Raw genomic sequence first — 144,179 nt, forward strand, 5'->3', positions numbered from 1 at the left:
GAAAAAAAAAAAGAAAAGAGGAAATGGAAAGGGACCAGTACCCCTGGTGGGGAAGTGAAGGTGAGGAGAGGTCCCCACACTCAGAAAAGCCCATTCACAGCAGGAAATTCAGCTGGGACAGCAAAGGACCTTCAGGGGATCGGAGGGGAATGCAGCAACCGGTCTGTGGAAGACAGGACAAAGTAAGAACAGCACATATGGTCCATGCCACAGCCCTGCACACCCCCCAGCCTGAGTCATGTGTCTCCTGGTGCAGAGGGGTGATGGGTGCTGGAAAGTAGTACTTGGAGAGTGGACCCAGGGAGGGGACAGCTGTTGGCTGTGAAGAGACAGCCTGAAGGGACAGGAGTAAGGAGCTCTACAGCCAGGAAAGTTTTTGGAAGAAGCCCGGGTCACTGGCGAAGAAAAGTGTGGTTGTTGAGTGGCAAATAAGGGGTGGGGCCGCTATTGAAACCCCCTTCTCCACCCACTAGCCCCACGGGCATGGGGAGGGGCACCCATCTGAGCAGTCTCACCCACCCCTCAAGCCAAGGACTCCTCTCACTGCACAGGCTCCGGCGGGCTTGCACATGCCACCCATGCCATGGCCTCCTCCAGAATCAGACCTGAGCACCCCAGTCTGAGAGGGGAAGCCACCAGTGCTGCCAGGGGCTGAGTGCTAAAGTGTGGGGTTATGAGAGCAGATCCAAGTAGAGGACCACAGTTGGCTGTGCAGAGACAACCTGAGGGGATGGGAGTGAGGGGCTCGGCAGCTGGGAATGCTCCTAGAGGAAGCATGGTCTGCCTTGGAAATGAGGTGCCATTGTTGAGTGGTGTGCAAGGGGCAGCACCACCACTGCGACTCCCTTCCTGACCTACCAGCACCTGCCTTCACGGGCACTGAGAGGCACTCCCAACAGAGTGAGTGCTCCCCAGTATGTTGCAACTTCCTACCAGTCTCTGGCACAGGCATTTCACACCCACCCCAGTTGTGCCCACCTTATCCCTCCCTGGCCTGAGTGAGTACGTGCCCCAATGAGCTGATGCTTTTGACACCTCTTCCCTGGGTGGGGAACAGAGGCCTGAGGGTGATGCACATGCAGAGGTGGGGCCAAAGCCAAAGCTGAGCCCCAGGGCCTGTGAAACTAAGGAAGAGGAAACGAAATCTCTCTGTGCAGCTGCACAAGCCATGGATTAAATCCTCATGATCTGCTTGGTAAACCCTGTGTCTGTGGAATACTTGAATAGATAACAAGTGCTCCCTCAACTGACACTGGTCTAGCTTTAGCAGCTGACTTTGAGGACAAGTACACATGGGAGTTGGGCAAGGTTAGAGTCTGCGCTGCCCCCACAGTGCTCATAACAGTTCCAGAGACCTAGAGATATTTAAGGGCCATGAGTGGATGTGAGGGTTGGCTGTGTCTCATTGTGGGTGCAAGGATATTGACAGCAGAGGCCTCAGGAAAATATTATTATTACTATCATTATTATGTTTTGTTTTGTTTCATTTTGTTCTGTTGTTGGTTCCGGTTTTTTTTTAATTTTTTATTTATTTTTCTTTTCTTTTTTAAAAATTTTATTAGATTTTTATTTTTCTATTTTTACTTTTTTTGTTGCTTTGTGTTTTATTCTTGTTTTTGTTTTCGGTCTTTGTTTTGTTTTTTGCTTTTTTTGATCATTTTTGTGTGTGATTTATGTTTTCTTTATTTTAGTTTCCTTCCTGTTTTTGTGTTGTTTTTGGTTTTTGTTAATTTTGTTTCTATTGCTTGTTTTGGTTTGGGGGTTCCTCTGTTTGTTTGGCTGTTGTTTTTTGTTTTCTTTGGTTTTTTTTTGTTGTTTTTGTTGTTGTTTGATTTTGCTGTTACCATAGGTCTTGAGTTTCTTTACCTGTTTGTTTTCTTTCTTTTCTTTTCTTTTCTTTTTGGCCACACCATGCAGCTTTCCAGGTCTTGGTTCCCTAGCCAGAGGTTGGGCCTGAGCCTCCAGGGTAAGAGCACCGAGTCCAAGACGCTGGACTTCCAGAGAATTCTCAGCCCCAGGGAATATTAATTGGTGTGAGCTCTACCAGAGGTCTCCATCTCAACACCAAGACCTGGCTCCACCCAACTGTCTACAGGCTCCAGTTCTGGACACCTCATGCCAAACAACCAACAAGACAGGAACACAGCCCCACCCATCAGTAAACAGGCTGCCTAAAGTCGTACTAAGCTCACAGACACCCCAAAACACACCACGTGATGTGACCCTGCCCTTCAGAGGGACAGGACTCAGCTCCACCCACCAGAGCTCAGGCACCAGTCCCTCCCACCAGCAAGCCTACACCAGCCACTGAACCAACCCCACCCACAAGGGGCAGACACCAGAAGCAAGAAGAACTGCAACCCTGCAGCCTGCAGAAAGGAGACCACAAAAACAGTAAATTAGGCAAAATAAGATGACAGAGAAATATGTTGCAGACAAAGGAGCAAGGTAAAAATCCACAAGACCAAATAAATGAAGAGGAAATAAGCCATCTACCTGAAAAAGAATTCAGAGTAATGATAGTAAAGATGATCCAAGATCTCTGAAATAGAAAGGAGGCATGGATTCAGAAAACACAAGAAGTGTTTAACAAGGACCTAGAAGAACTAAAGAAAAACAGTGATGAACAACACAATAACTGAAATGAAAAATACACTAGAAGGAATCAGTAGCAGAATAATTGAGGCAGAAGAATGGATTAGTGACCTGAAAGATAGAATGGTGGAAATAACTGCCATGGAGCAGAATAAAGAAAAAAGAATGAAAAGAAATGAAGACAGTCTCAGAGACCTCTGGGACAACTAAACACACCAACATTCGAATTATAGGGGTCCCAGAAGAAGAATAAGAGAAAGAGAAGGCGTCTGAGAAAATATTTGAAGAGATTATAGTTGAAAACTTCCATAACATGGGAAAGGAGATAGTCACCCAAGTCCAGGAAGCACAGAAGGATAAACCAAGGAGAAACATACCAAGACACATATTAATCAAACTAACAAAAATTAAATACAAAGAAAAACTATTAAGAGCAGCAAGGGAAAAGCAACAAAGGAATCCCTATAAGGTTATCAGCTAATTTTTCAGAAGAAACTCTGCAGGTCAGAAGGGAGTGGCATGATATATTTAAGTGATAAAAGGCAAAAACATACAACCAGGATGACTCTACCTGGCAAGGATCTCATTCAGATTGGACAGAGAAATAAAAAGCTTTACAGACAAAGAAAAACTAAGAGAATTCAGCACCAACAAACCAGTTTTACAGCAAATGCTAAAGGAACTTCTCTAGGTGGGAAACATAAGAGAAGAAAAAGATCTACAAAAACAAACCCAAAACAATTAAGAAAATGGTAATAGGAACATACATATTGATAATTACCTTAAATGTAAATGGATTAAATGCTCCCACCAAAAGACACAGACTTGCTGAATGGATACAAAAACAAGACCTGTATATATGCTGTCTACAAGAGATCCACTTCAGACCTAAGGACACATACAGACTGAAAGTGAAGGGGTGGAAAAAGCTATTCCATGCAAATGGAAATCAAAAAAAAGCTGGAGTAGCAAAACTCATATCGGACAAAATAGACTTTAAAATAAAGACCATTACAAGAGACAAGAAAGGACACAACATAATGATCAAGGGATCGATCTAAGAAGAAGATATAACACTGGTAAATATTTATGCACCCAACATAGGAGCACCTCAATACATAAGGGAAATGCTAGCAGCCATAAGGAAGAAATCAACAGTAACACAATAATAGCGGGGGAACATTAACACCCCACTTACTCTAAAGGACAGGTCATCCAGACAGAAAATTAATAAGTAAACACAAGCCTTAAATGACATATTAGACCAGATAGGCTTAATTGATATTTACAGGACATATCATCTGAAAGCAGCAGAATATACTTTCTTCTCAAGTGCACACAGAACATTCTCCAGGATAGATCACATCTTGTGTCACAAATCAAGCCTTGGTAAATTTAAGAAAATTGAAATTGTATCAAGCATCTTTTCCAACCACAATGCTATGAGATTAGAAATCAATTACAGGAAAAAAACTGCAAAACATACAAACACAGTGGGGCTAAACAATATGCTACCAAATAACCAATGGATCACTGAAGAAATCAAAGAAGAAATCAAAAAATACCTAGAAACAAATGACAAGGAAAACACTACAACCCAAAACCTAAGGGATGCAGCAAAAACAGTTCTAAGAGGAAAGTTTATAGCAATACAATCCCACCTGAAGAAAAAAACAAACAAGAAAATCACAAATAAAAAACCTAACCTTACACCTAAAGCAAGTAGAGAAAGAAGAGCAACCAAAACTCAACGTTAGTAGAAGGAAAGAAATCATAAAGATCAGAGCAGAAATGAATGAAATAGAATTGAAGAAAACAATAGCAAAGATCAATGAAACTAAAATCTGGTTCTTTGAGAAGATAAACAAAACTGATAAACTTTTAGCCAGACTCATCAAGAAAAAAAGGAGAGGACTCAAAACAATAAAATTAGACATGAAAAAGGAGAAGTTACAACTGACACCACAGGAATACGAGGCATCCTAAGAGACTACTACAAGCAACGCTATGCCAATAAAATGGACAACCTGGAAGAAATGGACAAATTCTTAGAAAGGTACAACTTTCCAAGACTGAACCAGGAAGAAATAGAAAATATGAACAAACCAATCACAAGTAATGAAATTGAACCTGTGATTAAAAATCTTCCAGCAAACAAAGTCGAGGACCAGATGGCTTCACAGGGTAATTCTGCCAAAAATTTAGAGAAGAGCTAACACCTGTCTTTCTCAAACTCTTCCAAAAAATTGCAGAGGGAGGAACACTCCCAAGCTTATTCTAAGAGGTCACCCTCACCCTGATACCAACACCAGACAAGGGTATCACATACAAAAAAGAAAATTACAGGCTGACATCACTGGTGAACATAGATGCAAAAATCCTCAACAAAATACTAGCAAACAGAATCCAACAATACATTAAAAGGATCATACACTATGATCAAGTGGGATTTATTCCAGGGATGCAAGGATTCTTCAATGTATGCAAATCAATCAATGTGATACACCATATTAACAAACTGAAGAATAAAAATCATATGATCATATCAACAGATGCAGAAAAAGCTTTCAACAAAATTTAACACCCATTTAGGATAAAAACTCTCCAGAAAGTGGGCATAGAGTCAACCTACCTCAACATAATAAAGGCCATATACAACAAACCCACAGCAAACATTATTCTCAATGGTGAAAACCTGAAATGGTTTCCTCTAAGATCAGGAACAAGACAAGGATGTCCACTCTCACCACTTTTATTCAACATAATTTTGGAAGTCCTAGCCATGGAAATCAGAGAAGAAAAGGAAATAAAAGGGATCCAAATTGGAAAAGAAGAAGTAAAACTGTCACCGTTTGCAGATGACATGATACTATACATAGAAAACCCTGTAGATGCCACCAGAAAACTACTAGAGCTAATTGAATTTGGTAAAGTTGCAGGGTGCAAAATTAATTCACAGAAATTGCTTGCATTCTTATACACTAACAATGAAAGATCAAAAAGATAAATTAAGGAAATAATCCCATTTGCCATTGCAACAAATAGACTAAATTACCCAGGGATAAACCTACCTAAGGAGGCAAAAGACCTGTACTCAGAAATCTATAAGATACTGATGAAGGAAATGAAAGATGACACAAACAGATGGAGAGCTCTACCATGTTCTTGGATTGGAAGAATCAATATTGTGAAAATAACCATACTAGCCAAAGCAGTCTGCAGATTCAATACAATCCCTATCAAATTACCAACAGCATTCTTCACAGAACTAGAACAAAAAATTTCACAATTTGCATGGAAACACAAGAGACCCCAAATAGCAAAAGCAATCTTGAGAAAGAAAAATGGAGCTGGAGGAATTAGGTTCCCTGACTTCAAACTATACTATAAAGCTACAGTAATCAAGACAGTATGGCACTGACACAAAAACAGAAATATAGATCAATGGAACAAGTTAGAAAGCCCAGAGATAAACACATGCACCTATGGTCACCTAATCTATGACAAACGAGGCAAGAATATAAAATGGAGAAAAGACAGTCTCTTTAATAAGTGATGCTAGGAAAACTAGACAGCAACATGTAAAAGAATGAAATTAGAACATTCCCTAACACCATATGCAAAAATAAGCTCAAAACGGATTAAAGACCTAAATGTAAGTCCAGATACTATAAAACTCTTGGAAAACATAGGCAGAACACTCTGACATAAATTCCAGTCAAATCTTTTTTGAGCCATCTCCTAGAGTAATGAAAACAAAAACAAAAATAAACAAATGGGACCTAATGAAACTTAAAAGCTTTTGCACAGCAAAGGAAACTATAAACAAGACAAAAAGACAGCCCTCAGAATGAGAGAAAATATTTGCAAACAAAGAAACTGAGAAAGCATTAATCTCCAAATTATACAAACAGCCCATGCAACTCAATATCAAAAAAACCAACAACGTAATCAAAAAATCAGCAGAAGACCTAAGTAGACATTTCTCCAAAGAAGACATACAGATGGCCAACAAACACATGAAAAGATGCTCAACATCACTAATCATTAGAGAATTGCAAGTCAAAACTACAATGAAGTATCACCTCACACCAGTCAGAATGGCCATCATCAAAAGATATACAAACAATAAATGCTGGAGAGGGTGTGGAGAAAAGGGAACCCTCTTACACAGTTGGTGGGAATATAAATTGATACAGCCACTATGGAGAACAGTATGGAGGTTCCTTAAAAAATTACAAATAGAACTACCATATGACCCAGCCATCCCACCCCTGGGCATATATCCTGAGAAAACCATAATTCAAAAATATACATGCACCCCGATGTTCATAGCAGCACTATTTACAATAGCCAGGACATGGAAGCAACCTAAATGTCCATCAACAGAGGAATGGATAAAGAAGAAGTGGTACATATATACAATGGAATATTACTCAGCCATAAAAAGGAATGAAATTGTGCAATTTGCAGAGGTGTGAATGGACTTAGAGACTGTCATACAGAGAGAAGTAAGTCAGAAAGAGAAAAACAAATATCATATAATATTGCTTATATGTGAACTCTAGAAAAATGATACAGATGAACTTATTTGCAAAGCAGAAGTAGAGACACAGATGTAGAGAATGGACTATGGATATCAGTGGGGGAAGGGGGTGGAATGAATTAGGAGATTGGGATTGACATATCTACACTACTATATATAAAATAGATAACTAATGAGAACCTACCATACAGCACAGGGAACTCTGCTCAATGGTCTGTGGTGACCTAAATGGGAAGGAAATCCAAAATAGAGGGGATATATGTATACATATAGCTGATTCACTTTGCTGTACAGCAGAATCTAACACAACATTGTAAAGCAACTATACTCCAATAAAAATTAATTAAAAATAGTTTCTGAAGGATTGATGTTTGTTCTTCCTTAAATATTTGGTAGAATTTGACAGTGAAGTCATCTGGTCCTGGACTTTTTTGTGTGGGGATTTTTTCTGAAATACTAGTTCCATCTTCTTATTTCTTATAGGTCTATTCTACTTCTTGATTTAGTTTTGGCAGTCTGTGTTTTTCAAGGAATTTGCCCGTTTCATCTAGGTTATCTAAATGTTGCCATAAAAGTCTTCATAGTACTTCTTTATATGTCTTTTTTATTTCTGTAAGATTAGCAGTAGTTTGGAATTTGATTATATAAGTTTTAAATCTAGAAAAAAAAACCCTGAGATATTTGTCACTTATTTATCAAGAAGAGCCATGAGATACAAAGACCTCTCTGGCAGAATCCAGGGGAGAGTAATAGTAATAATAACATATACAACTAATACTGAACACCAATAAGAACTGACATCCAGAAGAGACTTCACTCCAGTAGATGAGCATGGCATCAGGAATTTCTAGGCACCAACACAATATAATGTGGGAGTTTAGTCTGTTTTCAAGTAGCATTTTTGATAATGATTGAGAGCATGGTAAGTGTCTGAGTACAAGTTAAGTAGGGGCTTAGATTCTGGTCCAGACTGGGAACTTAGAATATATGCTTCTTCACTTGTAGCACTTAATGCAAGACAGAACAGCATTCAGAACTGTAACTGAGGTGAAATCACTGAGCAAGAAACCATATGAAATATAGCCTATGGGAACAGAAAGAGATGAGAAACTGGGTTCAAAATCCAGGCTCTACTAGAGGATGCAAAATTAAATTAACAGTGTCTCTGTAACAAAAAGGACTCTCTAAACTTAAAGATGTTATAAGCGGCAGGAAGCCAGACTCTTAAAATTGAGATCAGAGGGAGAAACTGTTTAAAAAAAAAAAAAAGGTTTGAGCCTCAGTTTAAAGAGTCCTTGGCCAACAGGGGCCCTTGGTTATAACAAATGTCTCCAAATTCACCTTCTTTTTTCAGTTACCATGGAGATGGTAGTTGTAAAAACAGTCTATCCTTCTATCACGGATCAGGACCTCCATGTGCTACTAACATTTAATCAAACATTTTTTTCTCTCCCATCTTAAAACAAACAGCAAATAAACTTTATTAGACTACTCACATCATCTTCCATCTACTGTTCCTAGCTTCTCCACCCCACCATGGCCACACTTCCTGAAGTAATTTCCTGCCTCCACTTCTTTCTCATATATTTACTTTAGCCTATTTCAACCTTGCTTTCACCTTACTCTTCCCAACTCCACTGAAGTAGTCCTTCCCAGTGATCTTATTGCTGCTAAATGCAGTGAACACTTTAGCTTTTCCTTTTCCTCGATAGCTTTTCAGAATCTCCTTGGTTGACCACACTCTTCTTACTGAAAAACTCCCTTGTGTTCTCCTACTTTTCTTGTCATTCTTCTTCTGTTTCTTTTACCATTTCCTCCTCCTCTGATCTTTAAAGATGAACTTTCTCAGGGTTTGATTCTAGAATCTCTTTTCTTATCATGCTTCAATCTTATACATGCTTCAATGTATGACTCTAATTATTATCTACATACCAGTGACTCAAAAATGTATACCTCTCACCACACCTTTCTTTTGACTACCATACCTGGACTTCTTACAATTTTCTCAACCACATTTAGAAGTGAATCATTCATTTTTCACTCTAATGTTTCACTTCTCTTCCAATGTTCACTACCTGAGTAAGTAGCAGGGCCATTTACCAAGTTATTCATTCAAGAAACCCCTTCCTCACTCTTCCTTTCCATCTTTTCCAACCAACTGCAAAGTTCTGTCTAAACATCATAGGTATTTTTTCAAGTCTTTCCATTTCTATCTTTCATACCACCTCCCTAGACTTAAGAAGCTATTATCTCACACCTACATTACTGAAGTACCCTTATTACCGAGTCTCCTCACACCCACTTTTGTCCCCTTCAATCCATTTTCCAGAAAGCTTTTAGAGTAATCGTTTGGAACTGCAAATACCCATCTGTAATACTCCTACTTAAAACCCTTCAGTCTTCTTCATTACACTTAGGATAAAGATCAAAAGTCATAATACAGTCTATGAGGTCCTGCACTATCTGCCTCTACCTACATATTCCATCTTGTCCAGACCCATCTTTCTCTTACCACAGTTCAGCCACAATGACCTTCTTTCAGTTCTTCAAAAATGTCACTATTTTCTGCCATGAGGACTTTGTACCTGCAGGGAGGCACGCGCTCCTCTCTCCACTTACACACACACACACACACACACACACACACACACACACACACACACACACACACACACATTCCCTTTTAAGCTTCAGTTAAAATTGTCACCTCCTCAGCAAAATCTCCGATTTTCCAGACTAGGTGTGTCCTCCCATCACAGCCTCTAACTGTGCCGTACTTTCCTGAATAGTGCATATCTTAACTCTAAATCGATTACTCATGTATGTTTTTGTGCATTGTCTGTCTCCATTGCACTGTAAGATTCAATATGCTTGTAAGATTTATGTTTGCCTTGTTCATAACTATATCCCCAGCAACCAGAAGAAATCCTAGCCCACAATTGTCTCCCAAAAAACATCTAATGATTAAATAAATGAATAGATAAGAAGAATGAGTCTATTTGTAGTCCTATTTGTGCTTAGGTGCTTTCTATTAGTTCGACTAATTCAAACTGCACCAGCTAGAGGGAAGAAGTCTTCTTACTATTCTAGATATAGAATAGGGCTATCTCAAGGAAGGTGGAAGGATGGGTATATCTAAAACTAGGCAGGGCTGAGATTTCCAAATTGAGACTCTCTGTGCCCAGAGGAAAAGAGGACAAGAGAAGAAAAAGGTTGGAATATAGTATTCTTTGTTTTTCTCCTAAGTGAGGAAATAGCTGGCACTGAGCACGTGAGGTGAAGGGAAAGGGAACATGACTGAATTAATAGGCAAACTAACTAATAATATATGAACACCTTAATGTGTATATAGACCAGGCAATAAACTATAATGGTGTTTGCTATGCTTGAGAAAGAATGTCATTAACTGTGAGGAAGAACAGTGTTGGAAACCAAGTGATGTCAGAAAAGGAAACTGGCAGGCATGTTGCAGTTCACTTAGAATCTGAATCAAGGCTTCATCCAGCAGAGCTCAGGAGCAAAAAGCATTTTTCTATGAGAATCTCTTCAAATGAAGAGCTTCCCTATAAGTTCTTTGCCTTTTCTCCTTGTGTGTGTAACTTTGGGATTTGGACTGCAGATTAACCTAAAGGTTTTGTCTGTTATGAGTGTCTGACTCATAGAGTAATTTATCTATGTTTGGCTATTTTCCTGACTTTACACTTATTAAGAACTAATCTCAGGAGTCCTATTTGCTCTTCTCTGAACCTGATTTCAGTTTTTTTCCTTTCTCTTACTCTGAGAGCTGGTTTAGAACATGTCTCACTATGCAATGGAGATAGGAGAATACTTTTAAGAGATCATTCTTCTGTTCACACAGTTCCCATTGTCTAGCAGATCCTTATCCTTCATTTAAGCTACCTGAAAAACTTATTTTAAAAAAATCAGAAGTCCAAGATTGTATTTTCCAATTAAGAATTCCAAGAGCTCCTTAAGGCAGAATAAATGCTTCTTCTTCCATATACTTAAGAGTGTAATATAATTCTATGTGTTACTGTACTTGTGACATCATACTGGTTACTCCTTAAGTCAGTGTCTGGATTGCCTTCTAAATCTGAGTTGCTTGAGAACAAGGATAGTAATTCCTTATTTTTCATTGTAATATATATCTTCCAGCCTGTGGTAAGAATTAAGAGAGAAAATATAAGATGTAAAAAATTTATCATGATGCATTACACATATTTTCTCTGGGAAGGGAGAATTTAAGACAAGAATCTGGACAGAAATATGTAGGAACATATTCTCTTTTTAAAAAAATCTCACAGCTAATTCACAAGTACCTATTTATCTCCAACCAGGTAAACATCAGTGAGCCAAGAGATATGAGGGATGAAAGTATTAAGAAGCTGTGTTCCATAATGGTTATAAATGTTGGTTAAAATAAATAATTATACCACCATTCATTATCTTTATTTAAACCATCTCTATTTACTAAGAAATTAATTTTAAGAAAACATTATTCATCATAAAATGTACTTAAAGAAATATTTGCATTGTTTTCCAGCCAGGTTAAATGTGCTTTGGTCACCTACCTTAGAAAAAAAAAAAGTAATACATTTTGCTCTACCATATAATATTGGGACTTCCAAGCTCTGGGCTCCAGTCTCCCCCATGTAAGATGCTGAGATTAGTTATGTCTGAGATCCTTTCCGCTTAAACATTCTGTTGCAATATTCTGCTGAACACTTTCTTTTTTTTAACATCTTTATTGGAGTATAACTGCTTTACCATGGTGTGTTAACAAATCGAATCAGCTATACATATACATATATCCCCATATTTCTCCCTCTTGTTGTGTCTCCCTCCCATCCTCAATATCCCACCCCTCTAAGTGGTCACAAAGCACCGAGCTGATCTCCCTGTGCTATGCAGCTGCTTCCCACTAGCTAGCTATTTTACATTTGGTAGTGTATATATGTCCATGCCACTCTCTCACTTCGTCCCAGCTTACTCTTCTCCCTCCCTGTGTCCTCAAGTCCATTCTCAATGTCTGCATCTTTATTTCTGTCCTGTCCCTAGGTTCTTCAGAAACTTTTTTTTTAAGATTCTATATATCTGTGAGCATACGGTATTTGTTTTTCTCTTTCTGACTTACTTCACTCTGCATTACAGACTCTAGGCCCATCCACGTCACTACAAATAACTCAATTTCGTTTCTTATTATGGCAAGTAATATTCCATTGTATATATGTGCCACACCTTCTTTATCCATTCATCTGTCAATGGACACTTAGGTTGCTTCCATGTGCTGGCTATTGTAAATAGAGCTGCGGTGAACATTGTGGTACATTACTCCTTTTGAATTATGGTTGTCTCAGGGTATATGCCCAGTGTTGGGATTGCTGGGTCATATGATAGTTCTATTTTTAGTTTTTTAAGGAACCTCCCTACTGTTTTCCATAGTGGCTGTATCAATTTACATTCCCACCAACAGTGCAAGAGTGTTCCCTTTTCTCCACACCCTCTCCAGCATTTATTGTTTCTAGATTTTTTGATGGTGGCCATTCTGACTGGTGTGAGGTGATTCCTCATTGTAGTTTTGATTTGCATTTCTCTAATGATTAGTGATGTTGAGCATTCTTTCATGTGTTTGTTAGCAATCTGTATATCTTCTTTGGAGAATGTCTATTTAGGTCTGCCCATTTTTGGATTGGGTTATTTGTTTTTTTGATATTGAGCTGCATGTGCTGCTTGTAAATTTTGGAGATTAATCATTTGTCAGTTGCTTCATTTGCAAATATTTTCTCCCATTCTGAGGGTTGTCTTTTCGTCTTGTTTATGGTTTCCTTTTCTGTGCAAAAGCTTTTAAGTTTCATTAGGTCCCATTTGTTTATTTTTGTTTTTATTTCCATTTCTCTAGGAGGCGGGTCAAAAAGGGTCTTTCTGTGATTTATGTCATAAAGTGTTCTGCCTATGTTTTCCTCGAAGAGTTGATAGTCTCTGGCCTTACATTTAGATCTTTAATACATTTTGAGTTTATTTTTCTGTATGGTGTTAGGGAGTGTTCTAATTTCATTATTTTACATATAGCTGTCCAGTTTTCCCAGTGGCTGTCTTTTCTCCATTGTATATTCTTGACTTCTTTAACAAAGATGAGGTGACCATATGTGCGTGGGTTTATCTCTGGGCTTTCTATCCTGTTCCATTGATCTATATTTCTGTTTTTGTGCCAGTACCATACTGTCTTGATTACTGTAGCTTTGTAGTATAGTCTGACATCAGAGAGCCTCATTCCTCCAGCTCCGTTTATCTTTCTCAAGATTGCTTTGGCTATTCAGGTCTTTTGTGATTCCATACAAATTGTGAAATTTTTTGTTCTAGTTCTGTGAAAAATGCCAGTGGTAGTTTGATAGGGATTACATTGAATCTGTAGATTGCTTTGGGTAGTATAGTCATTTTCACAATGTTGATTCTTCCAATCCAAGAATGTGGTATATCTCTCCATCTGTTTGTATCATCTTTAATTTCTTTCATCAGTGTCTTATAGTTTTCTGCATATAGGTCTTTTTTCTCCTTAGGTAGGTTTATTCCTAAGTATTTTATTCTTTTTGTTGCAGTGGTAAATGGGAGTGTTTTCTTAATTTCACTTTCAGATTTTTCATCATTATTGTATAGGAATGCAAGAGATTTTTGTGCATTAATTTAGTATCCTGCTACTTTACCAAATTCATTGATTAGCTCTAGTAGCTTTCTGGTAGCATCTTTAGGATTCTCTAGGTATAGTATCATGTCATCTGCAAACAGTGACAACCTTACTTCTTCTTTTCTGATTTGGATTCCTTTTATTTCTTTTTCTTCTCTTATTGCTGTGGCTAAAACTTCCAAAACTATGTTGAATAACAGTGGTGGGAGTGGGCAACCTTGTCTTGTTCCTGATCTTAGTGGAAATGGTTTCAGTTTTTCACCATTGAGAATGATGTTGGCTGTGGGTTTGTCTTATATGGCCTTTATTATGTTGAGGTTAGTCCCCTCTATGCCTACTTTCTGGAGGGTTTGTATCATAAATGGGTGTTGAATTTTGTTGAAAGCTTCTTCTGCATCTATTGAGATGATCATATGGTTTTTATTCTTCAATTTGTTAATATGGTGCATCACATCGATTGATTTGTGTATATTGAAGAATCCTTGCATTCCTGGGATAAATCCCAGTTGATCATGGTGTATGATCCTTTTAATGTGCTGTTGGATTCTGTTTGCTAGTAGTTTGTTGAGGATTTTTGCATCTATGGTCATTGGTGATATTGGTCTGTTGTTTTCTTTCTTTGTGACATCTTTGTCTGGTTTTGGTATCAGACTTATGGTGGCCTCGTAGAATGAGTTTGGGAGTGTTCCTCCCTCTGATATATTTTGGAAGAATCTGAGAAGGATAGGTGTTAGCTCTTCTCTAAATGTTTGATAGAATTCACCTATGAAGCCATCTGGTCCTGGGCTTTCGTTTGTTGGAAGATTTTTTTTTTTTTTTTTTTTTTTTTTTTTTTTTTTTTTTTTTTTGGCAGTATGCGGGCCTCTCACTGCTGTGGCCTCTCCCGTTGCGGAGCACAGGCTCCGGACGCGCAGGCCTAGCGGCCATGGCTCACGGGCCCAGCCGCTCCGCGGCACGTGGGATCTTCCCGGACCGGGTCACGAACCCGTGTCTCCTGCATCGGCAGGCGGATTCTCAACCACCGCGCCACCAGGGAAGCCCAAGATTTTTAATCATAGTCTCAATTTCAGTGCTTGTGATTGGTCTGTTTATATTTTCTATTTCTTCCTGGTTCAGTCTCAGAAGGTTGTGCTTTTCTAAGAATTTGTCCATTTCTTCCAGGCTGTCCATTTTATTGGCATATGGTTGCTTTTAGTAATCTCTCATGATCCTTTGTATTTCTGCAGTGTCAGTTGTTACTTCTCCTTTTTCATTTCTAATATTATTGATTTGAGTCTTCTCCCTTTTTTTCTTGATGAGTCTGGCTAATGGTTTATCAATTTTATTTATCTCTCAAAGAACCAGCTTTTAGTTTTATTGATCTTTGCTATTGTTTCCTTCATCTCTTTTTCATTTATTTCTGAACTGATCTTTATGATTTCTTTGCTTCTGCTAACTTTGGGGTTTTTTTGTTGTTGTTGTTCTTTCTCTAATGAACACTTTCTTATAAGCTATTTTTAGCATGCAAAAAATCATCTTTAAAAAAAGATAATTCAAGGTTCTTGTCATATATTTTCACACCCAATGTAATACTGAACACAATAATAGATCCACAGTAGCCTCACAAAACAATCATTGATTTAAATTATGAAATCATCACTGCTTTGTTTAACTTAGAATGGTTACTCTTTTTTCTCAGTAAATCTATTTTCTGTGTGTGTGTTCTAGTTTATTATTCCTTTTCTTCCATATGTAATAGTGACTTTCTGCTTACCCACAATATGTCACTTTCCTTTCCTTGATTGAGCCATCTCCTCTCCTTTTGGTGGATTCCAGGAAGTCTTTTGGGGTGACTAAACAAATTTAAGAATTTATAAAAGCCTTCATCAAACCAGCAAAATAATTTGTCTCATTCTAACGGGTGGCCTGAAGAGTTGAATGGAAAACAAAATTGTTTAAATATTCTTGGCTTGGACAGCCTATTTTGCTCAGTCTTGGTTGATTCACAATGCTACCTTGCCAACCACAAATTTCCTTTCATTTCGCACCACAATATTTTTCAAGATTTCACTGTGAGAAATCTTCTATGTTGTCATTACATTAAGTAATGGATGAAGTCAGATATTGAACAAATCAGTTTTATTAACTAAATTCTTGATGACCTTAATAAACCTAGAGAAATTCAGTGCAAAGAACAGTGTTTTAGGGAGAAAATGCCATTAACATAATGAGATTTCTTCCTTTGACACAAACCATTAGGTGGAATCAATATTTATGAAGCTTTTATCCTGACTTGTATAATTTGTAACTCCTGCCTGAGTATGACTTTTTAGCTCAGCTGTTCTTAAGTCCACTAAGTACTATAACAGGATGAACTCAGAATTATTGCCACTACTGGAAGCTTTGCTAGGAAATGTGAGTCGAGAGGAAAATAGTCCCTGGAAAGTGGGGGATGTAGAAGCAATCAGTTTTGTTGACTGCTGAGAGTCAAACCCATACTTAGCTTTGTTATGAGACATCTTAATCAAGCACCCCTTACAACCCATGAACAGATTAATGTCTCTGGGGAGGGAAAATTTAAGACAAGAATTGGGCCAGTAGTATCTAGGAATATATTCTCTTTTTAAAAAGAATCTCACAGTTATTTCACAAGTACCGATTTATCCCCAACCATGTAATCATTTATCCTCAACCATGTAACCATCAGTGAGCCAAGAGACATGAGGGATAAAATCATTCAAGAAGCTGTGTTCCATAATAGTAAGAACCTATTACTAAGATTCAGAATGCCTAACTTCAATCTGTGATGCACCGCTTGTGAATGTCATGATAATTGGTGAGTCCTGATTTCTTTACTTTCTTCCTCATCTGCTGTTCTTCCCAGTATTTCAAGCTGATGGTACAATCAACAACAGTTAATTTTCCTTGGAGTATTATATACATGTTATTGACCCACACCCAAGCCCTCTGGAGTTGTAGTTTTCTGTGTAGCCAGACATAGAATAGGATGGGACATACTCATTTAGGTCCAACTTGGTGAAGGATATATTTCAGAAGACAGACTTAGCTGATGACTTTAAAATGAAATCTAGTAGAGTTCCTGAAACAGACTTCATCCAGTGAAAGGGATTTGAAAAATAATTATGTTGGTTTTCTTGACCTTGACTGGGAAAACTCAAGCATGTTCTTCCACTGTCATCCCAAATTCCCTAGTGGATTACACTCCAGTTGTCCACAATCGTATCTTGCTTGATAACATATTCTAACAGCTTTCTTCCCCTCCTAGGCTCACTTCTCCTCTCCCCATCAGTCTCTTCTGGTCTTTCCTCCCCAATTAACTACCTGTACTTGAATCCTTGTCTCAAGGTATACTTCTGCAGAAAGGATATTAAGACACCTCTAATAAAATATAATATTCACATATTGTTTTTAACCTCAAAACTCCATTGTACAGAAACTAAACAAACACAAGATATGTGTATATTGCTTACCTTTTCCCTCACTTACCACATAAGACAAAGAAAAACTACATTGCTGTAAAAACATAAAGAGCACAAATTAACTTCAGAGACATATTCAACCTGCTCACTGATTTCATCATCTATAGATTAGGTATAATGATGATTTAACACTAGCACATTTACAATTTGCAAACAATCTATTTGGGCTAGTAGACATTTGGTGCTATCTAAAATATCCATCAGCATATTTGGTCTGTGCCAAATGGCTTTGGACAGGATCAAATAGTTCTGCAAATATAAGGACATTTTGGCATAGACCAAATATCTAATGTACCAAATGTCTTATGGACATTTTGGACAGGACCAAATGTCCTGCAAGGATCTACTTGTCATGTATTTTGTTAGTTTATATCTATTCTTGTTTTATCTTGTATTCAAGTCAGAAACATACAATAGCCACTAGACTCCATTGCAGTTTCAGAAATTGCCTAAAGCACCATGGAGATATTGATAATAGTTCAAAAGACCTGCTTTGGGGTTCTTTAGCTGCTTGAGCACTAAAGAGTCCCCTCCAGTAAGCATGGGGAAATTTCATGCTTGTAGTTGCTTCAGATTTCTCATTAACTAATTCCCGAAAGAAGCTTTGCTTCACCTCTGGCAGACCTTTCCTCTCCAGCACATGAGTGATGGGCTACTGACAGGAACGAGAGTGCAACCCTTGAAATTAAATGAATGAGAGACTCATAGGAATTACGTGAAGAGAAAGAATCAGCAATCTTCACTTCCCATTTTAATTAGCTAATGAACGCCTGGACAGGCACTGAGTCATTTATTGAGGTAGAATTCTGTTCCAACCGTTCTGTGTGAATACAGAATCATAGATTCTTGGAACCTGAGCTTGCTTTGAATACTAAGCTTGACATTGAAGGCTCTCCATATCTAGCCTCAACCTATCCCTATAGTCTCCTTGCTGACCACATTTCCTCCATATTCTAGTATACTGTGTTTTAGCCTGAGAACTTTAGAAAAGAAAACCTGAGGCAAAATTACATGCTGATGTTTTATTGGAGGGTACTGAAGGGTGACAGAATATGCCACCGTAAAAATATGCCATTTTGACAAAAGGATTATTTTGAGCTAAAGACACCTGAAAAAAAATCAGGTGAAAGAAGGGCACTGTGACCTCCTCTTTTTCTTCCTGAAAGCAGGAGATAAACCCACTTATGGAACATGCCCTCCTAATACCAAGAGGAAAGTAGCATTCTTAGCACTGAGAGAAATTTATAAAAATAAACCTTGTTAAACTACACTTATCTTTCTGGTCACTTTTTTACCCAATCAACTATCCTAGTTCTAGCCCCACTACCTTGCCACATTTTCACGATTTACTACTCTTTGCCCAATTCAGTATATATATATGTGTTCAAATCTAGCTGCTTCATTGGGTCTTCAGTTACTTATGAGGGCTCTCTGTCATGTAAAACTCGTATTAAATTCACTTTTATGCTTTTCTCCTATTAATCTGTTTATGTCAATTTAATTCTGAGTCCCAGCCAAAAACCCTAAGAGGTTTAGAGGTACCATTTGCCTCCTGAATGGTACAAAGGAGCATGAGAAAAAAAGGGAAAGTAAGGCATGGAAAGAGGGGAACCAAATACAGAGTAATGTGCTGCTATGCTGGCCACAGTCTCCCATTACTCACCTGAGTCCTGCAGGATATATCTGGACTCTCTTCAAGGAATCACTGCACCTCAAAAGAGTCCTTCGTGGATTGGTAGGGCAAGGGATTCTCTGTTACCTCCATCTCATCTCTTGTATCTTATTGGTCTACTCCATGCAGTGCTCCCTCTCCTGAACATTCAGGCTGTGTTATTCCACGAGGCTTCCAGTAGGGAAGCTAGAACCTCCTCAACTTCATTTCACCAGTAAGCCATGGCAGTTGTTTCTCCTTGTTAATCAGTATGAAACCGAGCAGGGCCTTGTGAGCCTCCTGGGCATGGAGGCCCTTTTGTCCCCCATTTCTTGTAGGCAAGACTTCAGCCTCCATGACCTTCCCTGAGTTCCAAAGGGCAGATTCAAACAGTTGCTTTCAAGGTAGGAACAACCAAGAAACCACCTGAGGCAAGATTAAAGGGACCAGAGAAGCTCATCAAGATTAGGAGACTGCCTACCTAAGATGATATTTAGGGAGTACAGGCCCTGCTCACATCTTAATCTTGTCAGCAACCCCACCCTCAAACTATTGCTATAAAACCCTTCAGCAAATCCACCTAGGTGGGGACACGTAGTTTTTGAGGGCAGGAACCCGCTGTGTCCCCCTTTGCCTGGCAAAGAAATAAAGCTATTCTCTTCTGCTTCACCCAAACCTCTGTCTCCCAGATTAGATTCTGCAATGGTGTACAGAGGCTGAGATTTCGGCCTCAAGTACCTTATGCAGGGGGTCATTCATTTGTGTTTGTGGGAGAAGTAGAAATAGTTGTACCTTTATCATCATGGGAATGGCAAGAGCTATTGCTAAAATCTCTGTGGCTTGGAAGCAAGTATTAAGGCCAGGGATAAAGGTAAAGAGGAGCCACATAAAGATGTTCCAAGTGACAGGGCAACTTGAATTGCAACATGGACCCACTACAGAACACTCTCTTGTACAGGGCCACATGCAAAACGTGCAGCCTCTAAGTCACAGTTAAAGGTCACAGTAGTATTACCATTTGCTGTAAATGTTACCGCCAAAATTTAAAGGGGCTCACACATGCTATATCTCTTTCTGTCATGTAGGAGTTGCAAGAGGCAAAATCATATTTATTACTTTCATTTAAAGCAATCTCAATCTTGCCATTACTGAGAATTCGGGTTGAATACTTCTTTGTTAGAGGAGGCTTTCTTGTGCATTGCGGCATGTTTAGTTGCTTCCATGGCTTCTACCCACTTTAGTTATTTCCCCGACTTCTACCCCTGATGCCCACTAGATACTACCCACTCACCTTGATTTTTGAAAACCAAAAATGTCTCCAGACATTGCCAAATGTCTCTCGGGGGAAAAATTTTTCCCTGGTTGATAACCATTGCTTTAGAGGGAAGGACTCAGTGTGCCCCAGATCACCAGACCCAAAACACATGACTCCTGAATCTTTGTAGGGTCTCTTTCCACTTTCTGGTATATATGTGTCTTACTAAAGTATTGAGAATACTTGTTCACTGTTGCTTACCAGGCCAATCAGAATGATTAGAATGATGTCATCTATAGAGTAGACCATTGGGATATTCTGTAGAATGTGAGAACGATCATCATGGTCAAGACACTTGAGGACTAGATTCCAAAAGAGTATTACAGTTAACATAAGCATGTAAATGCAAACTGTGCTTGATCTTCTATGCTAAATGGATCGTTAATTTGATAGAGCACACCAAATGTCAGAGACTGGGTTAATAAAGATAATAATTAGCTATTGGGAGTCAGTTCTCAGTGGGTATCTCACATATCTGCGTAACTTGTAAGCAGAGACACTGACTTTTTTTTTTTTAACATCTTTATTGAGTATAATTGCTTCACAATGGTGTGCTAGCTTCTGCCCCACAATAAAGTGAATCAGCCGTACATATACATATATCCCCATATCTCCCCCTTCCACCGTCCCTATCCCACCCCTGCAGGTGGTCACAAAGCACGACTTTCTTTATTCTAAACTATCTTTCAAAGGATGATTGTACAGTAAACAGATTTGGAAGATAGAGAAAGCATCCCCTTTCAGAGCCAACAGTAGGTTTATTTACAGTCCAGTATAAGAAAGACAGTATCTCCCATCAAGGCAAAGGTCAACCAGGCTTACTTCCCATTATAAAATATTCAGGATCCTTAAGCTTGAGGTTCCTTTCCTATAATACACCCCATTGAGTGTGAAGGAATCACCTGGTTGTCTTTGTATCATCCTGTGTGAACTGGGGTTTGGGGAACTGGTGCAAATGTTGATACACTGTCTACTGCTATTTCTGTAAGTAATACACTATTTTTGTCTCTAACCCAGGAATCTCCTATTTTCTGCCAGTGTCCAAGAAACTGTGACAGGCTAACTTATTAGCTTGCCAAGTGGAGTAAAATCTCACACTTCCCAGTTCTTGATGTCTCGTAGGATAGCAATAATTGGAGTTATAATCTGGTTAAGGTTATAGCAGTCTCCCATCATCCACCATGACCCATGGCTTTTACAGAGGTCAGACAAATGAATGGATCAGAAAAATGCTCATGGCTAATTTTGTTACATCTTTTATATATTTGATGGTGGCTCAAATCTCTTCAATTCCTTTGGAATGTGATACTGTTTCTTATTGTTTTGGGGGTGATGTTATAGGAAACTGATTTAAATTTTTTTATTCTTTAATTGTTGCTAGTATATAAAAATACAATTGATTTTTGTATATTGACCTTGTACTCTATGCCTTTGTTAAATGTATTACTTCCAATAGTTGCTTTGCTTCTAAATAGTTTCTATGTAAACAATCATATCAACTATAAATAAAGTTGACTTTTTTTCCAATCTGAGTGAACTTTATTTTCTATCCTTCTTATTTCACTGTGGATTGTTCACAGTAAAACGTTGAATAAAAATAGGGAGAATTGATATCCTTTCACTGTTCTCAACTTAGGTGGAAACAGTGCAATATTTCACCAAGCTCTTTTTTTCTTCTTTATTTTTCATAGATACCTTTTACAACATTGAGGAAGCTTCCTTCTATTCCTAGTTTGGTAAGAGTTGATTTTCTTAAAATTATGAATTGCTGTTCCATTTTGTCAAAATTGATTTTGATAATTTCTATTGAGGTGATCAAGCTGTTGAATTACAGTGACTGATTTTTTTTTTTTTTTAATTTTTGTGGTACGTGGGCCTCTCACCGTTGTGGCCTCTCCCGTTGCAGAGCACAGGCTCCGGACGCGCAGGCCCAGCGGCCATGGCTCACGGGCCCAGCCGCTCCACGGCATGTGGGATCTTCCCGGACCGGGGCACGAACCCGCGTCTCCTGCATCAGCAGGTGGACTCTCAACCACTGCGCCACCAGGGAAGCCCGACTGATTTTTAAATATAAAATTAATTTTACATTCCTGGGAGTAGCCTCAATTGGTGTTTATGTATTATTCCTTTTGTATATTTCTATTGATTTACTAATATTTTGTTGAGAAATTTTGCATCTATCTTCATCAGGGATGTTGGTCTATATTGCTCTTTTCATATAATATCTCTATCAGGTTTTGTATTCAGTGGTATGCTAGATACATAAAATAAATTGGGTCATGTTTTCTCCTCCTGGCTTATTCAAGTCTTTCCACATCGAAACCCCATAGCACTTTAATTTCATTTTTGCATCCATTACTTTGTGCTTCTGTTGTCATGAATCTTACTTTTACACACTTTATAAACACTACCTTATAATGATTTTTTTTTTTGCTTTAAACAATAAATTGTCTTTTAGAGAAACAAAGAAAAAAAAGAAAAGAAGTTAGTCTTCTGAAAACCTATCCTCACATTTAGATCTTCTTTCTTTCCTTTAAATCTGAAATTCCATTTGTTATCCTTTCCTTCAGCCTCTTGAACTTCTTTTAGTATTTCTTGTAGTGTAGATATGGTGGTTACAAATTTTCTGAGCTTTCATTTTTCAGAAAATATGTTTATTTTATTTTTATTTTTGAAGGACAATTTGTAAGGTATTGAATACTCATTTGACAGGTATTTGTTGTTGTTATCACTTTACAGTTGTAATTTTATTATTTTCTGGCCTGTACTGTTTCTGGTTAGAAGTAGGCAACATTTATATAACTCTTCCCTTGTATAAAATATGCCATGCTTCTTTAGATGCTTTGAAGATTTTCTGTTCCTCTGTGGTTGCTGTCCATTTTGACTAGAGTGGTCTAAGTGCTTTTTCTTTGTATTTCTCCTTCTTGGGGTTTCCTGAGCTTCTTGGACCTGTAGAATGAGGTTTTGAAATAAAATCTGGGAAACTTTCAACCATTATTTTCTCAAGTGTTGTTCATTTTCCTGCTTCATTATCTTTCTCTCCTCTCCTGGGTCCTTATGTACTTGTGTTATAAACAGTATGGTATTATTCCACTGGTACCTGAGGCTCTTTTTTAAAAAATCTGTTTTCTGTTTTTTCCTATGAAATAATTTCTATTCATCTGCTCTCAAGTTCACTGAGTCTGTATGTGCCATCTCCAAAATATTAAGTCCATCAGTGATTTTTTTCACTTCAGATATTGTAGTTTTTGTTTCAAGGATTTCCATTTATGTTTTTGGTTTTTATCTGCTAAAATTCTATATCTGTTCACTGTTTTTTGTGTAATTTCTATTTCACTGAGAGTTTCTAGTCATTCATTCATTATGACCACATATCTTGCTTTAAGTCCCTAGAAATATTTCTAATAACAGCTAAAAATAGCCTCTTTATGTCCTTGCCTGCTAAATTTAACATCTGGGTCATCTTGGTGTTTGTGCCCTCTGATTGCTTTTTTCTTGATTATTCATCAGATTTTCCTACTCCTTTACATGTCTAGTAATTTTTGGTGGGAAAACTTTTTTTCCCTGAATATTTTGAATGATACTTTGTAAGGAGTCTGGATTAAATTGTCTTTTTTTTTTTTTTTTAAATGATTGTTGAGTTTTGTCTCAGCAGGCAGTTATTTGCTAGAAGCTCTTCTGTCAAAGCTTGGTTTTAGGCTGTGTTAGGTTAGCTACAGAATATCCTTTGCAAGTAGGCTATCCACAAAACTTATGGCCTCTTTGGTAGCTTACCTGAATACCAGACGTGTTAATGAGGTCTCTCCACTCTGAGTGGGTCTTTAACATTTCCCAGCATCTAGTGCGCTCTAGAGTGGCCATTCCATCCTCTATTCTGTGGAAACTGCTTTCTGTTAGGCCTCATAGGGTTTCCTCTGGCAGATATGCAGTGCAGGCTTTGACCAAGGACTTGGGAACTCCTGTGTGCAGCTCCTGCTTCTTCAGTCCCCTACCCCACAAGTTCTAATTGCATCAGCAGCCCTGTACTCTATTTTATGCCTCCCCAGAGAGACTCTGCTTGGACTCTACTCCCTTTATAAAAGTTGGAAAATTGTACCAAACTACAAAGTTAATAAGAGCATGGGAGCTCACTTCATGTATTTCTCTTCCCTCAGGGATCATACTCCCTAAAGCCCAGGACTTGTCAACATTGCCACATACATTTTCTCCAGCTTTATACTTGTTTATGGATGGAGGACATGTTTGGAACTATTTACTTTATCCTAGCAAGAAGTGCAAGTATAAATATGCTTTTAAATTTCAAATTATGAAATATGTAATATTTTGTATGTAAAGAAAAAAATGGAAAATATCACCGCACACAAACCAAGGTCAACATTTTCCATATTTGTCTCAAATGTGTGGCTTTTCAAAGAACTGAAACTTTACAGATATAATCGAAACATACTTTTTTGGTTATTTATTGCTATATAATATACCACTCTATAGCTTCTTAGTTTTAAATAGTAACATCCACCTGGCTTCATCTGGAATGTCTCAGCTGGGTTTTGAAGATCCATATCCAAAATGCTTGGCAATCCTCTTGGTGTTGGCTGTCAGTTGGGAGCTCCACTAGGGGTTAAGGCTGGGGATCTTTATTCCCTCACAGATAGCCTCTCCACATGGCTAGCTGAGCTTCTCACAGCAAGGAGATATTAGGATAGTCAGATTTCTTACAAGGCACCTTACTCCTTTCAGAGCATCACAACAGAAATTGCCTAGTCTTCCTAATGCCAGAGCTTTCAACTTTCAGCATATTACTTCTGCCGCATTTTACTGGTCAGTGTAGTAACAGATCCAGCACAGATTCAATGCGAGGAGAATTAGACTCTATGTTTTGATGGAGATCTACAACATCATAGTGCAAGAGGGCATGTGTGATAGGAATCAATATTGTGGTCATTTTTGCAAATGTAATCTACTACTCACAGTTTCCTGCATCCCTTATTCTTTCCCCTTCTCCCACCACTCAGAGGTAGCCACTGTAATCAATGTGTAAACTTCTCATTCATATTTTTATATCTTTAGTACAGCTCTCTCTAGCACTGAACAGCTTTCATATTTCAAACATTCTCCACATAGAGCCAAGCAAAATATTGAAAAATCTCATAAATGTGTTATAGGACAGGAATTCCCTAGATGTGTTTACCCAAGAATTTACTAAGACCATTACACTGCTGACAGCTTGAGTTACACAGGTTCATCCTGTTTCCTTCTCTCAGTTTGAATTTATAGTCCTGCCATTTTAGTTATAGGTATCATGGGGAAAATAACATGTGGAAAGAAGATTCCTAAATTATGGGTCTCTGGGAGAAAAACTGACTATGTGGTTCATCTTTAAGAGTGGATTCCAATCTTTTCTAGGCTGAAGATCTCCTTTTAATTAAGACCTTCCTCCATACATAATATTTTTTAGTCACCTTTGGTTGAAAAAAAATACATAATCACAGAAAGTTATGCTGATCTTAGTAACATTTGTAAATAAATTTTTGTATATGAATTACAAATGCACTTGAGTTCATTTAAAAACTAGAAATATGTTTTATGAGAGATTTATAATTCATGCAATTTGCAGATAATTCCTAATACATATATATATATATATATATAAATTAGTGGAACTTATGAAAGTAACTCCAGCATACAAGGTATTTGTCCCCCAGAGGTTAGAAATCTTTTACCATAGCTCACACTAATGAATCTTGCTTTAGCTCTGTATTAGATCATGATCCTCCTTGCACAAGTCAGAACCTATGCCAGTGTGCTTAATATCCCTGGATATGAAGCCTGTTGACATCCTACCTTAGTCCCTGCCAAGTCTCTTGGATGAGAATCCCTTACTCTGGCTCCATATAGGCTCACTTTCTTCATTACTGTCTCTTGCCTGCACTCTCGTGGTAGTCATGAAAAATCTCCCAAATGACAGTGGTATCCATACTCATTTTTTATTTTCCTTTTCTTTTCACACTGGAAATGTATTTATATGTAACAAATAAATGCCCTGTAAACAAAAGTTAGACTTCAGGACATGGTGGTATATAAGCTAACGTTTCCTCTTGGCAAAATGAGATTTCTGTCTTTTTAACCCAGTTGTGTCTCTAACTTTTTTTATTTATTTATTTTTTTTTGCAGTACGCGGCTCTCACTGTTGTGGCCTCTCCCGCTGCGGAGCACAGGCTCCGGACGCACAGGCTCAGCAGCCATGGGTCACGCGCCCACCCGCTCCGCGGCACCCAGGATCCTCCCGGACCGGGGCACGAACCCGCGTCCCCTGCATCGGCAGGCAGACTCTCAACCACCGCACCACCAGGGAAGGGAAGGGAAGCCCTCTAACTTTTCCTTTAATGTCTCCTATCTAGTAAGGTCTAGATTTTTTTTCTTAAAACTCATTTTTGAAAAAAACATAAAAAAAATTTACTTTGGCACCACCGGGTCGCCATGGCGGAGCTGCAGCAGCGCCGGGTGCAGGAGGCGGTGGACTCTATGGTGAAGAGTCTGGAGAGAGAGAACATACGGAAGATGCAGGGCCTCATGTTCTGGTGCAGCGCCGGCTGTTGTGAGGACAGCCAGGCGTCCATGCGGCAAATGCACCAGTGCATTGAGCGCTGTCATGCACCTCTGGTTCAAGCCCAGGCCCTGGTGACCAACGAGTTGGAGAAGTTCCAGGACCGCCTGGCCCAGTGCACTATGCTTTGGAATGACAAAGCCAAAGATTCAATTAATGCAGGGAGTAAAGAGTTTCAGGTGAAGTGGCAGCTGGACAGTTGCGTGACCACGTGTGTGGATGACCACACGAACCTCATCCCAATCATGACCAAGAAGATGAAGGAGCCTCTCTCGTCCATTGGCAAATAGATGTCTGCTATTGGCCATCGGAGCTGAAGGCAGGAATCTATTTAAAAAGAGAAATGGGGGGGCTTCCCTGGTGGCGCAGTGGTTGGGAGTCCGCCTGCCGATGCAGGGGACGCGGGTTCGTGCCCCGGTCCGGGAAGATCCCACATGCCGTGGAGCGGCTGAGCCCGTGAGCCATGGCCGCTGGTCCTGCGCGTCCGGAGCCTGTGCTCCACGAGGGGAGAGGCCACAGCAGTGAGAGGCCCGCGTACCGAAAAAAAAAAAAAAAAAAAGAGAAATGGGGATTTGGGTTTTCTAAGGAAAGTTTATGAATGAGGAAATTAAGGATGGCAGCAAGTTTAAGGCCTGTATCAGTTGCCTCTGGACACTGGTTCCTTTGTGTTTGAAACCTAGAAAGTGAAAAAACCTGGTGCTAAAATTGGGGTCAGAGACAGCACAGGAGAGTTTTTGTGAGCCTGAATTTCACGTGGCAAGTGCTTATCCTGGCAACAGGGAGTCTCCCTTGTACCAAACCAGAGCCCTCCAAGGTACCAAATTATCTTAGTACACAGATACCAACAGGCTGGCAGGTTCATCTGAACTGCTTATGACCTGGTGGAGTGTGAGGAAAGGTGTTTCTATTTGTTGCCAACCTCCTGTTTACCAGAAGGATCACTACAACATTTTCCACAAACTGGAAATAAAACAAAATCCATGAGGTCACTAATTTAGAAGAGGAAAGGGGGCTTCTGGGGATTTGTTTTGCATGGTTTTGTTTTATATACAAGAGCATGAAGCTACTTTAAGATGTAGAGTTGGGAGAGGTAGTTTCGGTAAAAACTTTGAAAGGGTCCTTGTGGATATTCATTTTTGGCCGTCAGGATGTGGATGCGCATTTCTTAAAATTCTCACACATGACATCTTTCAGCCTGGAGACCCTGCAAAAATATAAAAAGCGCTATCACACTGGTAGGGGAAGCAAACCTTCCCTCTGACTGGCAGCCATGATGAGCCCCGAGGCTGTCAGCAGCAGAGTCAGCCGAGCGACAAGACAATCTTGCAGTGACACTCACCCTTGAAGGGAAAGAGGACTGTGATTGTGCTCTATGCTAGTATTCAGGAATGAAGAGTGAAAGAGGAATTGTTAGCTGCTTAATTAAGAGAGTTACGAAGTACTGGCCTTGGAATAATCTGGTTTTCATAAAACAAAATAGAATGAAAGCCTAAACCCAGTATTGCTTACTTTGCCCCCTGTAATAACAGAGCTCTGTTGAAACAATCCCTTGGCAACACGAAGGTCAAAGGAGAAAAAAGTAAGCAACTCAGGAGCAAGCTGTGACTCCTTTAGAGCAAAAAATGGGACAGTCCTCCGTTACCAAATACTACTTTTGCGACATGCGTTGTTCTTGCCCCAGTTCTGGCACCTTATCGTTTTATTAAGGACCTTGTGTTTTTACCAACTTATTACTTGAAATGATAATATAGCCTGTCTGTTTGCTGTTTCAAGACTGTAATATATTTTCCTAGTGGTTTGGTTTTAAAAATACATAAGACTTAATTTTTCTTCCACTGTTGTGTTTCTTTCCTTATATCTGGCCAGTGAATATATAACTTTGTCAGGATGCTTCTCTTTGTAATGTGTGAAATAAATTTAAGAGGTCCAGGGGAGTGAAAATTTAAAAAAAAAAGATAGAATGAGAGAATAGGAAGTGGAGATCATATGAATAGATGAATATGGCTTATGATCTTATGAAGATCATAAGAAATGTAGATATTTTTAAGGAAAACAAAGCAATGACCCTTTGGCATATCTTAACCATATTAGTCAGAGTCTAGGCAAGAAACAGAAGCCACACTCAAAACGGTTTAACTGGAAAGAATAAAGTGCAGGGACTACTTACAAAGGCATGGCTATGGTTAAGGGAACAGCAGTGAAGCCATTACTATCCTAGGCCTGAAGGGGCACTGGAAAGAAATGGTATTATTAGAGACCCATGAGAGCTGGAACAGCGGGAAGGAGGGCTCTAGACAGGCATTGTAGACAGAGGGACACAGTATGACCAAAATTTTGGCCTAGCATAAAGGAAAGGAGTGTAATACACACCCTGGTATTTCTCTCCTCCCTTTTTTGATCTTCTGCCAGTGCTGTGCGTTGGTCTAACTCAAAAGGAAGAAGCCACAGGGCAAGGAGGCCCTGGTGATATATTCATAAATGTCAGCCTCCGAGGGCAGAGCATGACAGAGCAGTGAAGACAATGGGTTTGGGGGAGGGAAACAGACAATACTGCTATTATAAATATTCTCTATGACCACAGAAAGTTAAAAAAAAAAAGTCACAGGAGGCAGGCAAGTTAAAAATCTTCACAAAACTACCTTTCTAATAGTACTTCCTTTCTATTTACACATTTAATTTACTGGGTGTTCTTTCTGCCTAGTAATAGGATTGTCTAACCTTTTCTGAAAATGGTCCAAGAGAAAATATTTTATAATTTGAGTCCCAAGTGGCAAAATTGAAAATATTATGTTGTAGTTCTATAACCACTTAAATGTAATCATTTAAACACATAAAAAGCAGTCATTCAAATCCAGTGGGCTGGATTTGGCCTATGAGCCACGGTTTGCCACCCTCTGGCCTAGAAAATCTTTCTTAATTTTTCTCTGGCCTTAGTCAACGTCAAGTCCAAATAAAACCTCCTACACGTGGCCTCTCATACTGTGACTCTGAGCTGTGAGTGACAGAAAATCAACTTTTACTAGTTTAAGATAGTACAATTACTAGCTTAAATTGAGAGGATGCTGGGGGAAAATCCCAGAATCCAGAGCAGCAGGAAGCCAAGCTGCTCCAGGGACCAGCTGGTTTGCTATTGTGGTAACATCAGAACACATCCTTTTCATCTCTATGTCTTCCTATCTTTGCTTTTGTCTTCAGTTTGGCTTCATTGTCTACTAGGAAGAGCAAACCCTCCCCATAAGAAATAGAATGCTTATCTGTCCTTCTTTATATAATAATCCCAGAAAAGAATTCTGCTTGACCTGTCTTGGTCACACACCCATCCTTAGATGAATGTATGTGGATGAGGGAGGAAGCTTGCTGATGGTGGAGAGGTTCTTTGGTTGTATGAGCTTGTGAGAGGAGGCCCTCCTGAGGAGGGCTTCCCATAGGGAGGGAGAATTCTGTTGCCAGGAGATGCAGACAGGAGATGCTATTTCAGGGAGATAAAAATGTCACAATTATAGACCAATGTGTGACATGCCAGAAGAGAGAGATGTCTGACACACGTTGTTATCACCCTCAGAACCTAAAATCACACTTGGTAGACATTCATGCATTTCTGATGAATGAATGACTCAGTTCCCCCGTCTGGCTGTGAACACTCTCTTCTCCTAACTGGCCCAGATTTTGATCAGCTGCTCTTTAGTTCTGTATGTTGTAGCAGAGGTTTTTAACGCCCATGTTATTATCTTTCCTCTAATCCCAGGAGGCAAAAAGTGCCCGAGAGAGCCAGTCTCACAGCAAAGCATCCTGTGGAAACAGCTCACAGAATGGGGACTACACCGGCGACAGTAACGACTGTGTTCTGGGGGACCCTTGCGGCCTTTTTGAGGAAGCCTTCAGGACACAAAGCCCCACACCGACAGACGCGACCCTCCGTCGGGAGGGAGGCAGGGAGCGGGGGCGGGGGCACCGCCGGGCCCCAGCCTCGGGCGCGCGTCACTCGGCACAAAGGAGACAGCAGGGAGGCGGCCGCGGGAGCCGATTTGCACTCGCCAGCCACTCGCAATTGCGGTTACAGACCTGCAGTTCCCCTCCCCCTCCCCACCCAGGCCCGCCCGCCCGCCGGCCTTTCTGTCTCCTCTCTCCCTCCGTACTGGTCGGCCCGGGTCTATTTCCGGGCTCTGGGTATTTGGTATCGATCAGGGCCGGGGGCGCGGGAGCAGGTGGTTGCGGCGGGGCAGCTGGGCCGCCAGCCTGCTGCGCCGGGGGCCCGTCTCCCGCCGCCTTTGTCGCCAGTCCTTGCCCGGCGGCCCGCTCTGTCCTCCGGGGCCGCGCGCGCTGCCGGCCGGACTTTTCCGCGGGGTCGGGCGCTGCTGCTGTTCCTGCTGTGCTCCGGGCCGCGCTCGGTGCCGACGGCCGCCGGGAAGCGGGAGGCGAAGGGCAGCCCGGAGCCCGGGCCAACATGGCCGAAGTCAGCATCGACCAATCCAAGCTGCCGGGAGTCAAAGAAGGTAGGGGCCGGTCCGTGGAGCGCGCGCCGGGGCCCCTCCGGCTCCCAGCCCAGCGTTCCTCCCGGCGGGGGCGTCGTCTCGGCGGCCCCAGCGGCGCTTGCTCGGCGCCCACCTGGTGCCGGCCCGCCCTGGCCGGGAGGGTATTGAATTCAGGCTCTGCTGTGGGTCCTTGGGCAAATCACTTAAGGTCTGAGCCTCAGTTTTCTCCTACGTAAGGAGATTGTGGGTCAGCATCACCCTCATCAAGTGGTTGTGCAAAGGTTCTCGGGAAGAGAAATGCCCTTAGTGAATGCTCCAGAGCTGGGTACATCTGACTTATTTCTGTTCCTAAAAATTCAGGCCCAGTCTAGCTAACTTGAAGGCTAGGAAGTGGGGAGGGGTTGACGTTCAGTTCCTTGTGGAGCCTTTGTTTTGAAACTTGACTCTTTCCCTCCTTCTGTCTACTTTTCCTAGCCCTGCGTCTGGCTGGCTGACTTTCCCACCTTCCTCCAGGTTTAAAAGTTTAGTCTGGGCACTGCCCAGCGCGAGCAGCGGATGGGAAGCTGCTATAAATAAGCATTTTCTCACAAAAAGCACTAAGCAAGGGGGAGCAGGGGACTCACTGTAACCTTGATTTTTACTGGCTCCGTATACTGAGGTCCAGAAAAATCAAGATTGATTAGTATTGGTCTGGCTTGGCTTCTAGCAAGTAACCCACTGACTTCTTGTTCCTCGTCTTCATCCAGACCTAGTATTTTTTTTTTTTTTTTAACTGAGATCTTGGGTGCTGGATCGCCTTAATCTTTAGTGATCTTTGGCTGTTATTTTGACCTTAGGAAGCATGGAAGTCCCAGAGTGCTATCCGGGCTTGCAGAGATTGTCTTTGTAGTGGATGTTATTTGTTTCAGCTGACTCTTATGGTGTTAGCTGTCTTGGGAATATGGAATAGAAAATAAGAAGCTTTGCTTTCTTGGAACTGCATGTTTCATTGCCAACCTGATTTGATTCAAAGGGGCTTGTGGGTGCTCAGGCTGACCCCAAAATCCGAAGAAAGCTTGACTGCTTTATGTCCCAAAGTTCCAAACACTAGGAGACAGTGTTGCTGATTTTCTGTAGAATTTTTAATTGGGCTGGGCCTGTCCTTTTGTTCCTGAAGGATGTTAGAGCTTAGGCCTGAGATTTTTATCAAATAGTATTTTTCAACCTTTCAGTTCCTAACCTGGCTTTGGTGAAGATTCTGGCATTCATGTGTAAATGAACTTTTCTTAACACTGTGTCAAGTCTGGAGTCTGAGTGATAGGAAAGGCAAATTTACACTTTGAAAGTCCAGGTCTTTGAGATTGTCCTTAACCTTTCTGGTATGAGATATATATATATATATATATATATAGAGAGAGAGAGAGAGAGAGAGAGAGAGAGAGAGAGAGAGTGTGTGTGTGTGTGTGTGTGTGTGTGTTGGATGTCTCTAGAGAAAAAGTGATCCTTGTGGAGTGTGGAGTGCTTCCTTGTGGGTGGGTGAGGAGTAGGATGAGAATTGGAGTTCAAACACAACCTTAATATGTAAAGTATTAGTCATGTAGTGCTAAAATTTTACCCAGCTCCCTGTATGTCAGTGACCTGAAACAAACTTGAAACTCACTTTCAGTGTATGCATTTATATTACTCTTAGGTCTTCTGGTTTCTAACCAAGACATGAATGGTTTATTCTATTATATTCTTTCTTAAGGGTTTCAACAAACACTTTCCATCTGTAAATGCAAAATTTTTCCATTGCTAAACTCCGGAGTTTAACACATTTGGATTGCTTTTATTTTGCACAACATGGTGTTTGGCAGTCGGGTTTACATGATATGGTAAAGTGGTAAGGAAATTTATGTGGCTGTTTCATTAAGTTAGAATTAAGTATTGATTTACTTTGAAGGTGGTTCGAAATTGTTGAGAAGATTATTGTCTTTGTAAGCATCTGATTTTTCTAGTTCAAAGATCATCAAAGGAAGTGATACACTAAACTAGGAATGTGCTAATGGTGGTGGGTTTTTGATCTGGGAAGTATTCACATCGAATCAAGTGTATCTTTCCCTAATATATCTCTTAATTATGACCAGTTGCTCCCTAACGATGTTTCTGGACCCTAATTAAAGAAAATAAAGTTGGTGTCTATGATTGGGTAAAACATACACAAACATTGAGACTTCTTAATACTGAAACTCCAGCTCAGTTTGAAAAGGAAGTTTAGTAATAATTTGCTTAATATTCTGGCACAGATTTTTAAACTCCAGTTTTAAAAATCTGTCTCCTCTACTTCTCCTATCAATCTAAACCTTTATATACAATTACAATTTGGGATCATGGGGTAGATTCCAATAGAGATTGAGAAGAATAATGCAGTGGATGTCTGTCCCTTCCAACTGCCCTTTTCTTTAGGAGGGGATGGGGAGCCCTGGGACTTTTGTTGTGAACTTCTCAACAGAGGTCATGGGTAGCCGCTGACATCAGGGAAAGAGACTATTTGAAAACTTTTTTTTTCTAGGTTAAAATCGAATGCTTGCTTATTTAGTTTTAAGATGGCCAAAGATATTCATCGTTTGGACAGACCTTTGAAAAAAAATAACTACAGCAGTATTTTTACTTTGGAAAATCTGTCTTAAAATAGGAGACAAAGGGACATGTGTGAGTTCTTATGCAGTGAAAAGAATTAAGTCTAACTAAATGTCAACACGCATCATTATTTCTGGTTTAAAACCAGAAATTTGGAACATCTAAATACTTTTTGTAATGGAAATACAGTAGCCATTGTTTAGTAGTAGTGCTTTATTTCTTCTGAAACGTTTGAGGTTCTCTGCAACAAGATTTGAAATAATTCTGAGCCACGTTTTTATCAGTAGATGTGTAACTCAAATGCATCATGCCATTTGTGAATGCTAGACAAAGGTATTCTCAAATAGACAAAGGTTCCAACAATATTCCGAAAGTTTTTTAGTTTAGATCAGAGCTTCCCCCCCCCACCAAAAAAAAGGAGCACTTTTCATTAATTAACAAGCTTAGAGTTTTGGTAAATTTTAGCTTCTTTGCTGAATCTTCTTTCTGAAACCACAGTCCAGACTCCTCACTTTTTTTTTTTTTGCTCTCTCCAGTCTGGTTCCCATCTCTCTACTTAGTTTTAATTGCTCACCAATCACTGATCTTGCCCTTTTCCCCATCTAACAGAGGTTTCACATTATCTTTGAGTTTTGGTCTGAGTGCTGTAGCCTGTCCATCAGAGCCATTTCTAGACCCTTTAAAGTTTATTAACTCCTTTGCAGTTTTTTAGTCATTAGCGTTTTCCCACTTTTAGCCATTGAGCACTTATGTATCAACCCTCCCATATTCTACCAGGGCTAACCTTCTTTTTTCTTTCCTTTCAGCAGTAAGAAATTTTATTATGTGTTATATAATCCTTACTGTCCTTCAACTGGAAGTTTCCACCATCTCCAAAGTTAGTTAACTCTGTGTGTGTGCAGGCACGTGTGCACCTGAGTGCAGTCACAGTTAGCATCTGAAATTGGTGCACTTGGTAGAGACATTTCTTGAAATAAAGGTAGTTAGCTCTTCTGAGGGCAAATCGTTTTTCTCTAGTGAAAGACAAAAGTTAATACATTTTCAGAAATATGCCTAGAAAGCACTGATTCATTTTAGGTCCAGGACACCCCAGGGGCATAGTGGGGTAAATTAAATTAATGGCATAAATCCAGCACTTTAAGGGGAAAGATACAAAATGATGTCTGGTGCAGTAAGTGAACCAAGTAGTCCCAGAGATCTAAAGCATATCTATCACATGCACATGAGGTATCTAATGGGATGGTGGTCTCTGAGAGGTGCATTATCTGGCAAACTCACTTTCTGTTTTCTTCAAAATTCCACAGCAGTTTTTTTTTGTTGTTGTTATTGTCTTTTAATGAGACCACAGCTAGATCTTGAGTTAGGAGGTTTGTGTCTTGCTTTTCTTTACCCTCATCTGGCTTCAGGTATTTCACATAGCCAGCAAAGATTCAGCAAATATTTGAATGTGTGAATGAATGAATGAGTAAATCATGAATACTAGATGCACCCTTTTAGTTTAGGAATCCTATCTCTGGCATAATTTCATATTCCTTCTCAGAGCATAAGCTCTTTTTTTTGTATTTTATTTAATTTATTTATTTTATAAGTTTATTTTTATTTATTTTTGGCTGTGTTGGGTCTTTGTTGCTGCGTGCAGGCTCTCTGTGGTTGCAGCGAGCGGGGGCTACTCTTTGTTGCTGTGCGCGGGCTTCTCATTGCAGCGGCTTCTCTTGTTGCGGAGCATGCACGGGCTGTAGGCGCACGGGCTTCAGTAGTTGTGGCAGGCAGGCTCAGTAGTTGTGGTGCACAGGCTTAGTTGCTCTGCGGCATGTGGGATCTTCCCGGACTAGGATTCGAACCCGTGTCCCCTGCATTAGCAGGCGGATTCTTAACCACTGCACCACCAGGAAAGTCCTCAGAGCATATGCTCTTAAAGGGCAGAGATAATGCCTTTTAACCATGGGCATCATGTATCTTAGTGCCGCTATTAAATTTATAAAAATTTTTAATCTATTTTTCTAATGTTTTTTTCTTCTCTTATCTTCGCTGTGGTGGAGAGGCAGTCCTATAGAGTTCAAGGAGTTGTTGTAAAGAACCCTTGAAATTCCATACGTGCACCCAGAATGCCTCTCACATAAGGGAAAAAAACATCTTTCAGTTTATTGCTATATGTAGGTATGCAGTACCTTCTTAAATGAATCCGTGATTTTTAAAAAATGAAATAGCTGTTAATTGTAAAATAAGGATTATCTTAATGATTTGAGAAATGCTTTTTTTTTTTTTTTTTTTTTTTTTTTAACACGTACATAAAGGACAACTTCTCCCTTGTGGGAAACTGTAAAGTTAATTGCTATTTTAAAAAAGGATCTCAGAGTAGAAAGCATTAAAAACCACTGATCTAGGCCAGCCAGATTTTCCAGATGAAAATCTGAGAGCCAGGATGGGAAAGTGAGTTGTATCAAACCGCTGAGACTAAGTATCTAAAAATTGTCACATGGGGCCTAGAATTAGAAAAGTTCAAAACTGAGTATCCACACAGCTCAGTCTTCCCCGCTCTCTCCTTTTCCCACCTTCCCCTTCTTTTCCTGTCTCCTCCCTTCCTCTCTCTTCCTTTGTTCCCTTTCCCTCGTCTTCTCTTTCTTTTAAATTATTCTGTAGATGCATAAGAATAATTCCTCATGTATTTCATTAATACTGTCATTTAAAACAGTGGAATAAAAACATTGAATGACAAAACAATTCCAGAGATTTTTCTCAACTTATTTTAGGGATAATGTTTGATATGAATGTTAATGAGTTAACATAGGTTTCATTTTATTTTTTAATTAAAAGCTTTTTTTTTTTTAGGTTTTTATTTCGATTCAGCAAATGAATTACTGGGTGAACTACAGGAGGTCATACTCCTGCCTCAGTGTTTTTTTCTACCTAGAAAGTGCATTTCTTCTCTGGTACACTCAGATGAAGGGGCTAATGTTTAGAGGCTTGGACATTTTAAGAAGTTTAAACATATTAAGGAAATAAAGAAAGCCATAGGCTATGGTCTTTTCCCTAGTTCTTTTCAGGAACATAGAAGTTTTGATTCAGATAAATGAATTTTTGCCTCAGTAACAGAAAGCAGTGTGATACCACAAAACTTAAGTAAACTCTGCTTGAAATCCCAGTTCTCTAAGTACAGGAGTGTATTTTATTTTATTTTTTTAATTTTTATTTTATTTTCAGGAGTGTATTTTAAAATTAACTACCCTGACTATAAAGGGAAAAAGTAAACCTTATCACAGCTACATTTGCAATTTCAGATGTAGCCACTGGAAGGGCTGTTGGATTAATATTTTTAACTGATGACCTATTTTAAAGTGTCCTGTGCGTCAAACCTGTAAAATTAGGATACCCTAGATCCTAAATAAGACCTACAAAGAATCATTGGTCTTATATACCTTGGGGATTATTTAGACTATTTATTCCCAGATGTTGGAATTTAGAAAACAGTACAAAAGTGTTCCTAGATACTACTTTTAAAAGGTCACGACAAACATGCACACTCAAAAGAACTATTTTTTTGGTCATTATTATCATTTAAACACACACAAATTAAGATATGTAGGTCTTCATATGATAGTTGGTAACTATACACTGACATAAAAGCATTGAAAACTTTCTGATAAACCAGAACCAATGTAAAACCAGTCTTGCTTGTTGTATATCAGTGTTTTTTTCTTTTTAGTCAAATTCATTGATGTATAATTCACGTACAGTAAAAACTCATCCTTCTTAGTATGAAGTTCTGAGTTTTGATAAATGTATAGTTTTGTACCCACCACAGCCATCAAGATACAGAACAGTTACATAACCCCCAGACTGCTCCACCCTTTTCCCCACCTCCACCAACCTCTGATGTGTTTGCTGTCCCTATAGTTTTGCCTGTACAAAAATGTCATATACATGGGATCATCCAATAAGTTGCTTTTTGAGTTTTGCTTCTTTCGCTTAGCATAATACATCTGATATCATGTGTGTATCAGTAATTTTGTTTTTTTTTATTGCTGAGTTCCAGTGTATGGCTGTACCACCATTTGCTTATCTATTCACTGGTTGACAAACATTGGGGTGTTTTCACTTTTGGTGGTTATAAATAGTCTCTGTAAACATTTGTATACAGGTTTTTTTGGGGGTGAACATGTTTTCATTTCTCTTGGGTAAGAACCTAGGGTAGGATTACTGGGTCATATGGTGAATGTATGTTTAGCTTTATAAGAAACTGCCAAACTTTTTCAAAGTGGCCTGTATCATTTTGCATTCCCACAAGCAATGTATGTGAGCTCCAATTGCTCTGCATCCTTGTCTGCACTTTACATTGTCATGATATATATTTTTTAATTTTTAACTATTTTTTTAAGGGTTTAAATTCTGGTTTTGTTGTTTTGTAGCTGTGTGATCTAAATTTTAACAGTGTAATATTATCTTATGTGGCTTTAATTTGCATTTCTCTAATGACTAATGATTGGAGCCTCTTTTCTTGTGCTTATTTCCTATTCTCATATCGTTTGTTGAAGGAGTGTGTGTTCTAAGCTTTGCCTTTAAAAAAAAAAATCAGACTGTTTTCTTTTTATTGAGTTTTGAGGATTCTTTACATATTCTGAATTCAAGTCTTTTATCGGATAAATATTTTGAAAATGTCAGTGGTCTTTAAACCTTTGTGCAACATTAGGATGATGTGGGGAGCTTTGCTATAAACATATTCCTGCCCTACTTGATATCAGCTGAATCTCTTGGAGATGGTCCCAGGAATCTGTAGTTTTATATACCTAGATTATACTCTTCGACTTACAATGGACATTTGGAACATATAACTAAGAATATTGTGGCCACCCTAATGCAGGCATTGACCCTACCCTACTCTGATTTTTTAAGCTTTTGCATTGGCAACTCATTTCTTTATCAGGGTTAAAGAATGGGCAGCATTTTTTTTTTCATTTTAGTCATTGAAATTAGTTCCTCTAAGATAGGGGTTTGCAAACTATGGCCTATGGGCCACTGCTTGTTTTTATAGAAGTGAGCTGAAAATAGTCTTTACATTTTTTAATGATTAAAAAAAAGAGGAAGAAGAATGTTTTGTGACAGGTAAAAATGATATGAAATTCAAATTTCAATGCCTAAAGTTTTATTGGAACATAAATTTGCTCATTTGTTTACATATTGTCTGTGGCTGCCTTCATGCTGCGAAGGCTGAGATGGTGTCATTATAACAGAGACCATGATCAGCAAAGCTTAAATTCTTTACTGTCTGGTACTTTGTGGAAAAACAATAATTTCTTTGGGACCATTTCAGTGAAACCATTTAAAAAACTTCCCTATTTAATCTTTTTTGATATTTCAGTTATCACTATGAACATTTATCAAAACTTTAATTATAGCGGTGCACTGTTGGGGACTGTTATTGGCTGAACTCGTAGCGTGTTTTATTTTTGTAGTGACTTTTAAAAATACAGGCTTACATGCTGATTTTTATTTTACTTTTTTTAAAGAAGAAAATGTGTTCTCCATATAAATTTCTAGGGACTTCACAATTGATTATCAAGGTAGAAATCTTATGTAAAGTAAGAATAATCCATATGCCAGCTCTGAGTAAGGATCTGTGGGGCTTTCATGAGTGAAGTGCATGAGTAAACAAGTTCAACTTCTAAAAAGTTTGCTTATGATTCTTAGCTTGTTACTTGTTACTGGCTCTCTTCAAAACATGTTAGGAACATTTGCATGAATGAAGTGTCACTTTATCTTCTTGGAAACTTGTATCAGAAGTACCTAGGTTGATTTACCACTAAACTTTGAAGGCTTAGTGTGTGATGGGCATTTCTAGTCCTGATACAGCTTCTCAATGACCAAACACCAGGGGAGTCCCCACTGGACTTTTTTGGCTTTTATTTTTCCAATGAGTCATAAAGACTGAGTCACTTTCCGTTAGCATTACTCCAGGACTTTTAACTGCATATAGTAAAAGCATGAAGGACTTACAAGGATATCTTTCCCTCTTCATTGCCTCCCCATCAACAAATTTTTTTGCCTATTGACTATATAGAGGAGTCCATGATTCACTTTAGGTATTAAATTCACTAATTTTTGAGTTGCACTTCCCACCAAATACTTTAAAATATTAGCTTTGTCTTTCATATTATGAAATTCATCAAAATACAGAATGTTAGGGTTGGCAAATACTTTCAAAACGTTTTTATTGTCTAGATGGGAAACCAGAAGTAGAGGAAGAGAAACAAGGGACTTAAGATTCATATCCTCTCATCTGCACGTTGAGTTTGGCCTGACATCTGCCAGCAGCTATTTTGGAAAGGACTGTGCACTCTCAGTGTCTGCATTTACAGATCACTTTCTGACTTTGCTTACAAACAGTTCCTTATCCTGTCAGTGATTGCTGGATTCTAACTTGCCATGTCTGCTTCTGTTGTTTTCCCAGTTTTCCATGGTCAGACCTCATTATTTTAAATTGGGCTTTAGTGTACCCATGAAGCATTTCTTCTTTTCTTTTCCCCTTATAGTTACCCCATTAAAACTCCACAGAGCTAATGTTTGAAAGATCATTTTGGCTATGTGCGTATATTGGAGGGGCCAAGCTGGAGGTTTAGAAAATGGTTAGGGAGCTGTTATTGATAGACTCCAGTTTACTGTGCTTTTTTTTAAAAGATTTTTTTGATGTTGAGGGTAGGAGTTTATTAATTAATTAATTTATTTTTGCTGTGTTGGGTCTTCGTTTCTGTGCGAGGGCTTTTTCTAGTTGTGGCAAGCGGCGGCCACTCTTCATCGCGGTGCGCGGGCCTCTCACTCGCGGCCTCTCTTGTTGCGGAGCACAGGCTCCAGACGCGCAGGCTCAGTAGTTGTAGCTCACAGGCCGAGTTGCTCCGCGGCATGTGGGATCTTCCCAGACCAGGGCTCGAACCCGCATCCCCTGCATTAGCAGGCAGATTCTCAACCACTGCGCCACCAGGGAAGCCCTACTGTGCTTTTAACATTCCCGAATTCCAGGAACTTGGTTGCAGTGGCGCTCAAGATCCTCAAATTCGGATAATTATTGAGGCTTAAAGGGAGCTCTGCCAAATAATTTATAGGCCAAACCCAGACACTTTGTGAGTAAAAAGGGTGATTCTAATAATTTTACCAGAATAGGTGTATGCTGGTGACCACACAACTGCAAGAGGCATTGCTGAAATGCCACAGGCAGTTGGATATGATGAGTAAGTGAGGTCCTTGTTAAAAAACCCTTTCTAGATATGAAATGTAAAGTTTTTGTTGACACTTAAAACCTGAAGGGTACCTGTTTCCCATAGACTGTCTTGAGGTTCTTAATGTGTTTTCTATTTCATAATTGATTACTAAGTGAAATCTGCTCAATTGGAGGTAGTAGGAATAATTAAGGTTTCATTTAGCTCTTCATACGTGGGCTTCCGAAAATTCTACTTTTAATTAGTTAGTTTTCTTTTTGTTTCCTGTTTATTGGTTCTCCCCATTTATTCCCCCTGAATGTGGAGAATGGGTGTTGAAAAGATTTGTGCAACTGAAGGGAGGTAAGAAATGCACACATTTCTGATTCCTACTTACTTGGCAGTATGTAATATAACTATCATTTTCTTCATCTTAAATAGAGTAGGAGGCTACCATTTTACTCTGTACATTTCTGCTGTATATCTTTTCAGTAATTGAGCTCCTCCTAGAATTATTTTGCAGTATTTGCTCTTGTTTACTGATACATTAAATAATTTGTCCAGATTGAAAGCAAGCTTGTATAAAATTTAACTTAAGCAGACTGACTTCTTTGGAAAGAGGAAGTACTTTGAACCTAGACTTGTTAAGCCTTGGTTTCACATCTCATCTTTCCTACTCATTTGATGTAAGGACTCAGAGAAAACACTCAATATCTCTAAGCTTCAGTTTCCTTATCTGTTTATTAGAGATAATATTTACTATGTCTAATATATGGACTTTCCATGAGAGTTAATTGAAGAAATGGATATGAAAGTATTTTGCAAAATGCGGTGTTATACATTCAGTCTCAGTGTTATTACTGTTCAAGTTACCCTAAAATGCTCCAACTTTTCCTTTTTCCAGACCATTGTTATTTGAGCCCTAATCCTCTGCATGGTATTTCCTTCTATACGATCCAAATACAGCATATTTCTATCCTCTCATCCTCTCACCACCTCCCCAGGCCCAGCTCAAATGCTGATTCTCTGTTAAGTCTACCCTGTTTCTTTCATGTTTATCTCTTTAACTTACTTCCTTAAGCAACATGTCTCATCCTCTGTATTGGTCTGCAAGCTCTCTATCAAGACAAGACTGGTAGCTGACTGATCTCAGTACTTCTTGGAGATCCTTACACATAGGAGATACTCCCGAAAACTTGTCAGAGTATCTGACATCTTATGTTCAGTGGACAGACTGATCTGAGCTAACTGAACTAATGACACTAGAATAAGAGCTATGATCATTTGCATGAATTCACTGGGATAGGAAGAGAGGATTAGAAGCAATCACTTTTACTTTTTGTTGCATGAAATTTCCCCATCTATCAAATGTCTGTAGGGGACTGATTGGTGTTAAGGTTAACTCAAGGCCAAAACACATAGTAGGTTCCTTTGGAAGCAATGATCTTACCTGTTTATGGATTGATTTTAGTTAAGTAAGACCCAGTTCAAGTGTGTACATTTTCCAGGATTGTGATATGGTATCATTTTGTTGCTGTTACTAAAGGATCCAATTAGTTTCTTAGATGGTATTGGATTCTATTCAGAATTTTTATGTTTACTGTTTTCTCCTTTAGATTTATTTTTAGGTAAAGGGGTCGAAGTTCTTATAAAGTTTTAACTAAACAGGTCACATGTATCTTGTATTTTTTAAGTTCTTGATTAGAGAGTTCCTGATTGTGAAGAATCTGAATATTTTGAGTTGGAAACTAAAAAGATGAATGTGTAGATTATAAACCTGGTATGGTTTATGATCAAGAGAGGGTGGGAAAGCGTGAGCAAAAGAGCTCAAGAATTTTTGCTTTGGGGGTGGATATGTTTAATTCATACTTATTTTAGGATGGTTTTCTAAATTAGGGCATACTGTTTAGTCTCTTTCAGCTTCATATGGTGTATTAGAAGTTAACACTGTTTTAAAAACATGCAGTGCTACAAAAACCAATTTATACTTCTAGGTAGATATTATAGCAGTTTTTAAAAATCATCAAAATGACTTTGAATTCTGAAAAAACAAGTGAGACAAGTGAATCAATCCCCTAGAGCAGAAAGGTATTTGGACAGCTTGTCTTCCTGTTCACAGAATGCAGGCTGCCCCTGATTTTCTTTCACTTCCTCTTCAGGGGAATTACATGATAACCAAATATACTATAGGATAACCAAATATACTATACTGAAGCCAGTTTCAGAACAATACATAGAGAAATCCAAGGCATTTAGAACACAATCTAGTTGAACTTAAATTTGGTGATCTTCAAGAAGACTTCTGAATATTGAGGGTGTTCGCTTTCCCAGGCTGTACTCTGTTCATCTGGCCCCAGGTTAACCTTTTAGTAAATAGTACAGTCCACAATTGCGTTCATTGGACAGTAAATGAATGATAACATAGTCTCCTTTTACCATGATACTGAAGGCTCTGTGAGAACTGCTAGTCGAGACAGGATAAGTCTACCTTTTTATAAGTCACTAGATTGAACAAAAGGTTATTTTAAGATTTATTGGTGGTTAAGTCTACTATACATAAAATATGATGGATAAAAGCATACGTTTGCCATTTTGTATGGTAGAAATAGTAAAACCAACAACAGCAATGAAGAAAGTAATATTTGGTACAGGAGAAAGTTAGCATAACAGTCATCCTGTATGGATAGTCTTTTATATAGGCTGTGGTTATGATGTTTTAGATGATGTGCGTGTATCCAAGAGACAAATATATATTGCTTATACTGAATCAACTAAATTTCATACTACCCTATATCTAAGTTGGAGGAGTTCTTAAAAATAATTTGGACTGTTTCCTTATAGGTCAGGACACTGAGGTTCTGATTTGGAAAGTGACTTGTCAAAGGTCACTTGGTGAGCTGCTGACAGAGCCAGAACTAAATTTCTGACTGGTATTTGGAATGAAGAACTGGGCTGTTTGTACTTCAACCTGTTTGTTCCTTACATGCTACAATAAGGCCATTATATTTCTATAAATTGGGAAAGAGATATCTACATTTCTTATAGTAAGATACCAAAATGCCATGTGGATTTGGCAGAAACCTTTTACTAGCGTATTCAAGGAACAGAAATTAGGAAAATCCATCTGGTTTTAGGCATGCTGTATTTTAAATTTACATGTTAATATTTTGTTTAGATGTTGATGGCTGCACTTCTCAACAGTCTACTCTCCTACCATTCTTGATGGTGATACTTTGATGATTCTTCTATTTTAGTAAACTATAATTACATGACTTTCACATAGAATTCTACTTTGCTTTCTAATTCTGGACATTCAACTGAAAAAAGTTTGCAGTGGTGGAGCTTATTAAACATTCTAGACACATTGATTTCCTTTTAACTCAGGCCCACAATGTGTACATATAGGAAACATGTTCTCCCTCATGAGAAAACATATGAAGTTAGAAAGAGCTATTGAAGTGTAGTCAACTGTTGATTATATTGTAATTCCTTGCCAGGAAACATTTCCATACATTCATAAAAGGAAGTAGTGATTGCTTATTCCATTATAGATTCTATACTACAGAAATGATAGATCTGTGTTAATCAGGGACTTAGTGGGACCTGACTAAAAGAAGTACTTAATAGAAAATAACTAATTATAAGAATTCATTAACTCTGATTATGCCAGTAATAATTGGAAATTCCGTTTATTGAACTTCCTTTTACTGAGTGACAGATGTTTTCTTTGGCCCTTCACTTACCTAATTTAGTCCTCACAACATATATCCTCATTTTGCAGATGAGGAACCTGAGGCTCAAAGAGATCAAATAACTTGCCTAAGTTCTTTTAGCCAATAAGAAAGCAATATTTGAATCCTGATCTGTATAGCTCCAAAGTTGTTTCTTCTTCTCTGAAATACTCTTTAAACATTAGGCAAAATCCAAATCAGAACCATGATGCCATTTTATGTACTCTGTTCACTTTTGTATTGTTGAAGAAATCTCAGCTTCTTTCTTATTGGAGTTTATTACTAAACTTCAGTTTTTGCTTCTCTCTTCCCATAGCACTAACTGAGTGTCCAGCCTTCTTTGGTAATAGAGAACCATCAAAAGTTCACATCTAACTTAAATACCACTAAGGTGAATACAGGTTTCCTTCTCAAAAAGAAAAGAAATAAAGTAAAATATCCCCTCTGATGAACTGCATGGAGAACCAAAGTGGTTGACAGAATCCCTTCTTAAAATCTATGCACAACTCCGTGTTATCTGCTTAGGAAGTTTCTGGGTGTACTTTGGAGCACAGGCTTGTTTTTTCCAATTTGCTGTTGGGTCATTACCTTCTTCTGTACGGAGTATTTCTAGGAGACAAAATCTGCTTTTAATGTAAGCCTGCTTGTAAGATAAATCTCCTGGTCTTCTGGGGAGGCATTCCCCTATTAAGTGTAGAAACTGAGTTGATCCTAGGAATGTACCCATGATCTCAAGACACCTTTTAGAAAAACACAATCTAGTCAGTAAACATGACCAATTATTGAACATATGGCAGCATATCAGAGTAGAATTCCAGAACTCTCAAGACTTGCCTATTTATTTTATGTCCATACTTTCAGATTTACATTATCCAAGATTACTGGAAATGAGTGTAGAGTTCTGACAAATTGTGACCACAGCGGAACTGTGAGTGTTGCAATTTGCTTTATGGGAACAAGATTGTAAGAGAATATTTTTCCCATACCTACTTATCCCATGAGCAATTTTTTAAGTTTGTTTTTTAAAAAATTTTGAATATTACTGTACTCTCAATCTTTTGAAATTGAAATGAGTTTACTAATCCTAATGAGAAAGAAAGTGCTAGCTAAAGTATCTACTTGCAGAAGAGAAGTTGAAATTTCAAAGATAAATAGAACTTGCAGTAGCTAGTACTTAAGGAAACTTGTCATATGAAGCCAATAAACCAAAATGGTTTTTCTTCCCTTGGTGTAAACTTGTACTTAAGTTGGCTTGATGTGATCTTTTGGGTTTTAATGGGCATGACTGGGTTTATCCTACAGAGTTTTAAGGAGATGGGTGGCTTTTCTTTCTAGGCTAAGGCAAACAGAGAAACCAAACCATTTGAGGGCTGCCAAACCATTTGAGGGCTTAAGTGCCGGGAAAAGTGCCATTCAAATAGAGGGACAGAAGGTTGGAGTTTCTTTAGGGATACATGGGGTGAAAATAAAAGAAATAAATTTTTACTGCCAGGATATTCATAGTGGAAAATTGCTTTGAAAAAATTGTCTGCTACTGCTTGTCATTTACCCTTTTGAGGAGCCCTGTGGTTATCAGTGGTCTGTTGTTTTCTACATAGAAGGTTTATCTCCAACAGAATAATTTGTGAGTACTTTTTTTAAAAAAGAAAATTTCCTGCAATGCTTAAGTACTTACAGTTGTTATTATTACTCTCATATTACAGGGGAGCAAATGTGAGTGATATTAATTTGTTCAAGATTATTCATCTAGTGAGTGTTAGAGCCAGGATTAGAATCTAGGTAAGCGTACTCTTGGTTATACCATAGTGCCTCTGTATGCAGTAAGTATTCACTGAATATCTCATTACCAATGCTCTGTGCAGTGTACTACAGAATTCTACCACTGTTTAAGAGTTTCATTTTTTCCTAACTGTAATTTTGATAGTCATCTTTCTATGTTTAATTATGAAATTTTAGAAATCTGTTTAGAAATCAACTGAATCATTTTAAAGCAGGAGTGCTTCCTTTTTAATCATTTTTATGATAGTAAGAGTAATTACCTATTTAGCTGCTGTGTAAATTCATATATTCCTGAATTGTTCTGAAGTGGAACACCCATGTAAAATGTAATTGTTCTTTAAGGAAGGCACCAAAGACAGTACTTTTAGGAGAAGGCTCCTCTGATTATGATCAGTTTAATTTTACAAGCCAATTGAAATTCACAAATGAATAATTTGCTAATGAGAATCCACAGTTCTTTGGTAAATGATCTGTAAGGTATTAGAGATCTGGTAGGTTATTCAGTAGTAGTTGTATTTCACAGACTCAAATTCCCTTAACCATATTGAATTAACAGCTCACTTTCCTTTCCAAGAGGATATTTGTTCACTTTGTTTCTGTGACTGTATCTGCACAGTGGTTACTTGATAGATGTACAACAACTCTTATTCTTTTCAACCGGCTGAGGTTAGCGAAACTACCACCACCTTAAGGCTGGGAAAAAAGAAGCATAGGAGAAATAATGCACTCTGAAGTTAAATCAGTACTACAAGACTAAAAATATATTCAGGACCCTTGGTTGTCCATACTGGCAAAGCGATATATCTGTTGGTTAAAATATAAATATGCATTCTCTCTCTCTCTCTCTCTCTCTCTCTCTCACACACACACACACACACACACACACACACACACACACACACACGATTAAAATGGTTTTAAATGCTGCTGAGTGGTCCGGTTGTCTAAATTGACACTATCCTTTCTGTCATACTGTGATTATTGTTTAGGGCAGTGTTGTCCAACAGAACTTTTGTGAAGGTAGAAATACTCTGTATCCCTCACTGTCCAAAATGGTAAGCACCAGCCCCATAAGGCTACTTAGCACTGAAAATGTTTTTAGTGAGACTGAGGAACTGAATTTTTATAATTTAATTTTGGTTAATTTAAAGAAATAGCTATGTGTGACTAGTGGCTACCATATATAGTGTGAAAAAATTTTTTGTGACCCTAGTGGATAGAATAATGATGGATGGATAGAACATACAAATTTGGTTCAGTTTAGGGCAGTCTTTTCTAATACCTGTTCCATCCAACATTGGACCATGTGAATGCACCTCACTTGGGGTTTTGGAGAGTTGTAATTTTTCTTGGGTAACTTTTTTCTTCTGTTACTGCCAACACAAAAAGGTTTGGCTTCAGAGCACCAGTCCATAAAGTTTATGCCTGTAGCCCAGGAAGCTTGTGAGGTTGTTTGTGTTTGTGGGTATTTTTAATCATTTATGAAAACTTGAGTCAGATATTTCCTAATGGAAAGGCTTATCTCTATCCAGCAGTTCTACCAGGATGAGTAAAAACTGCTGTTTCCACCCTGCTACCTTCCTTCCCTTTTTCAGTCTTCCTCTCACCCTCAGCCTTTTACCCTGTCAGATGGAAATTTCTGACTCAACCATTTTCACTTTTCCAATAAGTTCCCCAGTTACTCTGTGGTCTCTGATAATGATGCAGATGGTCTGTGATATTAAAGTAGTACTTCTGATTTGAGGACTTATATTATCTCAGCATTTTCAAAACCCACTTGCCTGCAATCTAGTGTGTCTGTGGTTAGCTATAATATATCTCCTTGCCAAACAAGTGGTTTGGGTTACTGGGGCTTTCATTTAACTTTGAATTGGGGGGATTAGGGGGAAAAAAAAGCTCAGGAACCTATTTTGATAAATTGCATCAGAGTTAAATGTTGGGATTGAGTCATTTGTTTGGCTTTTTAAAATATCTCCTTACTGAGCTCAAGCTTGTTCTTTTGTTGAAGGTGTGTATATGTAGACACATGTTTAAAACTCATGCTTCAACTATTGAGGAGTACATTATATAACTCAGTGTTTCCTACTTAAGTTCCAGCATGGTGGCTGAACTTGCTTTCGTGTTTGGTACTAGTAAAACATTTCTCTCCAGTCAGGAACTGGTGTTATTTCTCCTTTACAATAATGAGAACTGAACAGCTTTTCATATTTCCCTGATTGCTTTGGTTCTCAGGAAGATCAGATGCAAATTTGGGGTCTTACGTAGACTTTGTTTTTGTTAGCATACATTTTTCCTTAAAAAAAAAAAAAAAAACTTAAACCTTAAGGAAACAGTATAATTAAATTGAAGCCATAAGCATCGCTACTGCAACTTATTTTTTCCTGTAGTAAATATTTGCTGCTTCACTGTTTCGATGCTTAAATTAGATTAAAAACATGTATTTTTTATTATAAAATGTTATGCAAGGGATTATAAATAATAAGATTCCATTTCATGGTAGATAAATTGGAAAATATAGAAATGTTTTAGAAGGAAAATAAGCTACATTATAGTCCTACAGCACATGATCGATGTTAGAATTTTGATGTTTATCTTTTCTAGTATTTTCTAAAGAAAATTTAACTTGAAAAATCATGTATTTCAGCTATAGTCAGTGTACACTAGGCTCAGAAATTAGCCCTGGGCTCTGCCCGTATCATGGCGAGTACCTTCAGGACTTCACCTGTGCATAGCCCATATAATATGCCATGTGGATGGTCATCTATCGTGTGTAGAAAACAACAGACTGAAGAGTGCCAGTGGTTTGTACAAAACACCCACATACACTGTAGGGAATGTGAGTGCACTCTGGGACTGGAAATAGGACCAGGGATGATATCTATATATTGGCGGGTTTTGTCCTTCCACAGACCATTTTATAGTTACCCGAAAGGGAACTGTGTTGAAAGGAAGTGGGCTTCCTGTGGTTAAATATTTATGAGGAGTCCAGATGATTATTTGGACAGGATAAAGCTGGACTTAACAACTACTCAGACCCTTTCTGATAATCAGTTTCTGTAATTTTAAGAAAGTGATGGATCAGCACCTTTTTATGAACAGTGACTGAAATTTAGAAATATTTGAGGAAACTTGGGAACCCAACCTGTCATCCAGGGCCTTTATTATTTTCAGGGGTATTTTGGATTAAAGCCTCTTGATGCTCTAAGACATTTTAGACTTCTAACCAAGGTGGTGACTTTAGCAGATCAGATATTTGGTAGTGCTTTGCAGAAAATCCTGGGTTATACTGTTCTGATCTTTGTGGAGCTTTTTATGAAAAGGGTAGCTTTCTATCATTTTGTAATGTTGATGGAAGGATAATTAACCCTGAAAATGTCTTTCTGTTACTAGATTTCTCAGGACTTTTCTCTCTTCCTACTTTTTGTTTGTTTGTTTCTGTCATCCTTGACTTGTTTTTCATTCACCTTATACTTAATTTATTAACATTTTCTAATTTTGAGGACTATTTGGCAGCCTGCAACTATAGAGGACTTCTGAGGACATGAGACAGTTTTATCAAACAAATAGCTTAGGGGACTAGCTCCAGATTCTGAAAATTCATGCCAGCACCTTAACACAGTGCATTCTGCTTTAAAATGCCACATACATCCTATGTACCCTGTCAGGCTGTTTAGCTTAATAAACATGTCCTCATGTATACAGACATTTTTCATAGCCCTGGAGTCTAATCTTGGAAATGCCACATATTTAATTATGTGATCCTTGGCATGTTATTCTAAATTTCAGAGCCATTTTGAGTGATGTACTTAATTGTCATCTAAAGGAACCAAGAATTGACCACCTGCCTGAGTGTACAACTTTTCTAGGTGTTCTAGGAGTCTATCAGGTAATTATCCTTTCCATTATAATACATCTGAAATTTGGGGTGTTGGGAACAGAAATCCTTTACTGTCATTTAAGGCATTGTGGGTAGATGTGCAGCTTCTTAGCTTTGTTTAGGTAAGCTAGAGAATGTGGAAATGCAAGATTTCATGGTGCGTCATTTATACTAGTCATTTTTCTCAGGAGCCCTCCTTTCCACAAGGATTTATTTGAAAATCATCATCCCAGGCATTGAGATAAATATTGGAGAGAAAATGATCCATAAGATTTTTCCTACCTTTCAGTATCTTGAATGTATAATGGGGAAACAAATGAGTACATGTATTTATATGATCAGTTCTCCAGTGTTATATTTACTACATGTTATGAAATCACTGGGGGGAAAATCATAAGTAAATCTGCTGGGTGTGTGAGAGTATCAGTTGTGATGGTTTTGGTTCTGTGTCCTATAGGATTGGATTAATAGAGAAGTAACACTTGAATGAGGTTTCTGAAGGTTGATTATGAATTTTTTAGAGAGTAGAGAGGAACCGCTGGCAGACAGAAAAGGATTCTTATGCCCCTCATCTGTGTAATGGTGACTAAACTTCCCTCAGACTTGCAAGACTCCCCCATTCTCTGTGTTTCACACCCACACCAACCACCCAAGAAAAACATAAACCAAAACCAATAACCATAAGAATCCCCAAACAAGTGAAACAGTGGTTAATGATACCTGATGCCCCAATCATTTGTACACTATGTGGAATGAAAGTCTTTGTCTTTCATAAAGGAATTGCAGAAATCTGTGTGTGCTGTGTGGGTAGTTTAGTAAGGGGGGATAGTTATACTAAGGATAATAAGTACAGGAAGGTGGATCTGATTTAATTATTTTATAGATCTCTGCTCAGAAGGCTCTTCTATCTCCCAGACAGATGGAGTAACCATAGTATATTGGAAAGAGCAGGGCATTTGGAGACTTGATCAGAAAAGTAGCCCTCCCATTGGCTGCTTTAACTAGGAACAAAGTAAATGAGTATGGAACGCCTGTGTTGTTTACCTCTTTAGCATCAGCCCAAATTAGATGCCACTCTTACTTCCTCTGTCATACTGTACTTCAATTTTGTTCATTTCAACAAGATGGAGATTATAGACACTGAAAGTCAGAGAAGGATCAAAGGTTACCTTTCAGTTACCCTTTATCCCTAATAAATTAATTGCTCAAACATTACTTGGGTATTATTCTCATTGTTTTCAGCTTTCTGCCTGAAAGTGGGAAATTTCAGTTGTCAGAGTGACCACGGGCTCAAAGCTGTGTTTGTTGTTTTGGGGCTCATAATTGGGCAGGTGGTTAGGAGAGTGTCTCCATTCCATAGCTGAGCATCTCTAAGAAGCTCCCACTCATGGTGGTGGTGATGGGGTTGGAGACTGGTTTTGGTGTTGGTATTAGTGGTGGTGATGTTGATGTCATCTTAGTCCCTATGTATAAACTTTGCTGGGGCTGAGAATGTGGAAGATTTGGCATTAGGATGAGGTCTATTCACAGTTTACCTGCATCCCATTTGTCTTCTACTGAGGCAGTTTTATTAAAGCTTTTAATAAAGGAAAGAGACTTCTTTAATCAATTAGAGAGACATTTCTCTTGTAGGGCAGCAGACAAAGGCTTAGGGCTTTTACCTATGTTATCATTTCTTAGTTAAAATTGTCTTTAACAACTCTGAGACACATTAGTCTGAATTCATTAATACTGTCTTACCAAAGGGAAGAAAAGCCATTGATTTTGGATGGAGATGGGGGAAAGTAGTTAGATCCCAAAGGGAGATTTTCCATGGAATTTCCCACTGCAGTTACTACCTAGGGTTTTTCTTATAGGTCATCTATGAAATACTGTGCAAAATTTTTTTGTCCTTGCTTTTCAGAAGTGAACACAGGCCAACCGTGATAGCTAGAGACTTCTTCTTGGGAGATAGTGAGACAAAGTAAACTATGTCCATTTTTATTGCTCTGTTTTAGGACCTGGAACCCACCTTCTCAACACATGTACCACCCTTACCTAAATTTTATTTCATCCTCAGTTTCAAATAACCTAATGCATATTTGTCTTATTGTAATTAGTATTTAATAATATCACTCTTTTCTGACATACTTAAACATAGACCCATTTCTTCTAGGAGTTCTTTGAGCAGAAATATTGGAGGCCAGAAGAGCTCAGGTTGGTTTGCAGTTCATTTGCGCATTTGTTGGGTTATCTTGGTCAAGCCAGTTTATTTCTCTGAGCCTAGTTTCCTCATAAATAAAATGAGGATATTGATAAAACCTTCAGACCCTCAGACAGTTAGGAGGAATAAGTGTGAAAGTGCATTGTAATCTACAAAGTATTATATCAATGTCAGTTGCAGTTGCCTGTCATTACCAAACTTCTCAAGACAAAATGTGTGTCTGGAACATCTTCCTCATTCATAGAGGGTATTTCCATGTGTATAGAACAAAGGAAAGTAAGCATAAACCCAGCTCTCAAAGCAGTGAGTATGTATTCCATCTGCTACTAAAAGCATTTACACTGAAACAGAATAATTCACAAAATTATACCAGAACATAAAAGGCAATACAGACACAGTTGAAAGAAATAGTTTCTAGTGAATGTATTAGTAACCCAGGCATTTTTATGTGGGAGGAAGCTTTCTAAGTTTTCATAGCAATTTCTTTTCAGAAAGTTTGGGGATGTGGGTAAAAACATGACAAAACAGGAATGACTTCTTCACTCATCTTCTAGTTTGTATAGAGTTAATTGGTCCCTCTCCTAAGAATGCTTACCACTTCTGCCCTAGGAGTTTTAACCTTTCTTTGAGGTTGGTTTTGTATGTTAACTACTTTAAGGTTTCCTGATATAGCTCTGCCAAGTCACCCCCTACTCCTTATACCTACCCCCAGTTCATAACAAGCACAACTGCTCCACTTTTATGCCTCAAGGAATTTTCTATAGGTCTTTATAACCTTTATTAAATTTTATATTATGCTTATTTACCTTTCTGTCAACTCCACCTCCTTGATGGCTTGTAAATGACTTATTCCTCCTAATAATAGAATTCAGCAAACGTTTGTTGAATAACTGTGTTTACTAAGTGCGTACTATGCCATTTGTTTATTTAGAGGGATCCACAGATGAATGAGAATCATCTTTCTCTTCAAGGAAAATAGGTGGGAGATATATAAATCCTACTTCCCATTCCTGAGACTTGCTTGCCTTAATATAAACTAATCCACTGTCTATATGTACATATCTGGATTTTAAAAATCACTAAAGCTCTGTTCTTTTCATGGGAAAGGGAGAGGTTTCTAGTTTTTATTTGAATGTCTGAAAAATTTTACAAGTCTCTGTGATGCTGTCGTTAAGGACAGAGCTTAATTCTATTCATAACATTGTTTTCCTCCTGTCTATGGAACTCTGTTCTTTGACTTTATTGACCAGTATTCCTTCATTTTTTCTATTAATGAGGATCTCCTGAAGTCCTACTCTATTCTACATCCAGCACTAGCTGTGTGGAAGGTGTAGAGATTGCAGGGCTGGATGGGAATGGAGAATGATGGGGTTGGCTTAATGGCAAGAAGATAACCTGAGATTAGGGTGAATGAAAGTGAACATAGGAGGGAAAAAGTTTGAGAAGTGGCAGGATAAAAGCCCAGGGTCCAGTAGTTGGTCTTAAACATGCCTGCCTGGAAACGTAGTGAGATGAGTTTACGCTGTTTATTCTCAGTACTGTTTATAGCCATTTGCTTCAAAGTAGAGTGGATAAGAGGAGGAGCAAAGCTCCTGGCTTTGAACTTGTCCTGGCTGAGAATTGTTTTCTGTGATTGCCAAACTGATTACTGATTTGCAAGGTGGCTGGATATGTGACTTTCCCAGCTTGCATTAGATTAGCATTGCAAAGAATACAGAGGCTGACTTTGAAAGCAACTAGAGTGGATGCATAGGAAATTATGGATTAAGTAAGTAATATTTCTGCATAAATGAGACGATATATTTGGAAGTTTTTAGTAAACTTTGAAGGGCTAAATCTGTGTATTGACAATACAACCCTGTGCATGTATGAGTGTGTGTACATCTTTGTAGTCATGGAATATCTTCTAGGTTCTTTACTAGCACAGGCCTTACCCGTATTTTGTGGGTACCAATTCAGCCTCTACTGTAATAAGATTCAGGGTCAAATCACAATAATTAAATATACTTCAGCCTTGCTTTTTACATATTAAGAAATGATTAAGAAGAGTCATTATTAAGGTAATCATAAATTTATACATTCCTTGGTATATTATGATATGTCAAATGTGTCATCATGTTTATGGTTTATATGTGCTGCTGATGAAATAAAGATGTGAATTTTTAAAGTTTTTATATTTACCTGTAGAATTTAAGTGCAGTAAAAGCACAGAAAATATAGAAACCCAGGAACCTATCACCTAAATTTAATAGATGTTAATATTTTGCCTCACTTCATTCAGTCTTCTCTAGTTTGTTTGTAAAGCAGTGGAACAGCATATATATGGTAAAGGCACACCTGTCCCTTTGCGTGTGTCTCTAGGGGTCACTATGTCAATGCCAGATATTAAAAACATATATTTTTACTACAGGTATATGTGTCCATAAACATTATATATATATATATATATATATATTTTTTTTTTTTTTTTTTTTGGTGGTACGCGGGCCTCTCACTGTTGTGGCCTTTCCCGTAGCGGAGCGAAGGCTCGGGACGCACAGGCTCAGCGGCCATGGCTCACGGGCCCAGCCGCTCCGTGGCATGTGGGATCTTCCCGGACCGGGGCACGAACCCGTATCCCCTGCATTGGCAGGCGGATTCTCAACCACTGCGCCACCAGGGAAGCCCAGCATTATATTTTTAATGTCATGCTGACTGAAATAAAAAACATGAAATTATTGCAGTTATTCACATGGTTATCCACATGGAAAACTGTAGTAGTTTTATAATTTTTTATTCAGCATAATATTAAAAGCATTTAAAATATATTGTTTTGGCCTACCTTTCTGCTCTAAATAACATAAATTGAAGTGGCTTTTAAACTTTTTAAAATATTCATTCTGAATATCTGTTTTCTATGAACTAACTCCATATGTGTCTTAGACATTTAATTAATTAATGTTAATCAGCTAAGTGTTTTAGAGAATGCATGTTGGTCAGTATAGAATATCTTCTTTCAGTCTGTTCTGACTGTGGTTTACCAGAGTCCAGGAGGCCTGGTTGTCAGAAGCAGAAAGAGCTCTTGCTTGCTGAGAAACTGACTTCCAGCCCTGCCACCAGCAAACTATGTATATAGCCTTAATAAGCCCTTTCTTCCTTCTGGCTCTTATTTTCCTCACCTATTAAATAAGAGGTTTAAATAGCTCTTCTTGAAAGCACTTTCATTCTGTGAAATATTGGGGAACTTTGACCTGGGCCTCAAGTTGTTAGGATTTGCTGAGAATATATTGGATGTAAAAGAGCAGGACTTTCTATTGAAATTGCTGGTTTTATAGTTGCATTTGAGCCAGGGCTAAGTAGGTCATATTTGGTTTAATATGATTTTTGGGCAGAAATGATTTTTCCATCATAAAACCTTTTCGGAGTAATCTTGACGTCTCTAAGCTCTGCCTGCTTTTTTGTTGCATTATCTCTCAGAGAGGGACAGGTCTGTGTGAATGTGTATGTGAATACACATAAGTGCTAAGAATGGCAAAGGAATGTTTTTTCATTCTGTTTTAATTAATTGTCTTCACAGACAAAGTCAGAGCTTCAGAAAGAAATCTGTAAACTCTGGTAAGCCCTAGAGGACAGTTTCATGAGTCCTACACATTGCAATAGTCTGAGGCTTTGGGAACTTTCCTCCTTAATGTGAGGTACATGTTTGGAATAGAGTAAAGATATATCACCTAAACTACACATCCTTAAAACAAACTAAACAGCATTTTTCATGATAAGAGTCCTTCACATGTATGTTTGTTTTAAGAAGCAGAAGTTTAAATTACAGTTTGGGGTAGAGTGGACCTTTAAGACCATCTCTTCTTATTTGTGTCTAAGAAAGTAGTCCAGGAAACGCTCTTGCCTGGCTCTCCAGATGGAGGCAAAGTTAGGGGCAGATGCCTGGTACCCTTCAAGGTTCCCACTGTCTTTTGGTTTGCAGGCTCTCTTAAGGCAGCTCTATATTTAGAGAGACCTAGAGAACCAGTTCTAACTCGTGTCAGAGGGTATGGACCCATTGAAGAATGTGACTACACTTAAAGTAGAGATCTGCTCCTGCCTAAGGGACTAATAAAGGTGTGTTTTTCCTTAAGAGCACGGATATACATAAGTCTCTGGGAAAGGATCCTCTGAATCCCAGATGGCTTAACTCCTCTGACCATGCAAAAACTCAGATTTTTCTCAGCTGCAATATGTGAAACATTCTTGTCTCTTATTATTACAGCAGTCCTTGCCCTCTGTTTATAGAAGTGGATTAGAATTTCTGGGCCTCTGGGTTCTGATTCTGTGATTAATTTCCTTAGGCCAGGGACCTAACCATTATTTTGTGACACCTTGTTCTTGGCCCTGAGCAGGTACTATGTGGATTTTTGTGAATGAAGACTTTATACTAACTAGTCACTGTTTTGTGCATTGAGAGTTATAAAGTTGATCATCCTAAAATATTAGGATGAAGTCTTTGAAGTCCTGAACAAGATCTTTTTCTTTTTATGTTAAAGTACTACTAATGAGCCTTCCGTCTGCCCTTCTCCCTCATCCTCTGCAGTGTGCCGAGATTTTGCTGTCCTGGAGGACCACACCCTGGCCCACAGCCTGCAGGAACAAGAGAGTGAGTAATAGCCCTCCACGTGCTCCTTCAGTTTTCTTTTTTAGTGGTAGCTTGAGGCAGATTTCTCAGGGTGAGTCAGGGAGAAAACAGAGTCTTCCGGCTATATCACCCATCCATCCTGAGGAATCTGTCTAGGCAAATGACACACCTCAGTGAAGAATGAAGTTCTGGGTGTGTTGAAGTCAGATAGCTGCTAGGGATGAGAAGACTGTTGGGTGTATCGGAGGAAAAGAGGGACTTGAACCATTTCCTTTGCCTTAGTGCTATAGGAGGGAGATAGCGGTTATACATGCATCGGGGGTGTGTAGGAGGCTGGCAGACGGATGGGTTCCTTCCCCTAGAATAGGAGGCCTGAACATCTTTCCCAGGCGAGGGCGGTGTCTAGATTTTAGATTTTTCTGAATTTTTATGTATGTACTCATGAATGGTAAATCTAAGTTATATGTGTTATACAAAAGTACGTTAAGGGGCTTCCCTGGTGGCACAGTGGTTGAGAGTCCCCCTGCCAATGCAGGGGACGCCGGTTCATGCACCGGTCCGGGAAGATCCCACATGCCATGGAGCGGCTGGGCCCGTGAGCCATGGCCGCTGAGCCTGCGCGTCCGGAGCCTGTTCTCCGCAATGGGAGAGGCCACAACAGTGACAGGCCCGCGTACCGCAAAAAAAAAAAAAAAAAAAAAAAAAAGTATGATTATCCATACACAGATTTAGCCCTTCAAAGTTTACTTAAAAAGTACGTGAAGTATGAATTTGTAACTTGTGAATCATTAATTCGTGTGTCAATATAAAAATTCAGTATTGAAATAGTATTTTATAAATAAGGTGGCAACTTGTAGAGCAGAAAGAACACTGGCCCTGGTTTTAGATTATTTGAGTAGAGGTCCTAGCGCTGCCACTATTTTATCTTGTGCCCAATACAAATTACTTAACCTTTCTGTTTCTCTTTTTCTGCAATGGAGAGATGAAAATAATAACTCCTGTGCTGCGTATTATACAGAGTTATTTAGAGCATAAGATGAAATGATGGATGTGAAGCCCTTTTTAATGGAAAGGCTCTTCTTAAGTCTATTCTCAGGTTTATCATTAATAAGCCAAAGCATTATAATTCCTCTCTCCAATTTTACTATCCAGTTGAGCATCATTTGGCATCGAATGTTCAGCGGAACCGTTTGGTCCAGCATGATCTCCAGGTGGCTAAGCAGCTTCAAGAGGAAGATCTGAAAGCTCAGGCTCAGCTGCAGAAGCGCTACAAAGACCTGTGAGGACTTGGGGATTGGGAGGGCATCATGCCCGGACTGGTTTTCTCTGTGGGGTCAGCAACCAGGACAGGGAAGAGGACTCTCCATCTGTTCCTCTGATTCCTTTCACTATTAGATTACAAATCCTACAGTGACTATCCCATAGTTTACTTTGAATTAAAAAAATTGTCTTTGTTGTTGGAATACTGTACTAGCTTTTGGCACATGTGGTTTCTGGTATGGACTCAACATTCTTCACTGATGACTTTGAGTCATTTGGTCCACCTCTCTGACTCAGTTTTCCTTACCTGTACAGGGGGCAAATGATCTCTGTCTCCTCTGCCTCCTGGGCTTTTGGGGGGAATCCATCGAAACACTGGATATCAAAGAACTTTATGAGGTCTGTTGGGTTCCCTTATTGTTTCCTAGCAGTGTTTGCTACTCCTATTTTCCTCGAACCTCTGGCTTTTCTTTTTGTGTGGCTGTGCCGCACAGCTTGCGGGGTCTTAGTTCCCTGACCAGGGATCAAACCTGTGCCCCAGCAGTAAAAGCACCACGTCCTGACCACTGGACCGCAGGGAAGTCCCAAACCCCTTGCTTTTTAAGTAGAGGCAGAATCTTTTGGAAAGCTCTGAATCGTACCCTTAGTTCTCTTCATAACTTCAGTGTCTGACCAAAGTTATTTCTCTGTCTCCTCCTAAATGGAGAGATCATGTCTAAGGTCTCTTCCAACACAATGACTTTTTAATGTTTTAAAGGCTCACAGAGTACATTTCTTCTTTGAGAGAGGCTCCTATACCTAAATCTCTAATGGTGGATTTAACCACAAAATTGTTTTGAGGAGGAAGGGGTAAAGGAGGAAGTGAAGGGACCCTTCTGTTTACTTTAGTTGTCATGTTTAAGTAAACAGGATAGCCTATTATTTTTGCTGCCTTTGAGGAAAGGTTTTTTCTATTTTATTCTTTTCAGAGAGGACTTTATTTGTGATTTTATTCAGCTTCCTTATTTTGTACATAAACATTCTTACTGACTCTTGCTAATAACTCTGCCACCGTGAAAGGCACCAGATAGCTCAGATATGAATAAAACATAGCCATTGCCTTTAAGGGACTCAGGGAAAAAAAACTCTGAGCGTTTACCAAAGCGACACACAAATTTGTGAAGCATTCCATATTTTTAAAACTAGATTAATAAACACGTTTTGGTAAGTTTTAAAAAAAGTGAATGAAAAGAGGGTATGGAAATAAAAAAATGAGTAGATTTTTATTTTCAGTTCTATGGTTTGAATGGTTCAGAATACTTGAATGTAATATGAAGTCCTTAAGTCCAAAAACTTTTGTAGCTGATAAGACGACATAAGAAGGCATGATTCACTGGTTAACAGTGGCAGGACTGGAAATCAGGTCTCCAGGCATCTTGTCCAGTGATTTTTCTACTGATTCTAAAAAAGCTTACCATTTCTGCTTCTGGCCTGTGCTCTCTGTCTTGTATTCCCTTCCTCCCTTTCTGTCCTGTATGTGCGTTATACACATACATACATACCCCCATGTGCACACACATCTACTTTCACCTACACCTATTTCTAAACATGTTGAAAGTGACCAGTTCTTTATACAAATGAGAATAGTCTTCATCCCCTCAGTTTTGTTAGAATAGAACGTATGGATTTCGATTCCTCCAGAGAAGTTAGGATATTGCCCCCAACACCCAACACTTTTCACTTACAAAAGACTGCCATTAAACATGGAATATACAACCAAGACTAGATTAACTGAGTACTTTAAGTTCATCTGGCAGGGGGAGAATAAGAGGAAATATTTGTGTAGCAAATGAACTGCATATATAAACCACAATTGTAATTTTGTCCCAGCATCTTTTTAGATAGTGAACTCTAAACATGCCTATATCTCTCTCCTAGTTAGCAGTTAAAGATTGTAAAGGCTGTGTAAAGGCTGCCTCCTCAGCACTATCACACTCTAGAGTTCTACGCTGCCCAGTGACTTTTCTTGAAATCTGCAACCAGAAGACTTGTGTACCTGTAGCCATCTCTGAGAGATCCAAACCCCATTTACTGTTGGAACCACTGTTTCATAGGTGCTGTTTTAAAGGATCTATTTCTCCCACCAAAATGATTTGTCTTGTTTCTCCCACCAGAATGTACTGTGGGCTTCTGAGTGCAGGATGGAGATTTATTTATTTTCGTATCCTCAGTGTTGAGCATGGTGCCTGGATGATAGCAGGTGTTGTTTGAATCTTTTTGAATGCACAAATGCCAAAACAAAACAAAACTGTGGTAGCAGCAGTATTATAACATTTGGGTTTTTTAGTGGCCAGAGTATTAAGGAAACTGGCATCAGTCACAGAGGTTTCTCCTGGGACCTAAAGTTAGGGAATATACATTGGGTTTTTTTTCCCCCCTTTTTAAAAGTTTTATTGAAACTGAAAAAAAATGGCTCTAATTAAAAAATTTATAAAAATCATTTTAAAGTCATACCACCACCTCTAGGTGGCCACAGTATTATTGACATTTTAGTGAACTCACTCCCAATTTTTTTCTGCATACTCTGTACGTATTTGGTTATTTGTGGACCTTATTCTCATAGTATACGTCTCCTTTGAGGGAACATGACTGTCTCTGTAAAGCCACCCCAGTAGGGTGAGGTGATATGGTAGTATAGAAAAAGCCTGGAGCTTTCCATTGTAGTGTCTGGGTATTGCATTCTGATTCTACCACTTATTTTCTCTCTGCAGTCTTAGGGAAATGATTCCACTACTCTGGGCCTCAAGTTTTTTCATCTGTAGGCTATGACAATATCAACCTCTTTGCATCATTATTGTGAAGATTAAGTGAGATAAAAATATGCACTGGCTCATAGCGAGTATTCAGGAAATTGTGTTTAGGAAAAATCATTCCTTATGTTCTTTATTCATGTTCTTTTCACCTTTGTGTTGTAGTGAACAACAAGACTGTGAAATTGCACAGGAGATTCAGGAGAAGCTGGCTATTGAGGCGGAGAGACGACGCATTCAGGAGAAGAAGGATGAGGTACAACTTAGTGCCCTTCCACCCCACAGAGGAGGACTGCTCAGCTCCAGAGCTGTGACTTTCTGTATTCACAGGCTCAGTGTAGCGTTGCTGGATGGGCAGAAGAGCTCTCCCCTTTTGGGGTGCATAGTCAAGTGTCACCCTCCAGGAACCACTGTTTATTGCCCTTTGACCAGTTGTTTAAGTGGTGAAATCTTAAAAGATGATAATGGATAATTTGACATAAATTGTGAATTCGTTTCCGTAGGCCTGCTGTAACAAATTACCACAAATGTGGCTTAAAACAATAGAACTTTACTCTCTCACAGTTCTGAAGGCTGCAAATCGAAATTAAGATGTTCACAGGGCCATGCTACCTATTAGGAAAGATCCTTCTTTGCCTCCTCCTAGCTTCTGGTGGCTCTTGGCTGTCTGGCATTCCTTGGCTTGTAGTTGCATCATGTCAGTCTCTACCTTTATTGTCACATGGCCTTCTTCCCTGTATCTTTTTGTCCTTTTGTTTTCTTATAAGGACACCAGTCATTGGCTTGAGGACCCACCCTAATCCAGTATGATCTCCTCTTTATTATATCTGCAAAGATCCTATTTCCGAATAAGATCATGTTCTGAAGTTCTTGGTATAAATGAATTTTTAAGGGATGCTTCAGCTCAATACTGGGTGTCTGTCTGTGGGTTATTCCCACAACTTTAGGGAGAGCAGACCTTGAATGTAGCCTGAACAGGAGTCAGAGACTGTTCATTGCTCTCATTCTTTTTTGTTAATGGTTTCACTCTCCTCTGATATGCTGCCTCAAAACGATGATCTGTTTGATTCTGTATATTTTTTTAAACTGTGTTGTTTTTAAAGCTGAAAATGGCTAAAATTAACAGTAGTATATGGTTTGTGAGGAGACTTGAATTTGCACTTAATGATCACTTGCTTTTGTGTTATGTTTTCAGCATTTCAAACGGTTCCTTTTCAATTTGCATTGATTCTCTCTCTGCTTTTTTTACACCTATTGTGCTGTTCTTGGCCATTGTCTTGATTTATAATAAGGAAAAAAATGATTTATTATTTTTAATAGTAGAATGACCATATGGTATTTTGCATACTCAGAAATACTTTTCAGGGTTAAAGGGGGTGCTATTAATAAGTACATAAACTGGGACTCTCCTGGGCAAACTGGCACATACGATCACCCTATTAAATAGATATAATCAGGGTTATCCAGTGAACCAGCCTGCATCTTCTGTTCCTCCACTGAGCCATCCTTGTTCCTCTGGAACTCCTTGTTCAATGCCAGGTGAGTGTGAGACGCCTGGTGTGAGTGTATTTAGCTATTTCTTTAAAAAACAAACCATGATTATGTGATGATCAGAGTTGTGAGTAGGAATTAAGGATTCCTTTTCATCCTTCCTGTTAGCAACACAGGAGCTCTTTCTTACTACAGGATGTGTTGCATCTCTATAGTCAAGACTGCCTTGGAGATGAAACTTGCAACTGAAAGAAGTGATTATGTTTTGTAGACAGAAAAGCTTCTATTTTAAAAATCACAGAGTAATGAAGTTGGCTTCTTATAAATGCTACTGGTGTCCTGTAATTTCCCCCCCCCCCCTCCTCCCACCCCATTTGGGGAAAAACAGTATTCGGGAAACCAAAATACTTTATTTTACGCATGTGGAATCTAAATAGCAATCACAATAATCTCATTGTTAATACTATATAAAGTGTGTAGTGTAGTGAATAACTGCATTTTTCAGATGAAGAAATTAAGTCTTGAAGAAGTAAATTACTGGTCCCAAGCTACAATAAGATGCCAGAGAAATGTCTGTACAGTTCAGTCTCCTGACTGACTGCCTCTGACCTGGATATACTGTGACACAACATAGAACACAGAGACTTTGGAGTTAGACTATCCTGGGTTTGAATCTTATCCATTTAACTTTTAGCTGAGACTTTTAGCATCTCACTTAAGCATGTAGAACCTCAGGTTCCAAATTGAAGAAGTCTGTGGTAACTCCAAACTTACCCCAAAGGGCTCTTGTGAAGTTTAAATAAAATTAAGTATATAAAGTCTCTGCCACATATTAAATTAATAGTTGCTTTTTCCTTTTTGCTTTCTTGCCAGGTGTTTTCCCTACCATTCTGCCCCTTTCAACAGCTCTGATTTCTCTTATAGTGAGATAAGCATGAAATTAGAAAGGGGAAACAATACACAGGCTTAGGTGTGTTCTAGTATGGTCTGATCTGAGGGATCTTCAGGAGTTTATGCCTTTACTGCCCTCCTTGCTACATTGCCTTCCACTACTGTTTGACCTACTGAAATGTTCCCCCTTCCCCAGTGCAGTGGAACGAGAGATGAGAAATCCAGTTGTGGACGTTTAGTGAGACTAGCCTTTAAAAAACTGCTTTCAGACTTTTTTGACTTTTCACTGATGCCTTAGATTAGATGGTTGTCCCGCCAAGATGTTCTTCTGTTGTAGAAAAATGTGACTTCCAGCTGACTAGTATGTTGTTATATTAAATAAACAAAATCTGCATTAGTAAAGTTTGATGTTGAAGGATGTATGATAATGCTTATTTATTTTAGTCCAGGGTGCCTAATAGGGGAGACTAAGACAATTGTGCTAATTTTTCTGGCCAACTTTGCATTGCCTGTTACTCATCAACTGTCCGAATTCACCCGCTCCTCACCCTGCCATGCTCTTCTGCTTCCTTGTAAAATCTGCTTAGCTAATGAGTTCTTACTGAATGGCAGGGCTGTGGAAAATTCCTCTCTGGATTTTCACCCAAATCTCTTTTAGAGATTTTTGGGGTCAACTCTCTTGGGTAGTTCATACTCCCCCAAAACAGATGTAGAATCCAAGGCCCCTTTCCTCTTGGGACAGATTTTTTTCTGAGCAACATTGTTCGTGAGTAGAGTTATACGACTTTGTGTGGGTGAATTAGCATGTCTAGCTTTTTTATGGTATAATTTTTGTGTTTTTTAACAGAGCACAGATGTAAGGAAGGTAGCATTTCTATTGGGGAGACAGATGTAGAAAAGTTTAAAAAAGATCTTTTGTATTCTTACCAGCATTGTGGCCTCTCCCTCCTTCCTTTCCCTCCCTCTTTTCTCTCTTTGCCTCTTCCTTCCTTCCTTCCTCTCAGTGCCCTGTTGAAGGGGCTTGTAGTGTTTGGTAATACTGGACTGTATGAGTTTGTGATTAACATGGGGTGCTTAATTTTATTGGGATCTTTCTCTTTGGTCACAGCTTTAGCATTTGTCAGTGTTGTTTAATGAAGCCAAGAAATGTGTGTTTAGTTGATTTAACTCAGTTATTCTTAAATAAAACTCTTAACTAATTGTGTGTGAATGTATACATATGTGTGTCTTTGAACCTAGGTCCAAATATATGAGAATGTGAAACTATTTTAGCAAAAAACTTTTTTTTTTGCGTAAATAAACAGTAGCATGGCCAACAATGTTATGAAAAGTCTATGGCACTAGTCCAACAATTTGGAGCCATTTATAATGTGAACTGTTCAGGGATAAACTTAGTAACCAATTTACATTAAAAATTAATCTAGTGTGAGCCATGGTACTTTTTCATAGCATTCTTAAGGTCATTAGAAATTTGTGTTCTAAAAAAAATATTTATATAAGTTGGTAATATCTAGAGACTAGCTCAGATAATAATAATTTTAGCAACTGAAATTTTTTCCTGTGTTTTGGCACTTTAGAAATAGGTTTATACATATATAGCCAGACAGGGGGAGTGAGTGGGTTTCTTCTGGTTGAGAAAATTCTTCTCTCTTTTTATCCTAGTTATACTGATGTTTTTATAGCAATGGAATTGGTGTCACCCTCTTTTTCTGGTCTTACAGAGTAACCCTTCTGGGATTATTCCTGCTTTGAGTTCCCTACTGAGTTAGATGTTAATATGTTAATTGCTAGTTAATAAAAGAAATTTAGCAATCTAATGGAATGGCTTCCTTTTTTTTGTTCTTTCTGACAGTCATTTGACAATCACATTTTCAGATCTCCTCTAGATTGTCTTTATACCCAAGATTTTCTCATTTTGAACCCCAGTACTATTGTATGATAGAGGTGAAAACTTTAAGGGGGAAGTAACCCTGATATAAAATCATATAAACCATAAAAATACCCTAAGGGATCCAGCACCACAGTTCAGTAATTTGTCTTCTACTTGAGAAAGATGCGTGGGGTTCCTCTGGATTTCATTGCACCTTGATTGTGTGAATGCTTCTCTTAGAGCACTCATCTTTGCGTGTCTTACATTAGGTTAATCATTTTTCTTCTAGCACTTAATAGATAAGAACATAACGATATTGACCACGTATCTTGTTTCCCTATAGGAGGTCTCTAGCAGAATGTTTGACCCATTGAAGGGGATCAGTAAATCTATGTTTTTCTTAAAATAACTTTCCTCTAGCATTCCAAGTATCCTTATCTGTGCCCTTACTTATGCTCACAGCTTCCAGTTTTCCAGAGTTGAGTGTTGTTTCAATAAATGTATTTGCTAGGAAGTCTTCTATGCAACAGAGTTGTTTCTACATATTAACCCAAAGTAAATCTACCTGATTAATTAAAAAATAATTGAATGTGACTTCAGAAGGACTTGAGTTCTTTTAGATTTTTTTCCCCAAGTTATGTTTTATTGAACACTAGTTTCATAAGTTTTATATTTTTTTATGTAACAAAAAGGCATCTGTCACAAAATAAATTTGGAAATTCCTGGGTTACAGGAAGATAACAGGTTTCTTTTTATCAAAGTGTCAAAATGAGCTAATGTGTTTAAAGAGTTAGATATAATACATGTTTTCTATTGAATGCTTTCTATTTTTTTTTGGAGAAACTTTTGATACCAGTGTTCTCAGAAACAGAGCTTCGGAAATGCTGTTCTAGACTAACCTTTAACAGGAAGGAAGCTGAAGACTATATGGAGGTTGTTTATGTCAAGGGTGACTAAGCTGCATCCAAGCATTGTGACCAATAATTGCCATCTTTAGCTTGTTTCAGGGGAAATTTTTTATATTGAAATCACCTAACTAAACCCATTGTGCAGTAATGTTGGAAAGCAGGGAAGAAAACTGACTTGGGCTAAACCACAGTTTATAATATAGCAGCAATTTTCCTTTTCCTCCTTTATCCTTTTCCTCCTCAAGTCTAGCTAGCTGTTCTTGTTCTTCTCAGACAGAAGAAGCTTACTCAGAAAAGAGCTGAGAGGTTAAAAGAGCAAAAGGTTTGGGTGCTAAGGTGCATGACACATTATGATTATTATTATTCTACTTGGTTAAAAGCCCTCCTTTTGACTAGCTAATGCATTGTACAAAAGAGGCATCACCTTTGTTTCTGTTTGGTTCATCTTTGGCTTTTCACATTGAGAAGGCTTAGTACTATGTATTAATTAGGACTAAATTCAATAGAAGCAAAGCATTGTAAAGTCCCTGGAGTACAGTTTAATAATTTCTACTGGCAGTTGGACCTGGTAATTTTTCTTTATATTTTTATTCAGTTATATCAAGGGAAACTTTTTGTTTTCAGTAAAACAAACCACTTAGGAAAATGAGTTTTGGATGCTTAATAAACGTGACAACTCAGGGAAGTGTTTACATTTTCTTCCTACTTTTGCAGTAAAATAAATAGGGATTTGGGAAATTCTGTAACAGGTATTACTTTGGGGAGAATAAATTATCTCGTCACACCTCTCTCTCTCCTAACTGACTGGTGTATTGCTTTGCAAGACATCAAATAGAATGAACCTGGCACAGGGGATGGCACATGGTAACACTCCCAGATTTATTAAAATGGTGCATTAGGGTGTCAAGACATTTGACTTTAAGGTTGAGTAGTTCAGACTCTTTATTTTACAGATAAAGAATTCAGGCCCAAAGAAATCCATTTTAGTAGTTAATGTTTCTCTCCCAGTGTCTCTAAAGCATCTCTGACTTGAACTGGAAGGGAAAAAGAAAATCATCATATTCTTTAGGTTTAGGGGATTTTTTTCCATCAAAGTATTAGAAATGCAGATTTCTTTGCATGAAAATTGTACTTGTGTTTTAAGTGGGATTGTGTTCTTTACCTTTCATTCTGAGCTGCAGTATTTTGTGAGTGCTTTTACATGGATTACTTATCAAATATGTATGTATATATTTTACAGACTTATGAGAAGTTTCCAGCATAGAAATCAGTTAAAGGATATATGTTAATAGTATATTTATAAGTTTGAATTTAGGCGTGTACTTAACATAAAGTCAGATTTGCAAGGCTATTTTGTGAACATTAAAAGCCAAGTATATGGATAACGTTTGCCAATTTACCTAGCCTCAGTATCCAGCTTATTTCTACACTGATATAAGAGAAATTGAGTCATTCAGATGAATTTTATTTGCCTTGCCGTCTTAGTATATTCTTCACTTTGACTTATTCAGAAAATTGCAAAAAGAAGAATAGTGATTAATTCTTGCCTCAAAATTTGCACCATTTACACTGAGCACATCTTATATTCCTCATTGTAAATATAAAGAAGTTAGCCCCTCAAACTACCTATGGCTGTTATTACCATTTGCATCGGTGAGTATTGTTGCCATATTTGTAAGATCTTTAAGAATCTGATGATGGCTAGGGATCTTTTTTCCAAAAAAGTGTACGTGAATAAAGTTTATGTGCTATTTTATTGGGCCTTTCATAGAAATAATCTTCAAATTCAGAACATTGTCACTTTCTAGCTCAAAACGTTTAGGAACTCCTCATCCCTTACATTACAGATGCCAGACTTCTTAAGATTGTAAGGGGTGCCTATGATCCAGCTTCTGCCTGGTTTTTTAGCCTCACCTTTCTCTGTAACACCCCACATCCAGTGTTCTAATTGGACTATTGGTTGTTCCCTAGATTGATGCCCATTAAAATATTTATAACTTTGCTGATGTTGTTCTCTGTTCTTCCCTTGCCTGTTGGAATCCAATTATTTGTTCAAAACCTGACATTAATTCAAAGCCTTGAACTAATCTGTTTGAGTAGAAATAATATTCCTTCTTTTGTGCTCCCATAGACATTTTACCCTCTTTTTTGAGGCATTTATAATTTAGTTGTATTGCAGTTATTTGTATATACTTTTGTTTTCATGGGGGACGGTAATCATTTAGGGGACGCAGTCAGAATGTTATTATTCATCACTCAGTAACTGCTAAAAACTTGCCTGAAGATAGAGCAGAGGGGAGACAGGAGGAAGACTGTTTTCTCTTTTTTATTGATAGTTAAAGACAGTGGTCCTCTAATGCAAAGCTAAATCAGAATCAACTGAAAAATTCTTTTAAAAAAGTTTCAAAATTACATTGTAAATACGGTTTATAAAAGTTTATAGATTATGGTACTCTTCCTCATTCAGACTTAGTGAATCATCATCTTGGAAAAAGGGCCCATAAATATGTATTTAAAAAATTCTGTTCTATAACCACCTTTAGGAACATTACATTTGAATGTCTTCAAGTTAAGTTAGATTTAAATTCAATTAAAAAAACCTTTCCCTCTCATCTGGATCTTGTGCCCTTTTGGACAGAAAGAGCTTAATATCAGAAAGTCTAGAGAGCCTAGCTGGAGGCAGAGCCACGAAAGCCTGGCAGTGGAATGTCAAACCATTGACCTGTAGGGTCACTGTATGGAGTTTGTTCATTCTCTGGTAATATTTATTTCCTTTCTCTTTGTATTTGCAGGACATAGCTCGACTCTTGCAAGAAAAAGAGTTACAGGAAGAGAAAAAGCGAAAAAAACACTTTCCAGAGTCCCCTGGAGCCAATGCTTATGGTGATAATTACTATTATGAAGATGGAGGTAAGTTCTTACATCATGACCTACTCTATCCTTAGACACAGTTGCAAGACACCCCTTTAAATTTGTCTGTAAAGTGACCCTAGGGCCCCTTTGGATCTGTGGTGGAATTTTATCTTATCTGATAAATTAATCTGTTCCTTAGTTGGATGACCAGAGCCATTTTTATGGCTGTTAAAACTTGAATATAGTTTAGCAAAATTAGGCATGCATTCTTTTGCACTATTGCTACTTGGAATGTTGTATTACATTCTAAGCACATAAACTGGGGTGTGGAAAAGTGGCATATGAGTCTCTGGGCATGATCTTTCTCAAGGAAATCTGAGCAGTACTGTTTGAATCAGCAAAGTGGCACAAATAATAAAGGAGGTACAGCATTTATCAGTTACTGGATACCAAAGCTTTTTTTCCATGCTTCTTTTAAACCTAGGCCAATGGGTTAGCCTGCTGATGACAAAATTGAATTTTAAGATTCTCTGTTCATTTTTTGCTCTTGATGCTTTCTTTGCTATTTGATTACCATACAGAAAAATTTCTGAGATAGATCCCTTCTCTAGTGCTTGCTTTTGCAATGTGGTGGTGATGGTGTGGTGGTGGCACTTGTGGTGGTGGTGATTCTTTATCTTAAAAGTGTGTTGGGAAATGAGTATTGACAAATATTGTTCAGTCCTTTTTAAAGATCTGTCAAAGGAAAGACATTTCCTATAGTTTTTAGTGTCAGTATTTATTGTAGTTCAGCTTGGAGACTATACTTAGTATACCAGCTAAATAAAATCTAAAAGCTGCTTCTAGAGAGTAAAGATTTTAAGGTCAGTGATCCCCAAGTCCCTTGAAAATTAATTGTCAATTGCTTTTCTATAATTTCATTGTAAAAGGTAAGTAGGTATTTGTCTTTGATGAGTAGAATGAAAGATACATATATGTAGGTGATAGGATTATTATAGTTTGAGTCTTGCAGTCACATTGTTCTAAATCTATCCTAATCAGTAGAGCTCAGCTCTATAACACAATCAGTAAGCAGGCTGATTCTCTACTTATTGCTTGGTGTGTTGTTCTTCCATATGTAAAATGCTCAGCTCTTTTTTGATAGCCATTTTCCTTATGCTGGTTTTTCTAAACAAATGTGATACATCATTTAAAAAGAAAAATTATTGCCATATTTTTCTGTACTAGAGGTCAGAAGGTAAAGAGTTACTTGTCAGCTTTAATTAAAAACTTAGAAATGTGGTCTGGCGTAAAACATTAGGGTGGTAAGTAAATTAAGTACACTAAAGTACTACTTTTAGCATTCCTCTATTAAAACCTTATACTAACTTGAATTGGGACTCAAGCCTGGTGGTTTTGACCAGAGTGCTGACATACTGATTCATCTCTCTAGACTATGTTAAGAATTCAGTGGATTTTCAGGGACACCTAAAATTTTTACAAATCTCTATTTAACTGCTTTTGTAAAGTTATGGAGAATGGCATATATGCTACTTTTTTGGAGTTGGGGGGGGATTGGTAAGAGAAAACAGTGACCTTCTGAGAGTGTGCCTGTAAAGTACTGTTGGAATATCTCTTCAGTTGTGTTGTTGGGAGACTATATATCGCTGAACATGTGATCTTCATTCATATGCCTTTGAGTTAGACTAAGTTAAGTTCCACAGAAACCATATTGCAGTCCAGCTCATATTTACAAAGCAGCCTTAAGTTCTTTGCAGTGGTCCTTTCCCAACACATAAGGGATATTCTTTAATTATACTTTGCGTGCAATATGATTTTTGTCTGTCTTATAATAATCACAGCAAATCATTACAGAAGTAGTTGTTTTAGCTTTCATTTTACTTAAACTTTAATAAATTAATCTTTTAAGAATAATCATTTATAGATTTTCTACAAATCTGAAATTATCCAAAACATCTGTCAGATTTATATTGATTGAAATGGTATATCTTATTCATTTATGAATCCATGTTTTTTTTTCAAAGCCACTTACCTGTATTGCAAGCATATTAGAGACTTTAAGTCATGGTCTTTGGAGTCATTAGACCTTGATTCATGTTTCATCCATTCCTTAGAAAAATTGTAATGTTAAGGAAGTTATCTACTGTAATCACTCTAAGCCTTTTTCTCATCTCTAAAATGGAGATTCTAAAAATGAGTCCTTCGCATGGATGTTGAGAAGATTAAACAATGTAATTTTTCTGAAGACTTATAAACTCTAAAATACTATTATTTATACATATATTAATGCAATGTGTGTACTACATAGTATTTTGTCTATTTAAACAAAAAAATCATTTTATTTTGAAAGACAAACATGGAAGCACACAAATCAAATGTTTGCATATATATATGCATATATATATATGCAAACATATGTGTGGGTGTATATATATGTATACGTATATACATATATATTTATGTATGTATTGGGTATAAGGAAGTTAATTATATTTGCCAAATAACTTGGTGTCAAGAAACATAAAAGTTTCAGTCCTTAACTGAACTGGGTTTTAAAGGATTCAAACAGATTCCTCCACCCCTGTCTTTTTTTTTTTCTTTCCCAGGTTTAAAGATATCACAAGTGATCACAATAAATATTTTTTTCCTGTCAAACTCTGTGAAAACATAGTGACAGCTCTGTTCTAATTCTTGCAACACACTTCCCTAAAGTAAAACTACTAATATTTGTTAACTTTTTAGAAAGAAGTAAAAATAAAAAACAAAGCAGTCATAACTTGACCAGTCCATGTTGAAAATGAAACCTTTTTTGGGCTTAAACGCAGGCTTCGGGCTTCCCTGGTGGCGCAGTGGTTGAGAACCTGCCGATGCAGGAGACACGGGTTCGTGCCCTGGTCCGGGAAGATCCCACATGCCGCGGAGCAACTAAGCCCGTGAGCCATGGCCGCTAGGCCTGCGCATCCGGAACCTGTGCTCTGCAACGGGAGAGGCCACAACAGTGAGAGGCCCGCATACCGCAAAAAAAAAAAAAAAAAAAAGGCAGGCTTCACTCCTGCAGTTTTCTGTGGGAACATAGGTATTAACACTAAACCATTGTCTCCTAGTTGTGGTCATCATTTATATAGCTGGTCAGTATTATGTTAATTCACAGCAGTAGTGAATTGATTCTTTCTCAGCTGTCAGGATACTCCTAAAATAACAGTTTGGTTAAAAGAGTAGATACTTTATTTTATTACAGAGAGTAATTGTTCTGTTTCACTTCTGCTTATGTAAAAATTAAGTTTTACCATAAATTATGAAGATAAATACCTCTACAGACTTTTTAGAAGACAGATTATAATTTAGATGTCATCTCTGAGGCAAATGTTCTTTTCTTCTGGAAAGCTCAAGAGGAAACAATTTGGAGTTTTTAGTGGAAGCTTATGGCATAAGAGATACATTTAACATGTCTCCCCACCTCTGTTCCTTCATTAGATAACAATAACACACTTTAACAAAAACAAAAAACCCAAAACAAGCAAACAAAACCCCCTAATAACTAAGGAAATTTATGGTCGTTTATTTTTTCTACATCCCACCCAATTACGGTAGCTGTTTCAAAAGCAGTTCAGCAAGTGACTAATTCCAATAGGGAATCTTGACTATCTTAGCAATTTTCCACGGAATTAGGATTTCTTTTTGTTACTTCCCAGTTAAAGTAAGTCTTAGAAAATGTTAAAATAAATATGCTCTTTCAATGTGCATTGTTAATTTACTTCCTTTGTTTTCACAGTTTGTTCTTAAATGAGACCTGACAAAAAAGCACCCATCTGTGTGCTGTTTCTGCAGTTTGTGTTAAACTTAGGGACTTGTATATTTAGCACATATTGTATTTTTATACCCAGAAAACAGTATCATAAAGTTTTTTAAAATGTATTTAGGAAGTGAATCCTTCTTATGTATTCTGTTATGGCATCTCTTTTTAATTTTTTTCCTCTGAAGAATTTCAAGTAAGATTAGGAACAGAGTTATCCAAAGATAATACGGTCATTTACTCACTTAAAATTCTCCTTTACTCCCTCTTCTTCCACACTGAACTGTAACATGGCTGGGCTTGTTGGCTTTGCCACCTATGGGGAAAGGACAGGGAAATACGAAAATCTGTGGCTCATCACTCTAGTGGACTAAGTAGAAATTAGCAATATTCTGACAAAGATTTATTATTATTTCCATTAAGAATATTTGAAAGTTTCTGACTGGAATCACAAAGCTTAGTTCTTTTTCTGTTTTATAAGACTCCCTCAACTCTCACTTTTCCCCCATATACTAGTTCCAAATTGGTTTTATAAATAGAATTAAACATTTAATGACTAGAATTTTTGTTATTGGCAAATATTAAAGTATGTGTTAACTCTTTGCTGATGATGATCAAGCTCTTCTTTCAGATTTACTTTTTTTCACTTACTTTCATTTTAGTTTTTTACCTTTCTGGCTATGTACCCAGAATCCTTCATGTATGCATGGACCATTCCAGCAAATGCTCATCCCTTCATTTCAGTTAGTTAAATTGAAAAAGTAATCTTCTTCATTTTAAAATATGTTAAACTTGGGCCCTGTCTCTGTCCTGTAGTGAGTTCATACTCATTAAGTTAACTTGCATTTCTATTTTTCACATTCCTCCACCTCCGCTCAGACCAGCCACGGTCAAGGAGGGCAAGGGAGTTGGGTTCTGGATTCTCAAAGTCTTATAGACTCCAAAGTGAGGAAAAGACTGTGAAGCAGAGAAAGGAGAAATCGAAACATCCACAGGAGAACTTGGAAGAACTGGAAGAGCATTGTTCATCAGAGAAACCTCTCTCGTCCTCTAGCTTGGGTAAAGTGAGGGACGATCCCCAAATTAACACTGAGCAGCCTGAAAGGAAACGATCTGGTCACGAGAGGCTCCGAAGACCTCCTCTCCCCAAGATCAGTGGTGAGGTATTTCTGAGCACTGAATCGGAAGACTGGGAGGCTAACCATAGCCATCGAACTCGGAATTGGGAAAAACAGTCCAGGCACCAAGACCAACTTTCTCCCAAGGCCTCACAGAAAGCGGGGCTTCACTGCAAGGAAGCTGTATATAGAAGCGACCATGGGCAAGGTGAGCACAGAGAAAGGAAGCACAGGCCCAGGGCTCCTCCCTTCTCAGAGAGTGAGGAACGGCACCAACTCCATGATGCAGGTAATAAAGGGCAGCTTCGTTGGAAGGTCTGGTATCATGTATATGCATACAAACAAATATATTCAATAAGCATCGTAAGCAACCTGTCCTTTCTCTCTGGTTTGTGCTCCTGGCTTGGAAATAAATCCTGGAGCCAAATATTACAAAAAGGTATTCACTTAATCTCAAATCTCTGCCTTCTAAGAGAATACACTCATTCCTTACAACATTCTTCCAGCTCCAGACTGCAGTGGAGGTACCCATCCCAGATACAATTTTTAATTTGCCAAGACCATATATCAGAGATTGTGATACCAAAGCAATGCTCTTGAGTTTCTGGTTTTGATTCAGTGAACCCAGAAGGTTTAGTAACACCACCTTCATAGTATTTGCCTAACTAGAAGACTTGAGGGGCTGGAAGTACTGCATTTTCTTGACCTCATCTTTCCCAGCTGTAAAGTGAGAGATGGGATAGGCAATCTCTTAAGATAGCGTTTTTCAAATAGTGAGGCTCAAGTTTGTTTTCGTCAGAATCAGCTGGGCTATTTCCTAAAAATTCAGATTTCTGGGTCTTACATATGTTATCATCTCTGGAGTGCAACATGGCAATTCGGGTTTGTTTTAGACCAGGAGGTGATTCTTATGTACTTAAAGTTTGAAAACAATTGCCTTGAGTTCCTTCCTGTGCTTTAACCATCTTCAACTCTAACTCTACAGTTGGTGTTCTGAAGTGCCAACATGAGGTAAGTTCTTGGTACTTAATATAAGAACGAAGTGAACATTAGTCTTAAGCCTCAAATTTCTGGCATCCATGAGGCCTAACTCTGAAGTGCGTCACTGACATAGTAATGGTTCTCTCTATTCTTGTCTGGAAACTGCCACTGTGATGTTTTCCATGTGGCTGTACCACTGCAAGTCATAGTACTGCACTGTCTGGTGTTTTAATTAGACCATACTCATTTCCCTAGTTCTGTTTTGCTCTTATGAAAGTTTTACAGAGATGCGAGCATTATTGGGGAAAAAGTACCAAGGAGGTGACTGTACTTACTTCCATTACTGTTGCCCAAACAACCTCTACTTCTGGTCTGGAAAGTGGTTTCTAGATTGCGGGTTCAGGTTGATCCTTTTGGTTCCTCCTTTCACGTTATCTCTTCCTATCATGTTAGTCCTTTAAGTTTTTAAAGGACTTGGTGATAAAGAAAATGAAAATTCAGTTCAGCAAGCCAAATGAGTGTCTGCCACAAATATTCTTGCCTCAGGCTTTATGTTTGGGGATGGATGCTTGGATCTGAGCCTCAGAAGTTTCGTGAGTCAAGCCAAAAAGATGGATATGTAAACAATTGCAAATTTGATATACTTTTAACAAAGAGCTGTGGGGCAGTAGAGGAGGAAGTGATAAAATCTATGTCAGAAGATACATTAAAATATAATTGTTAGATACTGGTGTCTATTACTGGTGGCTGTTGTGAAAGCACAGTTCTTAAAGTTGTTAGCATAGGCCAAAGTTTTATTTAACTTAATAATGAAGAAATTAGCAGGACAACAAAGAGCTAGTTCTAAGATCATTGATCTGCAGGACATGGTTTTATAATCAGTTGAAAATGGAACACAGAATAAAATTGCTAAATTAAATATAAGATTGGTTAATTTTCTAAAGGGCAGTAAATCCATACCACCTTTGAGGGTAAACATCTCTATTGAGCTATTAAATTACAACAGCTTATTAATTTTCTGCCGTTCAACTTCCAACCTCTCAGAGCCATTAAACACCATTCTGCTATGATATTCCCCAAGTGTCAGAATGGCTTATTACAAAATACTCTTGAATGGTATCAGGATCCATGTGTCATCAGATTACCTTATTCCATAGTTTGGGATAAGTTTATCTTGAGTACCAGTACTTTTAACAGTTTTATTTTATCAGAATTTCTTGAAAGGCAAGCTTTGTTTGTGTTTATTGAGGGAGGTTTTTGTGTCCTCAGACCGGAGAATGATGAACGGAAAAAGATAAGCAAGAGTTTGATTAAGAAATGAACGTGGAACTCTTGAAAGTATGGTTCACCTGGTTTTTTGAAAACTGGTTTCCAAATTATGTTTGGGTTTCCAAAAAGAAGGCAGCCATCTTGGTAATTTCTTTGAATTAACTATGTTTAATAACATTTTAGAGCATCTCTGTTTTCTGTAATGACAGCCTTACACTGTACTATCTGAAGTTCCTCATTACATACTTATAAAAGCTCTTTTCACCTTTGGTAGGGAGTATACTACATTTAATGGGCAGTCCTGTCAGTCCAGAAATCTAGTATTCCAGGCTGTAGAAATTTTCTACTTATGAGACGTGCAAGTTCCAAAGATATATCAAGAGTTAAAATAAACTCTTCTTTTTCCCTCTAAATATTTGACCTAGAGAGATATTACCTCAAAATGTAACTGTTTGATTTTATTGGGGTATAGTTGACATATAACATTATATTACTTTCAAGTGTATATTTATATATATTGCAAAATGATCACCACAATAAGTCTAGTTAACATCTGTCATCATACATAATTACAAATTTGTTTTCTTGTGATGAGAACTTTTAGGATCTATTCTCTTAGCATCTTTCAGATATGCAATGCAGTACTTATAGTCTCCATGCTATACATTGATTGCATCCCTATGACTTATACTTATTTATTTTATAACTGGAAGTTTGTATCTTATGACTCTCATCGCCCATTTTGCCCACCCCACCAACCCCTACTCTGGCAACCACAAATCTATTTTTTGTATCTCTGAGCTCAGGATTTTTTGTTTTGTTTTTAGATTCCACATATAAGTGAAATCGTACAGTATTTGCCTTTCTCTTTCTGACTTATTTCACCTACCATGATGCCCTCAGGGTCCATCTCTGTTGTCATAAATGGCAAGATTTAATTATTTTTTATGGCTGAATAATATTCCTGTGTGTGTGTGTGTTTTTTTTTTTTTTTTTTTTTTTGTGTGTGTGTGTGTGTGTGTGTATGTGTATCTAACATTTTCTTTATCCATTCATCCATCAATGGACAATTAGGTTCTTTCCATGTCTTGGCTATTGTAAATAATAATAATGCAGTAGGCACAGGGTGCATATATCTTTTTGAGTTTGTGTTTTCATTTCCTTCAGATAAATTCCAAGAAGTGAAATTACTGGATTGTATGGTAGTTCTAACTTTTTAAAAAGTTTTGAGGGACTTTTGTACTGTTTTTCATAGTGGCTGTACAAATTTACATTCCCACCAACAGTGCACAGGGGTTTCCTTTTCCTCACATCCTTGCCAACATTTGATATTTCTTGTCTTTTTGATAAAAGTTATTCTAACCGGTGTGAGGTGATACCTCACTGTGGTTTTGATTTGCATTTCCCTGTTGATTAGTGATGTTCAGCACCTATTCTTATGTGTTGGCCATCTGTATGTCTTCTTTGGAAAAACGTCTATTCAGATCCTCTGCCCATTTTTTCAATCAGATTGTGTTTTTGCTGTTGAGTTATATGAGTTCTTTATATTTTGGATGTTAGCTCCTTATCAGATATGTGATTAGTGAATATTTTCTCTCATTCTTTAGGTTGCCTTTTTATTTTGTTGATGGTTTCCTTTGCTGTGAAGAAGTTTTTTAGTTTGTTGTGGTCCCACTCGCTTATTTTTGTTTTTGTTGAGTTTGCTTTTGGTGTCAAATCCAAAAAATCATCTCCAAAACCAGTGTCAAGAAGCTTACTGCCTGTGTTTTCTTCTAGGAGTTCTGTTGTTTTGGGTCTTATATTCAAGTCTTTAAACCATTTTGAATTAATTTTTTTAACATCTTTATTGGAGTATAACTGTTTTACAATAGTGTGTTAGTTTCTCCTTTACATCAAAGTGAATCAGTTATACATATACATATGTTCCTATATCTCTTCCCTCTTGCATCACCCTCTCTCCCACCCTCCCTATCCCACCCCTCTAGGTGGTCACAAAGCACAGAGGTAATCTCCCTGTGCTATGTGGCTGCTTCCCACTAGCTATCCACCCTACGTTTGGTAGTGTATATACGTCCATGCCACTCTCTCACTTCGTCACAGCTTACCCTTCCCCCTCCCCATATCCTCAAGTCCATGCTCTAGTAGGTCTGTTTTTTTCCCGTCCTACCACTAATCTCTTCATGACATTTTTTTTTCTTAGATTAATTTTTGTGTATGGTATAGGTTGGTGGTCAAATTTCACTCTTTGGCATGTGGCTGTCCAGTTTTCCCAGCACTATTTACTGAAGAGACGGTCATTTCTCCATTGTGTATTCTTGTCTTCTTTGCCATAAATTAATTGAACATATACGCATGGGCTTATTTCTGGGCTCTCTGTTTTGTTCCACTGATCTATATGTCATTCTCTCTCTCTCTTTTTTTTTTTTTTTTTCTTGGCCATGCCGTGTGGCTTGCGGGATCTTAGTTCCCTGACCAGGAATTGAACCTGAGCCCTTGGCAGTGAAAGTGCGGAGTCCTAATCAGTGGACCGCCAGGGAATTCCCATGTGTAATTCTCTTTTTAACTGCCAAGAGGTCACAGTCTTAACACCTTTCAAACCAAATGAGACTCTTTGTTTGACTATTTCATTTGAATGTCTTCCAAGCATCTTTGATTGGTATTAAAACAAAATATTTTCTCATTTAATTTTGTGGTATAGAGTAGGAGGCATAGTAGTGGAGAAAGTTTAGTTCTCGAAATCTGAGCACATTTCCATTGTACTTCTTTCCCCAGATGGCAAAATTGAAAGAGCAGGGCGTAAGTGTGATCTCCTCTGTCGTCCTCAGCTAGGCTTTGGGTTGCTCGTGGAAGTGCCATTTCTGTAGACGAGCATATGGTATAGCAACCTGTCTTGTCCACTGACTTTTCCCAATGCCAACTTCCCTATTTAATTTTACTTATTTTTCCCTGGAATCTTCCCTTCTGGTTATGACTAAGCTAATCATAACTCAAGGAGTTTTATCTACTCTTGGGTGTGAGTATACCACTGTTTCCTGACTGTCCCAGACCACTCAGAAATCTGCATTAAAACCATCCCAGCTTAGCATAAGATTCAGTAGCTCTAGAGATAATATGAAGTTGAAGTAGATTCTGTATTCTGGGTAATCAGGTGCTAGTAGACCTGAAGGTAAGAAAGCCACGTTTAATAGTCTTTATTTGGGGAAAGGCAGATGAGTCTGTGGCTTTTGGATTTACCACAAAGCTAGATTTAAAGTTCAAAAAGAGGCTTCACCAGATAATTTAAACTCTTCATTTTCCCAGAATTTAGTTGTATTTTTTTCTTTCCTTTTTCCTCTTTTGTTTAAAGCAAGTGAATCATGCGCTGAGGCATTTTGATAAAAATTATTTTCATGTACAGTTAATTTGATGGACATAATACACCAAACTAGTAGTTCTAATGGTAATTGCAATTAAGAATCAACTGGTAATATTTAAAATAAACTAACAAAAGCCAGATCTCACCCAGGCTACTTATATTAGAATCTCAGGGGTTTCGATCAAAAATTTTCATGTGTATAGAAAGTATTCTGAGTGATTCTAATATATAGACATGATTGAGAACCTCTAATGTAAAGAAATAGGCAACTAGGAGTAAATTTTCTTTCTCCCTTTAGTAATCCATTTAATGAAAGTCACTATTCCAGATGGTTAATCTTATTCACTGCATTAAATTTTTTTATTATTTTTGAATGTAATACAGTCACATTTTTGAATAATTGTAATTTATAAAGGATACAAAGGAGGAAATACCCACCATTTTAGAATAACCATTAGCATTTACCACTTAATTGAAAGTTATAAAAGGAATATATACTGCTTATAAAATTTCAAAGTAAAAAGCCAAAATTCCCTACCAGTCCTCGTGTTCCTTTCTCCTCAGAACAACAGAACTCTAAGGTCATTGTGCTGTCTGACATTTCACTTATGCTACATCTTCCCTAAAATTTAGCAACATTAAGCTGATCAGAGCCATAGGAAAGCTCTAAAGCAAGTGGGTTTGGAGGCCATAAGAGCAGAAGCCACTTGGCAGGGCCACTGATTGGTTAATAGGGACTGTCACATAACTCCCAGGTGACGCTGTTTTCTGTTCCCTCTGAAGTAAGGTGTGCAGGGCCAAGGTAAAAAGATGGAAAGCCTCTTATCTCCTCCAGCCTTAACAGTTTAGTCCCTTTAAAACTCCAAATAACTTGCTTTTCTCTAAATTCTTTTTATTTCAGGGACTTAATCTTTTTTCACTTCCTGTTTTGCAAAAGCCTCACTTATAATTCCTTGTATGATTTTTCTACTGCTGGAGAAACTATGTGAGAGGGCAGTTTTTACCAAGCAGGTTTGGGTGGGTAACTTGGTTTTAAATGTGTGCATTACCTGTATCACCTCTTGCAGGCCTAGGGGAAACAATTATTTACAGCACACCCTACGTTGAATTTTAGAGTGGAGGCAGTATTGTCACTGTTAGATACTGAAGAAAAATTTCTTTATCATAAATTTTGCAACTTTTCAGAAAACACACTCAGTAGCCTTACTGCACTGAGTTTTTTCAATAGGAATGAAGCCCAGAGTGATGAAAGAATCGGTCTCTACTCCATCACGAGTGACCAATAGGGATCAGGAATGGTATGATGCTGAAATTGCCAGAAAACTGCAAGAAGAAGAAATTTTGGTGAGCAAACTTTAATACAGAATTTTAGGGGAATTAGTGGTTTTTTTGTGAATTGAATCAATCTTGACATTATATAATAGGCATTATAGTCCTCTCTCTGTCAAGAAACCGATACCTTTTTCATGGGTGGAAAAATCAAGACAATAGGAATAACCTGTCCAGTTGTACTCACTGAGTAAGCATTAGCAACAGAATTCCATATCCCTGTCTCTCCTTTATTGAGTTCTGATAATTCTCGAAGAATCCACTGTAGAAGTTGATAAAAATAGACCCTGCTCTGGTTAACAAAAGTATGCCAACTGATTATCATCTTCAGGGGTGTTAATCACCACTAGTTTCAAATACCAGTTTATTTTTATGTAAGATTTTTTTTTAAATGAACAACACAGATTCCAATTAAATTATACTTTTCTGTATTTTCTATACCATAGGCTACCCAGGTGGACATGAGAGCAGCTCAGGTAGCTCAGGATGAGGTGAGTTCGTGTTAGTTAATTTGTTTAGCTGATATTCTTTGGAAATATCCCAGTTTTTATCCCAATTTATCCCAATTTTCTACCTGCAACTTTGCAATCAATGATGTTGACTGGATTTTGTTTAGGAAATCGCTAGACTTCTAATGGCTGAAGAAAAGAAAGCTTACAAGAAAGCCAGGGAACGGGAACGGGAGAAATCATCTTTGGACAAAAGAAAGCATGACCCCGAGTGGAAGGTAGGGTCTGTCTGTTTGTTTTTAATTAGAAATACAGTTAGAACTGAAATGGGGAGTCCTCTTTTAGGGTAAGCTCATGAATATATTTAGGGTATACAGATTATCTGTATCGAATATGTGAATCTGACTTGTAAAAGATGATTCACCATGAAAAATCATATGGAATTATTCAAAGTAACTATGTAAAAAGTTACTGCTAAGGTTGAAAAACTCATTTCCTTCATTTCAAGACCAACTGAGATGCAGGTAGGTGCCTCTGGCCATGAGCAATCAGTTTTACTATGCTTGCCTTACAGGAGAATGTAGTGTTTTCACTTGCTCTTAAATTTCCACAGTGCCCTTCTCTTCTTCTCTCAACTTTCCATGTTTGCATATACTGCCCTTCCTCCTTGATCATGTGCCAGCTGTCTCCATTTCCTCTGACATCACTTGACCCATGGCAGACTGACGGCCATTCTTATCACCAGCAATCATTGCTTATGAAACCCTCTAGCATGAGCTTGAACTGTAAGGATCCCCTCATTAATCAGAAATAGTAGACAAAATAGTCAGCGGCTGCTGTTCATTCTCCTGTAATCTAATTGTTGTATATGGTGATTGCAAGTTTAGTTGAACAGATCTTACTCATTAGCTACTGTGTGCAAAGGACAACTCTGGACTTACAGGGAAAGACAAAGATAGATTTTCCCCAGAATCATGTGTAATGTAGAGAGGAAGACAAACTATAGACAGCTAACAAATACAAGGTCAAGCTGGCTGAAAATGCAAAATGGAAAAACAACAAAGGAGCAGGGGTGAGAATTCGTATAGTAAAGGCTTTTAGGGAGGGAGTTTGTACTATGCTGGAAGGATGGAGCCAGGTTGTGTGTCCATGATATGGTTGATGTTTAGCACTGTTCTTCCCCTCCCCCCTTCCCTTCCTCTCTCAAACAAAATCCTCCCTTGGGTCTCTGATCCTGTCACAGTCTCAGCATGTTTCGAGGAAAACAGAGACAGAGAAAGCATGATAACAGTATCACTCTATTATTGCCTGTTGCTCAGTTACCTAGTTGTGAGTCTGAAAGCAGATGAAGATATTATTTGCATGTTAATTATTTAATTTATCTCCCTCCTGTACTCTCTTAGTAATTCAGGATTTTTCCTAACAGACATATTTCATTTTGGTAGAAGGGTTCCCAAATGCTTCTGTTATGTAAATTAAGCCATAAGTAGTTGACCAGGAGTTACTCAGGTTCTTTGTTAACTGTGAGGGAGTAGGTGTTTTTAAAGATTGCACATCAGGAAAGGAAGAGGGGGTAGACCACATTTCTAGGCAGTATCAGGACTTCTGTCATTTCTAGATTCTGTAACTGGTGCTGGAATTGTTTCTCTCCTGGAAAAGTTGGCATGAATATGCCTTAGTTTCTGAGCTTGAAAATTAGCATCCCTAAATCACACATTCAGAAATAAGCTTAAGAGCATGAAGCTAGATTCCACAGACTCTGGGAGTCCGCCAGTTCTGTTACTGAACCAAACTGGGGTCCGCTCACCCATGTGCAGTAAAGCCACTCTACTGACATAGGGTTGTGGGGAAGGAAAGTGCAGCGTTTACTGTAAGGCTCCGTACTAGTAGTCTGGGACCGCTAGAATTCGCAAAACCCGAACTCCCCGATGGGTTTCAGGAAAGCATTTTTAGAAGGCCTGGGGGCTTGTGTGCTCATGGTCATCAAGTAGTTAACATCTTCCATTTGCTGGGGGTTTTCACATCTGCAAAACCACTCAGGAAATGTGCACCAGATACTATTACCTAGGTACTTCAGAGAGGAGCTAAGGCGGAGAATATGGGGGAGGGGGTCTGTCCCTGGAAGGCATGATAGGGTCCTGATCAGTTATAGTTCTCATCAGCTGCTGTGCAGCTGTTTTGTTAATAATGGGTGACCAAGCTCATCTCTGTGGGGGATCGTGTTTGTGTGTATTTAGCCCACTCATCTGTCTGTACTGAAAACCTGCAACACACTTTCATGATTAGATGTTTTTTTGTCTCTGAGTGGCTGTATTTAAAAATATTTTAAGTTGCTCAACTGGATGTAAGTAACCTGAAATTACTAAAGGAGAGTTTCACATCATTTAGATAATTAATAAATCTAATCTTTCTCTGTTTGTTTGCTGTTTTCTGTATGTTGTATGTGTTTTTCTTTTCTTTTTTCTCCCCGTAGCCCAAGACAGCTAAATCGGCACACTCAAAGTCAAAAGAGAGTGATGAACCTCACCATTCTAAGAATGACAGGCCAGCACGGTAAGATGACACCTGAAAAGGGGAGTGAGGAACTTGATCTTGGGGTGAACAAGGAGATGTTGGCTGCCTGAAAAGAGTGTTTGTTCCTTGGAAAGGAGATCCAGAAATCTGCAGTTGTAAGGTGGTATCAAGTCTTGCAGGGTTATTTTCAAGCTTTGTTTTCAGTTTTAAATTGGGTTGAACAAGTCAAATCAGGAAGACGGAGAATTTTACAGAAGCTGGGGAATAGAAGGAAAGATGTACTTTTGGTTAGGACCAAGTTCTTGTCTCTGGAGTCACTGAATTAACTGCCCTCAGCTAGGAAGGGATGAGATTAACCATTTTCCTAAGTAAAATCTCAGGTTTTAAATTTTTACTGAGTTTCATGGTCACATTAGTGTGTGCATGACATTTACATACACCTAAATTCATTTCTATGTGAGTCTCAACGTCCTAGGCAAATACTCATTTGAGTCATTGCAGATTGTTCTAAATCCCACTAGATCAAATAGCTGTGGCTATGCTATGTATACTTTCCGACTTCTCTCAGGCAGTCTTGGGTCATGGTTATGGAGTGTCTGCTGTTTTTCCACTGCAGATTCTCACCATTTAAGTCTCTGGGGAAGCAACCTTTATTTTTTTCTTTATTTCTTTCTGTTGCTTTTCAAAGGGAAATTGATTGGAAGAGGAAGAGAGAACATTAAATAGAAAAAGACAAAAGTAACACTAAATCTAATATTTTGAAAACTCTAAGTTATTGAAACTTTGTATTTTGGTCCTGATTATTAATAATATATTCATTAATTATTAAAACAAAAGTTTTATCACACTGAAAAGTATACACTGTTGTTGCCACTCATTGCTCACACTTAGACTACTAGACTTGTTTCCTTAAAGAGAATATAGGGTCCTTAAAATGCCATACTCTACTTTTAAATCCATGGGCTTTCAGAAGATAAATACGTTTCAGAAAATTATGTCAGGTTGTAAAGCTTTTAGGGCAACAGTACTGTAGTTTGTCTAATTGTATAAAATTGGTTCCTCTTCCAGCTTTTAGTTATGCACATGCCAAATGCCTTTGAAAGCAAATTTTAGAACTACATACTTCAGCTTTATTTACATCCCTGTAACAGCCAAGTAAAATAAGAAGTAACTAAACTGTTCTCAGTAGGTAAATAGGTGTGGCATATTATGCTTTTTTTAATAAAGGTAATTAATTAAAATCATCTTTAGAGTTAGTAATTTTGCAGTCTTCGAAGTCCTTGGGCTTTTTAGAACACCAATAACTTTGATAGCATATGATAGAACAGTCTGGAATGTCTATTTAAAGGATTAAAGTTGAAAACAAGTTTCTGGAATGTAATAGGTACTCTTTAAAATATTTGATGTATTTGATTATGAATAATCAAATGATCCTGTGTTTAAAATGGCTATTGTAAATGAGTGAAAAGTGGCCTATGACTAGTAGAACTGAAGTCTTTTTTGAATTAAGAGGAATGTTTGTCTTTAAATAGCTTTTGCAGAAAGACTATATATATGGCAAAACAAAAATGAATAAGAATTTTATGAAACGAATATTTTCATAGTTAAAACTTAAAGCCTATTATCTTATTATAGGTATCTTATACAATTAATATCAGAATGTATGCTTTCTGGTTAGAGTCTGTGGTTTCCTCTTTCACATTTAATCATGATGGAAGTTGAGTTATCCATTTGTACAGAAAGATGTGGTTTCAAGGATTGAGAAACATGGAGCTTAATAGTTCAAGACGTTTACTTCAGTGTAACAGTCATGGTTAAAAGTCATTTTCATTGTCTATAATAAGATTTCTAGTCTAAAAAAATAAGAGAACCAGTTGGCAATCTGAGTTAATTCCAATTCTTTGTAATTGGAAAAAGTTTCAACCCAAGTTCCAAATTGTTTTAACTATAGGATTATATATTAATAATACTACTTGGTATTTTAGTTTTTCATTTTTTCCTTAGAAAAACTTAAGGATTTTATAAATCTCATTTAGTTCCTACAGTATTCTTATGAATATGAAATATATTTGTCTCCCTTTACTTATTTATCAAGTATTTATTGAGCACCCTAATAAATTGTCCAGAACTAAAGTAAGCAGCAGTCAAAAAAAGTTGTTTCCTACTCTTATGAAATTTATAATCGAAACAGATAATTATACAAATAACTATTATGATTGTGTTAAATGCTAAGGATGAAAAATACAGGTTGTTAGCAGAGCATAAGGAGACACTTAAACTAGTCTAGGTGTCTAGGCGGGCTTCTTGAAGAAATGAATTTTGAGTGAATTCTGAAGCATATTTGGCTTTATCACTAGCTTAAAGATACAAATCATTTCATACGAGCAGTTGGAAACAAGTAATCCTCATACATCAAAAACTGTAAAACAAACTATTAGTTAACAGGATTTTTCCAACTTTGAATATGAATACCCTTAACTGAAGTAACTGTCTCCAGTGCAACAAATAATTTGGTAGGACCCCTGGAAGCAGTAAGCCAAGATTTGTTCTCCGTGTAATCAAATATTGAACAAAACAGCACACCAAGAGAACTGAGGGCATTCTAGATTGATTTGTTTATCCTTATAGGAGGGATCCTAGAGAATTCCTTGGTGTCCTATACTTTGTTTCACTCTTTAGCATCCCTTTCCTTGATGATGAGTTGATGGTGAGGCAATAAACATAGGGTTCTTTTTGACAGTACCAGTTGGCTTGTGTTTCGCCAATTTCCAGTCACCTAATGAGAGTATTAAAAAGGGTAAAAAACAGAGGCTGCCACCCTGATTACCAATCCTGTTTTCTTGAGCCTAAGTTACTTCTTTAGTTAACTTTCTTAATTCTGGAATCAGATTGCTTTGTCTCAACTGTTCCTGCCAAGTCTTATGTTACTTTTTAAAGGCGAATGTTATAAATATCCATGAATAATGAAAGGAAAACTTATTTAATTTCTAATATTTGTAAACAAATGGTTCAAAAAGAAAAACAAGAAAAATGCCACGTTACTTGTTATGCTCATATTTATCATATGTGTATAAAAATCTATGAAAGTATAAAAACATATGCCACATACCATTTGAAAGTATAAGGAGCATGTGTGCTTGTGTGTATGTGTGTGTGTGTTTGTATAATCTCGAATGAAGATAATGCTAATGATAAAAATACACACCTGGTAGCAGAGCATAGTATAGTAGTTAAGAGCACTGGTTTTGAGGTTCAGTTGAGTTTGAGCCCTGTCTCTACCACTAAACAACTGTGTGAACTTAGATCACTTACCTGATCTAACCTAATCTAACTCTAAAATATGTGGATGATAGCTACCATGCAAACTCATCCTGAAAGTTGAGATTGTCTCTGTAGAGCCCATAGCATAGCCCTCAATATATACACAAATTTACATCCGATGCTGACCTCTTCCAGACACTGACTACCCAGGGAGATACCTACTGCTTGGGTCAGGGTGAGAAATTTGAACACTTGTGCTCATTCTTATATGACAGAACCCATTATACCCAAACAGACCATAACTTTCCAAACTTCAAAATATTTATGCTTTCCATATTGCATATATAATTACACGAAGATCCTACAACATGGCTGTATTTTGACGGGTCTTAACCTCATCTGGTTCCATGCCTTAACACAAATGTTGAGCACACCTTTAGGAAACAACAACCAAAAAAAGGGAGAGATTTTGTTCTGTCTTTATCAGTGCCAAATGTTTGCAAAAATCTGTGTTATATAAGTAAAATAATACGAAGTTTGGAGTATTACCCAATTTTTTTTACAGTTTGTCTTGTTTTGACATGAAAAGTTGCACATGTATTGATATTACTGCCCTTTCCTTCTCTAAGTTCTACTCTGCCACCTAGTGGTTTAAGGAACTTGGCTCTAAATTTTCTAAGTCGGCCAGCGTCCCCTCTCTGTCCTCCCTACTTACCTGCCTCCCTCTCTCCCTTAATTACTTTCTTCCCTTCTGTCCTTTCCTTTCTTTCTCTTTTTCTTCGTAATACCTACCAAAACAAAATATACTTCTCATTAACGGCAGTGATAACATTAATCTTTGTTTCTCTAGCCCTTAGCACAATGCCTCACACATATTAGGTGTTCAGAAAATATTTGGTTATTTTTGAATTATGTGCATCAGAACAAAGGAACAGTAAGATTAAATAATTTATCCAAGTTCATGTAACTGGCCAGGAACTAACATGAGGATTCTAAAATATTCTGGCTTTGTATTTCTACTGAAAATGTTTTTACCAAGTGATCCAGTGAGAGGTGGAATTGTTGTCATTACTCCTTAGAATATCTCTTTAAATTCTAACTTTTTTTCAGGCCACTACCAGCTACCATGACAGAGGCTGAGGATTTGGATTACACTCATTTTACAAACCAGCATAATTCCACACGTCATTTCTCAAAGTCAGAGTCTTCTCATAAAGGTAATAAAAATGTATATGGTCAGGTTTCAGATCCATTTTAATAATCCTCATGCTGTGGTGGAAAAGCCAGATGCTGTCTTATAGATCACTAGAGTGGAAAAATAAGTTATTCTTCCTCTTGGCAGATCATTATAGTAGTCTTCATTTATTGGAAAACAAACAAAAATGATTAAAAAACAGAAAGCAAACACCTTAAGCTGAATATAGGACTTTTCTATGTACAGTTAGTTGACCCTTGAACAACACAGGTGTGAACTGCACAGGGGTTCATTTATACATGGATCTTTTACAATAATAAATATTATTCATTTATTAAACAGTACTATACCATCCATATCGGCTGAGTCTGCAGATGTGTATACAGAGGGCCAACTATAAATTATACATGGATTTTCAACTGTGCAGAGAATCAGCACCCCTAAACCCCACATTGTTCAAGGGTCCAGAGAGAGTTCGTTCATAGCTTTTGTCAGATTCTTAAAGGGTGACTGTGTCCCCCACTTAGATCTACTGGACTTTTCCTGTCTTGGCTCTTGTTTCTCATCTGCCCATGATTCTCTTAATTAGATTAAAATACGCACATACATACACACATCACACAAAACACATCACATGGAAGAAAAATGGGACAAAGAAAATGAGGAAAAGATATGAGATCTAAGTTGGACCAGATCTTTAAAATGAAAGGAATAATCGGGTCTAGTTCCTCTACTAACTGTATGCGTTCCCTTATATATGTATTTTTATGACAGTCATAAAATGAGTGATGAAAGTGTAGTTTCTCATATTAATTTGCTCATCTAAAAATGGAGGTGATTTTAATGGTATCAACATGGTCAGGATTATGTGAGTAAAATATATGAAAGCAGATTGCAACAGACTTTACAAGGATTAGGTCTTATCAATTGATGTTTGGGTTTTTTTACGGTTTTTGAAGATTTATTAGGTGATGTTTTCATTATCCTTTCCCAAATCTAATGATTGCCTTCCCAAACTTACTTAAATTTTCTTTTCTGAGATGATTACAAGATACCATTGCACAGGTGCCACTCTAGACTAATTAAATTAGAATTTCTGGGGGCAGGTTTTGCCAGGCATTTGTATTTTTTTAAAAGCTCTCCTTCTCCTGCTTCCCCATCATTCTGTCATTCATCCAATGTTGACATTAAGACAAAAAACATTATTTAAAAGATGAGATTAGTTGAATATTATCAAAACAACCCATACACTACAATTTTCACCAGTTGGTGGCCTTTTTACCATCCCTTGTTTAAGTGGAGGAAGTTCATCGTGTTCTTTCTCAAATTATATACGTGCATCACTTTTAGGAGGTGCCTTTCTGTCCTTGACATACATTTGATACATAATATTAAAATAACACATTGATTCTGAATATAAATACAACCTGGGTATCTGCAGGAGATTGGCTCCAGGACCCCCGAGGATCTCAGAATCCTCAGATACTCAAGACCCTTGTGTAAAATGGCATAGCATTTGCCATGCGTCCTCCCCTAAACTGTAAATCATGTCTAGGTTACTTACAATACATAATACAGTGTAAATGCTCTGTAAATACTTGCAAACATATGGCAAATTCAAGTTTTACTTTTTGGAACTTTCTGGAAATTTTTTTTCTGAATATTTTCAGTCCACGGTAGATGGGGAACCTGCAGATATGGAGAGCCAATTGTATTCTTACAACCAAAAACAAACAAAATATGAACCACTTGAAATGCATATAAATATAGGTAAATTATTTTACCTGAGCAGGGAGAAAAAGTATCTCAGAGATTTCTCCTTCATCGTTTTTCTTCTTTTTTCCTTCTCTCTCCAGGTTTCCATTATAAGCCGTAAAAACCTAGGAATCTGCCTTGAAAACGGATTCACTGTAGCAAAATTACTGGATGATACAGAATGCATTCCATGCTTATTTTTTTCTCCTGTATTTTGTATTCCTCAGATTTATCCTCAAGTGTTTTTTAGACCATAAATAATTTTCATTCATTTAAAATGTTTTGGTTATTCCTAATCACTTGGGCAGTACAAGAAAATCTAGCTTCTGAATATTGGCCACCTTTATGCTGCATATGCTTCCTGGGATATAGTATCTAAGAGCTCTATAAAATGCCATTTTCGTTAGGTATGGATTATTGATATCTAGGGAATAGGCTTTATTTAGCAATTAGAATTTCATGGAGATAATGATCAAAGTAACACAATGTTTGGATGCAATGCAGAATAAAAGAATATAAGAAATAGCTTTTTTTTCGTTCATTAGTGTATGATATATTAAAAGACAGAGACGTTTGCTTTTTTTTTTTTTTTAACTATTCAAGGAAAGAAAAAAAATCACTACCATAAAATATTTTAAAAAAAAACCAAAAACCTGGAACAGTTGAAATATGTAACAGACTACCAGGACTGTAGAGGTTTTACATATCCTTACACACCCTCCTGGGAAGATTGGCTTAGATGTCCTTCACTAACACCATCTCTGCCATTGCCTCCTTAATAGCAAGGCTTTCTGAAGCCTCTGGGCATTGGACCATTTATTAGTATTTACTAGCAAAAATTTAATTCTGTGAAGTTTTAACTAAAGTCTGTGCAAAATCAACTGAAAATTGAAAAACTGAAAATGAAAAATTTTGTATCCCTTCTCTTATTTTACATTTACTTATAAAGCCGAGGGGAATGGAATTGGAAAGATGTTTATATACATGATGCTGCCATCAGTTTCTCTAGCTGTAAGATTGATCATAGCAGCATATGTTGGCAGCCTCTCAAAAATATTTTGTGTATCTGTCAATAAGTAGATTAATTGGGCATGAAGTTGATAAAGGGGTTCTTCGTCCAACTGTTTGGTTCTACACATTTGTTAATGATACATGGGAATTGGATTCCTTTTGTGCCAGACCTTTAAACCCCTCTTCAAGAAATATGGAACTTTTTTCCATCTTCGAACCCCATGGAAATGCCTCTTTTCCCATACTAGTTAATTAACATAAATATCAGTCATGCTATATATATAAATAATATCCTTTCAGCCTGACTTCCTGTTATTTTTCATTGTATGAATCTGACGTTTTTGGCATTTTAATGTGGTGTTTGTTTAGGAAAGAAATCTGTGGGTGACGAGAAAAGTTGTTAATCCATTCTTTTCTGGCTTCTGTTTGTCTTATCTTTTGAGAAAGTCTTTAAAGTTGGGCAATATTCAGGAAGCTTTTTAGACTAGTTTCTCAGCAGATTTGGGTTTTTCATTTGGAAGATCTTTAGTTTCATAAAGTTTTTGGACTGTATGAACTTAAGTAAAAGATATCTAAGAATTAAGTTTGGGGAAAATGATCTAGAAAGAAACAAAACCCTTAAGGATGTAGTCATTTCGGAAAATTGGGGAAAGGAAGAATAACAGGACTTTGAATGTCCAGGATGAAATGAATGAGAAAAAGGTCTTTATTTAAATAGGCAAGGGCAGACCAAACGGAGATCCTAGCCTTAAATCAAATTCCAAAGGGTGGTTTCAATATCCAAAGTTTAGGTATTGTTGATTTACAGTAATGCTATATTTTTCTTTGTCTGCCCTGTGATTTTGTTTCATGTTTTAAAAAGTTTTTTATGGTAGCTTTAAATAAAAAAAAAAAAAGTATATTTTTACTTGAAAATCAGGCAAATGGGCAACATTTGCCATATTTTTATTTTATAAATGTTTATTTTTCTATCTTATACAATGATCAGTTCTTCTTTTCAAATTCTACATTTCTCTTGCCTCTCATGTATTACTTCATCCAGTCATATTTATTATTGTAAAATGCTAACTGAATATATTTTACTCAAAAAAAAAATGTCAGGTCAGTTAACACATGACCAGGATGTTAGTGTTTCAGCAGTCTTAGTGAGTGACCAAAGGTGGTATTTCCCTTGTGACACAAAAATTCAGCATCTGTATTGAAAATTTGTTATTTTTTTTAAGGTTTTTAAAAGATTAGAATTTTAAAATATTTTAATTTAATTTAATTTTTTTTGTAAAGCAAACACTTTAAGGAGTATCAGAATAATTCTTTCCCTGTAAGTAAGGAGACAGATCAAATTCAACCAGTTGAATTCCTCTTACTCTCATTCAAATAGTGTAATTATTATCTTTGAGACTATAGAAGCAATTAACAATTGTATTTTAAGGAACTGCCAGATATTCTTCACTGTGTTCTCTGCTTTTCACTTTGTCATTTTTATATAAATATGGAAGCATTCATTTTGTTTCTGTTCCTACTGCTGGAACACACGCAGTTTAATTTTTAGGCCCACAATGTATTATGCTTTAATGTTGTGATGTAAACTAATACTTCTGGCCTTGGAAAGTCTTTCTGTTTCCATACCTCTGTTCTGTGGAGACCACGCCTCATTAACATCAGTATCACTGAATGAGCACAGTGTGTTGTGGAGCCTTATCATAAGGCTACTGGACATACACAGCCCACTGCCCCAACCTAACTCTTTGTAAGTCATTGCCTGGAAGCAAGGTTAGATAAGAGTAAGATTAAATGTTCTGAGTTGAAAATAATGTGACTCTACTGTCTAACCATTGTTAGACATAATTTTATTGGGAGACTGGATGGTTGCTACACATGCTTTAAAATAACATTGCAATTTTTAGAAGGTGACTTTGCATACGAAGTCTTGGACTTACTATTTCCCAAGTGACTTTACAACAACCAGCAACAGACTAATGAACTGCAGAAAAGACTATATGGTTTTTGATCATAGAGAAACATCTAAATTAGAAAAGATATGGATAGATGGTCCCAGGAGGAAAACCTTTTTAGAATGGCAGTGGCCACTTGGATCTAGATCAACATATTCCATAAGGTGTGAACTTGGGCCTTGTGTTCCACTGCACTCACGAGGAAATTAGAAACCAGACCTGTTTTTCCCTTTTCTTCTCTACTGTGGCCCGCAGTGGGACTGGACCGTGAATAAATCTGTTGCTGACATTGTCCGTACCTTTCGCACAATCTTGGGACTTTTCAGTGTAAAACTAATTAACTTTCTACTGATTATTATTTTTCTTTAGTACCGTCAAATGTTCTCTGAATTTTGTCTTGTGCCAGATTGCTCTTTGGAAACACCTGGTATAGTATGGTGCATTCAGTTTACCACATAAGTGGTTAACACTCTAGGGCCTTGATTTCTAATGTGTTGTCTTTATATAAAAATCACGTTGGGGAGTACCAAGATTATTCGTTTATTCAGTGATGATTTCCTTGAAAGATAACTGTGGTGATTGGCTGTAATATCCTCAGCCAAATAAAGGCATAAGACCCGCGTGTAAGAAGCTTTCTGAAGGACTGAGAACAAAATAGAACTTGCACTCAAAGGCTTTTTTCCCTTTTGGGAAAGCACTATTTGTGGTGGGGACGTTAATACAGAAAAGGAAATCCTTCAGGTAGATTTCACTGTTACATAGTGTGCCATATTCTGATAATACTGGCTTTTTAGAAACAAGCATACAGAAATCGAAACCTGCTCTTTGAGTGAAAAGGAAAAGAAACAAAGACAAAAACAGATTTTTAGAGTATTTTGTCCATTGCTTACTGCTCAGAGTCAGAGAAAAGTTAGATAAAATGATCGCATTTTTCCTCCTACCTGGTGGTGCCTGTGAGTCTTAAAGCCATAACTGTTTATCTTACTGGTGATAGGATCCTTTTTTCTCCCTAGTCCATAGTAGGTCATCTGGGCAGGGAGAAGCAAACTGGAGACCGGCCAGATAATGCTGCACGGGGGCACAGTGTCACCCAGAGTTCTCTGGGAAGAGTCTCTTTTATCCCTGAGGATACATAAGTCTGTTAAAGGGAAGAGTTGAGGTTGTTGTTACCCCTGCCATTTAACTCTCATTCGAAACGCTGAATTTATTTCTAGAGAAATCAAGAAGGAAAGGGTAGGGCTTCCCTGGTGGCGCAGTGGTTGAGAGTCCGCCTGCCAATGCAGGGGACACGGGTTTGTGCCCCGGTCCGGGAAGATCCCACGTGCCGCGGAGCGGCTGGGTCCGTGAGCCATGGCCACTGAGCCTGTGCTCCGCAACGGGAGAGGCCGCAACAGTGAGAGGCCCCAGTCACTTTTCTTAGGAGACCTGCACTTCATGCCAGCAACGTCTGTGAGGAGCAGTATTGCCTTAAATTAGTTTGATTCTGACCAAGGTCAGTGTACTACATTTCCTATATGTGAACGACTGTTAACTCTCCATTGAGATATAAAATTCACAGGTGAGCCCCAGACATCCTCATCATCAGAAGCTTTGGACATCCTCACACCAAGCTGTGAGTGACGTCCACACTGATGGGTATGTCATTCCATTTCAAATTGCCTCTCAATCTGTGAATGAGCAGTGGCATGGCCAAGAGGGCTGGTAGTAGGAGAGAGAGAATCTCCTGACCGGGTTCTTCAGGTGATCACTTCCTAAATAATTGAGAGTTGGCGACTGTGTACAAGATATTTCCAAAGGTTGGAAATATGGCGGCTGTGTAGAAGATATTTCTAAAGGTTCTCTTATGCAGTGTGAAGTCAGTCATTATGTTCTGTAAGAATTTCACCAACACTCATATGTATTAAAATGCATACATTAACAAAAAAAGAAAACCAAACAAAACAGAGACATTTACTCAAATGGGAGATTTGTTAATATGAAGAGTGTTTCTATTTTATTACTTTTAAGAGAAGATCACTCAGAAACTTTTGCTATGGTAGGGGAGACACCAGAGTGATTTTTAGGGTTGTAGTTGATGCTACAGACTAACACAATCATCTAAGTAATCATGTTGATTTGTGGAAATGTCTGGTCCTGAAAATCATTCTCTTTGCTGTTAAATATGTGTGAACACTGCCTAGATAGATGTTCCTAATAGACTTAAATGTTTTCGTGTATTCTCAGCAAACTAGAAAATTTTTCTCTCACCTTGAGTAACTTTTTCATAGCATAAGACATTTCAGGTACGAACAGAATTAATTGTGTAACTTACTGCTCCATGATTCATTGCTGAGTTTCATATAGAAAGAGTGGAAGAATTGAGAGACAGAGGTCAAGTGACATTTCCTTCACAGAAGAGCAAGGATTAAAGACAGCAAAGAGAAGACAGTTGAAAGAATATACTATTATACATCATATACTTAGGATAAGTTTTTGTTGCACTGAGTTTCAGACCATAATTGCTAAAAGAGTTTCTAACTGTTAAATTTAGTGAGAGGGTTTTTGATATCAGAATTTCTAAAATTTCTTATTGAATTAGCCTCTGAAATCCCTGTAGGCTATACCTTCAGCTTTGCCATAAACTGAAAGCCAAATGCCCTTTCTCGGATATAGCTATATTTTTCACCTGCCTCTTAAAGGCAACCCAACATTTAGTTCATGAAGTATTATGATAGCTTATAAAAATGATGTTCCACAATGAGAATTCTCTGTAACGCGGTTTTCCTCAAGAAGAATCCATCCCAACACACTATTGTATTTTGAAAGGTGCCGAATTATAAAGTATAGGAGTTTGTTCATATAAATCAAGCTGCTCAGGAAATTTGAGGTGGTGCTGTCATTTGTCTCAAAATTTGGAAAAGTATCCTCTTGAGAGAGGTAACTGCACAGTGCCCAGAGGTTTTGAAAGCTTTGGTAAGAAGCCCTTTGACATTTGGAAAGTAGATGTTTAAAAAACAAGTGAGATGTTATCTCAAGTGCTCATCAGTTTGTAGCCAAGCCCCAGAGGGAAAGGCAGCTTTGAAACAGTTACTTCATGGAACTGAACAGAACCTTAATGGAATAGAGTTGCCAGTCTGAGGACAGAAAACAAGAAGGCCACCTCAAATCACATGCCTATCTAGAGATTAAGTGAAACTGTGAGGGACACTGGATGCCTCAAGGTGACTGATGTTGGGTACCAGTGGGTATGTGTGCACGCTTCTGGAAGAGGTTGATGGAAACAGTCTGTTTCAATCCACCTTCATACAGCACAGGTTTCTGCTCATGACCTCATTGGGGAAAGTGAGAAACGTGGTGCTAGAGACGTTCTTGTGTCTTGGGCGGCTGAGGTGCTAACGTCATTCAGACTCCAGTGCTCAAGCCTCCCTTCAGTGCCGGTTATACATCTTCATTCATTCATCTATGCAAGCTTGTGTTTCAGTGGTTCGTTTTTTACACCTTGTGACCCATTGGATTCTTTCAATATCAGGTTTAACATTGATATTATGAATCATTTTTAAACCAAAGTATTGTATAAGTCCATGTGCTTGTTTTCCTGAATGGATGGAGGCAAACACCAATCTTGTCCTTTGCTCTTAATACAGTCATCCATTTGTTACGTTAATGGTCTCTGTCTCATGTTTTCTTTACCACATTGAAGGACTTGGGAAGATCTGGGAATATTCATTTGTTTTTTCTTCTTTACAAAGTTAACCCTAATGTATCTTTGTTTAATAGCAGTAGCTTTTTATCTTATTCTGGTTACTGTAACCATGTATAACACTATACTGCCTAGTACATTAAAATTCTCAACAAGTACTCCCAACTCTAAATCCGTTAGAGAAGTGGCTTTGTTTTGTGTGTGGTGATTGGTGGCTTGGTTGATGTATTTGAAAGAAAAACAGGTAAGTGGATGTTCACACAATAATCCGAATGATTAAAGGCTCCATGAGGCCAAAAACCAAGTCTGCACCACACATGCACTCCATGGATGTTAAAAATAGACATTAACAATAAATACCATTTAACATTTTACCTTTATGAGGTGTTTCTTTATCTAATTTTCTTTACTAGACTAGCCATGATGTGGAAACTGATTCTGCAGAAATTTAGCAGGTTACTTACAAATAAGATACTATTTTCAATGACTGTTAAAAACTGATTTTTAAAGAGGTAACTATTGGGTTGGCCACAAAGTTCGTTCGGGTTTTTCATGATGCTACAGAAAAACCTGGATGAACTTTTTGGCCAACCCAATATTTAGTTTCCCTCGGCCAGACTCAAGACCTCACTTTCTTCTCTGGCAAATATTACAGGGAATCTAAGTGATCTCTGTTACCTATCTATACTGTTGTGAAAACGTGTTAAGGAAACCTAATCCAAAATTGGAGTCGGGAAGCCACAAAGGGAGGGCTCTCGCATGTGTCAGGCATTGCAGCTTGTATGGTTCCGCAGGAAGAAGGAAGATTTCCTCTCTCACCTGGCAAACAGTAAGCTGCCCTAGTCTTCAGCCAATGAGAAGCCACCACCACTTCAAAATCTCATTCTCCTCCAGTGAACTTGTGTTCAAAACAACCCCTCCCCATTTGTTCTCCAGACTTGCTTATGGTTCAACATAGTTTGCTTGTCCCAAATTGCAAGTCCTTTGCTTTTCCCATATAAACTAATTTTTGCTTAAGGAAAATTGCTCTTTGCTCTGTTTAAGGTTTACACTGTGTATCACTACCAGACACCTAAGGAGCACTGGTGATACGCAGAGGTTACAGTATTTTTCAGTTGAAGAAATTTGATATGTTGATTTCAGACTTCAGTTTCTAAAGAATGGGTGAAAGTTGCCAGGGATAAAAGTTTGCATACCTAGAAGTCAATTAAAAAATTAAATATGTAATGAAGGCAGCTCCTCTTAATCTGTGGCAGGAGGTACCCAATATGCTTGGGTGGGTTTTGTGGGTATGGCTGGGTCAGAGTGTCGGGCTGTGGCCATGTGGTGTGGAGAGGTAGCACGCTAGAAAGCTCCTCAAAGACAGCTGGGAGAACGTTAGCTGCCTTCTACTCCTTGGAAATTTGGAGAAATCTCAGAGGGCTTTGGACTACTACATGTCACAGGGTAAGGATTTGAAGAAATTTCACCCACGTATCAAGGGGCAGAAAGATCACGTGTTTCCTCCCCATTATATCTGAGTTATGTGCTTAAACAAACATGAACTAAACACTGCAGTAGAGCCAATGACTAAGGAAATCGACAGGAATAAGGAGGTCTGAGTCCTAGTCCTGGCTTTGCTGTGAACTTGGTTCAGGACCTTGGGACACCACTTATCCTTTCTACTAATAAGCTCATTGCAGTGAGAGTTGGCAATCTGTAAGTACTCCTTCAGGTCTAATATTCTAGGATCCTGGCTGTCAAGATGTGCTGGGTTCCTTTAAGATACCCCAAAGAGAAACGAGCCTCATGCACTACTGGGAGCCTGGAAAATCACAAACTCTTCCTAGGCATTTGTTTGAAAGGCCTCATTCCTGACCTTGTGTCCTTTAAACTTTTGGGGGGTTTATTTTTGACAAAAATTGTATATATTTAAGGTGTACAATGTGATGTTTTGATGTATGTATACACTGAAATGATTACCACATTCAAAGCAGCATACCCATCGCGTCTCATAGTTACCTGTGTGTGCAGGTGTGTGTGGTGAGAACACTTGGGACCTACTCTCTTAGCAAATCTCTAGTATATACCACATTACCATTAACTGTAGTCACCATGTAGTACATTCGTCTCCAGAACTTATAACTGAGTGTTCGTCCCCGTTGCTGGTCTTGTGTTCCTACCTGCATTGTTCTGCTCCTAGCTCTGTGCCCAGCACATTGCCCTCAACTTAACATGTGTTCCTCCAACCAGATCTGTCTCTACCCCCAAGCTTCAAATATGGGCCTCTTTCATTGAAAGGTCTTTAGATATTCTTGTGAACTCTTGAACCTCCTGCTCGTATACCTTACTGTTCATACTCCCAAAGCATATATTTCTAACCGATTCCTGAGCCTTTGGTCATGTGAATTGTGATGTGCACCTGCAACACTTGATTATTTTGTGTCATTCCTTTCCTGATCTGTACCCTCACGAGCAGTGCTCTCAGTGTCTGCCTGACTTTGAGGAAGATTTTTCCAGCTGACCCACCAAGCACCTGCCCTCAAATGCCTGACCAGGCCTTGGGGGCTCTCAGACACAGAGCTGGGGGTGGGGTGTGTGTGTGAGTGTGTGTGTCTGCAGGTATTTCTGCCATTGGCAGATGTGTGTGTAAGTGACTGGACTTTCCTGGCCTGGAGAGGTGGGTACCAAGTGATATATCTCAATTTTTCCTTTTCTGGATCATGCTTTTGGTGTCAAGTCTTAAGAACTCTGCCTAGTCCTACGTACCGAAGGTTTTCTTTTGTATTTTTTTCTACAAGTTTGTAGTTTTAAGTTTTATATTTAAATCTTTGATCCATTTTGAGCTAATTTTTACATAAAGTGTGATGTTTAGGTCAAGGTTTATTGAAAGTCGTGACTAACGGAGATTAGGCCTCCTTTTATATCATTCTAACAAGAAAGGGGAGGGATGCCTTGTTGCTGCCTGGTGTGGAGGAGGTCCACGCTCCTCACATGGTCCCCACTGACACTGTGTATGTGTGTGGTCAGGGAGAGGCCATGGTGGATGGCTCATCACCTTGGGGATATGAGTCCCAGCTCCCTACTTCGCCTTCTCTGACACCACCCTAGTATGATAGGGGGTTGAGGGTCCTCCCTACAGCCTACAAGGCTGGAGGTCTAAGCTTCCCACCAGGCCGTTGCTGGCAAGGGGACTCATGGAGCCATGCCTTTTCTCTGCGGTGTTTGGCTGGAGTAGAGCTGTTGTTGTCTAAACGTATCTGTCTTGCCAGATTGTCCCTTTCCCAGTTCTCTGGCTAGAGGTAGCAGGCCCTTGGTTGGTGCCTTTTGTTCTCTGGGCCTCTTGGTGTTTCCAGGTTCCTGGCTTCTTCAGATCCAAGTCTGATATATACAAGGCAAAAAGAAAACCCAAGGAACTCAAAAAAATCATGTTGATCCTGGGGTCCCCAAATCCCTCATGTTTTTTTTCTCTACCATTTTAAGTCTTCTTGTGTTTGTTTTCTATATAACGTTAAACGTTTTTTTGTTTGTTTTTTCTTACATTTAGTGGGAAGAATAGGGAGAAGTATGTTTATTTCATCTTCCTACAAGTGGAAAACTCCACTATTTACTTGTATATTAATCTAGCATTTTTATACTTTGTGTAAGTTTTGATGTTTAGTTCACCTGGAGTTTGTTTTGATATAATTTAGCTTTATTTATTTTCTCACTTTGTTGGTACTTTCTTTCTATGTCATTTATTAAACAACACACTAATTTCCTCTGGATTTGAAATGCCACTATTGTAATGATTCAAATTCTGTATTTCCTCATTTAAAAAAATTTTTTGTCTAATACTACATTTTAAATCATGAAATTAACATCTAGTGAAACATTTCCCCTTGATTACTCTTTCAAAATATGTCTATAGCTATTCTTTCATATTTATTCCTCCAGGGGAAACTTAAGATCACTTTGGCAATTTTCTTTTTCTTTTTTTTTTCATCATTTCATTTATTTATTTATTTAGTTGGTGTTTTCTTCTGTTGCTAAAATGACATATTTTATGTTATGTATATTTCTTGTGTTTGATGGAGATTTTCTTGAACATCAGAGGTGAAAAAAAAAAAAAGAAAAGGAAAATTCTCCTAGCCATTGCAGATTGACTCTGTTCTGAAGCCCTCCTTTAACATTTAGCCAGACTTTAACTGAGTCTAAGATCTACCCAAGGTCAAAGCTTGAGTTCTTCTGAGGTCTTTTCTGAGCATGCATCTTTCCCTGGGCATGTGCATGGTTTTCTAAATTTCTCCATAAATATGGGTGCTTTTGATTGCTCCAATTTCACAAAGAAACTCTCTCCCCGGCTTTTTCTCCTAAGACAGGCTATCTGTTGTCTCAACTGTAATCTCTTGCCCCAGTTGCCTGTGAATTGTTTATCTACTTTGCAATGTTTTCAAATGATGCCCACTGCTTTTCTAGCCTCAGGGAATTCCAACTTAGGCAAAACACAGATGAGCATTTTGCATCACTCCTTCAGGTAGCCCCCCAGTCAAGTTATAAAGATTCACACAATAATTTGCAAATAAATTCTGCTCTGCTTCCTTTGGAACCAGGGACTAGGGTCCCCCAGCTGGGAATGGAGGCTGCTGTCTTCAACTGTGGCTGAGCCAGAGAGGGGCGGCTGGGCGATAATGAGTAAAATGCCTAGAAGCTTTTCTACTGTTTTTAAGTTAACTTTTTCTGGATTCTGTGTTCACTTGGTTAATGTAAACCTATGACTATTTTCCAGAGTTCTGACAAAGTTTCTGCTCATTTCTTGACATTTCTGTGGTAGAATTCGGAGCTTAGAGGTGCCTATATAGTCACTTTACTGCCATCACTGGGCAGTTTCTTAAAAAGCAAATTTGAGTTATTTTATAGATTAATGTTGGGAAATTTATCTTACTATGCTTTTCATGAGTAACAAGAGGAGTAATAAACAATGGAGTACAATTTAGCTGTCAAAAGGAACGAGGGAAATCTCAGCCATGGGGTCATTTCCAGGATATATTTTTAAATGAGAAAAGCAAGGTGGTGAAAGCATAAAGATTTTGCGTTATGTATCTGGAAAAGGGGGTGGGTGGGGAAGTGATGCTACTATGTATGCATGTTTCCTTATAATAAGAGAAAATGGGATGTTTATAAAAATTTTAAGAGTTAGCTATAGGGAGGGAGGAAATACATGTGTAGGGGATATGTAGACGCTAGACATAATGGAATATACCTTATCTTGTAGATTTGATGTTATAACCAGATACTTGTTTTAAATCACTATGAAACAAAATTTTACAAGTAAAAGGAAAACTATAAAAGTGAAAGTAAAATAAAGCAAATAAACCTAGAAACAAAGAGCACCCTGGTAGCGATTAACATCCTTCATGCACAGATTGTGGTCTTTTTTTTCTACCAAAAAAAAAACCCAATCAGACTTTCATAGAGAAATGGCCAATTTTAGATATTTAAATTTGCAAGATGAAACTGCAATATCTTGTACTACCAGATAGCAAAGAAGCTATCAAAGAAAAAAAGGTTTTGTCAAAATATCCCCAATCAGCCAAAGACAGGATAATGTGTGCATCAATAAGGATAATAACTGAAATGGATAGAAAGACATCAGGTATGTTTAAACCCATGTATTTAAAATGATCTTTATCCCCTTAAAATAACCCTTACTGATCACCTGTGGCAGATGCTATGGACCAGCTCATTATTTTGAAACTGGTGAATATGGGGAATAGTCAAGCATTTATCCAGCCTGTTGTTTTTTTCTTTTTTAAATAAGATCTGTATCTTACTGATGAATAAATGAATAGCTGATTATGGTAAATTTCCCTTTAGAGAATATTTTAGCTAATAGTCAAATTTAAAAAATGATAGAATGATAGAATCATTTTGCAACCCTCAAAGAATTAATAGATCTACACAATGATCACCGACAGTTGGTATCATAAAAAGAGAGAGAATGAGATGTTATGTCCCTCCAAATGAAAGTAACAATATTATCAACAAAATTACCAAGTTTCTAGATTTATCTACTAATATATAGGAAGTATAGGGCATTCAGGACAATTTTAAATAGCACCATAAGATTGCAATCTGCAAAATCCAGACTATGAGAAACTTTGTAAAACAAACAACACAAATTCTTCAAAATAAAATATATTTGTAAAGAAGATGGAGAAGGGGAACAGTATAAGATACAAGCAATACTTTTAACTAGTTGAAAACAGACTGGAATCTATAAGGTGATTAGGGAAATGTGAACACTGACTGGATATTTGTTGATATTAAGAATTGAATGTTAATTTTTTAGGTCTGATAATGAAATTGGGGTTGTGTTGTAAACAAAAATTTCTTATATTTCAGAGATACACACTGAAATATTTATAGATGAAATGATACGGTGTCAGGGGGTAGGACATAAATGAGTATAAAAAAGAAAACATAGGCCATATACCAATAACTGGGGATGGGTAAATCAGATTTATTATGCTATTCTCTCTACTTTTATATATGTTTGAAAATGTCCATATAAAGTTTTTTAAATGACAGGGAAATAAATTTTCAAACAAAAACTGCGAAAAGCCACACTAAAGATGTATGTGAACTTCAGGCAAAAGCAAAAAGATCTTGGATGAAAGGTCAGAAATACAGAAAGGAATAAACATAAATGAAAAGTATTTATTTGTTGGTAAATATAAATGAATATTGACTGCCTAAAACAATGATTAGGTATCTTGTGGGTTTAAAACATAAATAAAATACACCAAAATGGTATATGAATTATGAAAAAGTAAATGGAGTTAAAGTGCCATAAAGCAGTATTTCTCAAATTTTTAATATATGAATCATCTAGGGATCTTGTTAAATTGTAGATTTTGACCAAAAGGTCTGGAGTGGGGCTGGAGATTTTAAATTTTAACAAGCTCCCAGGTGATTTTTATGCCACTGGTCTAACAACACACTGAGTAGCAAGGTAAAGGAAGAGGTAAAAATACTAACTTTTATTAGACTTTGATATGTCAAATATGCTTGCTGTAATCTTTATTATAACAACAAAAAGAGTGGTAAAATAATGTAAAACTACTAAGATAGATAATAGAGAAATGGAATAATAAAATATAATCAATCTAAAAGGAACATAAAAAAAGTGAAACAAGTAGAAAGCCAGTAGTTAGATGGTAAATTCAAACCTAAACATTTCAATAGTTATATTGTTTGTGGACTAAATGTTCCAATCAAAAGACATAGATTGTCAGACTGAGAAAACCCAATTATATGATGCTTATAAGAAATATTTAAAATACATGATACAGAAATGTTGAAAGTAAAAAAAAAAAAAACCCACAAAAAGCAAACAAAAATGTTCCATGAAAACACTAACCAAAATAAAGCTGTGATAAATGTCAGAAAAGTCAAACTTTAGTAAAAATATTACTGGCGAAAAAGAGGAACATTTTATAAACTTGCAAACTTCATCTTACCAGGTTGATTTTGACAAAGTGGACAAGTGAACTTTTCTAACAGTTAAAGCTGTTAGGCTGCCTCAGGAAGTAGCAAGTTATTCATTAAACTATGCTCCAGCCACTATAAACTCACTTTCTCCAAACATACAGGCTCCTTTGTAATTCTATTTAGATGTAAACAGAATCTTTCTAATATGAAATATTTTTCAAGGTGAAGTGGGCTACACTGGGAAAGAGTCATTTCTCACTACATATAACCCTGGTTAGGACTACATCTTATTCTTGCTTAGCATAGTGCCTGACACATAGTAGGAGCTCAACGTAGAAGTTTCTATGTTGAATAAATTGATGGATGGAAAGGAAAGAGGGCTCCTAAAGCTCTCTTCAGCCTCGACATTCTTGGGATCCCCATTTACTATGCAGAGTGTTAAAAAATGATTAAAGAAGACAATTTAGGTGATACTAAGTGAGCAAACTATGAAGTGGAGTCTTCTTTCAGAGAACTGCAGAATGGGGTGGAAGGCAGGAAGCTTTTATAGGATAAAGAATAAAAGAACAAGGGAGAGCAATGTCAGCATCATGGTAGAGTGAGATGTTTCCTTTGTCCCTCCCTTTCAATCTACAACCAGTAAAACATCCACAACTCAACAAAGGCGCCTCTGTCCAACACACCAGGATGCCAGATAATTCCACATATCTGTACATTTAAAGATGGGTGGAACAGATAGAGGAGACAAAACCAGGGGAACAGTGGAGGCTGTGCCTGCAATCCTGGGCCCCTGGCCATGGCAGCTGAGCCTGAAGCCCCAGAGAACCCGGGATCAGCAGGAAAGGCTGTGCACACAACTCCAGCCCCCTGACGGTTGCCTGCAATGGTGGCATCCAGGAACCCAATAACACCGGACAAGGCAGAGGCACCCGTGACCCTGGCTTCCCCTCTCCCCATTCCTCTCTCTCTGTGGCAGCAGAGTCTGCAACTCAGAAGATCTTGAATACTGCAGAAGCGCCCACCATCCTAGTGCCCCAGGCAGCAATGCCAGCAACACCAGCCACAGCAAGGCACCAACAACCCCAGGGGCACAAAAGCAGTGATAATAAGAGCACTTGGTGGAACCTCTGACAGCTGGTGGAGGGTTGGAAAGTGAGGGCTTTCAAATACAACCAGAGACAGCTCAGATAAGGGAAACCAAAATGTTATGCTATAGTGCCACTTACTGAGAAACAAAAGAAAGGCCTCTAATTTCTAATCTGTTAAATCTTTAGATTCAAGTTAGAAAAAAAGCTTTATCTAAAGTAGAAACACGTTCACTACTTTAAAGGCACCAGCAAAGGAACAACTCATCAAACACCGTGAAGCACCACAATAACACTGTTATCACTAAAAGAAAATGACAATTCTTCAGAATCCAAACAAAGTCATGGAATATCTGACTTTTTGAACCTGTTAGAGAATTCAAAATAGCTGTCATGAAGAAACTTGACAAACTACAAGAAAACTAAGGCAATTTCATGAGCTCAGGAATAAAATTAGTGAACAGAAGTAATACTTTACCAAAGAAATTGAAATTCCAAAAAAGAACCAAACGTATTCTGGAGCTAAAGAACTCAATAAATGAGATGAAGAATGCATTAAAAAACATTGGAAATAAAGCAGGGCATATGGAAGAGAGAAATAGTGAGCTTGAAATAGAAATCTAGAAATGAGACAGGTAGAAGGGAAAAGATAATTAAGATCTAAAAACATGAGGAAATTCTCTAAAAACAATCTTGACTCTTTTAGAAAGGGCAACATTAGGGTAATGGGTATCACAGAAGGAGAAGAGAGCAGAGAATTTATTTCACGAAAAAATAGCTGAGAACCTCCCAAACCTTAATTTTTTTAAGCTTAATTTTTTCCCACAATAACTTCTGAAAGAAGGTGTGTATTTTACAGTCACAAGGCCTGTCAATTCAAGCTAGGTATATTTCAAGTGCTCAGGAGTCACACTTGGCTGGCTAGTGGCTCCTCTTAACAGCACTGATCTGTTACATACCTCAGTTCAAACGGAGACAGGGGGGAGTCCCATTTTAACATGTTAACTAGCTTTTTTTTTTTTTTTTTTTTTTTTTTTTGATACGCGGGCCTCTCACTTTTGTGGCCTCTCCGATTGCGGAGCACAGGCTCCAGACGCACAGACTCTGTGGCCATGGCTCACGGCCCAGCCGCTCCGCAGCATGTGGGATCTTCCCGTATCAGGGTACGAACCCGTGTCCCCTGCATCGGCAGGCGGATTCTCAACCACTGCGCCACCAGGGAAGCCCTGTTAACTAGCTCTTATACAATAATGCAAGTGAAAACAAAATGATTGATCAATACGAATTGGTGTTTTCTAACCACCAAACTGTAAATTCCGCTTATTTGTCTGTTGTACCCACATTTTACCAGCAGAGGGCGCTCGGAGCTGGCAAGATGGCTTAAACCTTGAAGTACTAGAGACTTGGCACTCACCGACTGCATTGGCTGGATATAAAAACCAATACACTGGTTTAGTTAGGAAAAGTCATACTCTTTACAAAAACAATACCTTATGAAAGTATTAAATGCTAATTATAGAATTTTTTAGAATTGTGATAAGTAGAATTTAAATCAATTAATGGATCACCCATAATCCTACGAAAACACAATGACAAACACTTTTTACTACATTCTGTTCCAGCCCCTTTTCTGTACATAGGATTTAATTCCATGTAATTGTAGTCACGTTAAGGAGAATGTAGAGTTCAGAGAGATTTGAGCATGTTTCAAAGCTAGTGAGATTGATCAACCAGGGTGAAAAAAAGTTTGAAGAACTTGCACTATTAATAAAGAAATTCCACTACTGATAGAATAAAATTTCTGATAAAGCGAGGAGCCAGAGACCCATAGTCATATGCATTCTATGTGTATAACACACACACACACACACACACACACACACACACACACACACACATATACATATATATGTTTGTACTTGGCCTTGGAGATCACATTATATAATAGGTTATATATAATATGAAGGCCAGAGAAAAAAGAGTGTAGATGACATAGATTTGGTGGTAGGAAGTGGATGGAGTTTCTATCTTTCATTCCTTCCTTCCTTCCTTCCTTCTTTTCTTTCTTTCTTTTTTTTTTTTTTCCTCCTGTGTAGTAGGAGAGAATTTCCTGTGCTGAGAATGAGGGGGTAAGGTTGGAAGTCTGAGGAGTGTGAAATAAGAAGCAAAGTTCTATTCTACAACAAAAAAGTGGGATTTAGAAGCCAGTGGAGAATGGTGACAGTTTGGAAAAATGGCCAAGGGAAATGATGAAGGGGACTGACTAGGAACTGCTGAGTACAGTGGATGGAGAGAGCAGCTGGAATTGGATTCTCTACATTTATGGTGGCATCAATCTTCACAAATGCTTGCTTTTCAGCAACTGCATCAGCAACCCATATGTAGAGGCAGAAGATCTGAATGGTTGTAAGTGATCCATTGTGGGAGTTTAGATGGGCATGTGTAGCAGAGTCAAAGGGCCAGAAAGAAAGAAAGAGAATAAGTGAGGTACCATGACATCTTGGGATGAGGCCCAGGGGTAAGGGAGTAACACTCTTGACGACGAGGGAAAAGTTTTCCAAGAGATCATCGTGATCAGGGTGCAGTGACCAGGAAATGAGGGAGTGAGTGTAAAGAACAAAAGCTTTTGGTCAGAAGGAGGTTATTTTAGATATGGACAAGGACTTAAGCCCAAGGAGTAGATGAGAAGTGCAGTGCAAAGAAAGATGACTGTAGTTTAGGGTCAAGGACATTGAACACTTGGTGGTCTAAAGTGTCATTTACGTGGGCCTTGAGTCCCAGAACATGACTGAAGGCATTGTTGTGGAGGTTTACATTAATAGCAAAGAAAACAAATCTGGGAAGGGCAAAGATCTTATGATGCTAACCTCGAAGGAATCCTTGAGTAACCAGGAACTTGTGTCAATTTCTAGGCATAGAATTTGGTAATGCAACAAAGGCTCCTAGAGCAAAATGAGAAAAAATATTCTTTCAAGGTAATAAATTGGAACTGTTTTCAGGCCTCGCACCCTGGGATTTAAGTGCATCAGATAGATTTGGGTTAGAAATAAGGTTTTGACTCTCTTGCTAGCTGTGTGGCTTGAACAAATTACATATCAACTCTGAAACTTAGTTTCCCTATCTTTAAAATGGGGATAATAATATAATCTACTTCAAAAATTTACAGTACCTTTTTCATAGAAAATATTCGATAGATGATGGTTGTCGTAGTCAAAACCAAGGGGAGGAAAAAAAAAAACAAACTCAGACATGTTCATTGATAAAAGGCAGAACATATTCAGACTGGAAGGATGCTCTGAGTTCATCAGCAATAACAACTTCAATTATGGGCAAAGAAAAACAGAAAGAAGCCAGGAGTTGTTCCAGATCAAACTGCAGGATTATCCGGATCTCTAACTCCTTGCTAGAACTTGTAGCGTCCTCCCCTTTCATTCCCTTCCCCTCTCCCCTTCTCCCCTCCCCTCCTTTCTTCTCTTCTCTTTTCCTTTTCTCTTGACAGATTTAAGGGTTAACAGTTTTCTCTTTATGCAGCATAAATCTGGTTTCCTTATTTCCAATCATTTGACCTTCTTATGCCCTCTAAGCAGTTTTACTTTCTCTTCTCATGACAGCTCTTCAGACATTTGGAGACAGTGACTATCTCCCTGATGGTTCACTTCTCCTACATAGTCATCCCTGGGTCTTCAGCGTCCTTTTACGACACAGCCCAGGGCCTTGGCACTTCCAATCACCTCTTTGCCGGTGTTAGTCTGTCTCTGTTCCTATGAGCACCTCACCTCCAGGCACGGTCTGAGCTCCACAAAACTGAGTAGTATGGAACATCTGAAGTATGGACGCAGTTCACGCAGTTAAAACCCACATTGATCTTTTTATTAAGCTTTCCGTTGGTTTCTCATGCACCATTTTTATGGGCTTCCCCTGAAGTGCTGATGGATTTTACAACAGAAGGCAGGGTTTGCTCTTTTTCCAGGTTATATTTCATTTCGTAGATTTGCCTATCATTTACCTTTGATGATTTTGGGGGTCCTGATTCTGGCAAATTGAATGTATGTGCAGATTTGAAGAACACTGGCTAAGGCTCAGGTGACTGACAGCTGCATCATTTAGAAGCCTGGAAATTGACTTCACAGTCAGAGCCCCTGAGGCTTGCGGTGGGAAGGTGGGAGGGAAGGGGGCTATAGACAGCAGCAAGCTTCCTCCTTAGAGAAGATGAGCTGGAGAAAAGGGGCATGCGAGCTCCAGGGTTTGTCCTAACACTGACGACGTTTTTCTCATCAGAAGCAAAAGTATTGTTCCTTTTTGAGAAGGATTGTTTTTACTTTTCAAATTGTACCCTTTCTACTACTTTGAATATAAGCATTCTTTAGTTTGCAAGATAGATGTGCTAGTAAATGGATTTTTTTTTTTTTTTTATCTGCTTACTTGGGAGAAGAAAATTGGGCAATCTGTTGCTCTATCAAATTCGAGAGCACTGGTCTCTAACTTATTTGGATACATTAAATATGTTGAGTGAACAATAAATTTACTTTGTAAGGAAGGGAAAACTTTTCCTCTACCCTCTTAAGGTCACTGGCAGGGTCTGAAAATTAATCTGACAAAGATAGATTTAACAGGAGAAAAGCATACACGTTTTATTGAATTTTCACATGTCCAAGGGAGTGTTCACAAGAGAATGAAGACCTGAAGAAACGACCAGAGCCAAAAGCTTTTATACCTTTTAGACAAAGAAACAATAAATCCGTGAAAACTTGACAAGAAGAAGGTGTTTGGGCCTGAAGTACTAAATGGTGAAGAAGTAACTGGGAAGATAAGGGCGAGTTTAACAAGGTTTGTTTATACAGATTTCTCAGCTCCAAACTCCCCATCTCTAGGGATAAGAATATCTCCCTTCCTCCTGATACAAGGAGGGAACCTTCACATGAGAGTTTTATGACCTGTTTCAGGGAAGAAGGGCAAGGGGGGAAGGTCGGGAGAATTTTCTAATTCTGTTCTTTTCTCAAACTCCTTCAGCCTCAGATAGTCAATATGCCCAGGTGCCATATTTCGGGGTTTGTCCTGAACCCATCAACCTCCTCTGAAAACTAATTTCCACATAAGAAAGAGTCTGTATGTAGAACGCGCTGTGTGTTCAGACCAGAGAGCTTTGTCAACACTGTCTTACTGCTGTAACTTCCCAACTTACAGAGGAGGAAGCTAGTAAATGGCAGGACCAATGAGGCATAGGAGGCTTGGCTTTCAGCCCTGCATGTGATTGCCTCTCTAGGACTTAGACCTGGCTCTTGGGACAAGGAGAGCCTGGGAACGTAGCTGTGCAATGAAAGTGTGCATCGCATCGCCTGGAAAGCCAGGTAGGAAGGAGAGGGTCTGTGTAGCCTTGTGCAAGTCAGTTCAGCTCTCTGGGCCTCTGTTCACTCACCCTTTAGACTCTATGTAGTGAAGCCCCCTTGCAGCTCTAAAAATCAGGGTTTTTAGCCATGACAATAGAATGTTAATAGGAAAGAACAAAGGACAAATAGGTGAATGAAAAGAAATGGGGCTTCTTTTGTGATATCTGTGTGTGTAGTTTGGGGAGTTCTCCTCTCCTGGAAATATGTAGGTGGTTCTAGAGACAAATCCTTTTGCTAAAGAACAGAACAAATTATAGAAGAGAGAAAAGTCTGCTAGAGCAGGGCAAAGGAAACAGATGCTGCCATCAGTTGCTGTATTCGTAGTGTCGGTGGGAAATGACCTGCCCATTAATCAAGCAGGGCCATGAGGCATAAGGAAAGCCATCAGCCCAGCGGGAAATGGGTTGTCTTCATAAATGCCAGATCTTTTCTGCCGTCTTCTACTCTATTTTAATTGACATGTTCAGTACTTTTTGATCTATAGCAATTAAGAGGCAGCTTCTGCCGGTGGAAGCTGGTCAGGGCTTTGAATCTGACACCAAACGAGATGGAGAGGTGCCGTGGGAGTCTGGGATGTCAGGAGATGACAGTGGCCTGTGGCAGGACTAAGTGCTTTTCACCCAGAGGCAGCGCTGCTAGCGAGATGAGAGCAGGGTGCCCCAAGTTTGCAGACGCAGGGGAATGAGCTGACAGAAATAATCACATCACATCTGCTGGAGAAAGTGATCAAAAGCAACAGGACTCAGGCAACTGGCAAAAGGTGACCCTGGATACTCGTCTGCTTCAAGAGCACAGATGATCCTGAAGATTGTGAGAAAGTGAGTGAATGTGCCAGGAGAAGCCTCGACCAAGTTAAATGATCTCTCTGTCTGTCTCTGAGTTTAAAAACTCCACCCTTGCTATTTGACCACTTGCAGATTATTAGGAAATAGTGTTTTGTACAATGTCTGTAATTCTGGATTTTCAGTGTTCCAGTTTTATTCCTCGGGGAGCTCTGCCGATACTCATCAAGCAAGAGACCCGACACTTGATTTTTACTTACCTCCCATCAGTTCCGAGCCAGATGGTGAAATGAAATAAAGGAAAATCTACTTCATTCCAAATTCAAAGTGTATATATTGCTGAAAGCCATGCCTGAGGCAGAAAAGTAGTGTATCCATTTCTATATTTTCATCTCCTGGATCATGGTTTTTTGGGCCACGTTCTTTGTTTACTGTTTCATTCAGCCTGTGACTTCGTAAAAAGAAAGGGTCAGTTTCTCATGGAGGTAATTTAGTTTTGCATTTTCTTTATAATCACATGGTATCTATTTGAGATTGCACTCTCAGCAGGAAAACATTTACCATTTTTAAATAAACATGTTTATTGCAATTAAATCAACTTTAGCTTGTTCATCCTGAAGCCTTGAAGTTTGTTAAATTTTTATTGAAAACATACCTTATGTCCTAGAAAACAATTCGCTCTTCTAATGCAGATTTCTACATTGTGGAAACTGAGGCCCCAAATGATTAAAGGACCTAACCACGTTACCTAGCTCGTTGATGGCAGACAAGTCTTAGATTTCTTATCCTGACCCCACCCTTGTGCCCTTTCCCACCTGCTGTTCCACCTCCACTTTCAAGGAGAAAAATCTATTATCCAGCGGTAAGCAATCGATTTCTATGTTCCTATTCAAAATGTGATCTGGAAACCAGCGCCTTGGATCCCCTGCCCCCCCGCCCCCAGCAGAATGTTCAAATGCAAAATCCAGCACAAACCCATGGAATCAGAATCTGCATTTTAACTCAATTCTTGGAAGAGTCATGTGCACATTAAAATCTGTGATGCACTAAACTCTCAGGTTGGACTTTGACATTTAACTGACAGATCTATTTGGTTAGGGTAGCCTCTCAGGCTTTACAGGATTGGAAAATAATATATGTGCGTATGTTTTCCTTTCAACTAATAAAGCTGTTGCTTATTCTTTAATTTAGCTTGTTACATGACAAAAGTTTAGCATTATTTATAAAACAAAACGTTTAGCATTATAGATAACTAAAGAGATGATTACTTAAAATCAAGTACAAATCTAGGGATGATCTCTAATATTATTCTGACTATGGGATAAAGTAAAGCATTTAGGGCCTGTCTTAATTTGGTGAATAATAATAGGGACTGTGATGGTATAAAAAGACTTAGAAATAAAATGGGAAACTGGGCTATCTCCTTCCACTGAGAAATAAGCCACCCATTACAAACTTGATCTTTTTTTTTTTTTAACATCTTTATTGGAGTATAATTGCTTTACAGTGTTGTGTTAATTTCTGCTGTATAACAAAGTGAATCACCAATATGTATACATATATCCCCATATCCCCTCCCTCTTGCATCCGCCTCCCACCCTCCCTATCCCACCCCTCTAGGTGGTCACAAAGCACCGAGCTGATCTCCCCATGCTATGCAGCTGAGAAAACCATAATTCAAAGAGTCATGTACCACAATGTTCATTGCAGACTCGATCTTAAAACATCCTTTGCAAGCATAGGTTAAAAGCAGGGAACATTTCTCATCCTGTTTCTTATGTGTTTATTTTCTTACCAGTGATAAGAGAAGGTCTGGCATCACAAACTTAAACTGTTTTATTCCCATTGTGGAAAGTAGGAGTGGTGCTTACCTTTGCACACTGGATTTTGGTCCATCTCTTATTTTTCCTCCTCTTCATCCAACCAGTCTCCACCTTGTTCTCTTTCCTCTCATGGTTCCAGGAATTTATTAAAGTGCCTTTTTCTGTAAAACCATTTTCTGTAATATTTCACCAACAGAAATGCCTTTTAAAAAACAAAACGAGAAAATCTCAGAATCTTCCCTCCTCCTTAAAACCCCCAGTTTTTATAAGATTAATTAAAAACTTCTTAATAGATCTTCATCGTTTTGAAAACTATTTATTTATTTATTTATTTTAATTGAAATATAGTTGGTTTACAATGTTTCAGGTGTACGGAAAATTGATTCAGTCATACACATATGTATGTGTATATATGTATGTGTCTTTTTCAGTTTCTTTTCCATTACATGTTATTACAAGATATTGAGTATAGTTCCCTGTGCTATACAGTAGGTCCTTGTTGTTTATCTATTTTATATACAGCAGTGTGTATCTGTTAATCCTAAATTCCCAGTTTATCCCTCCCACCCCTTACCCCTTTGGTAACCATAAATCTATTTTCTGTGTCTGTTAAGTTTGCTTCTATTTTGTAAATAAGTTCATTTGTATCATTTTTTTTTAAGATTCCACATATAAGTGGTATCATAGGATATTTGTCTTTCTCTGAATAGGCCTACATCTTAATGTTCACCCTGATCTGGTTCTTACCCAATTCACTAACACAATATGTGATCCTTGGGCTTCCCTGGTGGCGCAGTGGTTGAGAATCCGCCTGCCGATGCAGGAGACACGGGTTCGTGCCCTGGTCCGGGAAGATCCCACATGCCGCGGAGCAACTAAGCCCGTGAGCCATGGCCGCTAGGCCTGCGCGTCCGGAGCCTGTGCTCCGCGCAACGGGAGAGGCCACAACAGTGAGAGGCCCGCATACCACAAAAAAAAAAAAAAAAAAAAAAAATATGTGATCCTTGATTGTTCCCAGATAAGAAAAAGAAAATTCCTATTCTATAAGAGATTTTAAGGGACAACTGGAGAAATTTGAAAGTCTGTATATCAAAAGTATCATATCAGTGTTAATTTCCTGCTTTTAATCATGGTACTCTGTTTATGTAAGATAATGTCCTTCATTTTAGAAAGTTACACACTAGTGTTTAGAGGTAAAGGGGTATCACCCTGTCTGCAGCTTACTTTTAAACGGTTCAGGAAACAAAGTATAATTCACAAACATACACACACACACACACACACACACACACACACACACACACACATGCACAGAAAGTGAGAGAGACATACACACAGATAAACAAGTGCAGTAAAATAATATTTAGGGAAATTAGGTGAAAGGATTTTAGGATTACTTTGTACAGTACTATTATTGCAACTATTCTGTGAGTTTAAAATTTTTAAATAAAAAAATGGACAGATGGTCATGTAGATCATCCTGTTGCTATTACATTTACATTATAAAATCTTAATCTGTAAAATATTTTCATGATTTATTTTTTAATGAAATGAAGGCTTATAAAACAATAGGAATAATATGATCCAAGTTATATAAGCTATGTGTACACATATATTTTAGAATAGAAAACAGACTGACAATAAGCTTATAAATGTGAAGGATAGTCATTCCTTAGCAGTGAGATTTATGGGTAATTTTAATATATTTTTCCTTTTGCTTGTCTATTTTTTCTTAATTTATTCAAATGACTGTTTTATTTGTTAAAATGAGAAAAAATAGAATTATTATACTTGCAAATTCTTCATTAGATTTTATTCCATCTTGTTTAGAAATTAAGATTACAAGTAACAAATTTATTTTGCATCTTAATTTGCAAAACATTAGTGCCTGTTTTAACCTTGCTGAAATCAGAAATACAATGGTTTCCCTTGTATTTGGTTTTTCTTACTTGTTGACATGGAAAAAAATTGAAAACATCTCTTGTTCTTTCTCATACTTTAACCAATAGTTTTCACCTATTTTAACACTTGAATTTTAACCGAAACTGCTAAACAAGGACAAACTGAGTCATTTGGATAAGTATATGTACACTTGTCTTGAACCCACATGGCAAAGGCACTAAAAAGTGCCAAGTCAGGCACAGGAGAAAATCTAAAGAAACAAAGGCCCTAGATACTGTTTCTTTTGAAGGGATAAGTTTAGTTACATTTTTATTTAATGAACAGTCAGGGCAGCAAGATTTCTCCTCCTGCCCACCTCTGCTTCTATGGCTTGGAGCCACCTTGTCTTCTTCCAGCTGACTTTACATTTTCGAAGTTGAGAGAGAAGGTGTCTAAAGCCTTCAAATGCCATGGAAAACTTCTGCCATATTGTTCAGCAGCAAGCTTAGCAGTAATTTCTCATCTCTACCAGAAAATAACTGTCAATCAGTTAGTAGAAAAACATTTAAAATTTAATTAAATTATTGAGGGGCACCTTCAAGATGGCAGAGGAGTAAGACATGGAGATCACCTTCCTCCCCACAAATACATCAAAACTACATCTACACATGGAACAACTCCTACAGAACACCTACTGAAGGCTGACAGAAGACCTCAGACTTCCCAAAAGACACCCTCAGGTGACCTACACACAGAGGCAGGGCCAAATCCAAAGCTGAACCCCAGGAGCCGTATGAACAAAGAAGATAAAGGGAAATTTCTCCCAGCAGCCTCAGAAGCAGCAGATTAAATCTCCACAATCAACTTGATGTACCCTGCATCTGTGGAATACCTGAATAGACAACGAATCACCCCAAAATTGAGGTGGTGGACTTTGGGAGCAACTATAGACTTGGGGTTTGCTTTCTGCATCTAATTTGTTTCTGGTTTTATGTTTATCTTAGTTTAGTATTTAAAGCTTATTATCATTGGTAGATTTGTTTATTGATTTGGTTGCTCTCTTCCTTTTTTAATTTATATATATAGATTTTTTTTTCTCTTTTTGTGATTGTTTATGTGTATACTTCTTTATGTGATTTTGTCTGTATAGCTTTGCTTTTGCCATTTCTCTTAGGGTTCTGACTGTCCATTTTTATTTTTTTTTAGTATAGTTTTTAGCACTTGTTATCATTGGTGGATTTGTCTTTTGGTTTGGTTGCTCTCTTCTTTCTTTCTCTATTTTTTATTACTTTTCTATTTTTAATTTTTAATATTTTTTATATTTTAATAACTATTTTATTTATGATTTTTTTCTTTCTTTTTTTTTTTCTCCCTTTTCTTCTGAGCTGTGTGGCTGACAGGGTCTTGGTGCTCTGGACGGGTGTCAGGCTTGAGCCTCTGAGGTGTGAGAGCTGTGTTTAGAACATTGGTCCAACAAAGACCTCCCGACCCCACGTAATAGCAAATGGCGAAAACTCTCCCTGAGATCCCATCTCAACGCTAAGACCCAGCTCCACTCAATGACCAGCAAGCTACAGTGCTAGACACCCTATGCCAAACAACTAGCAAGACAGGAGCACAAAGCTACCCATTAGCAGAGAGGCTGCCTAAAATCATATAAGTTCACAGGCACCCCAAAACACACCACCCAATGCAGTCCTGCCCACCAGAAAGACAAGATCCAGCCTTATTCATCAGAACACAGGCACCAGTCCCTTCCACCAGGAAGCCTACACAACCCACTGAAACAACCTTACCCACTGGGAGCATACACCAAAAACAATGGGAACTACAAACCTGCAGAGTGTGAACCAGAGATCCCAAACACAGTAAGTTAAGCAAAATGAGCAGACAGAGAAATACATAGCAGAAGAAGGAGCAAGGTAAAATCCACCAAACCAAACAAATGAAGAGGAAATAGGCAGTCTACCTGAAAAAGAATTCAGAGCAATGATAGTAAAGATGGTCCAAAATCTTGGAAATAGAATGGAGAAAACAAGAGACATTTCACAAGAACCTAGAAGAATTAAAGAGCAAACAAACAATGATGAACACCACAATAACTGAAATTAAAAATTCTCTAGAAGGAATCAGTAGCAGAATAACTGAGGCAGAAGAATGGATAAGTGACCTGGAAGATGAAATAGTGGAAACAACTACCACAGAGCAGAATAAAGAAAAAAGGAATGAAGATATTTGAGGACAATCTCAGAGACTTCTGGGACAACACTAAATGCACCAACATTCGAGTTATAAGGGTCCCAGAAGAAGAAGAGAAAATAAAGGGACTAAGAAAATATTTGAAGTATTAAAGTTGAAAACTTCCCTAATATGGGAAAGGAAATAGTTAATCAAGTCCAGGAAGCACAGAGAGTCCCATACAGGATAAATCCAAGGAGAAACATGCCAAGACACATATTAATCAAACTATCAAAAATTAAATACAAAGAAAAAATATTAAAAGCAGCAAGGGAAAAGCAACAATTAACATACAAGTGAAACCCCATAAGGTTAACAGCTGGTCTTTCAGCAGAAACTCTGCAACCCAGAAGGGAGTGGCAGGACATATTTAAAGTGATGAAAGGGGAAAGCATACAACCAAGATTACTCTACCCAGCAAGGATCTCATTCAGATTCAATGGAGAAAATAAAACCTTTACAGACAAGCAAAAGTTAGGAGAATTCAGCACCACCAAAACCAGCTTTACAACAAATGCTAAAGGAACTTCTCTAGGCAGGAAACACAAAGGAGGAAAAGACCTACAATAACAAACCCAAAACAATCAAGAAAACGGTAATAGGAACATGCATATTGATAATAACCTTAAATGTAAATGGGATTAATGCTCCAACCAAAAGACATAGACTGACTGAATGGATAAAAAAACAAGACCCATACATATGCTGTCTACAAGAGACCTGCTTCAGACCTAGGGACACATACAGACTGAAAGTGAGGGGATGGAAAAAGATATTCCATGCAAATGGAAATCAAAAGAAAACTGGAGTAGCAATTCTCATATCAGACAAAATACATTTTAAAATAAAGATTATTACAAGAGACAAAAAAGGATACTATATAATGATCAAGGGACAATCCAAGAAGAAGATATAATAATTGTAAATATTTATGCACCCAACATAGGAGCACCTCAAAACATAAGGCAAATGCTGACAGCCATAAAAGGGAAAATCGACAGTAACACAATCATAGTAGGGAATTTTAACACCCCACTTTCACCAGTGGACAGATCATCCAAAATGAAAATAAATAAGGAAACACAAGCTTTAAATGACACATTAAACAAGTTGGACTTAATTGACATTTATGGGACATTCCATCCAAAAACAGCAGATCACACTTTCTTCTCAAGTGCTCATGGAACATTCTCCAGGATAGATCATATCTTGGGTCACAAATCAAGCCTTGGTAAATTTAAGAAAATTGAAATCATATCAAGCATCTTTTTCAACTGCAACACTATGAGACTAGATGTCAATTATAGGAAAAACCTGTAAAAAAATACAAATACATGAAGCTAAATAATACACTACTTAATAACCAAGAGATCACTGAAGAAATCAAAGAGGACATGTACTCATGCAAGCTACCAGGGCAATGACAGCTGTTTTCACCACGAACTGGGAAAATTCCTAGTAAAATTGATTACTGCTTTCTCCCTCCCTGTTACTAATTCTTTAGAGAAGGTCTTAACATTTGGAGCAGGTTCCCAGATTTAATTCAGTCTGACATGTAGGAAAAATCAGGGAAACCACGATTATAGTTTAATTACTGACTCCTGTTTGGCTAGAGTTGCAGGGATATAAGAGAACACTTAGTTCAGTGCTTCTCAGACTCAAATACACAAACCAGCCCTAAGACTCCAATTGAAAATGCAGGTCTGAGGTGGACACTTATGTTCTGCTTTTCTAGTATTGTCCCCAGGAGTGTCCAGGCTTCTGCTCTGGGGAGCACATTTAGGAGCAAAATCTGGTTCAACTCCCTTATTTCAGAGACAAATTCCTTGAGACATAGAGAGGTGAGGGCTTCTATTTTATTTACCTGTATGGCAGACTATACGACCAGAGCCCCACCTCCACAACACACACACACACACACACACACACACACGCACAACTACCTGGGATGCCAGATGAAAGGTAATTGATATCCTACTGAAAGAACACAAGTGAGCTTGAAGTAAGAAATCTTCAGGAACACCAAGGAAAAAAATAGAAAACTGACGAGTAAGTACATGAACTGCCATGGGACACACTGAGAACTACTCACCTAATTTGCTAAATGTGTTCCAGAGAGGGACTGTGACCCACTCAAAATTATATTTGTGTAGGACCATGACTTGCTCAAAATTACATTTTTGCAAACCCCGTGTAAGCACTTTATCATTAGCCATAGAAACTAAAGAAGATATTTTGTATTATTTTTCAATTTAAAAAAACATACAATTTTAAATGTTACACTTCATTTACAGTTATTACAAAATATTGGCTACATTTCCATGTTTCCCAGTACATTCCTGTAGCCTATCTTATACTCAGCAGAAACTGAAGAAGGCTTTGACAAATAATAATGAAGACCTACATATCAGATTTAAAACTTACTATAATGCTGCTATGATTTAAGAAGAAAAACAGAATTAGGCAAATACATCAGTAGATCAGCACAGAGAGTAGAAACAGAATTAAATATAAAGTAAATATATATTTTCTTAGTATCTGAGTAGGCTGCATTTCAATTCAGGGGGAAAAAACCAGGTAGATCATTTAATAAATGGTAATGGGACAGCTGACTTTTCTTTGAAGGAAATCAAGATTCGTATACAGTATACGATGGTACATGGTGCATTGTAGTATAAATTTTAAAAGATCAAATAAATTATGTAATAAATTTAAAACACAGCTGTGAGAAGAAAATAAAACACAACTGTGAGACGCAAATAAAGGATACTATTTGTGTAAATCTTAGGAATCCAGAAGCCCCAAATAACAACAACAAGAGGACCAATTTAATCACATACAAATGAAAACTTATGCACAGCCAAAGGCCCTCTTTAAAGCAAAGTCACAAAACAAACAATCATCTGGGAGAAACAATCTAACACTTATTGATAAAGGGTTACCACACCTAATATAAAAAAGTTTCCTAACAAATTAATTAGAAAAACACAACAACCCATAGAAAAAGTTTTAAAAATACAAACAGATAGTCTGGAGAAGAAATGCAGATGGGAATTTAATGGTAATCAGAGAGATGCAAATTAAGACTGCAATGCCCACTCAGCCTGATCAGTGGTGTTGATCTTAGGTTTGAACTGATATACTCATGAGAGAAGGAATAGGCTTTACTCAGCACCAAGTTTATTTCACTCTATGACAGGATGTCATGCATGACACCAACAGAGTGGGGTCTTCTGACTATTAGGCAGAGCTTGCAGTATCCCCAAATCACTACACGCTCAGGACATGTGTGATCACAGAGACAGAGCTGAGCTCTTGGAAGCCATCAGCCCTGGATTTGAATACCTTGCTAATTGTACCACTGTCTGGTACTGTAGTATCTCATCAATATCATTTATTTTTTACTTGAAAAAGCATCTTGATGATAATGTGCAGGTACTTGGCCAAGTACATACACCTCAAGCTGCTTATCATTTATCTTGAATAGGCTATGGGTATAGTTCTAGCGTTAGTGTCACGAGAAAGATTTAACCAACAGTCAAATACATATGTCCATGTATGTATGTATTTATATATATATATATATGAAAGAGTATGAATAAATATATACCAGATTGTTCCAGAAAGAATGGAAGAAAGGAAGAAAATTTTATTCTATAAATGACTATATTTTCTTTTAAATTACTATAGCAAAAATATATTACTCATGAGTTTTATTTTAAAAATAGTTGGCTTCAGGGACATTTGTTAAGGAAATAACACTATCAACTAATGCTAAATCTGACCCCGATGTAATAGCCTGTGAAATGGACTACAGAATTGCTTACCAGAGTCCCTGGTTCTTAGAAGACATTTGGGTCTTACTAAGTGAAGGCCATTCCTACTATTAGGGTGTTTCTGTGACTTGCAGAGGTGTTTCTTCTGTGGGTGTCCCACTGCAAGGAGAATGAGGTTTTTTAGTAACTGTTAGACTTCCCTGGCAGCTGGCCCCTAAACACTTGGATTATCCTGTGTTTATTTTGTTGTTTTTGTTATTTTGTTTTGTTTTTGGTAGTGAAAACGTCTAACACCAAGCTCCTGAGGCTGAGATATTCAGTCATATCATGTTTCCTCACATAAAGCCAACATTCCCCAAGAACCTGGTCAAGTTCATGTAGAAGCTTCTCTAGTCCAGCAATATTAACTGCCCAAGCCTAGGATAAGTTTCCAGGGGTCTCAGAACTGAGCTTCTCTGGATGTCATCAGAACTCAATCTCTAATTGCAGGTTTAAGCCAAGTTCTTGATGGAATCAACTTCATCAGCGTTGACTTGCGGGTCCTTGTGTGACTTTGAGACCTTCACAGACAGCTCTGATAGATTTTCAATAAGCTTCATCTAGAATCTCGATAGGAATGCTGGCTAATGACTGCTGGCATTTGTTCTGAGCTGAGAGGTCAAGTGACAGTCCCTGCTTGCTCCAGAAGATGGGGGAGAACCTTTGAGATCTTCATCTTGGATTCCAATACTCCCAGTGGCCTTTAGGGCTATGTTCTCCCTGGGGAGGGAGTGGGGGTCATTGCCTCATGAGAGCATCAGGAAAAAGATTCCTGGAGGTTCCCAGGGCCCAGCTCAACCCTGTGTGATCAGGGAGACCCGTTGGAATTGTGTGCATGAGGTTCTAGGAAGTTAGATTTCTGAAGCTAGACACTAGCTAGACTCAGTCTGTCCTGGAAGCAATTGGGAAGACCCACACTGAGGTTCTCAGGCCCTCCATACTCAGTGGGAAGAGAATTAGAAAATCTCCCATCTCCAGGGATAAGATTAGTCCTAGTATGCCAGCCATTCCGTTACTGGCCCTGGCTCTCACTAAAGAACAGATTCGGCTGCTGGGCATAAGCTGTCTTTCTTAGGCAAATGTTCACAGGTTTTGGCCTTTAAAAGGACAGCCCTAATACTCAGAAGATCTGTGGGTATTTAGGTAAATTATTTATGGTCTGAAATCTTGTACATCCACTTTTCAAAGGAGTAATGCAATATGGATGAGAAATGAGTTCTGCCTCAGTGCATACACCATGCTCAGCATTCTTGCAGAATGGTCTTCACCATGTGGAGTCTTTGGCAATCTCTGTGGTTTTTAAACTTTTATGGCCCAAGCACTGCTCAAGGTGAAGCAGGTGTCCATGGAATTTTATTTTAGTAGTAACTTCCTTGTGGAATGGTTATTTGATTCTCTTCTTTATTAGGATATTTCTGGGCTGAGTTTTCAGCATGAGAGCACTGGCTATTATGATTATTTCAAATTCTAAAATAATACAGTAAGAAGGTGTTTTTTATCATTTTGCCAGAGAATAAATTTAGGCCATGAAAAATTGGATTATTTACCCTAGATGACACAGTGGACACTTGTAAATTAAAATCTGACCTTAAATTTAATTATTCCATTAGACCTAAAGTTCTGACACTTCAGCATGCATCCGAATTACCTGGAGGCATTTGTAAAAGGCAGATTTCTGGGTTCCATCACCAGAGTTTATGATACAGTGGGGCTCAAGGATTTGCTCTTCTCACAAATTCCCCAGTGATGTTGATGTTACTGGTCCAGGGACCACAGAGAACCATTGCTCTAGACTATGCTGAGGTCTTGGAAACTCTCATCTGCTATGTTTATTCCTTAGAAGCTTATATGTGCTTTCTAGCATGTAGAGTGCCATCAACATCTTTTATATTGTTATACACAAGAGTCATTCAAGGACAGTTCTAGGTTTTGTTAGACCAAAGTTTTTTTTGGACTTTCCTTTATGAAAGAAAGACTTTAGCTCCAAGGGAATGTTTTGTCACTCCATAATTTGTTTTTATTTCCTTGTGAATACAAGATAAAATCTTGCTTGGGTCTGGCTGAAATAATTCATCCTCTGATATCTCTGAAACAGGTCTGCAATAAAACATTTATTTTTTCCTTTGAAAAAAATGAAAGTTAAACCCTGAGTATATTCTCTCTGTTTGGGAGTATCGAGGACCACATTCCCCAGCTCTGTGATGATTATGACTCTTAGTCTTGGCTCCTGACTCCACATTGTGTGATCAGGCCTAAGGCCTTCCTCTCCAGGAGCATTCATGTTTTTCATTTGTCAAGTCAGAGTGATACTTCTGCAATGATCAGATTAGTTAAGAGATATGAAAGAATTTGTACATTGTAAAAATACGAAATGGAACTACTTTATTTTTATTTTTATTTTTTATTTTTTATTTTTTTATGGGATCAAAAGGGCACAAGCAACTGATGATTGCAAGGCAAGTTTAATAACAAAGCATAGCCATATATATACCCCTAAAGCAGGGAATTTGCTTAGTCATGCCTTATCGGCATCAGCTGGTTGATTGGCTTCTCGGCTTAGTCACGCCTTATCGGCATCAGCTGGTTGATTGGCTTCTCGGCTTCTCCCTCAAAGGCACCAATTTCCCCTCCAGGGTTGCTTTTCCTAGCTTTAGGACACAACCAGGGACTCCCAGTAACTGTGCAGGTCCCTGGAGCGATTTGGCCAAAGGCCATCTCCTTTTTTACGTTCATACCATAAAGTCCAGGATGCATACCAAGGAGAGTACAATCGGGCCCTGAGGCTTATGAGGGTCTTAATGGCGCCTTCCTCAGAGGGCAATGCTCGCCACATTTCCCCCTCTTTTATTTTTAAAAGCTTGATAATGGAATTTCAACCCATACACCTCCTGACGAAGAGCAGCGAGACAAGACGGCCAACAATAAAGCGTAATAAACAAGGTAAGGCAATTAACATCAACAATACACATGACCCCACGGTAATCAATCCTGTGAGTCCATTTTGAAACCAATGCATTGGGTTTAACCATTGAAGCTGATCCAAGAGTCCTTGAATTAATTGTTGGGGCCCGTCTTCTTGTAGATGAGCTTCTTGAATTGCTTGTATTTCCGTATTAAGTTTTTGTATGTCCAAACTAATGTGTCCATCAGTCCATACACTTACAAAGTGCAGTTTTACTTTGTTCCAATCCCAGTCAGTTTCATTATAAGCGTGTTGAGTCACACAAATCCAAGTATATTTAACATGGCAAATCAAACGCATTTTCAATTTTAAAGCCATAATTTGGTCTCCTAAACCTATGAGAGCATTTTTTAACTCATCAACCTCAGTTTTTAGTTGAGTATCAATATGACTTTGTCATGCTAATGCAATACTGGTATTTTTAGACAATTAACATAATATGCTTGTTGTACAGTTTTACCTTAATGCTAAACCGGTGGTAGCGGCTATGGCTGTTAAAGCGGCTAAGGCTAATATGCTACATATTAATATTCCAATGAATCATTTAGGTCTTTTTAAAACTTCAGATAATTCTAGCCAAGCTTGCATACTAGTACTATGATACCATGGTTCAGAAATATTTACAGGCAGCATTACATAGGAAGGTTGTTTTAACATAACAGAAAAAGTTCCTTTCATAGGCAGAATGCAAGTACTAAAAATACAATGCTGACAAGTTATATTATATCCTAAGGAACCAGAAGTAAACTCAATCTGTAAATCTCCTATTAGCAAGGCATATGAGGGTGTAACACAAGTAATAACCGGTTGATAAGAATAAGACAATGCAAACTTCCCAAAATCCCAATGCTTATAAAAAGCCAAACTATTATCAGTAACAGAAACTGAGGAAATTAAAATGGTACCATTATTATAATTTAAGGTGCACCAGATTTGAGAATTCAAAATCAGATTGGGGAAAATCAGAAGGAAAAAAGGAGGGAAACTTCAAACTTGTAACAGCTTTAACTACCTTTAAACTAAGGCCGGCCAGTAAAGTCCCTTGTCCTCCTACATATACTTCAACACAAAAATAGTATCTTTGACTTTGCAGCTTCTATTAGAGCTCCACTTTCAGCTTTATGATTAGACCCATCTTTGTTACTTAATTATCAGTCTCATTTTTTCCATTTTTGTTATTGTTGCCCTGGGAAATCATTTTTTCTAGAACAGCAAGAAGATGTAAAGCTTTCTCAGCTTGGTAGGTTAATATATACAGGTCTACGATCATAAAACACACTGCTTGGGCAAATTTTTCTTCAAAAGGTTCTATGAACTGATAAAGTTTTTCACCAACGGATATGGCTTCTGTATACTGTCGGACATGATACAGGATGACTGCTTGATTGTAATACAACATACTGTTTTCAAGATCATCTAGTCCATCCATTTCTTCAACAGCCGAGTGCACCCGATTCTTCAATTGGTTAAGTGTCTGTCTTAAACTATCTGTTGTTGTCTGGTTACTTTTGAAAAACTCAGCTACTGCCGTATTCAAAATTATTTTATAATCGTCTTTGTTTATATCTTGTAGGCAGGCAAGACGTTGCAGACAGACATCATAATTTCCAGCTGTGAAAGCCTGGAAAGCACTGGTGGACAACTCCTTCTCTTGATCAGTGATCTCAGGTCGGTTCTTGGATACTTTTTGTCCCATATTTTTTTACTTCTGACTATTGCCCCGAGTTACTATCAACTTTACTATGTGGCCACACTTTCACTCGTAACTCCGGGGGTTCACCTACCGAGATTCAGATGTCCCTCTCGTCAGGTCCCTGTTCGGGCGCCACTTGCCGCCAGCCGCGGCGGGTCCTCAAAGTGTAGCAACGATCGACGAGAGGGGGTAGGGAACTGAACGCACCAAGTTATGAGATCAGAAGGGCACAAGCAACTGATGATTGCAAGGCCTACTTTATTTTTAAAAGACAGAAATGACCAAGGACAAAACTATTTTGCTAGGATAGTCTGTCTCTAGAAATATTAATATAATGAACTAACTGTTCTGCGGGAATAGTCACAGATGAGTAGGAAAGCCCAGCTTGCTCTTAACACCTGTGTGCCATACATGTCTCTCTATTTCAGAGGTTTTGAGGGTCCTTGGTTACTTTCAATTGGTTATATGTTATTTCTGCTGGCAGCAGTCAGTGGGGTATCAATGTAACTTATTGAAATCTTTAGAACAACTCTGCCATGATTCACATATAATTTGGCTGTACCCATAAAATTATGTCTCAAGTATATCTTAATGGGTGGCCTACTAGGGCTATTTATTGCCTTCATTCGAAAAGACATTTAAGTGCTATGCTGTTTTCTTGAACTAAAATATTTAACATTTAAAATAACATTACCTTTATCCCCAGATTACATTAAAATGATGGTTTCAGGTTTCATTTAATTTTTCACTAAATGAGAGTGTGATAGCTGAAAGATAACAAAATTTCTGGGGTGCCTTTTGAGAGGAATCAGAAATTAGTTGCTAACAGAGAAAACCCCTGAACTCAAAAACTTATTGTATATTCTGTATTGCTTTGCAGAAAATACCTAAATTACTCATAAGACTTTTATGAACGAGGCCATTTTTGAAGCTGAAAAGCATAAAATAATTTTGAAACTCTTGCAGTGAAGATAAAAACGTTCCTCAAACCACCTCCCCTCCCTTTTGTGACCCAGTTTCTAGTGGAAAGCCCTCTTACAAAACTGTTCTCCTTTTACTTCCTCTTTTCTGAGTGATTGATGTGTAGGGAATTTTGTTTTGACTGGGGTAACTTTGGAGGAGAATACATCTTTTGCTCACTGGATTCAGCACATGTTTGTTTCTGTTTGGCTCCAAAGGGCAGCACGCTGTCTTTGACTTTTTATTTCTTTTTTCTTTTTTTGGCCGATCTTCTCATCATATCCATCTATGGTCATTTTAGGAGATGCTAAGGCATTTACAGACTGGCATTCAATTGGAAATCCTTTATAGCATCAGTTGGAATCCTGATGGGAAAATGAAAACTGCATTAGTCATTGAAAATAAAATAGATTTGATTTGGGATATCACTACACAGTAGTTAAAGAGTTGAAAGAGCAAAAAGGAAACACTGTGGCCTAGAATAATAGCTATAGGAAGAGCCTGGGATAAAGAGGAAACAGTGAAGATAAGTGACACAGTGTGGTTGGTTTGGGGAAGCAAAAAGAAGCTTCAGGCTTGGTCAAGTGTCATTGCTACAGCAGCTACAGTGGTAGGGGCCTAGGCTGCAAGGAAATTCTTTGTCCCCTCCTCCTACTTTCCAGGATTGCTCTCAGCATACTGCCTGTTGGTGGGAGGTCACAGTCAGCCAACCAGCATGGGAATCAGCGAAATAGAGTTGGTGTATTTTGAGCCCCAGCATCTCAGAGTATATAAGGAATGTGGAGGTGTGAGCAAACTGTTAACTAATCAGCATAGTCACAATAATTTTTAATACAAAGAGAGTAATTTCTTAGCATACTTTTTCCTTATTAATATACTACCATCACGTCAGGGTCCTGTAATTAAATATATAATGAATTTTTCATCAAATGGCATTTTAGATTTCTGATTTTCAACTCTATATGTTTGTCATTCTGTAATTCATGGATTTCTGTCTGTCTCTCTGTATCATTGATAAGCACTATTTTAAATTACCATGGTATATTTTATACATGCATAGTTATACATACATATATACACATATAAGGTAATTTGGAATATGGGATTTTCACCTTCTGTGCTGATCTGAGAATTTAATTAATCCCTATATATGGTGCAACTTCACAGTATCTAATAACATATGACAATTTCAAACATGTTAAAGCAATTTAAAAATAACTGAAGTATATGAAAGTTTATTTCCTCTAAAGAAAAAGAATTTGAGAACATGAAATAATAGCATTTTTAGAAAAGGACTTTAGAGCTCATCTAACCGATGAACCTTAAGTTTCTAAAATTAGTTCCACACGATAGTCAATTCTTTCTTAAAGATTTTAGTGCTGGACTGAGATAGTAATGAAAAAGCTGAAATAAATTTACTCTCAACGCATGTGACTTCAATTAACCCAGTTTTCTTGAATTGTATGAACTGGAAATGTTTTGGGTGGATGGATGAGAAAAAGGAACTCAAAAAGAAATGAGTATGGGCTAGATTGGGATGTTAGCTCATTCCAAAGAGTTATAATTAGGATCTACATTATCCAAAAGGCAAATATGCTTTGAGGTCTGCTCTGTCTATATACCTAGGGAAAAATATTTGATTTCTTCGGTGGGAAAAATTACCAAATGCTTTATGAGAGTGAGGCAGAAAGCATACATAGTGTAACAAGCACTAACTGAGCCTTTCTATAATGGAGTAGATCTGAGGCTTGTCCTTTATAAATAAGAACTAAGAGAAAGCACAGAGCTGGAAACCAGGTTTAGGGCTCACGTTTCCTCTCTGTAAATTAAAGAAGGGAAAACAAACCATCTTTTTCCGGTCAGAGACTCTGGCGTTATTATTCTTACTGAAGCTGACATAAACTGCTTTCAAAACAAGAAAATAACCTTGTTGCCCTCCCTGAAGCACTCCAGCTCACCTGACCCCTAAACACAATCTAAGTTCTTGTTATGTTACAATCGTCTGCATTTTCCCAAACATACATTTTTCTTCCATATCTTTGCTCCTACTTTTCTCTTAGCAAGAAATGTCCTCTCCTCTTTGCCCTTCCTGTGGAAATTCAACCTATCTTTCAGATTCCATGAGTGTCAATAAGCCCCTCCCAGATTCCCTTTGCTTCAATCAGTTGCCTCTTCCTTATGCTTAGAACTTTCTGCCTTATTATTTTCTGTCTCCTATACAAACAGTTCCTTATTTTAGGAGATACACTCCTCTGATAATACTACAACAGACTACTAGGCGTGAAAGACTTATACTCTTTTCTCCAGAAAGTCATACACATATATATACAAAGAACTGTATATAGAGTTTGTTAAAAGAGCTAAAGATTTAAAAGGTGCAATCTTTTAGACTCCTAATGTACATTTTTTCCTTTAAAATGAAGTATCTGATGTTTCTTTTCCTTCCCTTTCCTTTCCCTCTCTTCCTCCCTTTACACTTCCTTCCCTCCTCCCTCTCTCCCTCTTTCTTTCTTTCCTTCCTTCTTTTCCTTTTCTTTCCCTTCCTTCCTTCTTTCTTTCTTTCTTTCTTTCTTTCTTTCTTTCTTTCTTTCTTTCTTTCTTTCTTTCTTTCATCTTTATGGAATAGTGGTTTCTACTTTTTATTTAGAGAATCAAATGTTTGGGTACTTTTTTCTTAGAGAGGAAGCATATCTCAACAAAGCAAGTACAGTTGAAACCTTATATAATACTTATAACCCAATATACTTACTCTGAAAAACTTTGTTGAAGAAAAACTATATTACACTCTAATATTATGTCTTTAAGGACATTGTAGAATTTAGTGGTGGAAGAACATTGGACTTCATATCTAAAGACATGGGATCAATTTTATGATCCACCAGTTAGTATGTATGTAAACTTCCAAATTAATGTAATATCCCTGAGCCTACTACAACTCTGTAAAGTAAAAAATAAAAATACTTACATGACTGTAGAGATCAGATGAAACACAAATGAAAACATGTGTGAACTGTGTATTACATTAGCTAAGTTGTAGAAGTTGTTTTTCTTGTCATGAATGAATAAGGATCCTTATAATATAAAATCACACTTAAACATAAGCATCAAGTTGCTCTTGGGATACGAAACATTTCAGGGACGTAAAGAAGAATGCTACTTTATCTAAAATGCCTCATGTATTGCTCCTTGTATAGCTAATTTTTAAGAAAACTAAATGTGAGATCTAAAACTCATTTACATCATATGCACTGAATTAATACCAGTGAAAGGAACTATAGTGTAGTAAGAATGGTAGTGATCTTACCTCAGACACATCTGTGTCCTCCTCTTACCATCTCTTAGCCTCACGTCTGCGTGGCAGATGTGGTATAACCAGGTTGGTAGGGTAAAGAGCCCCTTTAGTAGTGGTGTTGGATATGAAAGGGGGAGCTTTGCTTTTCGGGGGACATTTTCTTGTGACCTGATGGTTTCCTTCTCCTCAGAATGGTTAAGCCATGGCTGGCATTATTTAACTTTAGATTTCTCCATTGATCAGGGACCCTGATGATTTAATGACACAGAAATTGTATTCCCTGAGATTCTGCTTGTCGGGAGTTTAATGGTGGAAGCAGATGCCCCTGTGGTACCATCTCACTTACATGAAAGAGTCCCATCATGAGTGGGTACCACACAGAATCACTATTCTTTTCATTTTTGGCTTAAGAGTCTAAATGAGACTTTAAAATTACAGAAGAGACCTTAGAGGCTACCATATTTTCAATTAAACCAATCATTTCCAATATAGGAATGAGATATACTTAATTTTTAAAATGCCAACATTTCATGACTTTTTCATTTACAAGCTATATGCTTTTATGCAAGATATTTTTCCCTGAGTCTTACTGTTATTTTTAATATTCCTGGAAGTCTCAGAGATGCATTTGATTATTTAAAATAATGTTTTAAAGATAGCCATATGTAATGTTTCTCTTTAGAAGAATATTATATAAAAGAGAATTATAATCTCAAAAATGCCAAAGGAATATTTTTTACTTGCATTAGATATTTTCATCTGCCTGTTCTAGTTACATGCAACTAAATACAATAAGTCTTTCCCATTCACAGAAGCATTGTTAATCATTTTCTTTACCAGTGATCCCTAAAATAATAATTTGTATTTCTGCAGAGTGAGAAGTTTTTGTGCATGTATGTTTGTGTGTGAGCACACATGTAAAATTATGGATGATGATATTAGCGTCTACAGTAGGAAAGATCAGTTTACAAATTCCTGGTTTATTTTTGTTTTATACATCTATCTATACAACTGTATAAAATAAAATGCTTATAAGTTTAACTGAGACCATATGATTTTATCATATGACTAACCACAAAGGGGTATTGGTAAGTAGCTCTTATATTCATTCATTTGACATTGATGGAGTGTACCAGTCATTGAGAAGAACAATGTGGACAAGAAGAAGATAAGATCCACGCCCTCAAGGAACATGGAATCTGTGGCCTAGAGAATATAGATGTAAATACATTGACTATCATAAAACAAGACAGTCTTGTAGCTGAGATTAGTTCAATGAGCTATGAGAATACACAGCAGCAGAATTTCTCCAGTCCCTTGGGAAAGAGCAAAGTTTCCTGGGTGATGCTCCAGCTGAGTCAAGAAAGGATGATGTGCAGAGGTGCAGGTGCTTGAAAGAGCATGTTTTATCAGGGATTTGTTCAAAGCATGTATTTCAAGATGATTGAAATGTCAATATTTGGTGTACACATTTCAGTATAACTGAAATGTAGTCTGCAAAGCAAATGTGGTTAAGAGAGGAGGCTGCAGAGATTGGCAGTGCCAGACTGTGGAGGGCCACGCTCAGGAGTTGATACTTTATTTTGAAGGCTGTAGGAATCCAACGAGCGGTTTTAAGTAGTGTTGGAAATGAGAAATAGCTTGATCAGTTCTTCATTTTACAAAGATCATCCTGGTAGGATTGTGGTAGAAATACTGAAGGTCATTAAACTGAGGGCACGGTTTTAAACATCAGGAACTGTGCAAGGGAAAAGCATCTGACAAAACCAAGAGACCTTTGTGGGTAGACTCAAGAGGCTTGAGGACCAATTATATGTGAGGAGTAGGGGAGAGGGAAGGACCAAGCATAATTTCTGGATTCTGAATTAGGCAAGGTGGTGCTTCCATTGACTGAAAAGGGAGGCGGTTTGGAGAGATGATGAAAAGTACAGAGTGATCCCATGGGGACTAAGATGACCCCTGAAAAAGCAGATAGAGAAGTGCAAAAGGCATTTGTTGGGGCCACTGTACTTTGGAGAAACACCTAGGTTGGAAGAATAGATCTGTGCTTTAGCAACCCAGTGTTAATTGCAATCCAAAGAGTAGACGGGGCCACCCAGGGAGATCAAATACAGTAAGAGGAAAAGAAGGACAAAGATGGAACTCTGATAAACACTGTCTTTTAAGGGGTAGCTGAGAGAAAATGAATTCGTGCAGGAGGTTAAGTGGCTAGAGATGTAGATGGAAAAATAGGTGAGAATTGCATCATGGCAGTCTTCCAGGAGAAAATTTCAAGAGGTTTGGTCCAAACTTCTATATATTTCAGAGGAATTAAGTAAGATCAAGGCTGAAATTTGTTGATTTTATTAGGAAAAATGGGATAACTGATCACCCTTGTGAGAAAAATGTCCCTGGAGAGATAGGGATAGAAATCACATAGTAGTAGGGTGAGGGCAGAATGGAAAGGAGAAAATGTAGACTACTTTTAAAGTAGTTGGTTACAGAGAAAATCAGGGAGATTAAAGGATGGCTAGAAGACCCTGGAAATCAGACTGAACATTAATTCTTAATAATGGGAGAGGGATTCATATGTACCTATGTATGAAGAGAAAGGAAGCAGTAGAGAGAGCTGCTGAGAGTACAGAAAAGAAGGAAGATATTGTGAGGTCCCTAAGGAAGAAAATGTGATTTAGGGCACATTTTGAAGGATTATGTTTGCTTTGATATAAGATCAACTTACTTGTGAAACTGGAGAGAGGCGATAAGAGCCAGTGGAGATACAGCTATTTATTGATGGACAGGGATGAGGTAAAAGGAGAAAATTGAATGATGACCTATATCTTGGGAAGTAAGAGAAATCTCCTCTGTGATAAAAAATAAAATAAAATGGCAATATTTCTGTGGATATTTTCGTAGGAATTCTGATGGTCTCCATGAAATTGAAATGGTATACTAAAAATATAAAATGATTTGTCCTAAAAAATGTATGGAACAAGATATTGATACATTTTTTCAATCATTTTTTTTATTGCTGTGGATGTCAATGTTTGGTACTTTATTGTGGCACATTTTTAATTACAAATATGACAAAAAAGCTACAGTGACCAATTGAAAATAGTTTATAGGAGTTGAAGATGATAGGGGAATCAAAAGTTTATGTATTTCACAAAGTGAATGTGTGATTGGCAGGACTTAAGAGAGGCCAGAAGTTTCAGAGTGACTGCGGAGTCCAGGATCTCTCATAATGTTGAGCCTTAAAAGTATATTTTTGGGGTTTCCCTGGCGGCGCAGTGGTTGAGAATTCACCTGCCGATGCAGGGGACACGGGTTCGTGCCCCGCTCCGGGAAGATCCCACATGCCGCGGAGCGGCTGGGCCCGTGAGCCATGGCCGCTGAGCCTGCGCATCCGCAGCCTGTGCTCCACAACGGCAGAGGCCACAGCAGTGAGAGGCCCGCGTACCACACACACACAAATATATATATATATATATATATATATATATATATATATATATACATATATATATATATATATATATACACACAGTGACTGAACTTTCTAGAGCATAAACATAATTAATTTGTTAAATGTAAACCTTTAACGTACATCAGTTTCATAGCCATATTTTGGCATTTCTTTATTCTGCAACTGGGAACATCAAAAAATAGAAATGGCCTTGACTTTACTTGCCCACTGAGATGCCCTGGTGCTCAGATGGTAATGATGGGTCTTAGAAGCATAACTGAGGAAACTTCCATCCTAAGATCATATATTTGGATATTTAAAAATTATTATTTGGGGAGGATAGGAGAAACAGAAGAAAAGGGAATGTTTGTTGATAGAGTCTGTCTACTTATTTACTAATGTATCAGTTGATTGGCAATTGAGACTAATTCATTCTGAGTCTGGTTAGCATAGTAAATCTATATAATAATTTAATAGAGGTTATGCTAAACCAATGATTAAACATCACTGTATGTTGCACATTTCAAGGTTAGCTTATTGTTTACTATCAACTGAACAAGGAATAATTTATATAAGGAGAAAAACTCTACCCATACAGAATTCTACTGTCTAGAAGTCTTACTTATGGAAAATCCTATTGAAACCTAGAAGTAGGCAAAATATTCATTCTGAACAACTTAAAATAGGAATATACAACATACTTTCAGCACTAGGGTTGCCAGACAATTTCAATTAAATATTCTGGGATACTTGATAGAAAACTGTTTAGTCAAAAATAAATAACATGGTAAATTTGATCATCTCCATTGTACTCTATATTGGGTATCGTGTGGCTTTTAATATCCAATTTTTTCCAAAAATCTCATTTTTTTGCTTCAACATAAGTGAAAATCATAATAAATATGCAGTGTTCCCATCCTACTATCTTGAACATTCAATTTTTTTTTGTTCTTTAGTCTATATACTTCTCTCAAGTCTGTACATTTCTTTTCCTATACCAGTAATAAACCATTTTATACAATAATGGTACAGCAAATTCTTTGTTGAAAAAGAATATTTTAATTCATCGAGAACTGTTATTCTTTCCAAGATATGAATATCATATTCAAAGCACCAACTCCTCTCTAAAGAAAATATGAAAGGAACTATTTTTAAAGTAGCAGCAGGAGGATTGGAATATTTCATCAAAATAAGGAAGTTACTCACAATTAGCCAAACCCAAAACACTCAGGGGACATGACATTGAACCTTCAAAAGGCAATGCTTCTCCAGATATGTGGAACTTCTGTTGTACATATGTATTGCTCCAGAGAGCAATTTAGTTCTGTTGCAATTCAAAAGTTAAGTTTAGAAATGACCTTCTATTAGGGGTGGGATAGGGAGGATGGGAGGGAGAGGCAAGAGGGCTGGGATATGGGGATATATATATACGTACAGCTGATTCACTTTGTGATACAGCAGAAACTAACACACCATTGTAAAACAATTATACTCCAATAAAGATGTTTAAAAAAAAAGAAATGACCTTCTATTTATTCTTACATCTGAAAGATAAGAAACTCAATAAAAAAATTAATATAGATTCCAGGTGGGCAAATCTTTTGATAAGGTTGCTAATTATTTCCTACCTTAAAAAAGTTCCACAATATAAAAACAGGATGAAACAAAATGAACACCAATGCCTTAAAAGATAAAGGGGGGCAGGTTTAAAACAAAATAAATTTGTCCCTACTTAGTAGATGGTACATAGTGCTAATAATAATAAAAATTTTAGTCAAATGCAATGCATGAAACTTGATTGAATGTTGGTTTAAAAAAACTATAAAAGACATTTTTGGACAATTGGAGAAGTTGAATATAGACTGGATATTAGATGACATTATGGAATTATTGTCCATTTTCTGAGATGTAATAAGAGTACCATAATTTTATAAGAGAATGTCTTTATTCCTAAGAGAGCATGCTGAAGTATTAGGGTAACAGGACAAAAACAAAAACAGAAACAAAAACGAACAAGTGGACTTTTACCCTATTTAATTCTATCCATTGATTATAAGATGTACCACTATTGTTTAATAACTAAGAGAGAAAAATGCTGTCAATAAAAATAATACTACATGCTTTCATACCACTTTGCATTTTATTTTTTTGTTGATAGAGGTTTTTAAGTCATTCGTGAAAGTTTGCATAATTATACATCTCTTTGTACATACCTAAAAAATGAAAACATTTTAAAAATTCATTAAATTTTCCTGACACTTCTCCACACTTAGAGTCTGACTCTTTTGGATCTTGTTTGGCCTCACTGCCACCCACATCCATGTCATTTCTTCCAGTATCATCCTCTGTACCACTAGGAAAACTGATGTTGCAGAATTTCTTCAAAGAGTGCTTCACCCTTTACTTTGGGACTTTTTTCCAAGCTGCAGACACCATTTTGCAAGGGTTGAGGGTGGTGCTTTTGATGCTTGCCCTTGGGCAGGTAATGACCACATCCCCAATGCCATCTGGCAGCAGCAATTACAAGACACCGTCGGTTCAGGACACATCCCAATTTTAGAAATATTGAAACTGTGGAATAGTCTGTATGTCTTAGAATAGATGAAATTTGGTATATTTAGTTAAATTCAGGCAACACTTAAAGCTCATTTACTAGATTTCATTTTACTCTTCATTATACTTAGTATGTTTAATCTGGTTTTTAAAGCCATAGCTTATTATTAAAAGCAACAAACATAGAATTGAAAAGAATAAAATCATTGGCATATTGCTTTATAATTTGAAAGCTGCTTTCATGTTTCCCAACTAATTCAATTTTCCAACACATTAAATGCTTGCTGGGTACTATTATTGTTGGGTTACTATTTGGGTTGTTGCAGACTATTATTTATTTGCATGCCCACTTTACAGATGATTAAATGGTTAGATTATGAACACTAGTAAATGCTCAAATGTGAATTCAGATGCAACCTACATGGTGCCAAAATGCATTTGCTTTTTTTGCAATGCTTTTTCCACCCACTCTTCTACCAGGGAGGAGAGAGTGAGGGCAAGAGAAAGCAATGCTGGCTTTAGGGTAGCAATGAGCACAGCTACACAGCCCCACAGAAATGCAGACGAGAGGACAATATATAAATAAAAGAGCTCAGAAATAGAGTAGTTTAGAGACGCTAAGTGTTGCAGTAAAAAATATTAGGCCCAGAATTTCCCTGGCTATCCAGTGGTTAGGACTTGGCACTTTCACTGCCGAAAGCCTGGGTTCAATCCCTAGTGGGGGAACTAAAATCTCACAAGCCATGTGGAGCAGCAAAAAAAAAAAAAATCAGGTCCTTTCTTATTATTAGTCGATGTCCATGATAGTATTAGTTGATTTGAGGCCTTGAAAAAAAGTTTAGTGTTTTTTATGCTTGCTGTTTCTTTTTCAATAGGGAAGCAGTCCACTTTAGAAAGTTAAACTTCCCAAATAGTTAATTAAAATTATTTTATTTCAAAAACAAGTTTCTGGGCTAACATATATTCAAAACATTAACAAATTGTCATGTATTTTACATTGTACTCAAATAATCGTGACTTTGACATCCTAAACTAAGCCTCTGCTATCATTCTTCTGATTATTAATGTAATATGTATGTTTTATAGAAGATTTGGAACATCCAGGATGATAAGAAGGTATAAAGAAAGAAAGAGTAAAATTCAAATTAAAAATGCCCCACAAAATTCAAACACTGAAATATAATCATTGTCAAAATTTGGCATATCCTTGCTGATGTTTTTCTGTGCATTCAAAAATATAACTAATATATTGAAAATATTTAGTACCCTGCATTTCTCCACAGACATAATTGTAATAGTTACATAGTATTCCATTTAAAATAATAACTAATATTCTTTTTGACTGAAGGAATTTCAAAAAATAATAAAACTATCATGTAAATGATGTATGTTAGACATTCGGAAAGCAAGGGTATGGTCGATTTTCCTACTGCCTCTTTGAACCCCCCAATATAAAAATGCTTAAATGCACTAGGAGCTGGCTGGGTGAACAGTCCACCTGGAAGTTAGTCATTTGGGGGGGCAGGCACAGGCTGGAGTGTTAGTGAGGGTTGCTCAGGAATTTTGTCCTGTGACCTGGTGTCATATACAATGCCCTGGAGGACATTATAATTATGAAATCTGCCTCTCCTTTGGTAGAGTCTGGCCTGTTTCTCTAATGCTCTGTTTATCATACATTTAAAGCAAGGATGAAAGATTTCTTTAGAACCAGCTTTATGTTAGCTCAGGGCTATCATAAATCAGCTCTTTTGGGACCACTTCAAAAATTTGAATGTGAACTGCTTTGCTTGCCTCATCATTAGACTTTTAGATGTTAATCTTCCATTCTGGAGTTTTGTTTTATTCATTTGCTAAATTATTTCAGTATACTTGGATTCAGTTTAGAGTTTGACATCTGTGAGTTTGATGTTTGAGACCATGGCGGGGACAGTTTACATTTTAGTATTATTGTCTCTATAAAAGCACCTTGAAAGCTTCAAAACCATGTTTAGTGCACAGTGAGTTTATCTGAGATATCCAAGGAGTGAAGAGCAAAGCAGTTTGTGAAGGGATTAGAATAATTAGGGTGCTAGGAGTCCACCTTTGCTGCCTAAGCTCTGTTTCAAGTACAATCTTTCTCAAAATCATTGCCTTCAGGTCTCTCTGCCACGTCTTCCCTCAGAAGATGTAAGATTTAAGATGTAAGATGCTAGAAACTGCCCTTTGTATTTCCTCCAATCTATCTTGTAGACATGTACATGCTTAGAAAAAGTCAGGAGCCCTTTAATATCATTTCTATGTTTGAGAAATTTCAATTAAATGTGTGACTCTATTCTCAATTCAGAATCCAGATATTTTTCCTCCTTGTCTTCCTTGCAGCAGGGACACAGGCATGTGACCTAGACCCTCTCAAACAGAAACATCCTCACAAGAGAGCTACCTGAGGGAGCATTTGCCCCATGGGAGCCATTTGCAGGAAAGCCTGGTGGCCAAGGTGTCTGGCCTCTGAACAGCTGCTGTGTGTGTCTCCATTGGTACTAGGAATGGGGTCTGCAAAAGCAGTCCCGAGACTCTTCTCGGTTGCACACATCCAACTCTGACTCTGTCTCCACCTCAGGTATATTTTAAGCCACCTAACATGCAAAGCAGACTCTTTTTCCCCTTAAAATGGAAGGAATTTTGTGGTTTGCAACTCTAAAGCCCCAGAAACACACCCTATCCCCTTACCCACTATGCTGCACCCATTGTCTCCCCAGCACAGGAGCCCTCTTATTCCTCGCGATCATTTTCCTCATCTTTATCCACCATCGCAACTAGCACCATTTCACAGGGTTTACAAATGCATCAACTCTGTAAATTGTTTTTGTGTCAAATTAAATTATCCTAAGACAGCCCCAGGCAGCTCTGTAGGAACTGTTTACTTTCCTGTAATGAACGAAAGAGACTTTCCCCTGTACTCTTCATAAATAATACCTAAAAAATAATTCTTTGGTGAGCAAAATCAATATCTCTGTATAATATGAACACAGATTTTCTGAACAGGGCTAGTAGAGGAAAAACTGACCAGAAAGATTTACTGATTTGCAAATGTAAAAGAGGAAATCCAATTGATTTCCAGAACACAAGTGAAAATGAACAGTAGCAGCCAGGGCTAATGTATTAAGAAATATCTGTAGAAAGTGCTAAAATTTACTTGCCTTGGGGAAGTCTTGTTCTCTATAGCTTTTATCTCTAATTTAGTAATCAGTAACTTAGACACTCTCCCTATTACCTAGACAGGTTGTTTTGCAGCATTACCAAGGATATGAATGATGATAGAGTGCCCATGCTATCATCAAGGTGGACAGATGCCTAAAGAGTAGTTCTAAGATGGTCCAAAAGAGAAAAACAATAAAGTGTTCTGAAGAAAAAAAATGCTGTGGAATGTGGCCATTTGGAGCCTGCTTCTGTGAATTTTTAATAAAAGTCTCTCCTATTCTTTGACCTAAAGTCACCTCTGTCTGATATGTAGATTATAACCCATGTTTTTCTTGATTTGACATTTGTTCAATATACCTTTGCACACCCTTTAATTTAAACATTTCTGAATCATTCTTTTTAGGTGTCACTTTTTATATGCATGTGCTCACATTAATACTTTGTGCTTCAATGTGAAATCTTTTCTTTGAATAGGTGAATAAGCTTATTTACATTTATTGATATTGCAGATATATTTGTTTTTTGTCTGCAATAATTTTATATTATGTTTTCTGTTACATATTTTTAAATATTCTGAATTCTTTTCTGTGTTTATTTGCAGTTCTTCTGATATTTAAAATGATTGTTATTATTTTTCTCATAATTAATTTATAACTGTACCACTGTGTAATATTCATAGTTTGGTAAGCCTCTACAAAGTATCTGTTATAGTTTATAATCTTTCTCCCCCCACCCAATTTTAGTCAACACTATTAACTTTCTTTACCTTTATACGGTAAAAGATGTCTATTATTCTGCTGCTTTTCTTGTCACTCTACATGTTACCCTTTGAGTCCCAGTTACTACTGGAGAGGCATCTCCTAGCTTTATTCAACTTCTACTCTCTTTCTCACCTTCCGCCTCTCAAGTTATATTAATTACATCTTCCCTACATCATCAGCTCTTATAATTAAATTCTATCCTTCCACTTACTCCTAACATTTTTAAAGTGTCTTTGTTTTGCAATCAAATATCTTCTATTTTCACTGCCACTCCTTTTGCATTTCTCTAGTCATCGCTTGGTTGGCTCAAGTTTTCCCTCCAGGGCCTAGGGTTGGATCCTTGGTTGGGGAACTGCAAACCGAGCAGAGGCCAAAAAAGGAGAAAGGAAATACACTCTGCTTCTGTTTTTGTTTTTCTTTTTTCCCTAGAAAGACTCGGGATCAGCTGTCAGACTATTTCCTTTCTACTTGAAACTCAGCTTGGTTTGATGGAAATTCCTTGGATTACATTTTATTTCCTAGAATAAGAGATATTTCTTTATCATCTTCTGCCTTTGAAAGCTGCTATGGGGTAATCTGAGACCAATACAATATTTTCACTTTACTAGTGATATGAAGTGTTTGCTGAGCTGCCCAAATAATTCTTTGTCTAAAGTCAAATAACTTCTGTAGGAAATAGCTCGATGTTGACAGGTCTGAGTCACTTTTCCCTGGTACATTATTTACTCTTTTAATATGCAAATTTAAGCCTTTTTTTTTTTTATGCCAGAAAAATTTCCTTCAGTTATATTTTTAAATATTTGTTCCATCTTATTATCTCAGTTTTTTTCTTCAGAGACCATGTTATGTCTATATTTGCTCTGTTTTGCCAGTCTTCTATATCTGTTATTTTTACTCTATTTCATCCATTGCTTTATTCCATTTTCACCCCAATTCATATCTATCATTTTCCACTAATTATGTATTTCAATTCCATTTTAAAATTTAATTTGTTTATTTCTATTCTCAGTTTTCCTTACTGTGTTTTTTTTTTTTTTTTCATACAAATTGTACTTTATTCTTCTCACGTTGACAAAACCCTCTCATTCCTTGCTACTCAAAGTGTGACCTCGGAGCCCCACCCCAGCCCTGCTGAAGGGGACCCTGCCCTTCAACAGGACCTCCATGTGCCATCCTCAGGTCTCAAAGGCACTGCTCTACCTCTCATCTGTGCCAGGACTGAATAAGGAAGTCATCTATTTTCCTGAAAGAGATCATCGCATGTATTTATTCCAGAAATGGCACTGTTTAGTCTTTTTCCTAGGGAATTGAGTTTATTCTTTTCTTTTAAAGGGAACGCTATTTATTTATTTATCTTGGCTGTGTTCGGTCTTCGTTTCTGTGCAAGGGCTTTCTCTAGTTGCGGCAAGCAGGCGCCACTTTTCATCGCGGTGCGCGGGCCTCTCACTGTCGCGGCCTCTCTTGTTGCAGAGCGCAGGCTCCAGACGTGCAGGCTCAAAGGTTGTGGCTCACGGGCCCAGTTGCTCCGCGGGATATGGGATCTTCCCAGACCAGGGCTCGAACCCGTGTCTCCTGCATTGGCAGGCAGATTCTCAACCACTGCGCCACCAGGGAAGCCCTTGAGTTTATTCTTTTTTTTTTTTTTTAAACATCTTTATTGGAGTATAATTGTTTTACAATAGTGTGTTAGTTTTTCCTTTACAACAAACTGAATCAGTTATACTTATACATATGTTCCCATATCTCTTCCCTCTTGCATCAGACATTTAGAGAAGAGTTATCACCTATCCTTCTCAAACTCTTCCAAAATATAGCAGAGGGAGGAATTCTATCAAACATTTAGAGAAGAGTTATCACCTATCCTTCTCAAATTCTTCCAAAATATAGCAGAGGGAGGAACACTCCCAAACTCATTCTACGAGGCCACCATCACCCTGACACCAAAACTAGATGAAGATGTCCCTAAAAAAGAAAATTACAGACCAATATCACTGATGAACATAGATGCAGAAATACTCAGCAAACAGAATCCAACGGCATATTAAAAGGATCATACACCATGATCAAGTGGGATTTACCCTAGCAATGCAAGGATTCTTCAATATACACAAATCAATCAATGTGATACACGATATTAACAAATTGAAGTATAAAAACCATATGATAATCTCGATAGATGCAGAAAAAGCTTTCAACAAAATTCAACACCCATTTATAATAAAAACTCTCCAGAAAGTAGGCATAGAGGGAACTTACCTAAACATAGTAAAGACCATATATGACAAACCCACAGACAACATCATTCTCAATGGTGAAAAAATGAAACCATTTCCTCTAAAATCAGGAACAAGACAAGGATGCCCACTCTCACCACTATTGTTTAACATAGTTTTGGAAGTTTTAGCCACAGCAATCAGAAAAGAAAAGAAATAAAATGAATCCAAATTGTAAAAGAAGAAGTAAAACTGTCACTGTTTACAGATGACATGATACTATACCTAAAGAATCCTATAGATGCTACCAGAAAAAAAGAATTTGATAAACTAGCAGGATACAAAGGTAATGCACAGAAATCTCTTGCATTCCTATACACTAAAGATGAAAAATCCAAAACAGAAATTAAGGAAACACTCCCATTTACCATTGCAGCAAAAAAAAAAAAATTAAATACCTAGGAATAAAACTACCTAAGGAGACAAAAGACCTGTATGCAGGAATCTATAAGAGAGTGATGAAGGACATTAAAGATGATACAAACAGATGGAGATATACCATGTTATTGGATTGGAAGAATCAACATTGTGAAAATAACTATACTATCCAAAGCAATCTACAGATTCAGTGCAATCACTATCCAACTACCAATGGCATTTTTCACAGAACTAGAACAAAAAATTTCACAATTTGTATGGAAATACAAAAGAACCCGAATACCCAAAGCAATCTTGAGAAAGAAAAATGGAGCTGGAGGAATCAGGCTCCCTGACTTCAGACTATACTACAAAGCTACAGTAATCAAGACAGTATGGTACTGGCACAAAAACAGACATATAGATCAATGGAACCTTATCTTTGATAAAGGGAGCAAGAATATACAATGGAGACAATACAGTCTCTTCAATAAGTGGTGATGGGAAAACTGGACATCTACATGAAAAATAATGAAATTAGAACACTCCCTAACAACATATACAAAAATAAACACAGAATGGATTAAAGATCTAAATATAAGTTCAGACACTATAAAACTCTTAGAGGGAAACATAAGAACCCTCTTTGACATAAATCACAGCAAGATCCTTTTTGACCCATCCCCTAGAGAAATGAAAATAAAAATAAAAATAAATAAATGGGGTCTAATGAAATGTAAAAGCTTTTGCACAGCAAAGGAAACCATAAACAAGATGAAAAGACAACCCTCGGAATGGGAGAAAATATTTGCAAATGAAGTAACTGACAAAGGATTAATCTCCCAAATATACAAACTGCCCATGCAGCTCATTATCAAAAAAAAAAAAAAAAAAAAAAAAACAATGTAATCCAAAAATGGGCAGAAAATCTAAATAGACATTTGTCCAAAGAAGATATATAGATTGCCAACAAACACATGAAAGGATGCTCAACATCACTAATCATTAGAGAAATATAAATCAAAACTATAGTGAGGTATCTCCTCACACCGGTCAGAATGGCTATCATCAAAAAATCTAGAAACAATAAATGCTGGAGAGGGTGTGGAGAAAAGGGAACCCTCTTGCACTGTTGCTGGGAATGTAAATTGATACAGACACTATGGAGATCAGTATGGAGGCTCCCTAAAAAACTAAA

The 144,179-nt window shown here is 37.8% G+C and overlaps 1 protein-coding gene and 1 pseudogene across 2 annotated transcripts; both read left to right on the forward strand.

Annotated features, from left to right (window-relative positions):
• The first annotated feature begins 26,745 nt into the window (after positions 1 to 26,745).
• On the forward strand, positions 26,746 to 27,162 carry LOC131757071 (protein FAM136A pseudogene; annotated as a pseudogene).
• Positions 27,163 to 30,620: 3,458 nt separating this feature from the next.
• Positions 30,621 to 93,086, forward strand: CCDC50 (coiled-coil domain containing 50). Of its 2 annotated transcripts, XM_059064250.2 has the most exons (12): positions 30,621 to 31,365; positions 57,281 to 57,343; positions 58,475 to 58,601; positions 61,537 to 61,627; positions 69,324 to 69,441; positions 74,057 to 74,584; positions 81,129 to 81,244; positions 81,676 to 81,720; positions 81,846 to 81,956; positions 84,152 to 84,231; positions 88,564 to 88,670; positions 90,505 to 93,086. In XM_059064250.2, the coding sequence occupies exons 1-12, from the start codon at positions 31,317 to 31,319 to the stop codon at positions 90,522 to 90,524; spliced, it is 1,455 nt and encodes a 484-aa protein (XP_058920233.1). In that variant the 5' UTR covers positions 30,621 to 31,316; the 3' UTR covers positions 90,525 to 93,086. The 2 variants fall into 2 exon arrangements, with proteins under 2 accessions (XP_058920233.1, XP_058920235.1); XM_059064252.2 differs by lacking the exon at positions 74,057 to 74,584.
• Positions 93,087 to 144,179: the final 51,093 nt, after the last annotated feature.

The sequence above is a fragment of the Kogia breviceps genome, chromosome 5 (assembly GCF_026419965.1).
Source record: "Kogia breviceps isolate mKogBre1 chromosome 5, mKogBre1 haplotype 1, whole genome shotgun sequence".
Taxonomy (NCBI): domain Eukaryota; kingdom Metazoa; phylum Chordata; class Mammalia; order Artiodactyla; family Physeteridae; genus Kogia; species Kogia breviceps.

Coding starts and splice junctions, on each gene's coding strand:
- CCDC50 (XM_059064250.2), top strand. CDS start 31,317: ATGGCCGAAGTCAGCATCGACCAATCCAAGCTGCCGGGAGTCAAAGAA. Junction 58,602..61,536: donor CAGAAGCGCTACAAAGACCT/GTGAGGACTTGG, acceptor TTTGTGTTGTAG/TGAACAACAAGACTGTGAAA. Junction 69,442..74,056: donor TTACTATTATGAAGATGGAG/GTAAGTTCTTAC, acceptor ACCTCCGCTCAG/ACCAGCCACGGTCAAGGAGG.